The 144,179-nt window shown below is 30.5% G+C and overlaps 1 protein-coding gene and 2 long non-coding RNA genes across 7 annotated transcripts; 2 read left to right on the forward strand and 1 right to left on the reverse strand.

Moving 5' to 3' along the window:
• Positions 1 to 6,728: 6,728 nt before the first annotated feature.
• On the reverse strand, positions 6,729 to 56,019 carry LOC142333221 (uncharacterized). Of its 3 annotated transcripts, none has more exons than XM_075380207.1 (4): positions 55,742 to 56,019; positions 45,285 to 45,396; positions 11,959 to 12,108; positions 6,729 to 8,940 (listed from the first exon to the last, which is right to left on the reverse strand). In XM_075380207.1, exons 3-4 carry the CDS (start codon positions 12,103 to 12,105, stop codon positions 8,629 to 8,631), a joined length of 459 nt encoding a protein of 152 aa, XP_075236322.1. In that variant the 5' UTR covers positions 12,106 to 12,108; positions 45,285 to 45,396; positions 55,742 to 56,019; the 3' UTR covers positions 6,729 to 8,628. The 3 variants fall into 3 exon arrangements, with proteins under 3 accessions (XP_075236322.1, XP_075236320.1, XP_075236321.1); XM_075380205.1 differs by lacking the exons at positions 45,285 to 45,396; positions 55,742 to 56,019 and adding exons at positions 12,911 to 13,061; positions 38,454 to 38,666; XM_075380206.1 differs by lacking the exons at positions 45,285 to 45,396; positions 55,742 to 56,019 and adding an exon at positions 38,454 to 38,666.
• Positions 56,020 to 99,796: 43,777 nt separating this feature from the next.
• LOC142332924 (uncharacterized) lies at positions 99,797 to 109,956 on the forward strand. The gene is made up of 4 exons (XR_012758442.1): positions 99,797 to 100,150; positions 103,541 to 103,714; positions 107,300 to 107,633; positions 109,667 to 109,956. It is a non-coding gene; the product is annotated as an uncharacterized LOC142332924 (long non-coding RNA).
• Positions 109,957 to 113,457: 3,501 nt separating this feature from the next.
• LOC142332918 (uncharacterized) lies at positions 113,458 to 134,041 on the forward strand. Of its 3 annotated transcripts, none has more exons than XR_012758437.1 (5): positions 113,458 to 113,576; positions 120,989 to 121,143; positions 125,158 to 125,399; positions 131,562 to 131,803; positions 133,653 to 134,041. It is a non-coding gene; the product is annotated as an uncharacterized LOC142332918 (long non-coding RNA). The 3 variants fall into 3 exon arrangements; XR_012758439.1 differs by lacking the exon at positions 113,458 to 113,576 and adding an exon at positions 113,601 to 113,893; XR_012758438.1 differs by lacking the exons at positions 131,562 to 131,803; positions 133,653 to 134,041 and adding an exon at positions 127,249 to 127,519.
• Positions 134,042 to 144,179: the final 10,138 nt, after the last annotated feature.

Consider the following 144,179-nt stretch of genomic DNA (forward strand, 5'->3'; position numbering starts at 1 on the left):
TCATTACTTTTGTTTTGATCTTGTTTATTTTCACGCGGTAGTTGTTGCGTAGGACTTCATCTATGCCGTTCATTGTTTCTGTTTGGCTAGGCACAGTACATTTTTATGCTCTTTCTTCAGTTAAAGACAATAATCATACGCTGCAATATCTCCCAACAATTCCTGAAATTGATGGTGAAACAATATTTATACAAATCATAAAGGGCTGAAAATTCCTACAACAAAACTACAACAGGGGCTGCTAACATAACTAAGGAGATCAATATTACCCTATTTGCTTGAATTATAAAAATTTTTGTCGACGTTTCATTAACAAAGTTGTAATAAAATTACTATCTAATATTTTGTTTCCTGTAGCTATTATATATCACTTATACTTTGGCAAAATAAGAGAAGAGAACAACAGTCTGCAATGGTGTTTCTAACCTTTCCCAGCAAATAATTTAAAATGTGATCCCTGTTCACATCCAAACTTTATAGTACCAATGGTCTGTTAACCCCCCATCAGAAGCCAAAATTCTCTTATACACATATATTTAAAAACAGTATATAATTATTACATATAACAATATGAATGTTTAAAACAAGAAATGTTTCAATTCATATATAGAAGGTGAACTGGAACTTTTTATTTGATTTATAAGAGAAAATGAATGATGTTAAAATTTTATTTTGTATTTTTTAACAACATTTAAATATTATTTTAATATTGTTTTCTCTTAGCGGTAAAGGTAAACTAAATTAGTCATCGGTAACTAGTGATAAAGGTGATAAAGTTTGGATCAAACTACAGTAGGTAATTCTTGTAATAAGAAAAGAACTATATAAATTGTGTAAATCTAACAACAATCCTTCCTTCATAAATTATTTAGTTATATAAAAAAATGTTAAATATGTATATTTATACTGCTAAAAAGAGTTGTATTAAGGTCACAGGATCACTGACTCCAGTAACAAGGCTAAAGCTTCCTCAGTTTTGTGAAGGGTATTAACCATCTTGCCTGGAAAGATCAATGACATTTCTCAACTACTGCTATCGGATACAAATTTTAATGAGAATTTGCAGGAACTTAATAAAAATTTTACATCCATTTACAACTTTGCAACCTAAAGATAATAACTGATCTTGCATTTCCAAAGTATAAAAAAAAAGGAACTGCTAGCTTCTTTCAAATCGGTCTCTGAATCTAGTGTTTTAACATAAGCTCATGGAAGGTTTATGACAATAATGATATTCCTCGATTTCTTATAATAAGGTGTGCTAAATTCACAACAAGTCCTTCCTAATATCACCTTCCTAATAAACACCTCATTTAATACAGTAGGTTTTTCTTGCAATAGGTGCGTTTTGTTCAAGCCTTGTGGTAACTCTACTAGTGGACAGTGGATCATTGGTATAGATTATCTGTTCCTACGTAGCCTGCATTAAAGCGCAACCAAATCATCTGACTTTTGACTGGCGTTCTTCAAACAATATCTAATATTGGGAACGGCCAAGATCTACTACCCCACTTGGCATCAGAGCTCATCACTTTTTCTTATCTCTAAGTCTATAATTACCTCTCCAGTTACATGTTTGGCCTTTCAGCAATGCCAGTGTTTTTGACATAAGTTGTTTGCTGTTGATAAAGCCGTAAATGTACTTAGCCTGACATTCCGACATGTATTTGTCTGCTCAGATTCTCTGAGTCCCTTGCAGGCGATTAGTGACGTACTCCAGACGCTTCATGAGTTACAGTGTTATTTATGAAATGACTCAACATAATAATACATTTGTGAGCTTCTGTTGGTTTTCCAGCTGTATTGGAATTTCAGGCGATGAGTGTGCGGCAAAAGAGCCTTGTTTTCAGCCTTCTTTCTCCGATCGTGTTTTTTCTGATGATCTTAGCTGTTTTCTGAAGAAGGTGGTTTGTGGTGAGTGGCATGCTACTATCAATAATAAACTTCGTTCAGTTAAGGACAATGTGTCACCATCGGGCTCCTCATCCAGGAAAAACTGATAAGGGAAGTTATTATTTTCATTAGGCCATGCATATATACTCAAATATTTGGTTATTATAATGTGTTTCTTCACTTTTTATCTGTTTAGCATGTAAAAGATAGCAGTTTTGTTGTTTTAAGTTAGATTTTTAATATTGATTTTTTGTTGTTTTTGCTTTTAGCATATGGAATAGGCATTTTAAATCAGATAAATTTTTAAGTTAATTTTTACTTGCTTTCGATAATATTGTGTCTGGGCATTAACAACGACACATCATTTTGTGCCCAGGGAAAAATCTAATAAACATCTCATTTAAAACTGTACTTTTTCTGTATTATAGATATAATAAAATTATTTAAATTTTTAAAAGAATGATTCTTTAGAATTTAACAATTATTGCCCCTTATTATTTTTTTGTCAGTTTATAAAATTTTTGCCGATAATACAATTGACGTTAAAGATTTGTTTCATTTGATTGGTTTGAGAGCTATCTGATCAACAGGTGACAGTGCGTGAGAATAAAAAAGTAACTTTGCTGGGGTACAATATGGAGTCCTACAAGGATCCATATTGGGAGCCATACTATTCATAATATATGTAAATAGTGTCTGTTCGGCCCCGCTTAAAGGTAATGTATATGCGTTTGAAGATGATACTGCCTTGTGTTATGTCCGCAACACCTGGATAGAAGCGGCTGAGGACATGCAATCAGATTTGGACGCACTGCGGTTATGCTTTTCAAATCATTATATGATCTTGAGCATTGAAAAAACTTTGTATATCAACTTCTGCTTAAAGGGGAAAATAAAATTGCCACTTACAATAAAATATAAATGTAAAAAATGTGTGATAAATAAATCCGACTGTTTAGAATGTAGCGAGATCGAACAACGTGATATCTGTAAATACTTGGTACTTGGGCATTGTGTTAGTGGTCTAACCTGGAAGAATTATCTTATGCTATTAAAGCAAAAACTTTTAAGCTATCTTAGAATATTTTATTTTTTAAACAAACTATTCCAAAAATAACCACGAGAAAACTTTATTTTGCTATTGCTCATAGTCGACTAGACTACGGCATCGGCTGTTGGGGAGGAACTTATGTTACAAATTTAGATTCCATAATCAAAATCCAAAAAAAGATTCGTTAGAATGATAAGTAAAAAAAAACTACGGATCATTCTTTGCCAATATTTAGGGAATTGTCTATATATTACCGCTATGTTATTTTTATATTAATAAAGTAATGAAAATTTTCTTTATCAGAAGCGGTCATAGAGATAGTACGATAAAGTCATAACCGAGTATAAACTTAGAAGCAGAAGGAATGTATATGTCCCCAGAGCAAATAAAACAAGTTGTATGAAGTTCTTTTCAAGTATTGCTCCTAAATTGTATTACATACTTCCTAATCATAAAAAGACCAGTAGGAACATAAACACTTTCTTAAAGCTACTAAGACGATGGCTGATATATTGATGACGCTGAAAGTATGTTCCATGGAATTACATGATTTATGATTACATATATAATTAATTATAATGCTTTATACTATTGGTCTTAACATAGTAATAGATTTTTTACATATATAACTTAACGAGAAGCACTGGATGAAAGGTTTATTAGTAAACATAAATATTTGACGACGATTGATCTTCTCTATACTTAACCGCAGAAAAGATGAGTTTCCACCAGAGTAAATCATGAATTGAACCAAAATTAAGATAAAACTGTTTACTTTTCCCCTTACTCTAACTAAAAAGATTATTAGAAAAGGAATGGTGCCACAAAACGGGCAAGACCCTTGTAGACACCTAATCTTTCATCTTTTACAAATAATATAAATTAAGTATAATTAAGTTAAGTAACAAATATTAAATTGTATTTTAAAACAATGTTAAATTAAGTATGATTAAGTTAAGTAATATAATTAGTATTAGGATTACTCCATTAATTATTAATTCTGTAAAAGTGAAAAAATAAAAGAAATAAAAAAAAGATGTTAACTGATATAGACAATTATTTTTTATTAATGCATCGTTCCAAATTACCACCTAAGGTGTGAATTTTTTCCCTTTAACATAATCAGTTGATGAAAAAAGAGTTGTAAATACACTTTTTATGGTGTTAGATTTTAATTATATATCTAATGAAAGGTTTTTTTTCATTGTTTTTCATATATGAGTACCATGTGCCATAATAATCACAACCAGTTTAACTTATATTTTTAACATAAATTTATGTAGTTGGATTAATTGATTTAAGTAGCTTTCCTTTGTGCACACCTACATATTTCTGAAGGAAACATAAAAAAGTAGCAAAAGAGGTTTTATTACATATGTAACATATACATGTTACTTCTCTGCCAAGTTGTTGCAGACATTTGACGTACATTATACTGCAATATCAGCTTCTGCAGACTCTTGTGGAAGAACTCTAATGCTTGGATTCCCAGCCTCGTTGTTAACTGTATGAGTTCCTCATATATTTCAAAATGTTGTGCGGTAGCTATTGAGATCTGTAGATCTTCTGAGTTCCATCACAGCCAAAGATCTGAGCTCAAAATTTTCTTCTTGGCAAAGAGATTGTTGTATCACTTTGCACAAAGATTAGGCAGCTGGAAGATGATTGAAAGTCTTCCACTTAAGCCAACTGCTCCAGTTGAGCCCTTATTAGATTTGTGGAATTTTGTCTTCCTGAAGAACAAGGTCCTTTGTGAGCAGATTGTGCTGTTTGTTTTTTCTGCTTTGAATCTTCTTTAGCATTTCAGAATAAATTTCATATATAATTTAGGTTTCAGGTTCCATGAATTTTGTCAGAATAATGTCTTTGTGGTCGAAAATGCTATAATCATAATTTTTTGATTCATAGTGTCCAGTTGAATTTTTTTACATCTCTTTTGAATAAATATGCATTCACTGAAATGTAAATATCACAACTGTTTTCAGATCCAGCGGTCATTTTGGTTACAAAAGAGAAATCATTTCATGCATTAGCATGATTTGTCTTAGGTGAAGGTGACATTTACAGGTTCCATACTTCATCGACTGTTGTTTTAAGAATCAATGGAAATCTCTTTTGTTGTTCCACAACAAAGGTTTCAAGCACGGCTACGTAACGAGCCGACGTCACTGTAATTGCAAGACCGTTGTCATCCTCAAAAAAATAAGGACCTATAACACCGTAAGGTGACATAGCACACCACACGGTCACTTTCTGGCTGTGCAACGGATCCTGGTGTAGCTGCGTAGGATTTTCTTGTGCCTGGTAGCTGAAATTTTGCTCGTTAACAAATCCACTGAGGTGGAAATGGGTTCGTCTGACATCCACAGTTCGTGAACAAACTCTTCGTTATCGTTTATCTTCTGAAGCATTACATTACAGAATTGTGCTCGCACAACTGCATCGTTCTGTTTCAGTTCCTGGACGATCTGCAACTTGTTCGGATGGAATTGCAAGTCCTTCACTAACATTCTTCCAACGCTTGAACTATGCGATTGTAAAGATGCTGAGAGACGACGGATTGACCGATGTGGACTTCGTGTGACAGCAACTTGTAAAGCTTGAACGTTCTGTGGTGTACTGACGGTTCGCTCACGGCCTGGAGGTTTCTTTTTCATTGCCGAACCGGTTTCCTCAAAATTAGATATCCGTGTTTTAATTTCACGTGCTGATGGAAAGCGGTCGTGCCGTCCCGGATTAAAATGTCGGCGAAATTCTCTACGCGCTTCCTCCACACTGTCATTGTTTTTGTAAAATGCTTTTATAGCAAATGCACGTTGTGCACCACTCCAAGGATCCATGACAACTACATGGCAGGTTAGGTTAGAGAGGCTCGCGCCACTTAACAAGTGGTACCAAATCAAGTGGCTACCAACACAACTTTCAAAATTTCCCGTTTCTTTGAATCACCCTGCATATAACGGAAGTGAAACAGTACTAAACACTAAAACAAAAATAGAAGAAAAATTAAATGATAGCATCAAATGAAAAGTCCGATCAAATGATGCTATTGAAGTGGTGTAAGACAAGGGATGTGCTGTGCTTGTCTCAGCACGAAGTTCTTCCAGTTGATGTAACAAGAAAAGGGCAAAATGTCATCATTCCTTCAATTATAAATGATTACAACATTTATATGGGGAGTGTTGATAAAATGAATCAGATGGTTGGGGCATACTCTCTTGAACGAAAAAGACACAAAATTTGGTATTAAGGAATTCAAACAACACCTAAATATGTGCATATTCAGAGCGCATATTTTGAATCAAAAATGTGGAGGACAGTACACACACATCTGTAATTTAGAGAGGCTTTGGTGGAAGCAATTTTTGAAAAACAATATGTGGCCAAAGCGAAAACAGGAAAACCATCGCTAGAAGATGATCCTCTGAGGTTGAAGGAAAGTCTTTATGTATCTACAAACGGAAGAGAGCAAATGTTTCAAGAAGATATGTTGTGTATTTACACGATAAAAAGCGTAAAGCATAAAGATACCAGTGCACGAAGTGCGATGTTGGGCTAGGTGTAGCTGTGTGTTTTAAAATAACTTATACACTAAAAAACTAATAACAGTCAAAATAATAAATAATAAAACGTTTAGTACTAAAGACAATGATTTCAATCGCAGTGTAAAATAATTTTAGTGTTATTTATAGGCGATATGAAAACATCATTAACATATTCTAGTTAGGTTAGGTAATAAGGATTTTATAAATATAATAAAATATATTTTGCATTAAAAATTACCCTTTATTATATGTATACTAAGCAATCATTTGTTAAACAAAATTTTTTGTGTATTTTATGTTGGTTTTATTATTTAAAAAAATAACAGTATTTCAGAAACAAATTAAAAAAATATGAATGTAAGACAGCAGTGAGTCAGGCTGAACGTTATTTGACAGCTGGCAGTTGAAGCTACTAGATGTGCAAAAAATGTTGCAATTCTTATACTTGGACGTATGGTATTATGCTATGAAAATCAGTGGACGTTCAGCAAAACTGATGAACATCTTACAATTTTATTTTGATAAAGATGCAAATGCTGCGCAGGACCGTGAAGAAACTTGTGTTGTTTATGGGCAAGATATGTCATCAAAAACAACAGCCAGAAGATTGTTCAGCCGCTTTTGTTTTGGAAATTTTGATGTCCAAGATGCTCCTTGCAGTGGAAGACCAGCCACAAAATCACAGAGAAAGTGAATGATATTCTGGCAAAAGTCTAGCCGTGCAAGCCTTCATGATATTGCCAGTGGCCTAACACCCATCATCAAACACTGTTAGTCCATTCAGAGAAAGCCGGTTACAAAAATAAGCTTGACATTTGGGTGCCACATAATCTGACTGAAAAAACTTTACTCAATTGAATTTCTATCTGTGAATCTCTACTGAAACGTCACAAAACTGAGCCATTTCTGAAGCCAGATGATCATGAGTGATGAAAAGTGGATAAACTAAGAACACAATGGTGAAAAAGATTGTGACTGCAACAAGGAGAAACTCCATAGTCTGTGACAAAGCCCACACTGATAACCAGGAAGATTATGTTGTGTTAGGTGTAACTGGAAGGGCATTGTGTATCACAAACTGCTGCTGCCAAGTAGTATGATAGACTCAAACCTGTACTGATGGCATTTAGTGTGACTGCACTTAGCAATTAAAAAAAAAACGACGAATTACTAAACAGAAAGGATGTCATACACCACAGTGATAACCGCCAGACTGCGACATCTTTAACGACCTATCAATAATTGCAAGAACTTGACTGGGAGGTTATGATGCATCCACCATATAGCCTGGACCTAGCACCATTAGCATATTACTTGTTTCAGTCTCAGCAATAACTCCCTGAATGGTGTTAAATTAGTTTCAAAAAAGGCCTGTGAAAACCATGTATCACAATTTTAAGAACGGAAACCTTAGAAGTTCTATAGTGTAGGATTTATGGTGTTGACAGAAAAGTGGTAGAAGGTTATCGAAAAATATAGTCTAGATAGTCTCAAAATGTTTTTTTCAATAACAATAAATGTATTCTACATTTTGGACTCCAAAGGCTCATTACTTTTTAGTCAACCGGAAATAAAGGAAATATGAATCATGGAATGTGCAGTTATTACAAAGCTTTTTAACAGAATTGTACGTAATATAAATGGTTCCAAATGATCTTATTAATAAACTAATTAGGTTATAATAGTGTATGCAATAATGTAAAAAGAAAAAACTAGCCACAAACTGCCAAGACCCTATAACAGAGACAATTTATATCACTCTGTAACCTATTTGACTTTTGTGTAAAAGTTTTTACATAAAAATTACATATGAAATTTTCTAACCCGTATGAATAGAGAGATGTCTTTTTAAATTATTCCTGCCACTAAATGTTTTCTTACAAAAATTACAAGTGAATTTCTTCTCACCATTATGAACAGAGAGATGTGTTTTTAAATTACAGCTTCGATTAAAAGTTTTTTTACAAAAATCACAAGTAAACTTTTTCTCACCAGTATGAATAGAGAGATGTGGTTTTTAAACTACAGCTTCGATTAAACATTTTTTTACAAAAATTGCAAGTGAATTTTTTCTCATTTGTATTAGTAGAGATATGTATTTTTAAATTACTGCGTCGAATAAATGTTTTTTTAGAAAAATTACATGTTAAGTTTCTTTTGACAACATGAATAGATAAGTGTGACTTTAAAGTAGATCTCTGAGTGAAAGACTCCTGACAAAAAACACATGTGAATAGGAAGATGGAAGACATTCCTTTCTTTAACTGGTTTTTCTATAATTTGCAAGCACTTTTCTTTAAAAGAAAAACAGTTGAATTCATCATATTCTTCATCGATGACATTATCACATACGCACTTATATTTTAATTTATTGCAAACCACACATTTTGATGTCTGTAAATGACTTTCAGTAATTCTTTCCTCCACATCATTGATAACTTCAACAAGATCCTAAAAAAAAAAAAACGTAACTGTTAAGTAAAAATCTATTGGAAAACTTTGTTATTTTTAATAAGGTCAACTACAAATTGACAACTTATACTCTAATATTAAATATCTTATGTTCATATTTAAGCAAGCCCAATGTGTTTGTTTCAACGTAGCAAAAATAAAAATTTCTTTAGTATAAGCAGTTAAAACACAGAAGACAAAATATAACACAATCAAACTATACGCTACATAGCACAAAAACTAAAACTGGTCAGTCAACAGGCAATTTCATAATGCCAAATAAAAAAAAACAAATTTAAAAAAATTACTGTAGTTTAGAGATTGATCATTACATTTGCTCTTAAAAAAACAAACAAAGAGAAGAGTAATAAGATCGGTTTATCATTTTTATTAGATTTTCATCCACTGGAAGAATTGAATGAAATGAAAAATAAGAGAAAACAACAGGTTTAGTACTGGATGGGTGAGTCAAGTTAATAATGAAAGAATTATATACTGAAGGTCCAAAATTATATTAATTGACCATGAAAATGTCAAACAAATTATTTTAATTTCTCTTTAATACATTCTGATGCACAAAAATGAGAGTGCCATGAGAAAAGCAGTGTAATAATTGTATGTTATTTATCTTCAAGATTGAGCTACACATTTCTAGAGAAATGTTATCATCATGTTTCTAAATCACATATATTCAGATACATATCATAAGTTTTTAATGCAATTTATAACGTGCTGAGGAATAATTTCTTATTTAAAAGTTTCTTAAATGTGTTCTGATTTTAAGAGAACTCTATGAGCAACAAATTTAGATCTTTAAAAACATAACAAAATTAATTAACATGTAGCAATGACATTTAGTGTTAGCTAGTGAACATCACTTCAGATAAATTGTGGATTTGTTGTAGTATCAAAGCTACAGTTCATTGTGTCAAGGTTTGGGAAAAACTGTTCAACAATTTTGGCCAGACAATGTGATAAAACAGTACAATAGCATCTTAGCATGTAATTAACACCTAAGATCCACATCCAATAATACATCATTTAGAAAAAATTAGTTGATTATGAAGCGACTTAGTTTTCTTCAACAGTCAATATTGATCAAATTTAGAGTAATAATGAAAGCATCTCTTTATAAATAAATTCTATAAATTTTATTGCTAAGATCTCTAAAATTGGTTAACAGGACAAATCAATCGCTAAGTTGATTGGGTTTTATTGTCAATTTTTAAAGAAGGAGACAGATTTTGAGTAACATGATTAGCATCATTGTAGACAAAATATTCAGCAGTTATTACATTCCGTCAATTAAATTCATTGCTACCATCTAACTTGATGAAAATATACCATTCTAAAGCACGAGCTGTAACAGGAAGTTCATAAAACAGTGAATTCGAAAAGTAACTATACACCTACATAAACATGATTATAGGTTGAGGAATTTTATTCTGTGTTAATATGAGTAATGTTTTATACAAAGGTTTGTAATTCTGTATTGAATGCAATTAGCTTCCATGAGCCGATCAGGATGTTGAGACAAGAATATGTGTTTCAATTAAAGAAGATATGATTCTTTGTTGTCACTGTTAGTTCATTGTCTTTGAACGATTGAGGCTGTCTTTCTATGTGCACACTGACCAGTGAATATTTCTCATTTAATACATCTTCATAAGCATAATAGGTATATACAGACAGTGAAAGATTGGTATTTTATTAGATTTCCAGGTATACTTGGTTCCTAATCTATATAGCATAAGAACACTAATTGAAGCCTTTGGGGAGATTGGATCAGTAAAGAAATAAGAGTGAAGTGGTAGACCGTCAGTACTTGATCAAGACGTATCAACTGCTACGTGATGTAGTCTTAACAAATCTGTGCAAAAGTTAACAGAAAAAAAGCTGCAACAAGGCAATTTGTAATAAGCTCAGTCTTGACCCATATAAAGCGATTCAAAAGTTATTGGCCAGAGACTGTGCAAAGTGAATCAATACTGGGAATGGTTTCAACAGTTTCTAGTGGATGTTTGTGAGCTGCCAACAATTTAAGCACAAATTTAATTTATACTACCGTTTAAATATGAATTCAATTCTCTGTGAAAAGAAACTAAGAAATTAACCTTGTTTTGAGAAAGCCGATGCTTCCACGGCTTCAAAAAGGCAAGTTTTTTGCTAAAAAATAATGACATTTCAATATATTCTACTAATTTTCAGATTTATATCATGCAATACTCATATTACTATTGTATAATCATTTTAATATAATTACCGATTATAATTAATTACAGATGAAAAAAAGATTCTAATCAAAAAGTACTGAAAAACCTTAGAGAAATGGCATAAAACCACATTAAAAATCCCAAGGAACCCTCAGAAAACTCATAAATACCACACTAAAACCTATACATGATGTACAGATCCTGGAAGAGTAGCCTCATGGCTGTTATCAAAGACCAATAAGAATGGTATTAAGAAGTACAATATTTCTTATGTTTATTAATTTCTATGTTTTATGGATGTTTTAACAGCAATAATACAACATGCTATTAAAACAGCATGTTGGATTGGGAGAAAACAGTGTGTTATGTTACATAATTTGTTATGGCTGTGTCACATTTACAGTACCATAAGAGACACAATGAAGTAGTTTTCTCTGAGGACAACAATGTTCTTTATAAAACTGGTTTCTGTGAATAGATTATAAATTTACTTGCAAGAATATATAAGCTGCATTTCAGTAGGTTTGTTGCGTGATGAGGAACAGTATATTTTGGCAATATGAAGAAAGAAACAAGAAAACTTATATAAAACCTTGCACAGAATGTTTATTCTTTATGAAAAGCCACGAGTTTTCAGGAGTGACTTGTGATTTCTCAATTGTACAATCATACACTATCATTACTGTTTTATCATTTCACATACAGTTTGGTATCACTTTTTTAAGCTTTTAATCAAAATATCTAGTGTTAAACAAGAATGCAAAATATTAGGTAAACCATCAAAAAGTAAATGAAAATATCTTACTTTTCTAGATGTTGTCGGTTTATCATCTGTCATAGCAACAGGAGCAATCAAATGTTCTGTTCGTTCTGTTTCATGCTTGATTTCTTTTTTAATACTGGAAGATAATGGATCTTCATCAAAAAATGAACTATCAGTTTGTGCATCCATTCTCTGCGGCAAAACAAAGTAATAATAATAATAATTTATTATCGTTATATAATTAACATCTATTAAAAATATATCTATTTTTTTTACAATGATAAAATAAATTGATTTTCATAGAAATAACTCATCCGTGTGAGTACATCTATAATAAATATTCATCTGGAACCTTTCAGTAAATAATTACACATGATAGTGCCAGAAAAGGGAAATATTAGAGGCAGTAAATTAATAGATCAATAGAAAAATGTTTGCGCTTAAGCAAAATCTAAATTGTTTGGTAAAAGAAACAGGTTGCTGGTACAAATATAAAGAAACACATCAATTTTGTTTGGAAACAAAATTGCAGTGACATAGAATAAGGATTATTGAAACCTATAACAAAGTTTCTTGTAACTGAACATGCTTCATAAAGGCAAGGATAGCTTTGAACTCTTTTAATAAAATATTTTCATAAACGATGTTAAATGTGGGTATAAAATGAATATGTTAATCACCTCTGTTTAAGGCATGAGGCATCTGCTCACAATATTTTATCTGTTACGTACTGTTGTACAAAACTTTTATCTACCGTAAAATGTTAAATGAAATCTGTTAAACAAAGCTATTTACCCCCCCCCCCTATACACCACTAATAAATGTTTTTTACACTAAAAATCAAAATATTTCATGTCAGACATGAATGATAAATGGTATGTGGGCTGTAAACAGTAAATAAAAATATCTTTATTAAGAGAAAAATTGAATATTCTTAAAATAACTAGGTTTTATATTTTTAACTTAAAACAATATAAAGAAGAAAATAGGTTACTTGTTTAAAAATTGTCAGTTCATCAGCTGTCTTGGCAAGATGTACAAACAAATATTCTTGTTGCACTGTTTCATGCATGTTTTCTGTTTTAATGGGCAAGGAATAATGGATTAACTTCCAAAAATGAATCAGCAGTTTGTGCATCCATACTCTACAAAAATAAGTAATAATAATATTTTAATATAATAGTGTGAGTTAAAGTAAGAGTGGTTAATCAAATATTAACCAACCGACCATTAATAAACACATTACAGATTTTTTGCATGAAAATTTCAGGAGAACCATACTATTAACTAAACATCTAAATTTATTACAGTGTTTGTGGTAAAGCCAGACTGCATTAATTTTCTGTGGTACAAAGAAGCCATTGCGGAAAAGTTAAAAATTTAATAGAAAAATATGAGATTATCTCTTCTTATAGAAAGTTTACGAGAACCTTCTACAACTACCTTTTAGAGAATTGAACAATCACAACCAGTACATCAAATTTAATAAAAAATATAATTTATATGTAGAATATGATTTCAATTAAAAAAAAAAACACATCGAAATCTGCCTACTTCCAAGAATATGTTTAATGTTTTTATTAAACTTGTTTCAGAATACTTTTGCCTCCAAAATAAAAGTATTTTGGAGGCAAAAGAAAGTATTTTGTCTGCAAAATAATTCTGAATATCTGTCTCTTGTTGTTCACGACTAATTTCCCGTTTGCTAATTAGCAAGTCTGACTCCATCATGGGTGAGCTTCCATAATTTCACAAAAAATACATAAGGATTTCTTACCTACTGCCTATGCAAATACAATTAATTATTATATGTGTTATTGAGTTTACTATATCATTACATTTAGTTATATTAATATACTTATACGTCACGTAAATAATACACACTTCACACTATAAAAATAATTTTAATGACTACCAAACATCATCTGACAGAAGAGATTCCATATATATGTTACCAAGGGTGTCAACAGATGACAACACATTAAAGGAATGCATATCAATTATACTAATGTGCTATTGCGGTGTTCGTAATCATACATCACAGTCCAATATATATATAAAAACAATGAAATAAGATGGTGAGTTAGCAACCACCATGGATCCTCAAGGCCTGTAACGAACAGTCACCTGGGGAACCACTGAGTTCCTTGTTTTAATTATTTTATAATACTGGTTAGAGAAAACTTAAAAAAAGACAGGCCAAAATATTGCTTAAAATTTTCTATATATTCTTTTTCAGCAATGTACAAACACAAGTGAATAGATTTATAAAAGATTATATGTTAACACTTTGAGTACCACGTGGATTCACAGAGTTACAGATCTAATGGCCGCGTGAGTCGAATGTGTCACCACATGTTAGGTTTAGTTATATGGCCGTGTAACTCCGCTTTGGTTTCATAGTTCCTATTAAAACACATGGCAAGTGAAAGAGCATGGCCGGTAATGTCATGAAACTGTTATTGGCCTGTTGATAGCGAGTCCACACTGGTCACATGGCTATTACTGTATGATAAATGTAATGAAATAATGCAGAACATCAGTATTACAATATGATGTTATTTTTATTGACAAAAACTATACAAAAGCAACTGCAGAAAATCTACTTGAAAATAAAAAAAAATTAACTTTTCAGACAAAATATTTATGTACACCAAAAAAACAGTCCAAACAAAAGTGTTTTTCTCACACCACACATTTATATTTGGTTTGAGTAGTTTTTCGCACGGCAATCTTCCTGCCTTCGGCCTTTGACTTTTTTTCATAACATTTATGAAATCGCCTTCTTCCTTGTCTGCCTCATCGAAGGCGGTGAGGTTGGTCTGCTGGTGTCGGAGGAGGAGGAACGGCACTAATGTTGATTCCTGTCAGTTCTTCGACTAATTCTTCTTTGAATGCGATGATTTGCACGTTTCCATTTGTAAGCTGATTGTATAAGTATAGCGCATTTACTACATCGGTTCCAAGAAGCAATTCTACAGCAAGTTTTCTGTACCGCTTCAGTCCACGTCTCAGAGGTGAGCAATAACTCTTGATTTGTTTTTTTTTGTAAGAATCTGTTAAATCCCTTTATATACCGTAATTTTTTGAAATTTTTTTCACAAGAGGGTAGCATAAGACTATGAAGGGAGGCGATCAGATACCAACATATTTTCGTAGAGCGCTAATCAACCGCGGATCATTGTGATGGGAAAAGGTTTTAACTGTTACTGGCCGCATGAAGCCAATGCGTCACCACACAAAAAAACAATCGTTAAAAACGTATTTTTTACTGAAATGAGTGACAGTTATTACTAATACATTTTTTTTGTGATACTGAATGAAATTATATGAGAAAAAAAAGTTAGCCATTAAAATCGTTTTACTTCCTGTATCAAAATGTTTTAATCATTATTTATAGAGATTGATATACACAGGTAATTTTATTAAGCATGGCCCATTGTTATAAGTACATAATTATAGTTAATTTACAAAAGCCAATTGCTGGTAAGCAGTCTTTTGTATATTAACTATAATTACGTACACAGGTACTTAATGACAACATAAAAATTGATAAAATTTTGTTTTGTATAGGTACAACCTGACTGTACCACATAATGATAGCAGTCCATCCCTGAATTTGGTTTGAATTTATTTACATTAAATTAGGAATTCACACATTATTATTTTAAGGATGTGGTGGTGCAATGGATGCACACTTGTTTGGTTTAACGGGTTTTATAACATTTTTATTTAAACTTTTTTTAAAACTTAGTTTTATTTTATAATAATTACTAGTTCATAACCAGTTTTAAATTATTTATAAATTCCTTGTTTATGTGTTTGCATGTTTTATTAGTGCTTGTCATTTTTTACATTATAGAAAAAAAAACTTTTTTAGTTAAATTAAATCTCTCATATTATGTGGATATACATGTTTTAATTACATAAAACAATCAATATTGTAAATTTAAAAAAAATATTTATGAGATGAGAAAACAAACAAAAAGTGTCACAACATAAGTACTTCTCATTATGAAAGATTAATTTGTTATCACCATATAAAAAATTATGTTTTACTGCGACTATATTTAATCAGTTTTTGCAAAGATATATTCTTTTGTAAGATAATATTTTACATGTTGATACAACAAAAAAATAGTAGATATGTGGCAAAAACAAAGTTGTTTCTTAGTTGTTTTTAGAAATAATTTATTTAGGTGATAATTATTTCTATCAATTAAGGTATTCTTTGTAAAAAAAAAAGTTTTTTAATTTGTAGTCCTTCAAAATATTTTTCTAGTTACTGTGCTTATCATTCCAGTTAAGCGTATTACATATTTTATATTATATATTTGGAATTGTGTATATAATATATATATATATATATATATACACTAGTACACAGTTAAAATATCCAATAAGAATTGAAAAGAAAGTTTTCTTGGCTAATTTTTGTTTTATAATCCAGTAACTTCATGAAGTCAATGACTTGTTGACTTTGATAAAGTCATCTGCTCTAAAAGCAACTCTCCTCAGATGAGTCATGCAAGCACAAGATTTCTACTATCTATGTAATTAGCTTCAGTTTATTTATATAGTCAGTTATTTTAGTTAGAATTAACTTATTTGAAAAAAAAATGGTAATGCTGACTAATTAGCTGCAGTAGAATATATAACAAAAAAATATTGTATTATTTTTCAATCAAAAACATAATTTCTTTGACTTAAAAGTCAGGAAAAGTCACTAAACTTTAATAAACCATAAAAAATATTTATATGAAAAATTATGACTTTATTACTACAATAATTTAAGTAAAGTTAATTTCAGAATGTGCAGACATGGAAAAGACTGAATCTAAAGTCTAAGACTGAACATAGAGCAGGGCATTGTGGGATCGGTTTCTTCAAGTATCTTGCACTTACAGTACAACACTTTGATTGAGATCCTCACCGCTCAGGAGAATTTGTGTATAATATTTACAAGCGATAAATATATTTCACATGCTTGAAATTATTTTAATGCAATAATCTACAGACTGCAATCCCATGTACAAGCCTTCAGACTTTTAGAGTAGATTATCAAACAAATAGAAAATTAGAAGGCAATAGCACATTAGAATACTTGATAATTTTCCAGTAAACGTCTTTAAATGATTAATTTATATAAAAAATGTTTAATATAACATGATTAAGGTTAAAGTATATTAGATACTGTACACATAAATGCATCATAAGCACTAAGAGATTAAAGATTGACTGCCATGACAGTTATGTTAGTGCCATTATTGCTATAAGGGGTTATCATACCCCCCAGATAAAAGTGTCGCTACTGCATTGAAGGGTTATACAATCCCTCACATCAGCTAATAAGAGAAACAGATTGGGTGTGTTCAGATATTCATACTGCACCAGCACATATATATTAAACTGCGTAAAACACTCCAAAGAATCTGAAAGTGCCTTAGTATTAGGAAAGCATGATTTTAGTAAATTTTGCAACCCGCTAAATCAAAATAATAAAATCTTACCTATTCCCTGGTAACAACTTACTAAACAATAATGTTTTCATAACTTTTTATTACGTTGGTTGAATAGACAATGTAATTTTATTTTATTAGATTTGTAACAGATCAAGATGTATGTTTTCTGTTATGGTTTGTGATTTGTTTATTTTATGTAGTTACAAAGCATGATTATAAACAAACATGTATATTACCAATTTTTTAACATTATAATTACAAATTTTGATAAATTAATTACCGATATGCTTTATTAAAACACATGTTGCAAAAATCTAAGCAGACAAGAAAACAAAATTAAATGGGTGATGTGCTTTAGTGAATTTAACATTTAGTATTTTATAGCGTATTTTGTTAGTGAAATTATAGACTGGGATATAAGAAAAGTCTTTTAAAATATAATAAAAGTAGATCCAGTTGTAGGTCGGTGAACTGATCAGCAGACGTAAATTTGTAATGATAATGTTACCTGGTAAAGTAAATACAAAATATTATGATGCTCATAGGTTTATAAATGGTGTAGTGAATTTTATTTCTTTTTTTTTTTAAATATAAAGTGTGTTATGTCAACTCCACAGCCGGAAAGGTCTGTTGACCCCTCATATGTTTTTAGTTATTACTGTTCAGTTATGTAAAATTCTGTATTTCTGGATGCTTTCCCATAAAGTAACATAATATACTTAATAACAGCAAAAAAAAAAAATGCTAGCAAAATTGGCCTTCCAGCCGACATTTCTCTCAGCAATTTAAGATAATGCGATGACAGGTTCAGTAACCCCTCATGATGGTTAACCTGTTAAAATGACATGGCCCATTCACAACTTGTATTTTGAAAGTTTAAAAAAATATTTTTATTAAATTAGATTTTAATAATAAAATTTTATAGAAAAATAAATTTTTGTGATACATATTTATTTAAATGACTGTAAAATTAAGTTCATTCAGTATACATTTTAATACAAATATTTTGGCTTGTTTGGTAAATCAAAATCAACTCAAACGCTATGTATCAATCCGAATTTATTTTTCAGCAATCATTTGTACATCACATTTTCTGGACCTCTGTTCCACAAATCCAAACGATTTTAGATTCTTTCTTAAGTCCCAAATGTTTTGGTTTGGACCCAGTCACTATAGAGTAATAGAAAGGTCTGTTAATATATAGTAAAAAAAACTACTGATCTTTAGTATCTCCACAGTATTCAATATAAATATGCTTCTAATCAGAAATTTCAATACACCATTAAACATATTTCCTGTTTTTTGAGCTTGTTAAAAGATGGTACTAACAAAAACCATGAAGTTTTAGTAAACATAAATAACTCTGTGCAGAATTGAACTCAAGATTCATAAAACTGGATTTCACTGCTAGATATGTGTGAAATAATATAATTAATCTTCTTGCTCTTGTGTGCAGTATACAGATAGTTGAGAGCAGCTGTACGTACATGCCTAATATTTATTTGATTTTTCTTTCAAAAATTGATCCTTACGAAGTTCTAGAGCATAAAAGATATCCTGTAGACTTACCGACATACAATCAGGCAGCTGTCCAGTGAATGACAAAGAATACTATCCAGTTTATAACAGCCAGAGCTGGACAGGTGGAATAACCAAGAGCTCGGCAGTTCGAACATTCAAGTGAATGACTAGGAATATTACGCAGAATACTGGCAACACAGGAAAGCATATAAGAGGCCGTACAACCCAGACTAGGATATTTGGGACAGCCAAGAGTATAATAGGCCAAACCCACCAGTGAATGGCCTGAAATTTATCCAGTGTTCAGCAAGCCATATACCCAAGAATACAATGGGCAGTTCTACCCAGACAGCTGAGCACACAATGAGCCAATCAAACCAGTTAGCCAAGCATACAGTAGACCATTCAACCAAATAAGCCCGATACACAGTGGGCCAATCTATCCAGACAAACATGCAGTCGGTGGCATTCAGCCGAGTTAGCACGTACAGGCAGTAATACGTTTTCCCCATATAGGCTATCAGCCAATAATTCAATGGGTCATATAAATAAAAGTACAGAAGGCCAAACAAGCTTGAGCATATCACTCACTACATACAATCAAGCTTGCACTGGGACGTACAACCAAGACTCTTTCTGCCCTACTACCAGGCATACAACCCATTATAGAGTTCTTTCTTTCTTTTTTCCTGTTTAGCCGACAGTAATTACCGTTCATATAATACTTCAAAGGATGAATGAGTGTAAATGAAGTGTAGTCTTGTACAATCTCAGTTCGACCATTACTGAGACATGTGGTTAATTGAAACCCAACCACCAAAGAACACCGGTATCCACAATCTAGTATTCAAATCTGTGTAAAAATAACTGACATTACTAGGATTTGAACGCTGGAACTCTCGATCACCACTAGACCAACCCGGTGGGTTCATTATAGAGTTCTAGAAATTCATAACAGAACTCTAATGAATTGTTTTTTTAAGTAACCATTAATCCCCAAATTAATAAATACATAATACATATATATATACACGAGGTGCTACCCAAAAGTTCGGGGAATTTGAATTTCGCCCGCGAACTTTGCTGGTGTGACCTGCTGCCGCTTTTCTTTTTCCTGTTTAGCCTCCGGTAACTACCGTTTAGATAATACTTCAGAGGATGAATGAGTTTGAATGAAGTGTAGTCTTGTACATTCTCAGTTCGACCATACCTGAGATGTGTGGTTAATTAAAACCCGACCACCAAAGAACACCGGTATCCACAATCTAGTATTCAAGTCCGTGTAAAAATAGCTGGCTTTACTAGGACTTGAACGCTGGAACTCTCGACTTCCAAATCAGCTAATTTGGGAAGACGCGTTAACCACTAGACCAACCCGGTGGGTGACCTGCTGCCGCTAGATGTGGCTAACAGTACTCTTTGTGAATCAGTGTTCCAACATCTGTGACGGTGAGAGACTGCATTGTTGACTTTTGTGTGGTTGTGAAACGTTGTGTTTTACTGCTTCGCCGAAGTTCTAAATGGCAGATTTTAAAGAGCAAAGAACCTGAATAAAATTTTGCTTCATGCTTAAAAAAACCGGTGCAGAAACCCATCGCATGCTTGTGGAAGCATTTGGTGACAATGCTATGAGTAAAAGTAACACTTTTTTGAGGTACAACGATTCGAAGATGGACGAACGACAGTCGATGACGATGAGCGTTCAGGAAGACCATCAACAAGAGCAACACCGGAAAACATCGGGAAAGTGCGAGAGGCTATTGTTGTAGATCGTAGACAAACAATCCGTGATGTTTGTGCAATCGTACAAATGTCATATGAGTCCGTGCAACGCATCTTGTCGGACAATTTGAACATGAGACGCATCGCTGCAAAATTCGTACCGAGACTGTTGAACAGCGACCAGAAATAAAATCGAGTAGCTGTCTGTAATGAATTGAAAAATTCGACAAGAGATGACCCTAACTTCATTTCCAACATCATAACCGGTCATGAGACATGGGTATACGGGTATGACCCTGAAACTAAGGCAGTCGTCGCAGTGGAAGTCGCCAAGTTCGCAGCAACGTGAAGTAGATGATGACTGTTTTTTTCGACATCAAAGGCATTATCCATAAGGAATTTGTTCCTCTTGGTCAAACTGTCAATGGGATGTTCTACCGTAAAGTTTTGAAGCGGTTAGGTGAAAGCATTAGGCGCAAACGTTCAGATCGGTGGGGTAACAACAGCTGGGTTCAGCACCATGGCAACATGCCCGCGCACACATCGCTAGCCGCTTGGAATTTCTTGGCTTCCAAAAAGACAGTGGAGATTCCCCATCCACCATATTTGCCTGACCTTGCCCCGTGCGACTTTTTCCTCTTTCCGAAAATAAGATTTCAACTGAAAGGCCGTCGTTTTAACACAATTGAGGAGATTTAGGAAGAAACGCAGAACGTGCTTCGAACACTTACACCTGCAGACTTCCAGGGATGCATGGAATCATGGGAAAAACGCTGGGATCACTGTATCAATGCCCAAGAGGATTACTTTGAAGTAGACAGTGGAAATTATTAGTTATGGTAAGCTATTTTATTTTTATGGTAAAATTCCCCGAACTTTTGGGTAGTACCTTGTGTGTGTGTGTGTGTGTGTGTGTGTGTGTGTGTGTATATATATATATATATATATATATATAGTACACTTATTCATGGAGGTAGCTTGTTTAATTGGTCTTATGGCCAATTAAATGAGCTAAATATTTATCCATGTCATACTAGCCAATATCACAGTTAAAATATTAGTGAAAAATGTCTTGTACAGAATTTAAAAGCGCAATAAATTAGTTAACAGTTAAAGTTTTATTATTTTTACCTTACCTGTAAATATAATTATTCGATTACATAATTAAAAAAAAAAAAAAAAAGTTGACATTCTCTATTTTAAATATGAAAATACATTATACATAACAAAAACACATTTTTCACGTGGCTTAAAATACATTTAATTGCACGGCTTGAAAAGGCAAACTGTTAATATCATAACCATAAGCTGCTATGAAAATCGTTCTATAAAGCTGAAGAATCCTTACTTCTAAATAAATTTAATGATATTGTTACTTATTAATTGGATTTTCTTACTGATATTATTAGTGTACATTAATTATTGGTGTTCAATTAATGGCTTCATAGCAATCAGCCAGAGATCGGTTAAGACTGATAGTTAAACTTTAATTATCTGTCAGTCTGCGGTGAAGTGGTTTAACCTCAAAATAAAAAAGTTAAAATTTCAGCATGCAGGCAATTTATTTACCTGCTTGATGCAATATGAACGATATAGTTTGGCCATTAATATTGTATTTAACCACAAATCATTTTAAAAACAGATTTAAAAATAAAAACCACTTTAAATATTATAATTTATTATTAAAAAGTAACAAATTAGAATTATTATACTTTTTACATCAGCGGCTCAAAATGTGTGTACTTCTTATCTTCCAATAAATTAACTTCAAAACTCATCATCTACAGCCTTGTTTATCTCATTCTCCATGACCTCTGCTACAGTTAATAATTGTTCATCTAACAATCTTTTGTAAACAAGCAAGCAGTTGATATCATGAAGTATTGCTGGCTTCACTTTGTTGCCGAAAGGTACAGTGTCTTGCTCTGTTTTAGATCTGCTTCTACAGAAAGGTTCACCAAGAATTTTCACTGATTTTTCTGCTATTGTTTTTGTGATGGATTTTATTTTATTTTTTTTGAAATGGGAAGCACCTGGAAACGGTCACTTTCAAAAGAATATCAGCATATTTCTTCTAGTCTCTCATGTCAATATTTTTCAAATGCTGAAGTGTAACAAAATCTTTGAATATTGTAAAATGAGTTTCAGAATTTTCTATTTTACTTTTCTTCCAGATTGCCAGTTCCAAACGACCAAAAACTTGGTCAGCGTGAATACAGGAATGTTCCCTATCATGACCGGAAATGTTATAATGATATTTTCATGTTTGGTAGTATAGAAGATAAAAGCCATTTGGACAAAATAACCAACATACTTTTATTTTTTGTGTTCCCACAACCATCAGCGTCGAGGGCTACTTTTGTTTTTTCCTTGAGACCCAAGTTATTTAATCTACCGCTGATAGCAGAGGCTATTTGATTCAAGCCTTTACAATATTCATTCTCAGTCCAAAAATAAAAGAAGCTGTTTTCTTTATTTTACCACGGTCCATTTGAACGCTTACAATCGATGACGTTGTATAACTACATCATGTAGCGAGATACTTGATCAGCTATCTTAGGCGGCATTAAATTATTTTCCTAGTCAAAACTCATAACCGCTTCTTTTTTGTCTACCTGCTTTAGCATATTTGAAAATCCTCAGCTCCATATTTGAGTACAGTTAACTTAAGTTTTAAATCGGTTTTCCTCTTCACTTTGAACTAGTTTTATCTTTTCTTCAAGAAAATGCAAGATTAATGCATAACAAACTTGTATTTACCACAGTACTGCCAAAACCAATATTAAAAGAGGAAAAAATACATTTCAAAAATTCTCTTAATTTGTTTTCATTGATTCTTCATGCTCACTAAGATATATTTTTCATATACTGAAGATTCAGATCGCTGCTTAAGTACTGCCGTTTGACATTCTTACTTCTACAATAATAACTTTTAAGTGAAGAAAACGTGTTTATAAATGCTACTATAACCTTTTTCTTTTGCTTCTGGAATAGAATTGTTCTCTTTTCTTCTCGTTTTGGTAGGAGAATAAGCATCATGATAAAACTTTTAGCAAATTAATTAAAGTCTATCCTCTGATTTTTTAAGAAAACTAACAAATTTTGTATGACAAACTAACATTTACTTACATTTTTAACTCACAAACTTACATTTGTCTGGAAATCTCATCTTGTTTTAATTAGAAAATAGGTTGTGCTTACTTCTTCTCTTTTGGTTATGCGATCATACTTAGATTTGATACCACATGTGATATTCTTATTGATATACTACTAGGAAATGAACTCTTTAAAAGAATACACATCTATGTCGAGTCTTTAACAAGACTGAGTGAGATGAAGGAACTGAAATTAAAAACGCAGCCTCCCTGATAGATTAGAAGTTGAGTTCAACACGCAAACGTAACATAATACAAAACGTGAAGTAAAAATAAAACTAAATAAACAAAACACTACAAAAACATCATACCTTATAACACAAGAACAACAAAACCAAAAGACAGGAAAGACCAAGCGAAACCCTAAATTCCCTTGGCAGTCTATTCTCTTGCCAGGTACCCAATCCACCAGACCAAATCGCCGGAGTCTGTCTCTGAAGGCGCCATGACCAGAAAGAAATTGCGTCACATACTTGTTAGGCTGAACTCAAGGGGCAGCTTGAAAACCAAAAATGTCTGGGAAGAGATCATACATATAACATCCACCCCTGCCTCGTCCCATCTGCCTACCATAAAGCATTGCCGTGACGTTTTATCTTGTGAATTTTTTGTGAAATCAATTCACCTGATCTATAACTCTGCTGCTTTTCTGAGACAATTAAATCTATCGGTCTCACGCCTGCAATCACCAAGATTGCCTCCTATGAATAGTACGGTAATCTCGTGTTACCATTAATAATGTAAGGCGTTGAGCTCTTAATAATATATACCGATAGCTTTTAAATATTAGCCTATTCGCTCACACCGGTACCGCATATAAAATAATTTCCTCGCACGTGCCCTTATACAGAATACTCATAAAATCCTGTGGCCTAAAAATTAAGACCTCAATCAGGATTGACTGCTGGTCGAACCACCGGACAGACTGTAATGATTATTTTAAATGATTTGAAAATTAACAGAACTATATTTGCACATCATTTTTAAATATTTGGAAAGAATAATTTTATTGGCCGTAATTTGATTTAATCATATAAATTTATAAAATGTAATGATATATTTTAACGATACATATATTATAAATTATCGTAAATCTCAATCGTGGATCACAATATATAATTAATTATAACTTTATTTATTTCTGTTATGTAATTTTATAATCATTCCCTTACAACAGTCTTTAAATATAACTGCAGTTTGGCTGTAAGTACTGTCCAATCAGATACTGATATTTCAAGGGAATTATTGTTAATCCGCAATTGATGAAATTGGTAAAATCTAATTAAGAGTAAGTTACTCACACTATTATACATCAACTAGCTGGAAGTTTCAGAAAATTAAACTTGAATCCATCAAAGAGGTGTTTGCTATATTACATTTTGAGAGGTTCTCTTGGAGAACAATCTCTATTTAATTCCTAAGTGAAAATAATAATCTTTTTTAATAGTTTCTTTAACTTATATAAATCTTGTTATTTTCTTACATTTGAATTCGGCTGATGAACTGTCGGGCTTTCCGTGGACTCACAGGCCGATCCAGTTTCCTGCTTGGTGGCTGAAAAGTAAGCCTAAGGGCTGAGGTACCTATCGGGTAAAGTAAATCCTCATAACGTATGAAATACAAAGGGTAAAGATGCATTTTCAGTTCTATTAAACTAATATTTTTTTTTGTACCTTTATATACTTTTCCTTAACTCAAACAATCTATCTCCTTTTTTCAACTATTTTCTTCACTTCTGTTTTCTTTCACATATATTTTGAAAAATATAATTGTTCTTTTGATATCCAGGGAGATCATCTGTAAATCATTTCTATATTATTGAAAGCTAAATTTTTTTGTTGAGAAATCATGTGCTTTCTTAAAAAAATCACCAGCAATAACTTCATCTGGAACCTCAAAGTTAATGAACAAAGTTAATTACATTGTCACCCTATGTCACTGAGGATATAATAAGGGTAATTTGTATAGTTAAAAGTAAAAAAAATAAAAATGTTTGTTTAAAGTTAATGGAAATTCAGCTTTCATAAAGAATAAATATTGTTTTTTTTTTTTTTTGTCTTCAGTCATTTGACTGGTTTGATGCAGCTCTCCAAGATTCCTTATCTAGTGCTAGTCGTTTCATTTCAGTATACCCTCTACATCCTACATCCCTAACGATTTGTTTTACATATTCCAAACGTGGCCTGCCTACACAATTTTTCCCTTCTACCTGTCCTGTCCTTCCAATATTAAAGCGACTATTCCAGGATGCCTTAGTATGTGGCCTATAAGTCTGTCTCTTCTTTTAACTATTTTTTTCCAAACGCTTCTTTCTTCATCTATTTGTCGCAATACCTCTTCATTTGTCGCTTTATCCACCCATCTGATTTTTAACATTCTCCTATAACACCGCATTTCAAAAGCTTCTAATCTTTTCTTCTCAGATATTCCGATCGTCCAAGTTTCACTTCCATATAAAGCGACACTCCAAACATACACTTTCAAAAATCTTTTCCTGACATTTAAATTAATTTTTGATGTAAACAAATTATATTTCTTACTGAAGGCTCGTTTAGCTTGTGCTATTCGGCATTTTATATCGCTCCTGCTTCGTCCATCTTTAGTAATTCTACTACCCAAATAACAAAATTCTTCTACCTCCGTAATCTTTTCTCCTCCTATTTTCACATTCAGCGGTCCATCTTTGTTATTTCTACTACATTTCATTTACTTTTGTTTGGTTCTTGTTTATTTTCACGCGATAGTTCTTGCATAGGACTTCATCTATACCGTTCATTGTTTCTTCTAAATCCTTTTTACTCTCGGCTAGAATTACTATATCATCGGCAAATCGTAGCATCTTTATCTTTTCACCTTGTACTGTTACTCCGAATCTAAATTGTTCTTTAACATCATTAACTGCTAGTTCCATGTAAAGATAAAAAAGTAACGGAGATAGGGAGCATCGTTGTCGAACTCCCTTTCTTATTACGGCTTCTTTCTTATGTTCTTCGATTATTACTGTTGCTGTTTGGTTCCTGTACATGTTAACAATTGTTCTTCTATCTCTGTATTTGAACCCTAATTTTTTTAAAATGCTGAACATTTTATTCCAGTCTACGTTATCGAATGCCTTTGTTAGGTCTATAAACGCCAAGTATGTTGTTTTGTTAAAATAAGGTTATCATTTATTTTCTTATTCTTATATGAATGAAAGGTTAAGCTTCAAACTTACTGACAAAGGTATAACACGACACGTTTAGACAAAACACGTAGCATTCAAATAAAAAAATAATGTAATAACAAAAAAAATATTTGTACGTAAATTAAATACATAATAATGAACATAATTTATCAAGACTACTTACAGCTTATGCGAAATAGATGATTATTGTCACGCGTACCATCAGCAAAACTAAGAGTTAACAACAGAGCGCTGAGCAATAACACATTCATATTTCCAACAGACAAAACTCACAGTATACAACTAGTTAATGAAGACAGAAGAAATACTGCAGTGTAAGTAATAATGATACCAATAACTGGTATCATTTATAGATATGCTGATGTCAGCGGTTGGATGCACCAGTGTTTTTTTTTGTTTTTTTTTTTTTTTTACGGTTCCTGATGCATTATTGAATATATTTTAAGTTATGTACATTCACAACCAACAGCAATTGTTTAAGATATAATTTTTTTAAATTATTCTGAACAAATAACATATTGTTTTTTATTTTTAAAAATAATGGTTAATTAATAAGAAGAGAATAATAAAATGATGCTACTTTTTTTCAAAAACAGAATAAAATTATGTTTTTTTAACAATAAAAAGATATATAAATAGAACACATTAAAAACATGTTATTAGAATATTAATATGTCTACTTGCAAAGTCAAAACAAACGTGTCTAGAAATAATGTAACGTCTTTGTTATTTTTTTCTTTTTAATATTACTTTTTTAAATTCATAATTTATAAATTTTGAAATAATTGGCACCCCTGTTTTATTAACATGTTTTTATCATTAAATGGTCAAAAAGGCTAATTATTTTTTATTTATTTAAAGAATATACTGTCAGACAAAAGAATTTAACCAAAGTTACTGTTTTCTATTTGGTTTGTCTAGCTGGTGCCTGAATTATATCTGAGTTAGGACCTATGGTCCAAAAACTAACTGTTATTAAATGCAATGTTTTTTTTTTTCTAATTTAAACTAATGTAAATCAATATTAAGGCAATAGTTCTCCTTGATCACAAGTTAAATAGTAATGAATACAGTCACTATTTTGATTGGTTATTGCATGTTGTTGCTGCTTAATCTATGGTAACTGTTCTAAAGACTTAGCTAAGTTACTGCATGGATATTTAACCAACAACCATTATTTAATCTGTAAAATATTGATGTCTCATCAGATGGAACAAATGGTTTTGTTTGGTTACTTATTAATTTCTCATAATGTAAGACAGTTGTAACATATTGTTTTAATGTTACCTTAATTTTTTTATATTGAGTAATTATTTACATTATAGTTACAATTGTTCCATAAAAGTCAATAGTCATGAAAAATAAATATTATTTTAATATTAATAGTAATATTAATAACATTATGTAATAAAAATAGATATTACATAACAATAATAAATGTGAAGAATACAGAACAATTAGTTTAACTAGTCATGCATCAAAAATCTTAACTAGAATTCTATACAGAAGAATTGAGAGGAGAGTGGAAGAAGTGTTAGGAGAAGACCAATTTGGTTTCAGGAAAAGTATAGGGACAAGGGAAGCAATTTTAGGCCTCAGATTAATAGTAGAAGGAAGATTAAAGAAAAACAAACCGACATACTTGGCGTTTATAGACCTAGAAAAGGCATTCGATAACGTAGACTGCAATAAAATGTTCAGCATTTTAAAAAAATTGGGGTTCAAATACAGAGATAGAAGAACAATTGCTAACATGTACAGCAACCAAACAGCAACAGTAATAATCGAAGAACATAAGAAAGAAGCCGTAATAAGAAAGGGAGTCCGACAAGGATGTTCCCTATCTCCGTTACTTTTTAATCTTTACATGGAACTAGCAGTTAATGATGTTAAAGAACAATTTAGATTCGGAGTAACAGTACAAGGTGAAAAGATAAAGATGCTACGATTTGCCGATGATATAGTAATTCTAGCCGAGAGTAAAAAGGATTTAGAAGAAACAATGAACGGTATAGATGAAGTCCTACGCAAGAACTATCGCGTGAAAATAAACAAGAACAAAACAAAAGTAAATGAAATGTAGTAGAAATAACAAAGATGGACCGCTGAATGTGAAAATAGGAGGAGAAAAGATTACGGAGGTAGAAGAATTTTGTTATTTGGGTAGTAGAATTACTAAAGATGGACGAAGCAGGAGCGATATAAAATGCCGAATAGCACAAGCTAAACGAGCCTTCAGTAAGAAATATAATTTGTTTACATCAAAAATTAATTTAAATGTCAGGAAAAGATTTTTGAAAGTGTATGTTTGGAGTGTCGCTTTATATGGAAGTGAAACTTGGACGATCGGAGTATCTGAGAAGAAAAGATTAGAAGCTTTTGAAATGCGGTGCTATAGGAGAATGTTAAAAATCAGATGGGTGGATAAAGCGACAAATGAAGAGGTATTGCGACAAATAGATGAAGAAAGAAGCGTTTGGAAAAAAATAGTTAAAAGAAGAGACAGACTTATAGGCCACATACTAAGGCATCCTGGAATAGTCGCTTTAATATTGGAAGGACAGGACAGGTAGAAGGGAAAAATTGTGTAGGCAGGCCACGTTTGGAATATGTAAAACAAATCGTTAGGGATGTAGGATGTAGAGGGTATACTGAAATGAAACGACTAGCACTAGATAAGGAATCTTGGAGAGCTGCATCAAACCAGTCAAATGACTGAAGACAAAAAAAAAAAAAACAATATTTATTCTTTATGAAAGCTGAATTTCCATTAACTTTAAACAAACATTTTTATTTTTTTTACTTTTAACTATACAAATTACCCTTATTATATCCTCAGTGACATAGGGTGACAATGTAATTAACTTTGTTCATTAACTTTGAGGTTCCAGATGAAGTTATTGCTGGTGATTTTTTTAAGAAAGCACATGATTTCTCAACAACAAAAATTTAGCTTTCAATAATATAGAAATGATTTACAGATGATCTCCCTGGATATCAAAAGAACAATTATATTTTTCAAAATATATGTGAAAGAAAACAGAAGTGAAGAAAATAGTTGAAGAAAGGAGATAGACTGTTTGAGTTAAGGAAAAGTATATAAAGGTACAAAAAAAAATATTAGTTTAATAGAACTGAAAATGCATCTTTACCCTTTGTATTTCATACGTTATGAGGATTTACTTTACCCGATAGGTACCTCAGCCCTTAGGCTTACTTTTCAGCCACCAAGCAGGAAACTGGATCGGCCTGTGAGTCCACGGAAAGCCCGACAGTTCATCAGCCGAATTCAAATGTAAGAAAATAACAAGATTTATATAAGTTAAAGAAACTATTAAAAAAGATTATTATTTTCACTTAGGAATTAAATAGAGATTGTTCTCCAAGAGAACCTCTCAAAATGTAATATAGCAAACACCTCTTTGATGGATTCAAGTTTAATTTTCTGAAACTTCCAGCTAGTTGATGTATAATAGTGTGAGTAACTTACTCTTAATTAGATTTTACCAATTTCATCATTTGCGGATTAACAATAATTCCCTTGAAATATCAGTATCTGATTGGACAGTACTTACAGCCAAACTACAGTTTTATTTAAAGACTGTTGTAAGGGAATGATTATAAAATTACATAACAGAAATAAATAAAGTTATAATTAATTATATATTGTGATCCACGATTGAGACTTACGATAATTTATAATATATGTATCGTTAAAATATATCATTACATTTTATAAATTTATATGATTAAATCAAATTACGGCCAATAAAATTATTCTTTCCAAATATTTAAAAATGATGTGCAAATATAGTTCTGTTAATTTTCAAATCATTTAAAATAATCATTACAGTCTGTCCGGTGGTTCGACCAGCAGTCATTCCTGATTGAGGTCTTAATTTTCAGGCCACAGGATTTTATGAGTATTCTGTATAAGGGCACGTGCGAGGAAATTATTTTATATGCGGTACCGGTGTGAGCGAATAGGCTAATATTTAAAAGCTATCGGGATATATTATTAACAGCTCAACGCCTTACATTATTAATGGTAACACGAGATTACCGTACTATTCATAGGAGGCAATCTTGGTGATTGCAGGCGTGAGACCGATAGATTTAATTGCCTCAGAAAAGCAGCAGAGTTATAGGTCAGGTGAATTGATTTCACAAAAAATTCACAAGATAAAACGTCACGGCAATGCTTTATGGTAGGCAGATGGGACGAGGCAGGGGTGGATGTTATATGTATGATCTCTTCCCAGACATTTTTGGTTTTCAAGCTGCCCCTTGAGTTCAGCCTAACAAGTATGTGACGCAATTTCTTTCTGGTCATGGCGCCTTCAGAGACAGACTCCGGCGATTTGGTCTGGTGGATTGGGTACCTGGCAAGAGAATAGACTGCCAAGGGAATTTAGGATTTCGCCTGGTCTTTCCTGTCTTTTGGTTTTGTTGTTCTTGTGTTATAAGGTATGATGTTTTTGTAGTGTTTTGTTTATTTAGTTTTATTTTTACTTCACGTTTTGTATTATGTTACGTTTGCGTGTTGAACTCAACTTCTAATCTATCAGGGAGGCTGCGTTTTTAATTTCAGTTCCTTCATCTCACTCAGTGTTGTTAAAGACTCGACATAGATGTGTATTCTTTTAAAGAGTTCATTTCCTAGTAGTATATCAATAAGAATATCACATGTGGTATCAAATCTAAGTATGATCGCATAACCAAAAGAGAAGAAGTAAGCACAACCTATTTTCTAATTAAAACAAGATGAGATTTCCAGACAAATGTAAGTTTGTGAGTTTAAAATGTAAGTAAATGTTAGTTTGTCATACAAAATTTGTTAGTTTTCTTAAAAAATCAGAGGATAGACTTTAATTAATTTGCTAAAAGTTTTATCATGATGCTTATTCTCCTACCAAAACGAGAAGAAAAGAGAACAATTCTATTCCAGAAGCAAAAGAAAAAGGTTATAGTAGCATTTATAAACACGTTTTCTTCACTTAAAAGTTATTATTGTAGAAGTAAGAATGTCAAACGGCAGTATTTAAGCAGCGATCTGAATCTTCAGTATATGAAAAATATATCTTAGTGAGCATGAAGAATCAATGAAAACAAATTAAGAGAATTTTTGAAATGTATTTTTTCCTCTTTTAATATTGGTTTTGGCAGTACTGTGGTAAATACAAGTTTGTTATGCATTAATCTTGCATTATCTTGAAGAAAAGATAAAACTAGTTCAAAGTGAAGAGGAAAACCGATTTAAAACTTAAGTTAACTGTACTCAAATATGGAGCTGAGGATTTTCAAATATGCTAAAGCAGGTAGACAAAAAAGAAGCGGTTATGAGTTTTGACTAGGAAAATAATTTAAGATAGCTGATCAAGTATGTCGCTACATGATGTAGTTATACAAAGTCATCGACTGTAAGTGTTCAAATGGACCGTGATAAAATAAAGAAAACAGCTTCTTTTATTTTTGGACTGAGAATGAATATTGTAAAGGCTTGAATCAAATAGCCTCTGCTATCAGCGGTAGATTAAATAACTTGGGTCTCAAAAGACCCAATTACTAAAGATGGACGAAGCAGGAGCGATATAAAATGCCGAATAGCACAAGCTAAACGAGCCTTCAGTAAGAAATATAATTTGTTTACATCAAAAATTAATTTAAATGTCAGGAAAAGATTTTTGAAAGTGTATGTTTGGAGTGTCGCTTTATATGGAAGTGAAACTTGGACGATCGGAGTATCTGAGAAGAAAAGATTAGAAGCTTTTGAAATGCGGTGCTATAGGAGAATGTTAAAAATCAGATGGGTGGATAAAGCGACAAATGAAGAGGTATTGCGACAAATAGATGAAGAAAGAAGCGTTTGGAAAAAAATAGTTAAAAGAAGAGACAGACTTATAGGCCACATACTAAGGCATCCTGGAATAGTCGCTTTAATATTGGAAGGACAGGACAGGTAGAAGGGAAAAATTGTGTAGGCAGGCCACGTTTGGAATATGTAAAACAAATCGTTAGGGATGTAGGATGTAGAGGGTATACTGAAATGAAACGACTGGCACTAGATAGGGAATCTTGGAGAGCTGCATCAAACCAGTCAAATGACTGAAGACAAAAAAAAAAAAAGTCAAATATAATTTGCAAATAACGAAACATAATATACTTATAAAATTAAAACCTATAGTATTATATAATATGATTCATAACGCTTTTCTCTACCCAATTTCACCCTTGGTATCCCTTCATTCTAATATAATTCATTACTAACTCATAAGTACAAAAAATAAAACCTGACTGTAAGAAAATATACCATTAAATTGGATATTTGATTCTATGAGATCAACCCATCACTAGAACTGAAAACTTTTTTAACTTTTTAAGGGGAGGTAATATAGGCTACATCATTAATGTAAATTGTACATTTTTAGAAGTATTTATGATATCTTTTTGATTCAAAAACAAAGTTATTTACCTCATAACTTTCACTTTTTACTGACTTTTGTATAGTTAAATAACTTTAAACATGAACAAATTTTTCTGTTGTGTGGTTAAAGCTACAAAGAGCACATTTAAAACATTCTAATAAGGTTCTAGCATAAATTTCATCATCCTAGCTCAACAAGTTTTTGAGAAAATTATACTTAAGAATTAAAGAATAAGGATTTGCAGAAATAGAACTGCATGAAATAGTTCCTTACTAATTCTTGCTCTGTCAATTTCTTTGAAGATATTTAGTGCACTATGACCGGGTTAAAATACTAAGTGTTTATTTAAACATAATTTCCTAAGCGACTTCATTGAAAGACAAGACAGAACCATATACTTCAACTTTGAATGCATAAAGTCCAATGTAAACATTTTGGGAAGTCTGTTCCAGATGACTATAAAAAGATTGGGATTTTGGGTAATGACATGTAAATATTTCCATAACAGGTTTCTATCTGATAGGCTTTCAAAGATTGATTTGATAACTTGAGCTACAGCTGGTGGTAAAGAATGTTTATGAGTATACTGTTCACCTGTGATTTTGCATCTATTGAATTTGCACCAGAAATTTTTCCCCAACAGGAATTTTTGTGCGGTCTTTGATAAATGTATATTTTACGTAAAACATTTCTTCTCATTTTTCTAAACTGTTTGGGTTTCATCAAATAGCAAGACCAAGACCAAAATAATGCTGCAAGCTGTTTATTTCCCTATCGGTCAATCTTCCAGTACCAAATAGGAATTTACATCAAGTTTTTTCCTTTGCAATCTTCAAGTACCTAAACGAAGGCTTTGCAATCGCTATCACCCAGGTACTTTGAATTATTATTACTATTACTCACAGATCATCAAATATGAAGTTGCTACGTCTGCAACTTCCTCCAGAATAATTCATCCTAAAGCAGTACTTTCCACTTTTTATAGAGCATTTTTTAAATTTTCACTCATCTGGCAGTATTTTCTATGTATTTCAACATCTATAACCTTATCTGTGTCAACACCGGTAGTATTTATTGAAAATTAAATTTTTATTAAGTAAAATTTTTAACAGAATTAATAATTCAGAAATTTCAAATGACATCAAAAACAAGTTCTGGTACAAAAGAGAAAAAGAAAGGGGAAAGGGAAATTAAAGAGAGTTTATCAGTTGAAGATAAATTGGATTTGATTTTAAGCAAATCTGATAACATTGAAAAGGAAATTTTAACTGAAACACGAAAAAAAAGGATTATCAATTTATAATATTGAAATGATACTTCCATAAATTCAAAAATGGAATAACATGATTATAATATATTTCTCTAATAAACTGTTGAAAATAAACGATGAAAATTTAAAATTAAATAAAATTTGTCAAAAACTTTAAATACTAAAAATAATAATATAAATCAGTACTTGAGAAAATATAATTGGGATCCCTTTGAGGAAACTTGAGCATATTTTTGACATTTTGAATAGAATATAACCTGTAATTGCGTTTCAGTTAAATGAAGTAATGATTGATAATTATCGCACAATTTTTTAAAGAAATTCTGAAACTTGCAGACTATCTCTATTGAATAGTCAAATTTAATTGCTTTTAAACTAAAGTTGAGTTCCTAAAGTAAAATTGTTAAACTTTCAGATATTAGTTGGGAGAATTAATATGATATAACTTTGTTTACACGAATGAATCTATGTCTACTGAAAATTGGAGGCTTCAAGGTGGCCAGCTAAATCTATAGAGAAAAATTGTGTTTCACAACGGGAAAATTTACGGTACTGTTAAATAAATAATATGTCTGTAGCTAAAGTTATAGTCATCCTTATTAATCATCTTCAGACTTAAATCCTTAAAAGCCATGTACTGAAATACAAATGTAATAATTAAATACATATGGTTAATGATTATTGGAATACAAGTTAAATCATAAATGTAGTGAAATAAGACTCTTAAAGGGGACTGCTGAGTTACTAAAATTACTTGTTTTTCGATTCCATTTCTGCTTGTGTATTATATAGAAAAGTCAATTACTTAATTACATAAATTTAATTACAGTACTTACTCAATTTTTTCTACAATATTTTAAGTTAAGCATTTTCACTTTGTATTCTATTGTATAACACCAGTAATTAATGAAGAGTTAACCTATGATTTGTTTAAGAGCTTCATACAAGTAGTGTCTTTCTCTGGATAGATAGATTGATGATTTTTTTTTCTTTTTGGTTATGGGAATGTGTGTGTGATAAAGAGTGTATGAATGCATGTGTGAGAGAGTTGTTTTGTCTGTACTTAATTGACAAGGAGATATTAGTGATATCTATAAGTGTGTGTGAAAAAATTATGTTTGTTGTACATGTTATGCAAATTCATTTTTACTGGTTACTGGTTAGATGTGAATTTTTAAATTCTGTTATGATAATGGGAAGAAGTTATCACAATGTTGTGGAAGAGTGTTAATGATGTAAACAATAGCTTGATAATTCACCAAAATATTAAGAATTTTGATACTTTTTTTGTTTGGTAAGCAGCTGGAAGATTAAACAAGATATTGTCTTTCTATCTGAAACATGCATGAAATCAGCTGTTGAGGCTTCTTTATATAGAATAATGGATTACATAATTTTTTGTGTTTAGTAATTTTTCTGAAGCTACTGGGCTTATTGTGTTTGCATCTGTTATGGAGGGTTTTATTTGTATGACAATAGATTGTATACTGGATACAGATGTTATTCTTTTGTAATATATTTAGTTTAGTTTTTACACTCTCAGTGTTTATGGCTGGAATAAGCAAAATTAGACTTGAAATTTGACCTTCACCTTTTTCTTCCTACAATTCCAACATGTGATACCTTATTAATGGTAAATATTAACATAAATGTTAATGAAAGAATGGATAATAATGATTAACAATATCTAGAAATACTCACTATCAATGGGTACAGCTCCTTAGTTAATTTTTATATTAGTTGTTTTTTTTGCCAAAAATGTTTTCACATTATCATCGCTCGGATACTAGAGTTACTGATAATAAGCTAACCTGTATTTATCACATTTTTTATAAATCAAGTTTATATAAACAAAATATTTCTAGTGTTGTTATTCTGACATTTTAATGGTCATAGGGCTGTTGCCATTGCCATTTCTAAGGACAAAACTCAAAATAATTTTGTTAAGGATTTTAAAGAGGTTCTGGATTATGATAAATTAAGGTCATATTTATATGAACATGACTGCAGTAAAATTCTTGATAGTGATGTTGATTTTCAGTTTTAATAACTTTTTTGATATTTTATTACGGTATATTAATTAATCAAAATCTGTTATTTTAATTTATGCCATGGACAACAGTTGGGCTGTGCATTACAATTTCTCAGATAGATTGTATAAGAAAGGGTGTAAAAATCCTCACAGCCACAAAATTATACTGAATACATTAAATTAAAAAAAAAAAAGATAGATGTGTGGATTATGGCAGCTAAAATTTAATATTTTAAAAATATTTATTACCTACTAAGAATCAGTGAAAAATGATAAACCCCTATACTGGTATGCCTACTATTAAAAATAAAATTTGTAAATGGTAATATTGATTCTGATGAGAATGAAATTGTGAATATTTTTAATGGATACGGTTCTTGGACCTATTCTATTTATAATATTTATTAATGACCTATTTTCACATAAATGTTATGGTAAAGCTACATGTTTTGCAGATGATATTGCTCTAGTATATTCATCTAAAAATCTTTTTAGAATTCAGACTTATCTGGAAAATTCAGGCTTATGGTTTTATGTCGATATATTAGCTCTTAATGCTTTAAAATCCCAATATCTAATTTTTACATTTGCTTCCAGCTTATTAGCTCCATTAATATACCATAATGGTGATTGTGCTCATACTCAATTACAATACAACTGAGTCATCTCAGGTGAATTTTATTAAATACTTAAGGTTGATGGTAGATGACAAATATTGATGGAATTTGCATATACGAAGTGAAAAGATATTAGTTTATATGGATTAAAAAACTTTATCATATAAAAAATATTTTTCCAATACTGTCCTTCAACAAATCTACTTTTACTACTTTATTCAAAATTAAATTATGGATAGCACTGCTGGGGATCAACTGAAGAAAAAGACTGATAGGATTACGACAGCTAAAAAACAATATTTTAAAAATATGAAGGAATTACCTGCCAAAAATCAGTGGAGAATTACAAATCAGTGAACTGGTATGTCTGCTATCAAAAATAAACTATCAATAATATGTGTATATGGTAAAGTTATTTCTGATGAAAGTGAAATTGCTAATAATTTTATGGTTTCTGACTTTTATGGTTAAAAGATTTCTGGCTTATTTCTTGATATTCATAAATCAACAGATACAGTTAAACATTTGCTTGTATTAGATAAAATGTATAGTGCAGACATTAAAGGTCTAGCTTTAAAATGTTTTGCATATTATCTGGAGAGCTGAAGTAAGTGCATATTTGTGCGCGATTGTTAGCAATATCCTGCAGGTGAACTGTGGAGTCTCCTCAGGAATCAGTTCTTAAGCATATTCTATTCATAATCTTTATTAATGATTTGTTTTCGCATATATTTTATGGTACAGCTTATTAGATTCATTAATAACCAAAATGTTGAATGCAATCATATTCAATTTAAATTGTATTAAATGGTATTTTTATTGACACCAACCTGATACAAATGTAAAAATATTGTGTTGTCTTAAGTGAGAGAAAAATGACTGAAGAAAACAGTGCATGTGTGTTGTTAAGTGTATTAAGGGTTTTTTATTTTTTATTTATTAAATTGTTGATCTGGTACTCCTACCTATATAGTCAAGCTTTAGCTTTTGTGGGTAGTAAACTACTAGACCTACTCGCTGGATTACACTTGTGTTTTTCATGTATGTATTATGTATTGATGCAGTTGAAAATAAATAAATTTACTGTTACTACTATTGTCTATTTTATTCGCGAGGAACTAATGAAATCAGTTATGAAATTGTACTTACATTCTTTAAGTTTGACATAACCTACAAATATCACCTCAACTTATATTTAAACTAGCACAGTGTCATATAACACTTCACATATTAACTTTCTCTTTTTCATTTATTCCTCTATCACCTGCAGGTTTTTTAAATATATAATTGGATTTTCGGGGCCTTTTTTTGTAGTTAGCCATAAAAACAAAATAAACAAATAATCAAATCATATTTTATAGACAACCACAGCCAGTGTTTACTGGATATTGCCGTAATAATTCTAGCAAGAGTATGAAATATTATTTTAGTATAGTTTATTATTTAAAAAGAATTTTTACTAAAATACTAGGCAAGTAAATGCTCGCGCAAGGTAATATTTCGGGAACAAAGATTCAGCAAATGTAGTGTCTAATTACATCTTTTTTTATATGGTACCTGAATATTTATAATTGAATTAGGAAAAACTGAAAATCAAAACAAATTACCAAACTTTGAGTACGACTTCCTCTTTGAAGTAAAAGATAAATTTGAACCGATAGATATTGGTAATCGAAGCTGCAAAAGACTTAAAAATTTTATCGTATAAAAACTATTTTTCTACTTTCTTCAAAATTAAATTATGGATGGCAGTGCTATCCATAATCTTAAGTCTGTTTTAAGCTGCTAAAGCTGTAGACTTATTATTGAGCAGTATTTTTTTTTTTTTTTGTTTTTTAATGTAAACCTATTCACAGGATAAACTTACTCTCATTTTTTTGAGATGCGTTTTACTCTCAGAAAAATAAAAATACCACATCGACGAGGGAGATTCAAAGCCGTCTTGCCCCAACAAATCTCTCGCTCCTGCTTCCTTAATTTAGAAAAATCAAATTGCATTAATAAAACTTTTTTTCCCAAAATATTATCTGCCTTAAAATAACTAAAAAATATGTAGTGGGAAGTTCATATGTTAATCTCGTGGATATTATCCTCTAAAGAGAATCATCAACTTCATTTAAAGAAGGCAAAGTCCTGTAAGGACATCAAACAGGATTTCTGAGATCTGTAGCAAAAGAAACAAACCTGAAAATCTCTTCTAATTAATATTTTAAATCCAGCGATCATTTCTAATTTGATGCTTACCGCTTAACACCATAAACCTGAAGAATACACGTGCACTAGCTGCTTTAAGAAAACTTTAAAGTCAAATTTGTTTATTAAATAGATATAAAATGTATATGTCATTTCTTAAACAAAACTGGACCGTGTGATCACTGATCTCTATATAACTGGATAGGGGATCCTTATGGCGTAAAATACAATAAAATGTTCAATATTGACCCCTCAAGTTTAGTTGGTCTATGGTGAACGCTTCTTCGAAAATCAGCTGATTTCGAAGTCGAGAGTTCCAACGTTCAAATCCTAGTAAAGGTAGTAGTTACTTTTATACGGAGTTGAATACTAGATCGTGGGTACCAGTGTTCTTTGGTGGTTTTTATTCCCCAAGACCACCGATGATGGTTCACCAGTTACGCATTGCGATTCTCAGTGGTTGCATGGCCTCTAACCTCCCGGGACCCGACAGGATCTGGTGAATCCGTGCCCTGTGGGGGTCGCTCACCCAGTAGGCCGGGACTCGATCTTTCCTTTGCGCCATATCTCAAACCAGATCCCCTCCAAGAAGCAAGGAGGGGATCTGGCCGGGTCTCCGGTCTTTTCAATTTTCCCCTAACTCAACGGTCAATCATCGAGAGCGGCCCGCCTCAGCGAACAGTCCTCTCATAAGCAGGGCTGTCTTGTATTTCCCTACCCCCAGTAACTGTCCCCATACCACTCCCTAGCGTCTCTCCCCTTGATTTGTATTATTCTGGTTACCATACAGGCTATGTTATCCCATTCATGTTTTCCTTTTAGCATGTACTGCAGCGTGTTTTTCGGATGCAATTGACTTATTCCAAATGAGTGTCTAATCTCGTCCCATCTATTAGATCAGTATATCGATACAGTTATATATGCAGACACAATTCGTATTGCAGCTCTCCTCTGCAAAGCAGATATCTTATTTAAGTTCTTCTTATCAAATGCCTCGCCCCACGTATAAAATAACTGTCATTGCAATTGACAAATCAGTCTCCTTTTCGATGAACTTGGTCCCCAGTATGTGGTCATGAGCCTGCTTAGCTTACCAATCACAGCCTTGGGACGCTGCATTACCTTGTTCAAGTGCTCCGAATGTAGCCTACGATCTGCAACCATACGCATAGATATTTAATACATCTAGATATGAGGATTATCATGCCACCTACTCTGACTCCTATTTCTCTGATTCTTCTCCTGCCTGTAAGGCGAACTACTGGAAAGGGTTTCTCTACAACTCGCAGCGCCACCTAACTAGAAAGAGGGGGCTGATCGTCCAAATCGGTTCATGACCAGTTTGTGAGCACCCCCAGGGGTTAACTTCAAGGTCTTCCAGCAAGTTCGTGCCATTCTCTGACCTTGGCGTCATTTATTGCCTTTGTTAATGCCTTCCTGACACGGCAGTAATCTTCTCTCTTAGCCCCTCGTCAACCCTACCGTTCCTTTTAGTATCTTGCTGAAGCCTCCTCCTCCAGGCAAGAATTGCAGCTCTGCTTTCGGCTATGACAGAGGACCACCAACACTCTACGCTTACTCGGACCTTCCCTTAACCCAACATGTCTGCATACATTTTCTACGTATTCAGACAATCTTTCTGGCGTGATCAGAACATACTCGATACCTCGTCTACGACATTTCTTGTCACTGTCTGTAGGTTTCTAAAGTGAAACAGTAACTAGTCCAGGCCGGACGTGCCCAACGGTAAATATGATGCGTGGTGGTCCGTGACAAATTCTTCTTGTCTCACTGTTCAACCACACATCTCAGAAATGGTCGACCTGAGACTGTACTTCACTTAAAACTCTTACATATCATCCTCTGAAGTAATACCTGACGGTAATTCCCCGATGATAAACAGGAAAAAAGTGTTCAATATTGAAGCATACTCCAGCGCCGCGGAATGAGCGGCTGGGAAATAAATAAAACCATTGTAGGCATGCGCGACTATAATAATGATGGTAGGGATGCGTACTTTTAAGTCAGATGACCAAAAGAACGGTCATTTTCGCAACACAAGCAGAAATTTACGGAAAGTTATAGAAAATTTATATAGAGATCAGTATTCAAAATACAAAATCAGAACGCTTCTACTGCATCGGTTTAAAACGTGGTTTTATCCCTAAATTACATCTGCGCAAGCGACGATTCATTTTGGTTAGTTCTACCACTCATTTAGTGGCGCTAGTTCATGCTTCAAATTTTACCAATTTCAATACACGGGACCCCCTATCCAATTTTATAGAGATCAGTGCGTGTGGTCTACAGTAGTGATCATATACGGGGGTTTGGCTGAGGAAGAATATCACCGGACCAGGAGAAGCCTCAGGGAGGAAATCCGGAAGGCCTGGGATCGCTTGATTGATAAACCGTGGGGGAGGGCTTATCAAATCGTCATGAAAAGGTTTGGTAAGCGACTCCCCCTGCTTTCCAAGGATCAAACGACGACAGCGGTATCAACCCTCTTCCCAGTCATGGATCTGGACTGGGTGGAGGTCGAGAGCGCGATTCCCAGGCCTTCGGAAGAGGAGCTGCGAACTGCGGCCCTGAGAATTACAGGACAGAAGAGCCCGGTGCCGGACGAAGTTCCTGGCATTATCGTTAACAACCTGGTGAGTCACCACCCCTGGGTAGTATTAGAGCTCATGAACAAGGCGTTGACGAATCGGACTTTCCCACAAAATTAGGAGGCTAGACTGGTTCTGTTCCCGAAACCGGTTACTGAACATCAGTAGGAAAAGAAGTACAGACCAGTCTGTCTTCTAAACGAGCTGGCGAAGGTTTACGAAAGGCTGACTGTGAACCGAATATGGGAAGAAATTGGTGAAGAGAGGACTCTCAAAGGAAAGCGATCGTTGACGCTATTCGTTACGTTGTGGACTGGGCCAAGACTTTGCGGCAGACACCTGGCGAAACGCATTTTATAGTGTCGCCTGGAAGGGATCAGGAGCAGGGGCCTGAGTGAATATCTGGTGGCGATAGCTAACAACTATCTCCACGATCGGAGTATCATCGCCTATACAGAAGAGGAGGTGATGTGTTTCGTCATTACGTGTGGGGGTACCACAGGGTCGGTGCTAGGTCCACTCTTGTGTTATATGGTATACGACGACCTCCTGAAGATGGAGCTTCAAGACGGGCCAGAGGTGGTCACGTATGCCAACGACCTGGCACTACGGCACTACTACTTGCTAGTCGCACGGAAAGGCAGGTGGAAAACACCGCCAATATTGCAATAACATGAATCAGTGTCTGGCTACGGAGGAAAGGAATGAAACTTGCTCCGAGGAAAACGGTAGCTGTTGTGGGACGCGTGGACTTCAAACTATAGCAATCGAGGTTGACGGGGTTAGGGTGGTGCAGCAGTGGAGTGCAAGGTATCTAGGTTTCTGGGTAGATAGAACAGGGCTCTTCACCACCCATCTCCGGGAGATGAAAACTAAATGTGAAGCAGTTATTTCTACATTAGGTTGACTGGCAGTGCGGGCAGGCCCGAAGGCCAGCAAAACAACTGATTATGACAGCTGCGCGGTCAACACTTATGTATGCAGTTCCGGTCTGGGTGGACGCACAAGATCTGAAACGAATTGTGGACATGTTGGCCTCGCTGCAACGAAGAGCAGCGATTAAGGTGACGGCTGCATATCGGGGAATGCGGTGCAAGTGATTGCGGGCATCCCTCATATCTCGAGGTGCAGCAAGGTGGAAGACAGCGGCACACGAATGGCAGGGCCTTTGGGATGCCTCGCGAAAAGGCGCTTGGACTCGACGGTTGATCCCTCATCTGGCCTCCTGGATTCAGAGGAAGCATGGAGAGGTTTCCCACTTACTCAGTTTCTTTCGTGGCACGGGAAGTATGGGACCTATCTTTTCAAGTTCAAGCGGCGAACTCTTCATATTGTGTTTACTTTGGATAGCTGGACACCCCAGAGCACAAGATTTACCGTTTTGAAAAGTGGGCGAGTAGCCGACTACAAGGACTGGATTGGCTGATGCCAGAGAACACGGTCGGCCATATGCTTTAGGAACAAAACCATGGGAAGAGGTGTCCAGACTGGTCACGTGCATCCTAAAGACCAAGCTGGAATGGGGCCGACTGAAAGAACAAGCGGACAATATTGGCGGTGAGGCTCACGGGCTCCGGTGACGCAATCATTGTTACAGTTACTACCATTTCGTGTTTAATTTATGTTTAATTTTATGTTAGTTTAAGATATAATCGTGTGTTTTCAAGATATGTCAAGTGGCCATTGTGGTTATGACTGTTGTTTTGTACAGTTAATTAAACCCATCGTGGGAACTTCGTGCTGGGCCAAACCACCGATATTTTTGTTCTTTTCTTTTTAAACTTAGTACATAGTTGTAATTGTGTATTTTTTCATATGCGTTTCCTTATCAATCAATTTTTCTTTGTATCTATGTATCTCACCTTACCGTAGTTACCTTACCTTAGTTTTCATACACGGTTCTCCTTTTTCTGCCTGGATCTAATAGATAGAAAGGCTGTTAGTGTTCTCCTTGTGTATATTTTGGGTATTATATATATTTTATAAAGAATAATAATCTGCCGATCGGTGTGTTCTCAATCCAATATTTATAGGCACCCAATATGGTACAAAGCTAAAATTGATGTTTACGTTGCCACTGATTGTAGTGATTACAAAAATTAAAAAAAATATTAAGTTTTTTCAATAGGAAAAGAACAGTAAACATTTTTCCAAAAATCTTACTTAAAATTTATGACTAGTGAAACGATAATACCTTCAAATGTAAAGGGTATACCCACACTCAACAGGTAGAAATAAAGTAGGAGGAGAGGTTTTAATGAAGTGTTGCACCTAAAATATTCACAAACAAAAGTTTCCTCGGGTATCTTCAGCCGCAGTAGTAGAGTAAAGCAGCTCAGACAATTTTGATGCAGTAAATTAAATATTAATTTATCGCATAGATATTATATTTATTAATAATATAAAATATAGTATATTTATTAATACGCCAATAAAAAATAATTCCACATCAGTAATAATGACTGGTCTTATCTATAAATAAATAAAAAGCTGACTTTCCCAAGGGAGAAAAAATACCTTGAATTATACTCAGCAGGGCCTTGTTGTGATCACTACAACCCAAAATTAAATTTAAATACAAATGGACCCCACAAAAATTCATAGTCTCACGCAACTGGTAATTTTACCCTTCCTAAAACTAATAAAATGATGGTGAAAATTATAATGAAACGGGAAATATTGTCAATGCTTTATCCTGATTATTTCTAAAATCAAATGAATGCATCTCCAACAATATTCATGGGTATACTCTATTAGTATAAATATTAAAACCATTATAAGTATGACATCATTAAATCAAGTAAAAAATTAGCAATTACAAAAGCAAAATTAATTTAACTAAATCTCAAGGATAAGCAAAATTGAAAAAAAAAAAATATATATATAACAAATAAATTGGACTAATATGTGTTTAAAGTGTATCAGTGGTGATTCATTCCACGTATAACTTAACAATTTTTTTTGCCACACACACACACACACACACACACAGACACAATGCAGTCTATGAAACCATTCCTTAAGTAGGGAAAATCTTTTTCTGGTTTCCACCGTTTCTAACAGAACACAAAATTATATAATTGTTGACAGTAAAATCTATCTTCTATCATAAATATGGAATTGATTTTTCAAATCTGTTATTCTGAAATATTATTAAATAAATAATAAGAGTTCTTACCTTTAACGTTATTCCAGATGTTGATTCTTTTTTAAGATCATTTACTAATTACTTAAATTCTTTTTTATACCTGGGCATGTTATTTTAATCTCTGTTGGTGCATCACTTCTGTCTGGAAAATATAAAAATAAAAATTTACTATAATTAAAAAACAATAGAACAATGTTAAAGCACGAAGGAAAATTATGATGTTAATTATATTTTAAACTTAACAATTTTCAATAAAATTAGAATTTACAATTAAAGTATGTACTAATAAACAATAATAATCTGCCGATCGGTGTGTTCTCAATTCACTATTTATAGGCACCCGATATGGTACAAAGCTAAAATTGATGTTTACATTGCACCTGATCGTAACGGTAACAAAAATTAATAAAAAAAATATTGAGTTTTTTCAATAGGAAAAGAGTTGTATACGTTTTTCCAAAACTCTTACTTAAATTAGTCTGAATAATACAAAATTAATTTTTATTTTATTATAATTGAAATACTAATTGCAATATACTTAATCAGAATGTATTTGCTTTAAAAAATAAGTCTAAAAAAATTCTTGAAAATTACATCAATTACACCAGATTGTAAAAATTTGAAAAACTTAAACTTTTCCTTACCGTTTTTTAAAAAAAAAGTAATTCACTTGTTATTCAAGCTGAATTAATTTAAAAATATCAGCTGGTTTGAGAGAGTTGAGCTTAGAAAAGATTCACATATTTCCACCATAGATGGTTTGAAAATAATGATAATATAAAAATCACAAACAATTGGTATCGATAAAAAAAACAATAATTATATAATTATAAAGGTACAAAAAAATTACAAATCTGGAATTAATAGTTTATTTTTGTAAACTTTCCTAAAGGCGATAAAACTTCCTAACTGTCAATAATAAGACACTAAACATAATATAATAAACATACTCAAAATTTTAATTTTTGGGAGGAATTTCCAAACCCTTTGAAACTAAATCTATAGTGAGACAAGGTGATGGATTGTTCAACTGCACTCTGGAAAAATTTACTGAGAAATAGAATAGGATAATACAAATACTTAATAAAAATGGGGCACAACATCTATATGTTTAAATGTAAACATCAGCATCTGCTGATGATTTGGTAACTTTGGCAATAGACATTAGAGAATTCAAGAATTAGAAAAATGCGCAAACAAAATCAAGCTGTAAATTTCATATAAGTGATCCCAATAATAAAAGTAGAATCCAAACCGTGAAAATTTCAGAATAAGAATCAATCAAACAGGTACAAAAATTTTAACATTTAGGTGAAATAATTACTCTGAATGTTTTTAAAAAGAAGAAGTAAAAGCCAGAACACAAAAAATGAAAAATTCTTATTCAAAAACCCATAATTAAGACCCTAAGAAAGCATAGTTTTAGAGAAGTGTTGTGTGGTATGTAAAGGTCTACAGAATTTTTAAGGAAAACAGTTAAAAAAAAAATTTTAAGAAAACTCTACGGTCAAAACACTCACAAGGATAATTCTTATAAATTAAGCAAATTAGAAGAAATTTACAGAAATTTTGAAATGTTATAATTTAGAAAAAGAACTCAAATTTTATAGTCGCTTAAATTGAATGGATGATACTAAATTAACAATTTTTTCTTATAAAAGGAAATCCTAAATAATTATGTTTAAAGTTTTTAAACTAGTCTGTTTCAGATTAATAAAAATCTTTCTTCCAAATGTCTTATGCAGCTAATTAATTTATTTATTAACAGCACATAACAATTCACAAAAATATAATATATATATATATGAACAAGAAGATAGGGAGGAGAGTGGAGTATTTCAAGACGCATAGTGATAAAGTCATTGGAATAAGGATAAAATCAAAACCTAAACCGACAATGATTGTTAACGTCTATATGCCTACAAGCTCCCATGATGATGATGAAGTAGAGTGTGTATACGAAGAGATTGATGAAGCGATTAAACACGTAAAAGGAGATGAAAATTTAATAATAGTTGGAGATTGGAATGCAAGCTTTGGAAAAGGCAAGGAAGGAAATATAGTGGGTGAATACAGGCTGGGCAAAAGGAATGAAAGAGGGGACCGACTTATAGAGTTTTGCACGAAGTATAATTTAGTAATTGCCAACACCCGATTTAAAAATCATAATAGAAGAATATACACTTGGAAAAAGCCAGGCGATACTGCAAGGTATCAGATAGATTATATCATGGTTAAGCAAAGATTTAGAAATCAACTCGTTGACTGCAAAACTTACCCTGAAGCAGACATTGATAGCGACTGTAATTTGGTGATAATGAAATGTAGATTGGGGTTTAAAAACCTCAAGAAAAGGTGTCAGATGAATCGGTGGAATTTAGAGAAGCTTGAGGAAGAGGAGGTAAAGAAGATTTTTGAGGAGGACATCGCAAGAGGTCTGAGTAAAAAAGATAAGGTAGAAAATGCAGAAGAAGAATGGGAGAATGTTAAAAAGGAAATTCTTAAATCAGCAGAAGCAAACTTAGGCGGAATAAAGAGAACCGGTAGAAAATCTTGGGTTTCAGACGATATATTGCAGCTGATGGATGAACGTAAAAAATATAAGAATGCTAGTGACGAAGAAAGTAAAAGGAACTATCGGCACTTAAGAAATGCTATAAACAGGAAGTGCAAACTGGCGAAAGAAGAACGGATTAAAGAAAGGTGTTCAGAAGTGGAAAGAGAAATGAACATTGGTAAAATAGGCGGAGCATACAGGAAAGTTAAGGAAAATTTTGGGGTACATAAATTAAAATCTAATAATGTGTTAAACAAAGATGGTACACCAATATATAATAAGAAAGGTAAAGTCGATAGATGGGTGGAATATATTGAAAAGTTATACGGAGGAAATGAATTAGAAAATGGTGTTATAGAGGAAAAAGAGGAAGTTGAGGAGGATGAAATGGGAGAAACAATACTGAGATCTGAATTTAAGAGAGCATTAAAAGATTAAAATGGCAGAAAGGCTCCTGGAATAGACGAAATACCTCTAGAATTACTGCGCAGTGCAGGTGAGGAAGCGATTGATAGATTATACAAACTGGTGTGTAATATTTATGAAAAAGGGGAATTTCCGTCAGACTTCAAAAAAAGTGTTATAGTAATGATACAAAAGAAAGCAGGGGCAGATAAATGTGAAGAACACAGAACAATTAGTTTAACTAGTCACGCATGAAAAATCTTAACTAGAATTCTATACAGAAGAATTGAGAGGAGAGTGGAGGAAGTGTTAGGAGAAGACCAATTTGGTTTCAGGAAAGGTATAGGGACAAGGGAAGCAATTTTAGGCCTCAGATTAATAGTAGAAGGAAGATTGAAGGAAGATAAACGCCAACATACTTGGCGTTTATAGACCTAGAAAAGGCATTCAATAACTTAGACTGGAATAAAATGTTCAGCATTTTAAAAAAAATTAGGGTTCAAATACAGAATTAGAAGAACAATTGCTAACATGTACAGGAACCAAACAGCAACAGTAATAATTGAAGAACATAAGAAAGAAGCCGTAATAAGAAAGGGAGTTCGACAAGGATGTTCCCTATCTCCGTTGCTTTTTAATCTTTACATTGAACTAGCAGTTAATGATGCTAAAGAACAATTTAGATTCGGAGTAACAGTACAAGGTGAAAAGATAAAGATGCTACGATTTGCCGATGATATAGTAATTCTAGCCGAGAGTAAAAAGGATTTAGAAGAAACAATGAACGGCATAGATGAAGTCCTATGCAAGAACTATCGCATGAAAATAAACAAGAACAAAACAAAAGTAATGAAATGTAGTAGAAATAACAAAGATGGACCACTGTATGTGAAAATATGAGGAGAAAAGATTATGGAGGTAGGAGAATTTTGTTATTTGGGAAGTAGAATTACTAAAGATGGACGAAGCAGGAGCGATATAAAATGCCGAATAGCACAAGCGAAACGAGCCTTCAGTAAGAAATATAATTTGTTTACATCAAAAATTAATTTAAATGTCAGGAAAAGATTTTTGAAAGTATATGTTTGGAGTGTCGCTTTATATGGAAGTGAAACTTGGACGATCGGAGTAGCTGAGAAGAAAAGATTAGAAGCTTTTGAAATGCGGTGCTATAGGAGAATGTTAAAAATCAGATGGGTGGATAAAGTGACAAATGAAGAGGTATTGCGGCAAATAGATGAAGAAAGAAGCATTTGGAAAAATATAGTTAAAAGAAGAGACAGACTTATGGGCCACATACTAAGGCATCCTGGAATAGTCGCTTTAATATTGGAAGGACAGGTAGAAGGAAAAAATTGTGTAGGCAGGCCACGTTTGGAATATGTAAAACAAATTGTTAGGGATGTAGGATGTAGAGGGTATACTGAAATGAAACGACTAGCACTAGAAAGGGAATCTTGGAGAGCTGCATCAAACCAGTCAAATGACTGAAGACAAAAAAAAAGTAAACACATAATTATATGAACAGCTGATTTATATTAGGTATTAATAACTTTAGTTTATTGTTGCCCCGTGAGACGTAAACAAAATTTTGTGAAACGAGTTTTTGTTGTGTGTTACAAAAATGAGTGATACTAATTATAAGCAACCTCCAATCAAGTTTTACGTTAAACTCTGTTAGAATGCTACTAAAAATTACCAAAATTGAAAAGGGCATATGGAGATGACGTTCTGACACGAGCCCAAGTTTTTAGATGGTTTAACGCATTTTCAGATGGCCGAGAATCAGTTGCGGACGATCCACGCTCTGGAAGATCGTTAACATCAAAAAGTGACGATAATGTAGAGCGAATCAGAGACATGATATGGTACGACCGGCGATTAACCGTCAGAATGATTGCAGAACAATTAAATTTGAAGCATATCATAGTCCGTCAAATTTTGACAAATGAATTGGACATGAAAAAAGTTTGTGCAAAATTGGTCCCAAAAAACCTCACTGTTGAACAGAAAAACAACAGGGTGGACAGTGTGACGTGATTTTCTAGAATTGAAACTGATCCTGATTTTCTAAAAATATGTTATTATTGGTGATGAATCTTGGATATTTGAGTATGACCCAGAAACAAAATGCCATAGCAAGGAGTGGCACACTTCAAACTCATCATGTCCCAAAAAAGCAAAAATGAGCAGATCAAAAATCAAAACCATGCTAATTTGTTTCTTCAATAATAATGGCATTGTCCATAAGGAGTTTTTGCCTACAGGATAGACAGTAGATCAATATGTTTACAAAGAAATTCTTGAAAGACTGCAGAAAAGAGTTGCTTGCATGAAACCAGCCATAAAAAACAATGGGATGCTGCATCATGACAATGCACCTTGTCACACTTCACTCTTAATTAATGAGTTTTTGGCAAAAAAAAAACATTCCTGTAGTTCCTCAACCACCTTATTCGCCTAACTTGTTCCCTGCAACGTTTTCCTATCCCCGACTTTAAAAAGCATCTCAAAAGACAGCATTTTTGAACAGTAGAAAACATTTTTAAAAAATGTAACCGACCATCTGAAGGATATTCTGGTTTTTGAGTTTCCACACCGTTATGAAGAGTGGGAAAACCATTTGAAGTGTTGCATGGCTTCCCAAGAGAACTATTTCAAAGGTGATAGAGTCCATGTATAATTGGATTGTAAATAAAAAGTTTTTCTGAACCGGTCTGTCTCATTACTTTATTTACAAACCTCATATATCTACCTATATGACAGCCAAAATACATCAGAAAAATACTGAAAGACATTTCCTGAAGTGATCCAAAGATAGTGATCAGAAATGTCCTAGACTAAATTACAGTTATATATTTCACAAGGTTTTCTAACAGTGACGAGATCAAATATAGCAAAATAGGATTTTTCTTAGTAAATAATTAGATTTTGTTTATTTATTCTCAACTGATTAATTCCTTTCAACATGAATATTTATATTATGAGTATTATATTTGGATAGGTAATAAGAAATAGTATGCGAATGACTGCAAACACCCTGTTCTTCAACTCTACTATTGCTTGTGTGAAGTGATCTAAAATGACTTTAAAAAAAAGAAGTTTGTAACCATAACAGACTATGTAAAATCCAAATTAATTGGTATCTATAAATCTAAACTATTATATAAGAGAAAGAGGGTTTTTGTTTGTTTGGGATAAACAAAAAAAACGACTTGATCAATCACAACCAAATTTTTAGCAGTGTTTCTTGGCATAAATGAGAAGGTTTTTAGATATTTCATCTCGAAAGACCTCAAAAATAAAATATATATATATATATATATATATATGAGGAGATTTGCCGGTTGAAGCACAACTTTTTAATGAATTGAATTAATGAACTGTGAACTGTGCGTTTCTATCACTGTGTAAGCTGGGTTTGAACTGAATGATTCAAATCAATCTAATTATATTTTTATAAAAATAATAGAATTAAATTTACATTAAATAAAATAAAATTAAATAAATTAAAATAATTTCTGTTTAACAATAATGGGCTTCCTGTGGGAACTGCGTGTGAGGCTAGAGTGATGAGGTATGCAAACACCTCGTGAGAGGCTAGACCAATCTTCACCATCAACTGGTAACAAATGGAATGCCCCTGGGGCACTGTTTTGGGAGGTGCAATGGGATGCTATTATAATATCTCTCCACACAATTTTATGATTTTCAAAATTGTAACTGGGTATTTGTACCACATTAGTTACCATAGTTATTATTATTCTATCTTTTGTAATTTAGTTTCTTTTTCAGGTTTCTATACAGCCTGAATACTATAATTATTATTTATCGGTATTATTCTCACAACCATGAAGATAACGTACACTGCACGGTTCAGGGGTGGAGCTCTCCATCTGGGTAGATGGGAATGGTGACCAAAGCAAGCTTTGTGGCTATAGGGTAGGCCTCATAGCCCCAGGAGCCCCTGAGTTGGCTCCAGGATTTGTCTGGGCTGACCTGAGGCTCAAGGTTCCAGGTTCTGGCTAAACGGATAATTACTTTATACTTTACATACTCATATAATTAAATATAAACTGTTTTTTCTTTTAATATGGACTTATTTTAAATTCTCTGGTTTTCTTTTTCAGTTGGATCGACTTACTTTTTCCTCGAATTATAACTTCAAAAATCTTTTTACTATTCAGATATTATCTATTAAAGATTATGTTTATTAACAGAAATAATGGAAGAAGTAAAAGTAATATCGCTTATCAGTATTTTTCACGCCTGATTTAGTTAAAATGAATGAGTGTCAACTGCAGACCACAGTTATTTCAGCTGGAACTTGTCATTCGTACATTTTAAAAATCTATTTACTAAAAAATGTCTCTAGAATAAACAAAACAACCTAGGAAAATACTCGGAATTTCCTAGGTAACATCCTAGGAAAATGTACTGCAAAATTATGCAGTCTGACAATTTTGTGCTCATTTTCTCTTCCTTCACTATTGTGAATTTAAAATAATTAATTATTATTTTTATTTTTAGTAAAACAAGTGCAAAATCTTAAGACTACATAATTTTACGATCCACTTAAACAATTTTACCTGTTACAGATGAAATTGTTTAAGTGAATCTAAACAAATAAAAGTGAAAATGTTTGGCGATTAATCTGAACAAATAAATTTCAATTCTGTTCATAATAAGAGGCTTAATTTTAATTTAATACAACATAATTCAATAAAACAAATATCTATGGGGCTATTAATGATAAGAAACTAAAGGCTGCCGTTTTGGATTTTCAAAGTTAATTATTTAGTAGAAGATGTTATTGAGTACACATACACCAAATTTTATTAAATTATTACAATCATTCTTAAGATATAAATTTTTATTAAAAAAAAAAAATGGTAGAAAGAGGGAAATTAAGTGATTTGGATTGTTTTTCACATGAACTTTTTTTTAAATGTTGATGTCCTGAATCAGTCTAAATTTTTCAGACTCCTCCCACAACACTCTAAATAAAAGAATAATTTTTATACATGAAATAAAAGTAAGACAAATTTATGAAGATGCTAAATATATCAAGTATATACAAAATACAAATTTAGAAGATGGAAATGCAAGTAATTTAAGTACAACTTTTTGTATACCTCAAACAATGATAAACATAATTCAAAGTTTATTAACTAAAGCATTAATTACAACCATTTTGGTTTTATTACTTTTGTAAAAGAAAATCTTACAATTTTGTAGAAAATAAATTGATGGAAAGATATTTAAAAAGGCCAGTAATTTGCTAAAAATGGAAACTGAAGCATAATAAGACATTATCATTATTCACTTTTAATTATAGTGATGATTTTATTTTTGTAATATATATGCACAAATGTTTCATAATTAAGACTTTTAAAATTGTTATTTTATCATATCCTAAAATACTAATAGGAAGATGTTGATGAATTATTTTAAATATAGTTTAATAGAATATAATTAATTAACTGTGGTTTAGTGCAAATATTGTATTTTTCTTGCTCTTGACAACATAAGTGGTACATACTGTTTATTAATCAATATTATATTATAATAAGACTGTTTGCTGTCATATTTTGTTTTTTGTTTTTTTCGTGGTTGTTCTAGGACTAAGTAATATGCATTGTAACACTGGTTGTATAATGGTAATTTGCAATAATATGCTTCTGAAATAGTTAATTTTACTAGCTGATGTAAACAATTAAAATTAAAGAAAATGTAAGACATCCTTAACAAAAATAAAATGAAAAGTTCAATAACATTATTTAAAACGGTTAAAAAAAGTTAGATAATTAATTATATATTGTGACTGACATTTAATTGGCTTAAAATAAATCAGTTTACTTTATTTTTGAAATAGGTTCACAGTTATACATTTAATGCTGTAAAATGATAAACACAATTAGGCTAATAAATATGTGAAATTTTACAGACTAATAATAATTTTATAGATTAAATAAACTGGTTAACTAATAAACAGCTTGTTTGGGATATTAAGTACTGAAAGATAAGATTTGATTCAAAAGATAAAAATAAATAATCTAAATGAATCAAATACAATAAATATGATTTTAAAACATAGCTTTATCAATGTAACTGAAGAAGTTAACCATATTTCTTCATGAAATCAGAAAAAGCTAAGTAAAAATACTTTATAACTAAATGTTTGTGAAAAGGCTCTTAATAGAAGTATTTATTTACTTTTCTTTTATTATTTTATTGAAGGAAATAAATAAAGGCCAAAGAGCAAATGAATTCAGTGTGAATATGAAAAATTCCATAAAAAACAATAAAACACTAATCATCGGTTTGGTTAAGGTTACCAATTTATTATCTTTTTCTTCGTCTTACAAGAAATATAATGAAGATAAGAGATCGTGGAGAAAACTGAATAATGAATTAAGAAGAGCAACACAAAAAACAAAGAAGAAATGGCTTTATGAGACCACTCACATGATGAAAATTAAGAAAAAACAGGATGGTATGAACTAATGTACAAAAAGGTAAAAACAATAACATGGGATAAGTGGAGAAAAGGTACAGACACTAAAGACAACACTCTTAATAAATATATATACACAAAAACAGAACAATGTCCACAATGAATACACATTCAAATCCGACATGCTGTTTGACCACATTCTAAAGAGATGTTTGCTTAATATAAAAAAATTGCCAATAATAAAATAATAAAAATTGCCAATTGAATCCAGGATGAAACAATGGCAGTACCAGTCATTGAACATGACCACAGGAACAATTAAAAATATGTCAAAATTATAAATCTCATCAAATTCTGTTCAAAAGTTTATGTTTTTAAAGAAAAAAGGTTATCACTATTAACTTTGATACATTAACAAGATATATAAAACTAAATAATATTTTCTGCAACTTTAACATTATATTCCTTTTAATTTTTTAATGTATGTTTTATAAAAGTGAAAAAAATGTTAGTAAAATATTTGATACTGAACAACAAAGGTAATTTACCTTTCTAAAATAAATAGCTACTTAATCACCAAATGGAAACACAGGTAAAAGATTTTCTTATTAACAAAAACATAACTTTTACAAAACAAAAAACAGAAGTTCAATAAAATACTCATATTTAAAAGAAATAATAATTTGCAATTATATCATTTAAATAGAAAAAAAATAGTCTTCTAATTTAAAAATCATTAAAAAAAAACAAAAATTAGTCTTCAAAAGAATCAGCAACCCCCTCTTCAACTTTATTGGTACTTAAAAGCACGCATTATTATTTTGTATTTTTATAAAGTAATCTATATATATACATTTTTAACTTAAATTACAAGAATAAAAACATATTTGGCTAGGCTAAAAATGGTAATTTTTAAAGCTTTATAAGTGTGTAAATGTCAAAACGTTTAGTTTTTAAATTTTCACAATTCTGCTAATAAATTAACGTTCACGTAATTAACATTAACTTACGTCCAAAAATAGTGTATTATTTTTCTTAATATAAAGTATTATTATCAGAAGTACTTACATAGTTTATATGTAGAAGTCTTCCTAAACTGTTGATTCATATAGAACATTACTTAAAACAGCGAATACGCTAGAGAATTTTATTAATTTTAACTACGGCTCTCTGTATGTATAATGTAATTTATTGAATATGACAACGTTAATCATTAATAACACTGATACTAGATTAATAACTTATCAAAAACTTGTACGTATTAGATAAGTTAAAATATAAGTTTTATTTTTGGTTATTACACCGATAATGGAAGCAATTAATAAACATATATAAATTTTCTTCAATGTAACAGTACATATTTTGACACAAGCAGTTGCTTTGACAGATCGCAACAAGAACCAACTTGTATGGGACGAAATCAGAATTTGATCACACATCAGCTTCCAATATACGCTTTTAATGTAAAGATTACTTTACTACTACGTCACTAACATTACGTCACTACTACCAACAAAGTTACCGTACTACTTACATGTTTCTTCAACTCTATATCATTGTTTAAAGATATCTTTTTATATTATTAATGTTGAATCATTTAGTTTCAATTTTTGAGTTAATAGTTTTTTACATTCTATACTTTTAAACTACTTTCTATATATTTATTTAAATAGAAATTTTTTAAATTTAATTAATAATCTTTTACAAAAAAATAAGAATTTCTAATTGATAATTAGATTTGCTTTGCTTTAATCCTTATTATTTTCAATCAAAATTGCTCTATCTTAAATAAATTTCAAAGATTTTCTGAAAAAAGAAATTATGACTTCAAAAATGTAATCAGGTATACTTAACTATGTTACTTTCTAAGTTGTTAATTGCCACCTGAATGATTTTAACTAACGTTTAATGATTTTATATTCCAGGTATTCTTTATAAACGTATTTGAAAATATATTAAGTTTCAAATCGTAATTAAATATGCCTCTAAGCACCTCAGTATACCTACGCGGCTGCGCCGGGGCCGGTTTCTGAACTACGTTTACTTCCTTAAGCTTTGAGGCAATATTTTCGAAACCCTTCACGAGAGCTGTGAAAGCTGCTCGGAGGAATTCTAGACGAGGCAATAAGCTCCCCTTGGTAGCTGCACTGGTACTCTTAGGGTTTGCTAAATAGGAAAACAACCCTTCTATTCCGTCAAAACATCATGATGGGCCAACGGGGCAGAGCTGCCAGGGCTGCCCCCGGCTTGTGAAAACTCTTCAACGATTGGGTTCATACCCTCCCGGGTGGTCACCCCTACATCCATTTTCGAACCAACATTATCTGAACCAGTGTTCGAGGAGGGCGAAGGAGAAGGCGAGTCAATATATGTGGCTGCATTGTCTGAAAGTGTGGGAGTTCCTGGATGCAGTTGCTTTGCCAACCGGCATCCGTAGTTTACTTTGCCGCATTGCCGTGGGAAGCTAACCCTGAGTATAGCTGACCACCAGCCAATTATTATGGCTCCAAGCGCTATAAAATGGTGGACTGGTCGCTAAGCTGTTCGAGGTTCAGTTGCCGTGTGTGGCACAGACATTCGGTCTTATGCTTTAGGGCGACCGAATGGAGTGGTAGCGGGAGAAATGCCAAGCAAACTATATATATATACTTTTATTTTACATCAATATATTTTCTATATACTTGTGTGTGTGTATATATATATATATATATATATATAGAAAGCTGAGGAATGTGCAACAATATGGTTAAATTAGAACGTGCCACGATTCTATCGGGTAAAAAGATTTAAGGAAAAAATATTTTTGGAAAATACGTGAGTTAAAAATATTAACATATGCACATAAATGCAATAAAAAATAAACTAAATATGAAGAACTACATATGCTTGCGCAGATATTACTTTCAAAGTATACGGTACTTGTTTTGATGGAAATATTTATTATTTTCGTTAAAATAGGACGAAATTAAAAAAAAAAATTTTTAACAGTAATTCTTCCATAGAAAGCTTAGGATCACTGAAGGGGAACATAGTTCGATATAATGTACTACAAGCTACACACACACACACACACACACACACACACACACACACACACACACACACACACACACACACACACACACACACACACACACACACACACACACATATATATATATACATACATACATACATACACACACAGAGAGAGAGAGAGAGATTTTATTAACTCCCTCTTTGAAACTGTTGAGTGCATTATTACAGCCGAAAACCGACTTTATTCCGTTTGTTATTTACACACAATAAATAAACTATCTGACATAGTAGTTATTAAATCTGTGTCTGTTCAAATATTTCATTTTAACTATTGCAATGTCAAATTTAAAAATATGTACGTTACGACAGATTAATAAATCACAGTGTTGATTCTGTGATTAAAAAAATAAACCGTTTGAAAATAAAAACATGACTCAATATTTTTACATCCTCTTCATTTCATAATTAAAGAGAAAATAAAAATTAGATATTAATATCATATCAATCGAATTAATTAATTATTAAAGACGAACAGATTATGAATATTTGTTTTAGTAATGGGGCGTGAAGACAATAACTGTTAATTGCCGCGCTGTCTGGCCTACGTCTCTTTGTTATGTAATGTTGTGTAACCCTTCCTCACTCCATCCTAGTATAATATTTGTTTTAGTAATGGGGCGTGAAGACGATAACCGTTAATTGCCGCGCTGTCTGGCCTGCGTCTCTTTGTTATGTAATGTTGTGTAACCCTTCCACACTCCATCCTAGTATAAACGTTCAACGTTCAAGGTTAGACAGGCTACCACGTTAATACATCCCAGAATTGAGTTTGCTATTTTATAAAATAATTAAATAAAGTCAACAATATCAGATAAAACGTTCAACTTTTCGCTTTACGTTCGCTTTTTCACCATCTGATTATTTTTATTTATTTATTTTTGAATTTGTTATCTTTATATGCAAATTAAAAATGAGGATATTAAAAAAAAATTCGCTAATTCAAAGAGTGGAACCCAATACATTTAGTTTTTTTAATCTGGTTAAACTGTATATTTGTGAGCTGATGTCTTAAGTTGAGAATCGAACCCGAAACCTTCAACGTTTCAATCGGTTCTTTCCAACATATTAGTCAAACTTGTTTACAGATGATACTTAAATAAATAAAATTGAACTGTGAAGAACAAATCGATTCCGTATCTAATATTCACATGAATATAAGCAATCTGAGACAGAAGCATTACGCAAGTAATTATTTGTAGAGTCAATCCCGGGGCTTTAAGATCATGAATAGTGTTCTTTAAAGACGATACTCGGATAAGCATATTATACTGTGAACTGTCTCCAAGCTGAGAAAAAATCCGGACAAAATCGTTTGAGTAACCTTTTTTTAATAGCCAATATTCAAACAAGCATTAAACATATAAGCTAGTGTCCAAGCAGAGAATAGAACCCAAAACCTTCAGTACATCATTTGTTTTTTATGTTACGAAGGCGACAAAATAGATTATAAAAATGAAAATGACACCCAACAAAATCTAATTACATGTCGCTTAATAGAATCTCTGGATTAAAGTGTTTTATTCATCGATAACCAAGTATTATTTAAAAACAAAGAATTATATTTTAAAAGATCTAAATAAAATTAAATTAGGGTTTACGTGTATACTAAAGTTCATTTATAAGTAGATTCGTGTACGTGTATGCACGCACGTACACACACATACATTTGATTTGAATATTGAATGTTGCTGAACTGTAAAATATGGAAGTCGGTTAGATATGATAACTTTGAACTTTAGAAATAATATTAATCATTACCTCCTTACGTACCATTCATGATTTTTGTAATCTATGTCATAAAAGATGCCCTATTTTTTAAATTCCTGATTAGATATTTAAAAAATAATAGTGATACTAAACAAAAATTATTTATGCGCTTGCAGGTCTGTATTGACATGTACGAAATGAGTTTGATTACATACATAACAGTTTATTAGATATAATTAATTAAGTAAAAATGTCATTATAACGCTGGCTGTTTTAGTAATAGGTGCATTTATAAAAGATATTTTAATATTTTATGTAATTATAAGTTCGTCAAGTCTGATAAATAATAACAATATAGTAAAACTAATTTAATATTAGACAACCTATGCTGGATAGTGAGTAGTTAAAAAAAAAAAAAAAAAAAAAAAAAATGGAATAATTTTTTCATTACTTTAATGTTTAAAAGTACTCGTTAAAAGATGTCTGTTGTTGGCGGTCGCGCCGTAGTGGGGGGAAGACAGGCTACAGGCAAACATAATGCGTGCAAACAGAGAAATAACTAATCAAGCCAGTAACTCTAGTACTGGACTAGCGGGAAATTGTCGGTAGATAGATTGATTACTAATAAGCATTCAGTTAGTGCCTCGAGTTAATATTCACTCTTTTTTAACGTAACCTAATCCAGTTGTTAACGTCATCCAGTTTATATCTTTTGTATGAGACGTCTGTTATTATTGACAAAGGTGAGTTTTATTTTTTTAATTAATATTATTACGGAATATTATAACATCTTTGAAACAATAATTCCCATTTGTTTTATTTGTTATATTCAAATTATTTATTAGATTAAAAATGTTAAAACTCAGTTTACAATCATTTATTTTTACAAAATAAATTAATAATTATTTACTGTGTTTATCTGTTGACAATGTATCCAAATAGTTCTAAATAGTTGAGAACCAGAATCGCAAAAATAAACAAAAAATGAAATGAGTTATATGCTTGGTTATATAGGTTATTTGGCCATTAATTAACTAGGGAAGTAAAATTTATTGTATATAAATTTACTGATGTAAGCCAAGTGTATTTCATGTGTTAGAAAGAGGTTTTCAACATGAAATTTATCATATCCCATTTTAGATATATTAATTTTTAAGTCGGATCAGTAAATAAAATCATCAGTAACTACATTGAAGGTTGATTCGTTATTAGGAGGGATTATATCGGAATCAAACACGGGGCCTTCTGTTTTACAGGCAAACATGCTTATGCCATCGAATGGATAAAAAATTAACAATCTTTAATGATAGCAATTTTATCAGAAATTACATGAATAATTTTTAAAGAAAAGTGGTGTATTTAAATTACAAAATAATTTGTTGAGAAACAATGTTCACTTTTCGCAATCATTACTTCTGAACTGTATGATAAACGATAAAATTATTGTTACAGATAATTTTATTTTTTTAATGTTTTCTATTCATTCGTTTAAATGAAAGAATGTATGTTATTTGTGCTGAAAAGAGTAGTAACATTCCTAAATAATAACTTTATTCACCTCTGTAAAATTAACAGAACTAGGTTTTTTTTGCTGCACAATACGAGTTTACAAGAGCCTCATTTTACTTCCCGATAACTTTTTTAAGAAATTACAAAACTATTTAATAGGCTCTTATTACCTATTCATTCAAAATAAAATTAAATGATCTTACTTTACAGAACCAATATTAATCAGTTAATGAACTTTTAATGATTAATTATTAAAAAAAAACTTGAATATTCTGCATCTTCAATTAATATGTACAAATGTTATATAGTCAAATGATTTTCATTAACGCTTTCTAAATTGTATATATTTTATAAACATAATAACTTCACATATTTTTAAAGGTAATTATGCCATTTTTTGTTGTATAAAATCAGTGATTATTTTACTAACTGTATTATACATTTTTTTTTTTTTTTTTAATAAATATAAGTAAAATTATAATATACTGATTCGTTAATATAATTAAAAAAATAAATAAAAAAATTTTACCGTAAAAATTAAAAATTTTTTTTTCATCTTACCGGTTATAGTTTGGAAGGTTTATTCTATATAAATGTGTTATAAGTAGAAAACGCAACGCAGTAAATTACTTTATGCCGATTTTGGCAGGCAAGGGGCAAAGGCGGAAGGAAAATTCAGGTTAATTGGCAACAATGCACCTGTCAATTAAGATTCTCCGTATATTATGAGAGGGGGAGAGTGCAGAGACTCTCCTCCCTCGTTTGACTCTCGTTCTCTTAGTTGTGTCGAAATTCATCAAACTGCGTATGTCAAAATGTGTGTTACGTTGATGAAAAATTTTATTTCTTTATAATATTAGCTGCTTCCATTATATTCAGAGCGATGTAGAAAAAATAAACAAATCTTACATAATAATAATATTAGCTTACATTTTCTTTCTGATAATTTATTAATCTATTAAAAGTGTTGTTAACGAATAACGTTGTCATACAGTAAATAATGCTTTATTTCTTTTCTGTAGTGTTTTAAAAATCGTATCAAATTTTGATTATTTGTATTTATCGTATTAGATGTATTTTACGTGAAGCTAGAAAACCGTTTAGAAAATAATTCTACGTGTAAACTAGGTAAGTTCTTTCAAATAATAATATTTTGTAATAAGAAAAATGGTACACAAATAATGTGATTATTGGTTAACTTATGGGAATTTAATGAACTAATTTGCGCATTTTGTTTTGGCAAAAATCATTATTTTTAGATTAGTCAAATATATTTTTATTCTTGTTATTTTAATTAAAATTAAGTACAGATTACTTTATAAAAATATGTAACTAAAATAATTTGCTTTCAAGTAAGTCCCGATACACTAGTACACTAGAGTTTACTGAATATTTTGTATACTAAACGTTTTATTTACGTATTTCTATTTAAAAGTTAATTATTTCGGGTATCAATATTCTAATAAAGTTCTGTTTTTTTTTTAGATTTCTGTTAATAACAAAACCTTTTGCCAAAAACAAAACACACACACACACACACACACACACACACACACACACACACACACACACACAGTGAGAGAAACAGAGAGATTTATTTTTTATTAATACTATCAAAAAGTAATGTGTGAAGTTTATTCTGTGTTTGTTCAGATTTTAAGTTATACTTCGTTCTTATATAGTAATGAGCTATTTTAACATAGTACAAAACATTTAACCGTGTCTCATTTTCATTTTTATAATATATTGTTATCGTAACACTATTAGCAGAGACAGTACAGCAAATGACTGATGTACTGAAGGTCTCCGGTTTGATTCTCATGTTAGACACCACCACCGACAATTGTTAAGCCAGGTTTCATACATTAAAAAAAAAATTAACGGGTCTTGAATTCAATTCTTGACTTACAACGACGATCTTTTCAATAATTCCAATCGAAATAATCTTCAGAACGAGTATATGAACGGATTGTATGCTATCTATAATTATACATTTTGAATTACTTGCTGTAAGTTTTTGAGAATAGAGGTCGGATAATCGAGATTTTGATAAATGTCAATCGTAGAATATATTTATTTTGAATAGATTTATTTGTTCCGTTTTCCAACGAAGGAAATTTTTGTTTAGCTTTTATTCATAATTAATTCATATAACAATTGAATTGCACAATAAACTATGCATATTTTACGGATAAATTAAACACGGAAGTCCGGGTAATTGAGAATCGGATTAGTAAAATAACTAAGTGTTATAGTAATTGTATCATTTAATTTTTTAACGTAATCGTATATTCATTTTTTTAGGAGTAAAGCGTGGTCTTTGTTCGTATGAATATAAATTATTAAGTACAGTTATTTATTAACAGATAATAATGAAACAAAATTATATAAGACTACCCTTCCCGGAGGTTGATTAACAGCGTGTACTATTCTTAATAGGTAGGCTGTATTTGAAAACTCATTCGTTTTACAAATGAATGTAATTGACAGGTGGCAGGTGGCTTGTTGTCATTTAAACTGATCATTTCTTCCCTCCTGGAACCTGCGGAAGAACCTGGAAGCGGAAGAATCTTTATTCCGCTCTAATTCACATGTTTTTCTACTAAATCGGCACAGTATTATATATTTAGCTTCAATTATTGTAATATATATGTATTTTTTTTAACCTCCGGATCCACCGTTAGGCATTCTTCATGTGTGAAGATGCCATGCCTGACCGGCATCCGGAGGTCCCGGGTTCGTATCCCGGTCAGGCACGGCATCTTCACACACGCTTCAAATCATTCATTATATATTGTAATAAAGATATATAATGAAACAGGCAGATAAATTATAAGGTAATATTAATTTTATTATAATAAACGATATGAAAATAATCGCGAGAGGACATTACTGTCGGATAAAACGTTCTGGATTCTATTTACGGTACGGTGTAAAATCATTACATTAAAAAATAAAAAAACATAATGGAAAAAAATGTGATCTTTGTCGTCTGTACGAATAAATTAATAAAAATATATACCGGTTGTAAATATTCGTTTAATAATAACGTGTAATAATGTTAACGATTTTCTGCTTGCCGAAGCACTGTCGACAACTCTCCCCTCCACCAAAACAATCAGTGCCCTCTCAAGGTTAAACAATTTCACTGCTGCGTTCCGTTCACGCAGCAACGTAAAGCACGTTTCAACAAATAATTAAATAATAGTTTATAATACCGGGCGTTCATTTGAAAAGTTACCGCATTTATTATTCAACAGATATCAGTCCAATTGTATTTCTGTTTGCAGGCATGTATACCATTCTCAGGGGGAACCTTTCTAAAATTATTTTCAAAGTGGTGGAACATATTCTCTCCGTTTCACTTACCCCGACTCAAAAATCTTATATGGCAATAGCAAAATTTAATTCTATTAATTTACAATAATCGACAACCCGAAAAATAATGAATTTTGGTGAAAAGAGAATTAAAATCCGCCCGCTCCTTCATTACATTACATTATTTTTTCGGGTTGTTAATTAACGGAATTAAATGTTACCGTTGCCAAATAAGATTCTTGAGTTTGGGGTAGGTGTAGCAGAGAGGGTATAGGTTTCATTCCCTTTGAAGATAACTGTAGAAAGGTTCCCCCGACAACGGTGTACTTGCCGGCAAATAGAAATACGAAGAGACTGAAAGCTGTTGAATAACAAAGGTCTATTTACACACATCGGTGTTCTCCGTGGTCGATCAGTAATGCCAATTCACGCACATCCGACATCTTTCTTTATTTATCCTGTTTAGCCTCCGGTAAGATTACCGTTTAGATAAATCTTCAGAGGATGACTGAGGATGATATGTGTGAGTGTATAAATGAAGTGTAGTCTTGTACATTCTCAGTTCGACCGTTCCTGAGATGTGCGGTTAATTGAAACCCGACCGCCAAAGAACACCGGTATCCACGATCTAGTATTCAAATCCGTGTAAAAATAACCGGCTTTACTAGGATTTGAACGCTGAAACTCTCGACTTCCAAATCAGCTGATTTGGGAAGACGCGAAACATCCGACATCTATCCGTAGTACATAATCACACAGTAAGTACTGCAGTCCTAATTGGCGTCGCTGATCGATCAGGATAACATCGATACTGATGTGCGTAAATAGACCTTAAATGTAGTAACTTTTCAGATGATCATCCGGTACGCAGAGGTTTAAATGTAAAGGGAAAGATTTCTGTATGAATCAGAACATTATAATCGGTCATTAATCGCAATTAAATGTCGAAATCTGTCAACCGATTTATAAACATATACTGTTAAAAGTAATGACGTAATGTATTGATAAAAATAAATACACATGGAAATGTTAAACGATATGCGATATCAATTGTAAATATTTCATTTCCTTTTCCCACGGCCGACCGTGAAATTGCGATTTTTGCTTCCTTGTACGAAGTAAAAGAAGTATTGTGATCGCGAAAATTTTCGGTTTTCAAATTTTAACAGAAATATTCATTTTGACCATCCTCGAATCCATTTTGACTAGTTCGACGTGACCGACGTAAAATATCTATCTCGCATAACTCAAAAACTATTAGCCGCAGGATCTTGAAACATCGGTTTAGGACTGTTGTAACATCTAATTTTGCACCTTCGCAATAGAGTGAACCAAAAGTGTCCAAAAAAGATTTTGAATTAGATTTTGGGCTTTTTCTTAACTGCAGTTAACAGCCATAATTAAGAGCTTTTCAACGATATATCTTAAACGGTACTTATTTTCACCGGTTCCAGAATTATATCCAAATAAAATTTTAATTAATGAAATTTTTGGGTCGTTCAAGGAGAAGACACATCGGTTCGAATCCGACTTCATTACCTTTTTTTTTAACTTAAATATATTGATATATTAATAATTATTAACGTCCGATTGAAAAAAAAAAGTTAACTTTTCTAACTATTTTTTAAAATTTAAATATATTGATTTATTAATAACTAGCAGATCCGGCAATGCTTCGCTATTGCTAGATTTGAGTATATATATATATATATATATATATATATATATATATATATATATATATATATATATATATATATATATATATATATATATATATATATATATATATACATATATGCACACATAGATTTAATGAACACAATTGAAAGTTTGATAAAACATTAAAACTAAATGAACATTACGGACTTCGCAAAAGTTAATTTTTCCCTGTTACCCTTTCTCCCTTTTCCCTTTCCCCCGCGTCTCCATTTTCATTTCCCCTTTCCATTCCCCCTTTCAATTACTTTCCTCTCTCTCTTTCCCATATTTTCCCTTCAGCTTTCCTTTTTTCTCCTTTCCCATTTCCTTTTCTGCGTTTTCTTTTTCCCAATTTCCCCATTTACCTTTTTAGATTTTTCCCTTTCTTCCCTTTTCTCCGCGCGTGAATCGGTCCAGTAGTTTTTTTAGTCTACAGCGGACACGCATATCGGAAACATTGAAATTCAATCGTAAAATATTTAGTATAGTGTGTGTTGCTTTTACGTCCAACAGATGGCGCTGTTTTTTTAAAAAAAAAAACATGTTTTTACCTAAAACAAGTGTAAAATTTTAGGTATATAAAAACACGCGCGTATTCGAATGCAACGTCGTGTCAAAATTTCAAAGCGATCGGTGAAGAACTTTCGGAGTTTTAAGATTTTGAACAAACTAACTTTTACATTTTTATTTATTTATATTATTAATCTCCGATCGTATTAAAATGCGTATATGTAATTTAGGAGGCGTACAAGGAAGTTATGTGGCGTCCGCTTCAAATTTTATTTTAAAAAGAATAATACGTACTTCAAGTCATTTCCTTTTCTTAGCCGGCCTCCTTGGCGCGAGCGGTAGCGTCTCGGCCTTTCATCCGGAGGTCCCGAGTTCGAATCCCGGTCAGACATGGCATTTTATAAATCATTCATCTCATCCTTTGAAGCGGTACCTAAGGGTGGTCCCGGAGGTTAAACAAAACGAAACAAAAAAGTAATTTCCTTTAGTTTAATGTAAATGTTTTTATCTTGTACATATTAAACTTTTTAAGTACGTCTGTTTTTTATTTTATTTTATACTCCCTTTAACGTATTTTTTGCTGTAAATAATAAAATAAAGAACTACGATTTGTCTATGTAAGAAAGTATTTTCGTTATTTTGGAAAACTTTGTTAACAAGGAAATTTAGGAGTTTTTTATGTATTCTACCATTTTGGAACTTTAAAAGTTAAATTATTAATTTAACGCGTGTTTTATTATGTACATGGAATAATTTTTTTTAGGTAAATGGTTATGTTTGTTTCTTCTCTTACAAATATTCGTATAAAAAAGTTTAAAACCACACGCACTACGCGCATGTATATGTATATAAAATTAAATTTTATTGTTTTTTTTTTTACTTCGTAAAAATTGTATAATTAAGAAAATATCAGTTATTGATTTAACTAACTTTATCGATAAGATGGTACGCCTAAATATTAATTTATCTATCTTTACCTCGTCCACTTGTACAACGTTTCTCGTTGTTCTTAAAATATCGCAAAACTGGAACAAAGCACAACATAACCCGACTAACAAAGACGCTTTTACAACATAACCAAACGTAAACGGAAAACAACTAACCGACCGATCTATATTTCGATTGGAGTATAGCCCAAATACATAGCATTTTATTATTAACAGAAAGAACGGGTTTTTTCTGAGAAAAAATAACAAACGGTGTAGAAAAAACATTCGTTTACGGTTTCGTATAATTTTTACTAGAGTCCTGATAAACGGACGTCGGCACTAAATATATTTGGCTGCCCAAAATTATAATGTAAGCTAATAAATAAATAAATATATTTTATTACTTTATTAGTAAATTGAGCTTTTTAATTTGTTATCATTAATGAAATAAGTGCAGCTTAGTCATGCTTGATACTCAATTTGTATGCATCAGCTTAGCCTATTTGTATTACGACCTCATAAATAAAAAAATAAAAATACATTATAAATTCTATTTTAATATATAAGGAAAAAACACAAATACTACATCAGTAAGCGAATAACATTTTAAAAATAAAAGATACTTTTGCAAAGTGCGTTTTTAATGAAGAGAAACGTTTTCACACGCGAGGGATTTACGTTTGTGTATATGTGAGTTTATTGGGTCGTTCGCTAACCTCGTGGACTCTTCGAAACAGCTGATCATCGTGCTGGTCAATCGGCTATTGTGTCAAGGACACAATAGCTCCCCCCCCCGTTCCATTCCATAACTGGTAATGAACGATGGGTGGGGGTGGCGACCGGAAAGTTACTAGGCGGGTGACTTCCCTACGACTTGTGTCTCGCGACAGGCAAGTGAGGATGCCGAACTTCAACGAAACAGGCCGATTGTAGTCACGCGCCACACTACTCTTGGCGCTTTATTTGAACGCGTGAGGATGCATGAACATATCAAGCAATCGGATTTATTATTAAATAATATTAATATTAAAAGATAAAAATTATTGTGTTAATAGGCTTCTGAAATAAGAATTAATAATAATTGAACTAAATTCACCTGGTTTCCCCTCTTTCCTCATACTGTGTTTCTGTTAGGAGTTAAGTAAGTATTTCTACGAGCAGCAAATTATATTTAGACTAAATCTATTTCTTATAAATTTCAGTATCACTAACTACATAAACCCTTTCAAAATTAATGATCGGAGAATATTTAAATTCTCAAAAACAATTCCTTTATATTCTTCAATATAAATGTGACGAGAGAGTAAGGTTACACAAAAATCTGATTTCAAGAACATACGTCTGTACGCATCCGTTGTAAGATTTTCCAACGTCTCTAATAATCGAAATTCTAAGTATTCTCAAGGAACAGCAGCTTACATAAACTTTCCGTTGTTGACTTTTCCTCAAAAATATTTTATTTGATGTACGTCTTCTATTCCCTAGTTAATTGTTTCTTGAATTGAAAAAAAATCCTTTTTAGATAATTTACTGTAACTAACATGTATTTTTTTTTAAATGACCTTGCTATTTATAAAAGTATTACTAATTCCGTAATCAAATATGCCACTCACCTGTTCGTTAGGAGGGATTTATGCCACTTATCGCATTGTATTTGTTCACACAGATTCACACTTTTGTACTGCATGTAAGTTCATTTAAATAGGATCTATCTTTTCCCTGTTTGTTTCGCACTCTCGATTGTTTTTCAGTCGTCGAAAGCAATGAAATCCTTTTTGGTATTTGGATCCTTAATACTGTAAACAAAATTCTCAGAATGATTGATATTGCAGTTATTAAAATAATAATTCCTATTATCTTTTCTGCTAATATCACTATAGGTTTTGTTTTGAGCACTCTTTACCTTGCTTAGCTTTATTCTTTTATAATTTGTTGACGCGTGTTCGAAATACTTCATTGTCAAAAATGATATTGTATTAGTAATTTTAATCTTCTGTTAATCTTTATATAGCGTTTATTCAACGCCCTTCCTTATATTTGACGTCATGCCTTATCTTTATTTCCTGTTTAGCCTCCGGAACGACCATAAGGTATTACTTCAGAGGATTATATGAATGAATGTAAATGAAGTGTAATGTTGTACAGTCTCAGGTCGACCATTACTGAGATGTGTGGTTAATTGAAACCCAGCCATCAAAGACACCGGTATCTGTGATCTAGTATTGAAATCCATATAAAAGTTACTGTCTTTACTGGGACATGAAACTAAGAACTCTCGACTTCAAAATTAATTTTTATACTTATCTTTTAATTTTATTTATCTATTTTCTGCTTTTGATAAATTGAGGTTGAAAAGGACACCCGCTTGTCTGTTGATCTGTTCATTTATGATCGTTTTATTGTTACTTTTTAATTTAAAGATTTTTAGATATTGTAAAATGTTCATTCTTCTTCCTTTAACACATTTGTGAAAGTATTTTTAAAAAATCTCATGTCTTAGTTACATCTTAATTTTAATTTCCTTTCCGTTTGTCAATGTATGTTGCACTGCATTTAACATTTTATTTTGGATATACACCATTACTTTCTATATATCTTTTTCTTCCATTTTACTTCTAAAAATCAAAAACAAGATTTTAATTATGTAGCGCATTTAATAAAAGAAGGACATTCCCCAATGAAAATGGAAGCAACAATGAAATTAATTCTGTGAATTCTCTTTTTTTTTGTGGGAGAAAAATATACATGTATGTAGAAAAATATTAGTGCCATATTTCAACCTTTTTGGTCAACTCGTTTTAGATACAATATTGAATATCCCCCCCCTATATATTGATTGACTTAAAACTTTGGAATTTTTAATGAAGAGAACCGCGAGAAAAGTTTCGACCACTACACATAAAACAAAAATTCAAAATGGCAACAACTACCCTCCCTTTTTTAATTTTCTCCAAAACTTAATGGCATCTAGTCCCTTATGTAGAAAATTTTTGGGCAATTTTCGAAGAAAATGTTCGTTCAGCCACTAATTACACTTAGATATTAATCAAAATACAGGCCAACAAATGTACATACATCTTTCCTAAATTTCTACGGATTTTTAAAAAACCGTTTTTTGGACTCGGGGAGGTTATGAAACGTCGACATTTGCAAAAAAACCCGATATAGAAATTTTGGGCCGATGAATATGTTATACAAACTCTTTATAGTTGTAGCATTTACGTAGAAGCAATAGAGCTGCAGTCGATAAAGTAAAAATACCGGTATTTCTAAAAATATGTTATAAAACATGCCCTAATAAAATAATAATTGAAAAAAAACAAAATAGTGTTTAGTGCAGAAGTATGTACACAATTTAAGTATGCAAGTGAGCATACTTCCCATGGTTTACTATAGAAACGGTATAGGCTGCAATGAACCCGTTCTGTTTATCAACCTTCTCTGTCTCATGCTGTCCTCCCATTACTTACCCGCTGACTCATCTTTTCACCTTGTACATCCAGCTAACACAAAAAATTATTACCTCTGAAATACCTCTGCAAAATATTCCTCTGTCACCGTATGATCAAAAAATATTTTATAAATATTTTGCAATGCCTATTGAACTATTTTATTTTTCATTTATTAAATACTATTTATTACTTTAAACAAATGATTTTATTACTTTTATTTATTATTAAACATTTCGTTTTTATCACAATTTGAATTTTTTTGTTTAAGTTTGTACATACGAGTAAGCATTATTCTTGTTTACATTGCTTTAAACAAATTGTGGTCTATATCTTATAATATTGCATCTATAAAAACATCGGTGAGCTTGATAAACTCCCATAAGATTATTGTTTTTTTGTTTAACTTTTCGGACCACTGTTAGGTATTATTTCAGAGGATGTGATGAATGATTTGTAGCATGTGTGAAAATGCCATGCCTGACTGGGATTCGAACCCTGGACCGCCGGGTGTGTACTATTCATTACAAAATGGTGGCTGGGTATAGTATTCAGCCTTGAATTATCAATCTCCCACATGCAGTTAGGGTTAACAATCTGTGCCAGTCTAACACGTAAAATGCATCAGATAAACAATATAAAACATTTTCTGAAGTGATCCAAAGATAGTGATCACAATGACCCAGGCTAAATTAGTTATATATTTCACACAGTTTGATATGATAGTGTTGAAAATATGGTAAAATATAATTTTTCTTGGTAAATAAGTAAATTTTGTTTATTTATTCTCTTCAATTGATTAATTACTTTCATCATGAATATTGAATGTATTTTATTTTATGAGTATTATATATATTATTTGGGTAGTTAATGAGAAGTGGCTACTTAATAGTGAAGTGGCTTTCTCTTTTTGGGTTGTTAAAAGTAAATAGTTTCATAAGGTAAATAAGTTGTAGTGTTTTGAATTATTGATCTAAAGGCAACCTTTTGATTATTGTTTATTCATTGATTATTTTGTCTGATTTTCATGTGATTATCATTCAAATGTATCAAATTCATTTTTACATCTCTTGTCATGTATGTTTTCAATTTTTGCTTTTTGTTGAACCGGTTTGAAATTGTTGAATTTGATTGAGTAGCTTTACCTACAATAATGTGCTTTTTCATTCACACTTACTGGCTTTTCACTGCACCTATCAACATCATGTTTGATTATGGAATTTTCAGAATAATGATGTTTGACACCGATGAATTAATGTTCACCGAAATAATAAATTTGGGTTTTTTTCATTTTGAATATTGTATAATTTTGTTTTTTCATATTTAAAAAGATTTTTTAGGGGCGATGCCTTTTGGTCGAGCATATTTATTGGATTCGGATTATCTTAATACATTATGATGTAAGGTAAAAGTAACACTTCATTTCTTTTGTAAATAGCAACATCTAATCTGATAAAATTCACATTCAAGTCTTTAGGAAAATTAACAATGTGTTTTTTTTTTACCATTTCCAGCAAACCCTTTTGCATTTTGCTAACAGTGAATGTGACTTTTTCATGTTTTATTCCAAATACTAGTGATATGCCACAGTCAATGTACAAGTTTATTGTTGAAATGTTGGGAACTGAATTGATCATAGAGTAAAGTTGTGGAAAATAAGTTGTGTAAAGTTGTGGCCAATAACAGTTTCTTGATCATGATCCAATCATTTTCTATTTAAAGAATCATCAGTGAAAACATTGCATTTTCCATCAAAATAGCACAACATACCCAATGATGTTAGAATGTAAAATTTTTAAGTAATTTCTTTGAACGGAAATTACAAGTACAACCTATCAACATGGTCATGTAATGCTAGTCTTTGAAATCTGTATGGTGTATTCTTTTTAAGGGTACAATTGAAGAACAGCATGTGCATCTCCTCAGTTTTATGATTATTGACATTAAGATCTCTTTCATCTGGAAATAAACATTCAATTGTCAATTCGATTTGAGTCATATTTGTTTCTTTTGGAACTTTGATTTGCAATATTTTACATATTGTTGGTACATTTAAAAGACTGCAATTCTTTTGTTCTTATGACTTTGAAGAGTAGCTATAAGGCATTTTGGCAGGCAGGCTCTAACAAGTTCAATGTGGAACTTGGAGAAATAATATGGCACTATATATAACATATTGATAATTATCAAAATTACCAAGCAGCACCTAAAACTAAACAATTTAAATTAGTTTTAACAAATAAAAAGATTTAAAAAATATGCAGTGTTAATTGTAGTATAATAATAATAATAAAAATAATGTCTAAAGCTAAGAAAAAATTATGTTTGAAGGTATGTCAGTCTGACTCAAGAGTGTGGTAGATTTTTGAGCCCTATGTATTTTAAAAACATATTTATCGGTGATTCATGCAAACATGATAAACCTTATAACAAACTTATAAGGTAAAAAAAGATAAAAAACTTATAACAAACAATTAGTTAAGAAAAAATTTGAAAAAAAGCATGCTATTCAATTGTTAAGAACATCTATTTAAAGTAACATTTTTTTGTAATTGAATCCAAATGTAAAAAACAAATGGTTTAGAAGAAACACAAAAATGTAAGCTACTCAATCATTAAGAGCAACATCTATTATTTTGCTATTTTATTATTTAGTATTTAAAACAGTTTGCTTAACTTTAATCCCCTTTATTCATATTGGCCATTCACTTCAAAAGTGGAATGATTCAGGAATCATAAGAGGTGTTTAATATTTTCATTCGGTTGTTTAAACGATTATTTTGTTTACTCTTTAATTTATTGTATATAGTGAAAACAAAAACAAATGTAATAAAATGAGTAGACCTGGAAATGTAGCCATCTTTATAATGATCCTGATCTGACTTCCACTTTCAGATCACTACATTGATTGGGCACTATGGTCATGGCTTATTGCAAATTATGTATAATAGAAAATGATTTTGGAATTGAACTTACACCACCATTATAACTGGTAATGTGGTAGCCAGGGCTAATGTGATAGCAGGTGTAAAGAGACCCTTCTGTACTCACTATACACTTTACTATGTAATGTTGAGAGTAACAAATAGTATTCAGTTTCTTTGTACATCAATTTTTTTTGGATTCAGAATAAACAATTGTTTTTTTGGGTCTTTTTTCAACTAAAAATGTTTTTTTTTTTGAAAGAGGATAAAGTATTATTTTTTCTGGTAGTAAATTGTAATTGATGTGATCTATTCATATTGAGTTAAGGTTTTCTAGACAAATTCTTCTGATTTTGGTTTGGTTATCATGCTTAGTAGTAATCCATAATGCAGATAGTGTGTTCAGATATTTTTTTGCTAGAATTAATGATTCATCTATTGTATTTATATTAAAGTCACTGCTAATTTTCCCTTGATTTATTTCAATTTTCAGATATTCTTCTAGTTCTTCAATAAATTCAATTATGCTTCCTGATAGTGGTCTATGTATTAAGTGATTTTTTTTTTTAACTCTTGATAATTTCAATTTCTATAGATTTTACTTTTTATAGTTTTGGCTTTTGGATTGTATACCTTACATTCTCTTTTATAAATATTATAATTCCATTTTCTTCATGTTCTCTGTTTTGATATTTTATTATATCCATTTACATTATAAATATTACTTTTACATAAATTGACTTCTGATAGACAAATTATGTCTTTTTCAATTCTCATTCTTTTTAATTGCATATTTAGTGTACACCAGTTTACATTAAGCTGTTTCTGTTTAATGAGGATTATATTTAGATTAGGCTTGTATTTATTATTTGTACTGTTGTATTTTCCAATTTGTATTATATATTTTTTCATTATTATTCATTAATATTTCATGATTTTGCATTTTCAGATTCATTTTTGTTTGAGTATGTAAATAAATTTTTATAGTGTTATATATACTTTTTGTCCAATGAAGAAACATCAAAACCAGTATATATAAAATTGTGGCTAAGCTTGGTCCTTTTCCGGTGAGTGGGTACCAATTTTTTCAAAAAGTAACAAAGTACCCATATTTTTTTTGTTTTTTAATAACCAAATTAATCTCCAAAACATAATTTTTATTAAAATAACCCAATAGCTCTTTAGGGTCACATTCCTTCTTATTGTGATTTTTAGCTCACCACCACAAACTTTCAGTACTTTGATTATATGCATCTGCTTTTGGATCAACAAAGTTTTCACTATGGTTTTCTGTATCTGTTTGTAATTAGTCAAGGTTAGCGAGCAAAACGAGTGTAGGATAAGTTTGGTTAGATTATATTTATAATTTCTCTACAAATGCCCACTGATTTGAAAGAATTCTGCCCGTATTGTACTTTCTTTTTGAAAATGAGGACTTGTCTATTTCTATTGTCATTTGTGTAAGTATATAATTCATACCTTCTAAATCTTCTATACAATCTTTTACATCTATACAATCTCTATACAAAACTTTTCATAAATCTGATATGATTTTAGTACCTGGTTCAATACATGCTACAACTGTAGACATTAATGTCTCCTTTGTTCTATCAGGAACAGCACACATGAAACATTTTTTTGTTTCATGATAAATTTCTCCAAAAACTCGAAAATTTTCTTTTGGAAAACAGAGACTCATCAATACTACAATTGTTCCAGGTCCACCTAGTTTTGTAATAATTTAAAGGCACATATTTCAGTAATAAATATAATAATAATTATTTAAAAAAATGTTATTTGGTTATTGTTGTATAAATGTAAAAATGTAAAAATGTTTTTATTATTTAAAAAAAAAAAAAGAAAAAGGTTGTACCCACTTACTGAAAAAGGTCCTTAAGCTTTTATTTGCTTTATATAAAAATTATATTTGGATTTAGTTGGATCTGGAGTTGGTTTTACTATATGTTCTTATCAGATGTATAGTTTTGATTTACAGAAGAATCTTTTTTGTTGATTTGTAAAGATTTTGATGTAAGTAAATCTGTGGTTTATATATACATATTTTTTTGTTGATTCATTTCCATTACCTCTTTTTTGACTGAGATATGATCTATTGTTTCTCATAGTCCTGACCATTCAAAAAGGACTTTTCCTTGAAGAACTAAATGGATTACTTCCCAAAAGAATTTTTTTTATTGATTTGTGAAGCTTTCATGCATATAAATATTCTGTTAATCCAGTTTGTTCTCTACATCTATATTTGTTATAATTGTTTTTCTTTAGTTATACATTTTAATCCTTGTTTGAGTTATATATGAATTTGACTATGATATTTCCTTCTCTTTATCTTTAATTTATTTTATTGGGCATATATCTGTAGATTTCCTCTATGTCTTTTCCCCCAACTTGTTCAACATGTTTCTTTTCTATTTTATAAATAATTTGTTGTAGGTTTTTGTTTTGCTTCTTTATGCCTATGATTTCAAGATTAGTTTTTCGTTGGTTATATTAGAATATTTTGATTCTATTTGACGTTTCTTGCATTTTTATTTCTTTCTCTTTATCTTCTTCTTCTAGTTTGGTGAATTGTTTTTTAAATTCATAGATTTCTTTTTTATTAATATTTTTGGGAAAGTTTTTCTTGTAAATTAAATTTTTGTTGATAGATTTTTGTTTTTTTATTCAATTTTACTTTTTAATTCTTTAAAGGACTGTTTGGAGTTTGTGTCATGACATTCAGTTTCTTGTTTATTAATTTTTAATTGCTGAACAATCTATTGTAACTTAGGGTTCACATAAATCCTATAGTTATGAACCAGCCGTATTGTCAGAGGTGAAAAGAAAAAAGAGGTTTAAATTAGATTTTTTTTTTATCTTCAATCATTTGACTGGTTTGATGCAGCTCTCCAAGATTCCCTATCTAGTGCTAGTCGTTTCATTTCAGTATACCCTCTACATCCTACATCCCTAACAATTTGTTTTAAATATTCCAAACGTGGCCTGCCTACACAATTTTTCCCTTCTACCTGTCCTTCCAATATTAAAGCGACTATTCCAGGATGCCTTAGTATGTGGCCTATAAGTCTGTCTCTTCTTTTAACTATATTTTTCCAAATGCTTCTTTCTTCATCTATTTGCCGCAATACCTCTTCATTTGTCACTTTATCCACCCATCTGATTTGTAACATTTTCCTATAGCACCGCATTTCCAAAGCTTCTAATCTTTTCTTCTCAGATACTCCGATTGTCCAAGTTTCACTTCCATATAAAGCGACACTCCAAACATATACTTTCAAAAATCTTTTCCTGACATTTAAATTAATTTTTGATGTAAACAAATTATATATATTTCTTACTGAAGGCTCATTTGGCTTGTGCTATTCGGCATTTTATATCGGTCCTGCTTCGTCCATGTTTAGTAATTCTACTTCCCAAATAACAAAATTCTTCTACCTCCATAATCTTTTCTCCTCCTGTTTTCACATTCAGTGGTCCATCTTTGTTATTTCTACTACATTTCATTACTTTTTTTTGTTCTTGTTTATTTTCATGCGATAGATCTTGCGTAGGACTTCATCTATGCCGTTCATTGTTTCTTCTAAATCCTTTTTATTCTCGGCTAGAATTACTATATCATCAGCAAATCATAGCATCTTTATCTTTTCACCTTGTACTGTTACTCCGAATCTAAATTGTTCTTTAACATCATTAACTGCTAGATCCATGTAAAGATTAAAAAGTAACGGCGATAGGGAACATCCTTGTCGGACTCTCTTTCTTATTACGGCTTCTTTCTTATGTTCTTCAATTACTACTGTTGCTGTTTGGTTCCTGTACATGTTAGCAATTGTTCTTCTATCTCTGTATTTGAACCCTAATTTTTTTAAAATGCTGAACATTTTATTCCAGTCTACGTTATCGAATGCCTTTTCTAGGTCTATAAACGCCAAGTATGTCGGTTTGTTTTTCTTTAATATTCCTTCTACTATTAATCTGAGGCCTAAAATTGCTTCCCTTGTCCCTATACTTTTCCTGAAACCAAATTGGTCTTCTCCTAACACTTCTTCCACTCTCCTCTCAATTCTTCTGTATAGAATTCTAGTTAAGATTTTTGATGCATGACTAGTTAAACTAATTGTTCTGTATTCTTCACATTTATCTGCCCCTGCTTCCTTTGGTATCATGACTATAACACTTTTTTTGAAGTCCGACGGAAATTCCCCCTTTTCATAAATATTACACACCAGTTTGTATAATCTATCAATCGCTTCCTCACCTGCACTGCGCAGTAATTCTAGAGGTATTCCGTCTATTCCAGGGGCCTTTCTGCCATTTAAATCTTTTAATGCTCTCTTAAATTCAGATCTCAGTATTGTTTCTCCCATTTCATCCTCCTCTACTTCCTCTTTTTCCTCTATAACACCATTTTCTAATTCATTTCCTCCGTATAACTCTTCAATATATTCCACCCATCTATCGACTTTACCTTTCGTATTATATATTGGTGTACCATCTTTGTTTAACACATTATTAGATTTTAATTTATGTACCCCAAAATTTTCCTTAACTTTCCTGTATGCTCCATCTATTTTACCAATGTTCATTTCTCTTTCCACTTCTGAACACTTTTCTTTAATCCACTCTTCTTTCGCCAGTTTGCACTTCCTGTTTATAGCATTTCATAATTGCCTATAGTTCCTTTTACTTTCTTCATCACTAGCATTCTTATATTTTCTACATTCATCCATCAGCTGCAATATATCGTCTGAAACCCAAGGTTTTCTACCAGTTCTCTTTATTCTGCCTATGTTCGCTTCTGCTGATTTAAGAATTTCCTTTTTAACATTCTCCCATTCTTCTTCTACATTTTCTACCTTATCTTTTTTACTCAGACCTCTTGCGATGTCCTCCTCAAAAATCTTCTTTACCTCCCCTTCCTCAAGCTTCTCTAAATTCCACCGATTCATCTGACACCTTTTCTTCAGGTTTTTAAACCCCAATCTACATTTCATTATAACCAAATTATGGTCGCTATCAATGTCTGCTCCAGGGTAAGTTTTGCAGTCAACGAGTTGATTTCTAAATCTTTGCTTAACCATGATATAATCTACCTGATACCTTGCAGTTTCGCCTGGCTTTTTCCAAGTGTATATTCTTCTATTATGATTTTTAAATCGGGTGTTGGCAATTACTAAATTATACTTCGTGCAAAACTCTATAAGCCAGTCCCTTCTTTCATTCCTTTTGCCCAGCTCGTATTCACCCACTATAATATTTCCTTCCTTGCCTTTTCCAATGCTTGCATTCCAATCTCCAACTATTATTAAATTTTCATCTCCTTTTACGTGTTTAATTGCTTCATCAATCTCTTTGTATACACACTCTACCTCATCATCATCATGGGCGCTTGTAGGCATATAGACGTTAACAATCGTTGTCGATTTAGGTTTTGATTTTATCCTTATTACAATGATTCTATCGCTATGCGTTTTGAAATACTCTACTCTCTTCCCTATCTTCTTGTTCATTATGAAACCCACTACTGCCTGCCCATTATTTGAAGCTGAGTTAATTATTCTAAAATCACCTGACCAAAAGTCGCCTTCCTCTTCTCATTGAACCTCACTAATTCCTACTACATCCACATTTATCCTATCCATTTCCCTTTTTAAATTTTCTAGCCTACCAACCTTTTTTAAACTTCTAAAATTCCACGCTCCGACTCGTAGAATATTATTTTTTAATTTTCTGGTGACCCCTTCCTTAGTAGTCCCCGCCAGGAGATCCGAACGGGGGACTAGGTTACCTCCGGAATATTTTACCAGAGAAGGCGCCTCCATCATTGCTATATGAAAATGCAGAGAGCCACATTTTCTTGGAAAAAAGCAGCTGTAGTTTTCCATTGCTTTCAGCTGCGCAGTACTCAGAGGATTGAGTGATGTTGATATGGCCGTTTAAGTCATTCTGACTCACGCCCCTAACAACTACTGAAAGAGATGCTGCCCTCTTTCAGGAATCATTCCTTAGTCTGGCTCTCAACAGATACCTCTCCGATATGGTTGCACCTTCGGTCCAGCTGCTCTGTATCCCTGAGCACTCAAGCCCCCTCACCGATGGCAAGGTCTCATGATTCATAGAGGAGAGATTTAAATAAATAAATTATATTAAATTCCAGTAATTAAAAAATAAATAAATTGTTCTATTTAGTTAAAAATTTTATTTTTAACTCTGGAAATATTTTTATTCTCAAAAGCTGTCAGACACGAACGAAGTTAATCTTTTTTGCACTTCCTCTAAAAAAAAAAAAAAAACGAAATGAAAGAAGAGGGAAAAACAGCACCATAACCAGCTGGTTAGCTAGAGATAAGTCAACCGTGACAGTGTTAAAATTTTCTACTAGATTTATCGTTCACAAAGCACTAAGCACAATAGTTAAATGGTTAGACGGGTAAAATGGGGTTAAAGATTTCCACATTGGTAACAAGTCTGTTATACTTCCCTTAAAGAATGTAAGAATATAAGCAGAGTTTTTTTGCAGAAGTTAACGAGAAAAGTTTTATAACATCATTAGACTTAACTATCCGTATTAAACGGCATAAGAATACGTAGTTTTCTAAACAACAAAAAAAGAAGAAATTTGCATTAATTTTTCATGAATTTAGATATTATAAAAATCTGTTAAATATTTCGTAATTTTTCCATTTCTCTTAATATTATTTAAATCATATAAGCTTATCTCCGCTACGGCCTTTAATCAGGAGGTCTCGGGTTCGAATCCCAGTCAGGGACGGCATTTTTATCCGCTACAAATTTCCATTTTCACATTCTTACGTAAAACCTTACTCGTAAGCTTCTGTGATGAATTAATTCGTCTGTAAAAATCCATATAATGCAACACGAATTAAAAAAAAAATCACATAAAATCAGGTTAAAAGTTTCAAAGACAAAAGCCCAAATTTATAATAATTATTCTTTTTTGAATAATTTGATTTGATATAATTAATTTTGAATAATTTAAATTAGTACGTGTTCATAATGAGGTAAGGAGTTTGCAGAGAGCTGTTAACTAGAAGAGTTCACTCAGACCTTAATACCTGGTGATTATGAGGGAAGGTGGTAATTTAGCGAAGATAAGCCTTTTCTTATTGTTCATGAAATAAGTAGTTTTGCGTTAGCTCAATAAAAAAAAATCATAACTACCAAAAAAACATTAACAAAAGTAACCATTATATAAAGAAAATAAAATTACATAACGAAACTGTTTTACTGGTTATCATGTTAGTTATGTTTTTTTGGTGAACGAAATGTTGTGACTTATCATAAGAAGCTTAATAACCATTACTGTAAATAATTCCATTCATCGTTTTCTTGTGTTTGAGGTTTTAGTGGAAATTCACTTGACTCTCAAATGGGAAGTTTTGCTAAGTATTTACTTACATGAAAAACTTTACAAATAAATTCAATGGTTGTTTGAGTAAATTTTAAATTCTTTTGAATGAAAATAAAAGTGCATCTGACAGACTAAAAAACTTTATAAAATTGAGGGTAAGGTTCAGGTACATAATCCACCAGATGAACCAGTTATGAAAGTAATTTTTTCAGAACCAACTCTAAAGAGCCTTTGATGCCATTTTCTTCTCAGGTGATCTTACTTACCAAACCAGAGAGACCATTTAAAACAACATAAGGGGTGACTGTTTCTCCTTTTTCACATAATTTTAGACAATGAAGCAATTTTTAGGATGGAGAAGAAGATAAAGGGTTGGCCAAAAGGCAAACTCGGAAATTAATCCTCTTACATAAATAAATTGATTTGCAGTGAAGCATCAAGGATATTTGACAGTATCCTTGAGTTTCTATGATTGTTAAATGATTTGGACCCTATTTGTATATATCTGTAAGAAACCCATTTTCCCCAAGATGATATTTTAAATTAAGAAAGTGTAATATTCATCTGTGAGATCAGCCTTCAAGTATAAGGGTCAGAGGTCACAATCAGAATGAAGCACCCATTAGATTACTCTCTGCAACATACACTTACCAAACTTTGACTGGAAAGAGGATGACATAATGCAATTAATTGCCCAGCTTCCTCCATCCACTACCCTACTACTAATGGGTGACTAATGCACATAATACTCTTTGGGGATTAGACTGAATAAATCCCCGAGGAAGAGAGTTGGAAAGGCTCCTTATAAATTCTGAAATAGTTGTATTAAATAATGGCTCAGGAACTTATTTTAATGCCAGAAGCTTAATGAAATCCTGCATAGATTTATAGTTGCATCAATTGCATCAAAGTACTCTTTCAAGGTTTTGAAAAACCTTCACAAAAGTGACCAATTTTGGTGCAAATTCAACGGGTGCTCTAATGAAAATGAATCCCATCTGTAAAAGATGGTTTTTCGACAAGGGAGCTTGAACAAGCTTCATTGCTAACACAAACCTCCCAGAAAAAACTTGAGTTATTGAAAGTGATGTCATCACAATAACTGATTTTATATTTGACTTGGCTTTAATACTTATTTACAGAACATCAGGGAGACCCAGGAAACCACCATGAATGGTGGAATAATGAGATTTGTGAAGTGATCAAAAAAAGAAAAAACATACAATGCTTTCAAGAAATGTCCAACATTAAAAACTTTAGTTGCCTTTAAAAAATACAGTATTTGCAAAAAGGTGTAAGAGATTAAAAAAAAAATATTGCAATAATGTGTGATCCATTAGCAGAAATATGACTGCGGCAGACATTTGAAAGAAAGTGAAGGCTTTCTGTGAGAATACATACTTTCACCCAGGCATGGCCAACATAAGGTCCGTGTAATGAATTTATGCAGCCTGTGAAAAATTCTTCAATATTAGTTTTTTTTTTTATAAGCAATTAAATAGTGGAAAATACAGAAATTTAAAAAACTTGCCAAGAAATATTTAGTAATATTCAGAGCTCAAAGTATATTTGTGAACAAACCTATTTTTTAATGAATCTAAATAAAAGTACAACAAATTCCATAATAAAATTTTGTTTACTTGAATCGTTTTTGAATTTAATATTTTTTAATTTTAATATTCCGTTTGGCCCATCTAAACAGTTTTTTTTCTAATTCAGTCTGGAGGCAAAAACTGTTAGCTACACCTGCTTTAACCAAATACATTGCCTTCAATCTGAAGACATATGTTAGATTCATCAAATGAAATTGCTGAACTATTAGCCACTCAATTTGAAGAATTTAGTAAAATGGTCAATTTTGACCTATGATGACCTATTCCAGACCATACACGGTACGGAATACGGTATTGTGAGTAAGCAATTAAACACGAAGTTGCTTTGCCTGATTATTTAGCAAAAGATTTATAATTGAAACTTCAGTGTAAATCTATGATGAAAATTACAAAACTATGTCCCAGTTTCTATATTTGGCTGCTTACCTTTTCTTACTTAAACATCTGTCGTATTTGCATATAATTCCAAGTTAATTATGTTAATATTACAGTTTTTGCCATCACTGCAAAACAAATAGCCTTCAATAATGTTATTAAATAAATGTTATCTTTCTGGTAGGATTGTTTTCAAGTAACTAGCCTTCTGTCAAATGCTAAAAAAAAATGTAGTGCATTTTATTACAAGCTAATCATGGAAACGGTTCAAAATATTAATATCGCCTCTTGTTACAAAATCTAGGTATCTCACATTTTCAGATTTGAATATTTATAAAACCTAACTTGGAAAAAACATTTCTGAACCTTAAGATTATACTGAATAAGTCTTATTTTTGTTGTTGAACTTACAATTCACAAGAGAATTGTTATGAGCCGTACTTCTGATGATTTATTATGCAAATTTATTTTGATTGATTGTATGTTGTTATATTTGTTAACTCAACCGCAAATGAATGGAAAAATTTTTGTAACGGTTATTAATATCAATAATAGAACTTTTGGTATATGACATTTTAGATAATTAAAAATACTTTTTCTTAAATGTAATTTTAAAATGATAAAAAAATTATTTATTAATATCAAGAATGACAGATGTAATAATAATATTCGTGAACTTTCGTGCGACTACAATAATAAAAATATAACTCTCATTAATAGAAGAGTATTAGTTGAAAAATAATATGTTATAATGAACTTCTTATTTAAGTTAGCTGAAAGCATACAGAAAATTCAAGGTAATCAACAAATTTTTGTGATGAAATTTTTTTATGTGAGCTTTCAAACATGAAAAACTTTGAAAAATAAAATATAATAATATTATGAATAAAAACATTAGAGGTGTATCTTATGAAAATTATGTTTAATTTTGTGAATAGTATTTTGTAAAACTGAGGAAGATGTAACTGTAAAAATGTAAAATAATCTCAAATTTTAGAGAAGTGTTAAATTATATTTTAGTCATCACAGATGACTGTGTTCTGTCTATCATATAATTTGCTTCATTTATTTTTGTAAAATTATAACACAAATAAAGCAATTATGATTAACTAAGACTGTGAATGGATATCCTTTCCAGATTTATTTCACCCGTTGTTCTATTTGTTTGAGAAAATTGTATTAATTTCAAGAGATTGCAGTAAAGCAATGTTAGGCCTTTCAACTACAAATCAAAAAGTGTTTTAAGGACATATAACAATAACAAATTCATTGTGCCGCAACTGTCAGAATAGAAAAAAATTTCTAAAAATTATACAACTGAGCAAGCAATTTCAGTTAATGTTACTGCTATTCATGTTTATTTGCTATTCTTGAAATTTGTTATTCTTGTATTTTTACTAATGACCTCATCTGTTTGTATATATGTATTCTACATATCTCCCAAGCATGTCTGATTTGAAGTGTTAGATATCAGCTTATGTAATTTAAGGTGTCCTAGAGATTCGGGTACTATTTTATCTGCAGAATAATTTGGGTAAGATGATGTGATAATTTTTAATTAAAACTAAGTTTGAACACAATGAAAGTACATCTACAGATATTCTGCTTGTATTTCTCTTTTTCTTTAGTCATACAGTACTCAAAACCAAATGAAAATTCAAAGGAAATAAAAATCCAAACTCAAAAAAAATGTTATAAACATATTTTTAACTTTACATTTATATTATTTCACTTCCCAGATTATTGTAAATATAAATTTATTTATCAGATTAGAAATAAGTTAAAGTCAATATAAATGTTAACTTCTAAAAAAAACTTCCTAATAAAAATAAGATTTAGTTAATCATATATTAACAGAAAGTGATTGTTGATCGATATTTTGCTTTAGATACTATTTTGGTTGTGATGGACCATAGTTTATTTACGTAGTACATAGACTCTAGCCAACTAGTTCAAACTGAGTTGTTAATTGAAACCCAACCTTCAAAATACAACATTTACAGTATTTGAAGATGAAATTCATGTTAAATTTGAACTTAACACACCAAAATCAATTCATTTCTTATCCTTTTCTTTTGTTTCTTGAAGCTGTTTAGTTTTTTAGGACCAAGGTAGAAGAATATTCATCTACAAAAATTTCATTCATGGTCTTGCTTTAAAGCAAGACCACACACAAAAAATTACCTCAAAAAACAAATTGACCTCATTTGCTGCAGGAAAGGTAATATTCTGATTGTACCTCTATAGCTACTTTGAATAGCATTATCTGCTGTAAAAACCAATTCCATTATCATTTTCTTGTAGATAGTAGGCGTTTGATGTGAAATGACCCTATGAAAGTAATAAATAAGTATTCTTTAAAACATTAGTTTCTTTTACACCATATGTTGCAACTAGTAAAAATTTATGAATAAATCACACAAAGAACCATAAGAAGGTAAAAAGTAGTTTTCGTTTTGCATTGGTAATTAATTTTTTGATCGGTTTGTTTAAGCAACATTATTTTGCTTGTTATATATAGTAAACGCTCTAAAAGTTTTAAATTAAGCATCATATAATTCTTTCTTCATAATGCCACAAATCAGTAATAAATTGTAAACTTTTCCATGAGATAAAAACGTTTGTAAATTTTTGAGCTGAATATTTTTCAAGTATAAAAGTCTGTTTCATTTTTTAAGAATGTATCTGCAGCAGTAATCTACTTCATCATGATGAATGAAGTTTAACTTCGCCATCTTTATTGACAAAATATATTTTGTTATACAATAGCATGCCTGCCAAATGAAGGAGGTATTCATCATCACAAATTTAAATATATAAATTTTTATTTTATTTTAATTAAACATTTACATATTGTAATTTTAAGAGATTTGATAATTAACAAAATACCTTTAACACTAATTATCCTAGATGGTTCATACAATACTAGTATTGAATTTTATAATCTACATTGCAAAAAAAAAAAAAAAAAATAGTATAAAATGGTGTTTTTAGTCATGTACGTATTCATCATTTAGATCATTATTTTTATCAAATATAAACATTCCACCTCTTAAAGAAATATATTGAACTGGTATATCATCCTCATATTTATCTAAATATTTTTTAATAATGTATGCGATTAAAACTGTTAATGAAGCTTGCATTATTTTCTTCATTTTTATAACATGTAATTGTGTTGAGCTGTATGTAAAATAATCATAAATTAAGGGCACAATTATTGAATCAAAGCTTGTAATGAAACCAACAGCAATCCATGTTATGCACCCAAATACAAAAATGAAGAATATTAATAATATGTAATTTGACAAATATATCCTGAAAAAAAACACAAAAAACAAAGTTATTGAGAATCATACAATTATGTATTATTATTATTATTACTAATATTTTTATTATTATTTTTTTACAAAGAAATTGTCACAACATTCACGCCCACAGGTGTGGTTTAAAATACCTGTTACTGTTAAGGAGCTGGTTCAACCCATATCCAGTTCTCCATGTCCAACCATCTCTGATCTCTGGGATCAGTCTGTAGGTCTATCTGCCATTTGTTGATTGATCTTTTGCCACCTGCAGAGACTTGTTAAACACTTTAATAGAGTAATTCATATTTTTAATTTTTATCATTGCAAGAACTCTTAAAATGAGAACCAGTGATGACAAGTTACTTTTACAAAAGCATTTATATTTCACTGAATACTACTCTACAGTGCACAGAATAATGTAGATTAACTGGAACTTAATCTCATAATAGTAGTATTGTATTAGTACAAATTAGTACTTTCATTTTTTTTTAATAATGACTATTTATCTTACAAAAAAGCTATTCAATTTTATTAAAAGAGTATAGTGATATCTTTAATCATCTGTATAAAAATCCATGTTATTTGTTATACATCAACCGAGGCACACTAAAGACAAATAAATCTGCCTAAATATACTACTCACTTTATTTGTAAATATTAAGAACCCTTTTGATAATGTCAAATGGAATGAGATATTTAAAAATTGTGTCGGGGTATAGCTAATGAATAATATATACAATTTGTAGAAGGATAGTTGCTGTTATAATAGCAAGAGAAAATTTACAAGATTTAATTTTGAAAGGAATTGGACATGAATACCTCAGCCTATGATTTTTCTTAACTTGTACATATAATTAATGAAAAAGCAAGTTTAATAAATATAGGCTAAAAATTGTTATTTCTATGTAGTAGAAATAACAAAGATGGACCACTGAATGTGAAAATAGGAGGAGAAAAGATTATGGAGGTAGAAGAATTTTGTTATTTGGGAAGTAAAATTACTAAAGATGGACGAAGCAGGAGCGATATAAAATGCCGAATAGCACAAGCTAAACGAGCCTTCAGTAAGAAATATAATTTGTTTACATCAAAAATTAATTTAAATCTCAGGAAAAGATTTTTGAAAGTGTATGTTTGGAGTGTCGCTTTATATGGAAGTGAAACTTGGACAATCGGAGTATCTGAGAAGAAAAGATTAGAAGCTTTTGAAATGTGGTGCTATAGGAGAATGTTAAAAATCAGATGGGTGGATAAAGTGACAAATGAAGAGGTATTGCGGCAAATAGATGAAGAAAGAAGCATTTGGAAAAATATAATTAAAAGAAGAGACAGACTTATAGGCCACATACTAAGGCATCCTGGAATAGTCGCTTTAATATTGGAAGGACAGGTAGAAGGGAAAAATTGTGTAGGCCGGCCACGCTTGGAGTATGTAAAACAAATTGTTAGGGATGTAGGATGTAGAGGGTATACTGAAATGAAACGACTAGCACTAGATAGGGAATCTTGGAGAGCTGCATCAAACCAGTCAAATGACTGAAGACAAAAAAAAAAAAGGCTAAAAATAAGGATTTAGCTAATGATATAGTTGTTCTAGCGGAAATAAAAAATTAATTAAAATAAATTCTGGTAGTATTTTGATACAAAATATAAGTAATGAAATATGACTGACGTAAAGGTAGATGTTCAAAAATGTTGAAAAGAGGTGACATCAGAATTTTGTTATTTAAATGATAAAATCACAAAGGAATGGGAAAGTAAAGATGATATTAAAAACAGATTAGCACCAACTATGAGAACCATTTATGCAGCAAATAAATCTGCTTGTACCAAATATAAATGTAGGGATCGGTCAGAAAGGAAAGAAAACTTTAAAATCATTTGTATAACAAGAAAATGATGCAGGTTCATAAAATAAATGAACAAATTTAAAGAAGTTGAACTATACCCCCTTGTAAAATGGAATATTAGATCGATAGGTTTAACGGTAATCTTTCCAAATTTGGTTAGTGAGGTTGTGTAGAGTATAACAGTACGGGATAATAGACATTAGTATAAATTCACTGATCAGTTTGGGAAAATTGATAACAGTAAAAAATAAAACATTAATAACTCATTCTCAGAGCAGTAGGTTTTTAGAAGTAGTATTATTTGAAAGTATAATAAAATTTGTTTAATGATATCACATGATGAAGAATTTTATAAATATTTTTGATAGTGTAATGCCTAATAAAAAAAGATTCAGAAAAACTAACTACTTTGCCCTTTTCTTTGCGGCTGGAATAGTTGACAAATTGTCTTTTAATAAGTATTGTCTTATTCCTCTCATATAATTATAAAAATATTCTTCCCGATTAATATCTTCAATATTAAATGGAAATATTTCTTTGTCTTTTTGATTTAATGATTTCCACAAATCTTGAGTATTCTTCTTAGAAAAATCCCATTGTCTTGTAGAGAAATGCGATACTAACTGTGAAAATTTGTCAACATTCTCTGATATTTTTAGCTGCCTGAAAGTATACCAACAAAAATAAAATTAATAACATGTTTAACACAGTTTTTTTTTCACTAAAAATATTCACCAAGACTGCTATAAATAAATACATGCATAAACATTTAATAAACAATAAACATTGTATTTCTGATATTAACACAAATTAGAAGTATTAGAAATTAATAAAGATTACATAAAATGAAATATATTAGAAAAATATTACACGTATAAATACAAACAAAATTTCAATTTGATAGCCATCGACAGTATTTGAGGGAGACGTTCTTATAAATACTCCAACATATAGCAGGACACATGGAAATTAATACGCAATCATTATTTTAGTATTTTTATTTTTATATTTTTATTACAGAATAAGTTCAATCGTCACTGAGGATGCAGGATCCATGAAGTATTTTAATGAAAAATAATCTCAATGAAAAAATAGTCTTATCTCAATATACTGTTTTATTTTTAAAAAAATTAAATATAATTTTAACAATACAGCGGAATAATATGAATTTTAAAAAGAATAATTTCAGTAAAGTAAATATAGATATCGGTATTTAATTAATTTTTCTGTTAATTTTTATTTTAGAATTGTTTCTAACTTAATGTTATAATTTAGCATTAGGAAAGTGTATAAGATAAAAAAAATTGTAGGTACAAATTTTCTGGATTAAACACTTTGTCTACTTAGCAACTTTTTCAACTAATATCCTCATTTTCTGATTCTTTTATAAAACATTTATCAATAGAGTGTGAATAATTGAAATGTGCTGAAAGTGAAAGTACATTTGTACATTTGAAAGTGAAAGTACATTTCTACAGCACTAACAGCAGGACTTACAGCAGTAAGTGAGTAGAGTGATGTAATTACTGAAGGTCAAATATTTAGAAAGAAGTAATCTTTAAAATGTTATAGAAACTATTCAGGAAAGTTGAGCAATTCTTATACTTATCCTCTCTCCTTTTCTGTTTAGCTTCTGGAACAACCGTAAGATATTACTTAAGAGGATGAATGAGGACGATGTGTATGAATGTGAATGAAGTGTAGTCTTTTACAGTCTCAGGTCGACCACTCCTGAGAAGTGTGGTTAATTGAGACCCAACCGCTAAAGAACACCGATATCCATGATCTATATTCAAATCTGTATAAAAGTAACTAGGATTTGAACCTTAGAACTCTCAACTTCAAAATCGGCAGATTTGCGATGATGATTTAACCACTAGACCAGCCCAGTGGGCTCTTACCCTGGGAAAATAAACGTATCTTTACCTTCATATAAATAGTCTGTATCTATTTTTAAAAGTATAGGCTTTAATTAAACTTTTAAATTATAATTTCAACTCATTTCAACCATTTTGTCCACCTCTATGATAAAGTGGTAACATTTGGCATGATTCCTTTTCTTAAGTGGATAATAGTAATACTTACAAAAGTGTAATCAAGGAATAAACTCTCGGCAGTCTTGGCTCTAGTTTCCTGTTATAAATTGTCATTAAAAACAAAAGCTTATCTTTTTTCTTTACCAAAGATTTGTGCAATTATATATATCAGTAATGCTGGTAGATAATGGAGAAAGAACTTAAAAATGCTGAATTTAAATTTGTCCTTTACTAGAATGAGAATGGGAATTGTATAGGCAAAGATGGAAATTGACCACAATCTTTTGCCAAGTTTACAGAAATTATCCCATGTCATTGGATTTTGTGCGCCTTAATTCGTTGGTGGATCTTTAATACTGTCCTTTTTTGTTCTGTAACAAATTTTTTTAAAGTTTTTTGGTAACAATACAGGAAAAATAGTATAAGATCAGCTTATTTCAGTTTGAAAAATATCTCATTATTATTACAGTAATTATATTTCCTCAAAATTCTAAACTTTTGAAGTTACAGGAAGTAGTAAACCTGCAGATTCAAACTACAGCTACAGCTACACAAATTCAACTAAGAAATATACTACAAATGGATTCTTATGCACTTTATAATGTAAACATAAACAGATTGCAGTAAACAACTGAACACCTTTTTTTCTCATATTAAATTACACTAAAGTTTAAAATTAAGTCATCTTACTCGAAAATTCACGAAGTTCCTGCTGAATATCCTATTTAGATTGTACAGGCAATGAAAGTGTACCTAATAGTAGATGAAGGATTAGGTAATTAAATAGTGTCTTTGTAAATACAAAATTTGTTAATGGTACATATGTAAAAAATCTTAATGTAAAATATTAAAGTTTCTGTTTTTCACAAGATTTTGTCATACTGTTCTGAATTCAGAAAGAAATTCATAAGTGCATTTTTACAGCAATGTTAATGGGCTTAATGATAATATTACTCCAAGTAAAAATATTTTACTGTAAACCTTGAAGAAAATCCTTAAAAATACAGCAACATTCTAAAGTAACTTTACTCTTATCTGAGAGCATTTTTTAGGTAATTTTTAAAAAAATAAATATTAAAAGGTTTTTTTAATAAATATTTTTCAGTTTTTTAACATCCTATTGTGTTTTCTTTACTAAAGAGTTCCTAACCTAATATAATATGTTTAACAATCATACATTCACTCTTTCTCGGATTATGTTGTCTTATATAGATTATATGAGAAGACCCAACAACAATCAATCAACAATTTTTATGTGTATACAACAATCAATTGTAATTGATAAGCATTTACTTCTGAAATGTGAGCTGCTACAAAACTGAAGGAACAGAACTTCTGGAGCATTTCTCTACATGTAATTATTCTGATTTGGTAGGCCAGGTTGTAAGTCTTGTTAGGAACCTAGAATTGTGCTAAAGATTCAGAAGAATAGTAGTAGAAAAAAGCTTTTAGGCTGAAATCTGCTTCTCTCAAATTTAATGCAAAAAACAATCGATGACTAAAACTATTTTTATATATTGAGACTCCTTTAGAGAAGTGGTAGTTAAATTTAAAGTACATTTAACTTTATTTGTACCTTTGTTACCCATAAATTATGAACACTGGATTTTCATTAACAAAAATTGCAAAAAGAATTTCAGAAAAAGTGCACATTAGATTTGAAAATATGTATTACCTGTTTATTATAACTAATAATTAAAGGTGAAATTAACCAAAAAACAAATATAAATGTAAAAAGTATCCTATTATATATAATAACACCAACATTTCTGGGTAAAACAAAGTTTAAAATGGTTGAACCCAAGAAAAGACTGAACGCAATTAAAACAAGGTAAATCAAGAGTATTGTGCAGAAAAAAGACTGAAAATTAGATTTCCAAACTATAGTTAAAATAAATAAAGTTAGAGAAAATGTTAGACTTGAATAGACACAATTCAAATCTGATCTTTTGGCAAATTTTTTCCTGAGTGTACGAGATATTGTTATCAGCCCAAAATTACTCTAGTAAATGATTACAAATTAACAATCAAAATTTACCTTAAAAATTGAACAGATATAAAATACCTATGCGATATTCTAAATGCAAAATGAAACAAAAATAAAAACAATATAAAGATTAACATGAAATAACGAATTGCTGTACGTTAAAAGTCATAAATAGAGTTAAAAGCCACACATTACTGTTAAAATGAAAGTTAAAATCAGCACAAAATCATGGTCAGTTAAAATCAGCTGTAATCACATTACAGTTGAACTGAACTGACATGTTTGAAATCTGACACATTTTTTGTATCATTCTAAATATTTTTCTGCTTAACTCAAAAATACCACTCATTCTTTTAAATAAAAATAGCATTGAGTTACTGAAGATTGTCATAATAATGTTCAAAATATTTGAAAGCATTTTTTATTAATCTTCATTAATTTAGTTCAGATTGCCTTTAAAAGAGTCGATAATTTAAAAAAAAAACAGTTTTATATTAGGTACATTGTGAATATTTATTTAGATTTTGTATTCATAAAAAATCCATATATTTTTATTTGCACAGAAATAAAAATATATGGAGAAGAAAGAAAAACAGTTAATTATGCAACAAGTGTTGAAACAGTGAAGAAAAATGCAAAAGTAAGAAAAACATAATAAAAAAATTTCTGATGAGATATTACCTGCTTATCGATATGAGCAACAAAGCTGAAATAAATACCAGTGATAGTGATGAATGTGATATAAATACCTATGAACTTTATTAATAATAATAGTTCTAACTTACCTAATTGTGAAAATTTTTGTGTTTGTAATTACATAATAGCTTTGTACGGTGGTTCAGAATTTCCTAGATTAGTTGTAAAGTATTAAAGATAATGAATATGAAGTAAATTCCATGAAACAAAGTGGAAAGATGCCTAATTTTTGGAAGTGGCCTACAAAACCAAACCAAATCTGATGTGACAAAGAACATGTAGTGAAACGTATCTTCTCCAATACTGGAAAATGTTAGAGGAATTTAGACTTTCCCTTAAACTGTGTTTAAATTTGTAGGCAAAATAGAATGATGAGAACTATATTATATAGGATAATTAGAAGTTCAGAGATTATTAATTTTTTTGGCTAACTCAAATTAATCAGTTTCCACGTACAATATTATTCATTACCTGCTAGTTATTGTTCATTCACTATTGATTTTGCACTTTCTAAATTTATGTACATTTATTGTTGTAATCTTATTCAAAAAATATTAAAATAGCTATTTTAATTTTTCAATAATTTCTATAGAATATGTTAGATATGTTTCTATAGAATATTTTACAGTACTATTTTTTCTAAATGACACTAAAGATTAAATTACTGAAAGTTAAAGCTTCTAAAATTTTCATTGTCTGGAGCATTCATCCTATTAAACTTGGCTTTTGATTATTGCACAATCTTAATCATAGTTTTACAAATGAAGGGTCATCTTAATTAGTCTGGCAAAGAGAACATTCCAGTTATGTGAAAAAGTAACTAAACATAAATATTAAATAGTATCTTTCATCTTTGAAACATACAGAAAACAGAAAAATAAGGTTAAAAATAAGGTTATCCATAATAGTTAAAGTCATTATGAACTACTGATCAATAATTGGAGAAAAGGAACAAGTACTCTTGCTCTTGAAGATAGACTATAAGAAATCATTATTGCCATTTAAGTTGGTGCATACCTCCATCAACACATACACGAGTAACCTCAACAGAAAAACTCAGGGTTTTGTCAAACAAAATTCCAAGCCTTAATAACGTAATATAGACTAGTCATTATAAAATATCATTTATGGAAACATGTAAGCGACTTGAAGTGGTGATGTTACCAAGGAGTTAGGGATAGCCCCCTTCTCCTTCTCTATCTCTCTAAATATTTTGTATATATATATATATATATATATATATATACACAAAACATACTGGGTGGCTGAAAAGCAATTTACATCCCCCTCTAATTCTTTTTATGATTGAGATAATTGGTTTCAGTTTGTATTGTTCTTACTACTTGCACCGAAGGCTTACTTCGTTGAAGTTATATATCATTCTTTTTCATTTTTGGGTGGCGGGGTTAAGGAGAAAATCAAAAATTTCAAACGGGACAACGATCATTTGATATATCATTTTAAAGAGTTTGATAAAATGAGATAAATTATTTAATTAAAACTAAATTCTGATTGCCCAAAATTCAGTTCCAGTTATCTCTATTATAAAAAACATTAGAGGGGATGGGTGTAAAGTTACTTTTCAGCCACCAGTATATATGTTTTGTTTTATCCACATTTAAAGACAAATGATAATATTCATCCCTTGCAGCTAATGACACAATTTTTTTTTTTTTGTCTTCAGTCATTTGACTGGTTTGATGCAGCTCTCCAAGATTCCCTATCTAGTGCTAGTCGTTTCATTTCAGTATACCCTCTACATCCTACATCCCCAACAATCTGTTTTACATACTCCAAACGGGGCCTGCCTACACAATTTTTCCCTTCTACCTGTCCTTCCAATATTAAAGCGACTATTCCAGGATGCCTTAGTATGTGGCCTATAAGTCTGTCTCTTCTTTTAACTATATTTTTCCAAACGCTTCTTTCTTCATCTATTTGCCGCAATACCTCTTCATTTGTCACTTTATCCACCCATCTGATTTTTAACATTCTCCTATAGCACCACATTTCAAAAGCTTCTAATCTTTTCTTCTCAGATACTCCGATCGTCCAAGTTTCACTTCCATATAAAGCGACACTCCAAACATACACTTTCAAAAATCTTTTCCTGACATTTAAATTAATTTTTGATGTAAACAAATTATATTTCTTACTGAAGGCTCGTTTAGCTTGTGCTATTCGTCATTTTATATCGCTCCTGCTTCGTCCATCTTTAGTAATTTTACTTCCCAAATAACAAAATTCTTCTACCTCCATAATCTTTTCTCCTCCTATTTTCACATTCAGCGGTCCATCTTTGTTATTTCTACTACATTTCATTACTTTTCTTTTCTTCTTGTTTATTTTCATGCGATAGTTCTTGCGTAGGACTTCATCTGTGCCGTTCATTGTTTCTTCTAAATCCTTTTTACTCTCGGCTAGAATTACTATATCATCAGCAAATCGTAGCATCTTTATATTTTCACCTTGTACTGTTACTCCGAATCTAAATTGTTCTTTAACATCATTAACTGCTAGTTCCATGTGAAGATTAAAAAGTAACGGCGATAGGGAACATCCTTGTCGGACTCCCTTTCTTATTAGGGCTTCTTTCTTATGTTCTTCAATTGTTATTGTTGCTGTTTGGTTCCTGTACATGTTAGCAATTGTTCTTCTATATCTGTATTTGAACCCTAATTTTTTTAAAATGCTGAACATTTTATTCCAGTCTACATTATCAAAAGCGTTTTCTAGGTCTATAAACGCCAAATATGTTGGTTTGTTTTTGAGACAATGAGACAATATCAATGCTTTATTTGCAGCATCAGAAATATTATCTAAGTAAAAATTATTACTTAATATAATTTATGAATATAAACATATACATTACATTTATTACATATATATTTTTAACTTATTTAAATGAATATTATGAAGAACATAGCAAAGGCTTTAAAATAGTATTATTAGGAGAAAGTCATATGTCATTGATTCATAGCTAGATGGATATTATTAGGCACTTGTGCGTGAAAGATGCTTTGTGAATAAAGAGTACTCTTTCTTTTTTCTTCAGCCATATTTTTTATGTATCCTTGAGAAACGGTGTAAAATAAATTGTCATATTTAAGCCAAGAGAAGCTGTGGGCGAATCAAAGAGTTCTCCATCTTCAAATAAGTCAGTCCTACACAACAGGATTCAGTTTTGCCTATTGCTACATTTTTATTTTCCAGGTTTCGGTATTTACCAATCGCTTACTCTGGAACAAATTAGGATGGTCTCGGTTGTCATAACTTTTATTTTGTTTTACTTTTATTGATAAGTTTACTATTCTTGTATGCAACGAAACATAAATTTATATTACTTTGTACTATTTTGTCAAAAAAAAGATTTACCTACAAAAGAAGTAATATATACTATCTAGTTTGCCAGCATGAAGCGGTTAGTTATGGAGGATACTGTATATTTGCTCGGCTTAAATATGAGCACCGGTAATGTAAATTAATGGTTTATATAACATAAAGGATTATAATTAAAATAATATTTCCAAGTTATTATAGAACATACAAATTGGTCAAATGAAAAAAAAAATGGTGGAGTTTAAAATGCAGTTTTCATTTTAAATGACATCGACTGCCGTGCCATGGTCATTTATAAAATTTGTTAAAAATCATGACATGTCAAAGTATTTACAAAAGTTCATCTGCATTATATCCTGGGGCTGTTGTTGGCCTTTACTTCCTTCACTTATCTGGATGCTACTTCGTGAGATGTTAGAGGAAATGTTAAGTATTTAAGAGATGAAATTTACAATTTTTAGTATGCGTGTTTAGATTAGGAGGCTCAGTTTTAGCAAATAAGCAAGCCCTGGATTGGGATTTTTGTATAGCACATAGATTAGAAAGTGTTTCTTGGATAGCTCTGTGGACAGAACCGCTTCCTCACAAAAACACATAAATGCAGTAACTGGACAGGTCTCACACGCTTGGAAATAAATCCAAGGATGTTTTGCCAAAATCCACAGATAAGTTTGAAAAGAAGAAAGCATGATTAAGAGGAAAAGGTTTGATAGTAGAAAGAAATTATCTGCCCGCTGTGGAATTAGACAAACACATTCAAAGGAGTACTACTGCAAGATTGTGGGTGGTTATTCTACATACAATTCATCAGGAGATAGGAGTAGTTGAATGGAAGCAGCACATTATTGATCAACTATTATGCACTGATCACCCCAAAAATGTACTTCAATTTGTTGAAGTACATTTGTTTTTTTTCCGATTAGAATGAAGAATGAACTGAGTATAGGTTCATACAAGGGGGACTTCGGCCATCACTGAAATAAATATTCTGCTCAACTAAGAAACCATTCGGTCAGAGTAAGTAACTATCTAAGAGTAAGTAAATATTTCATTTGTCCAATTCGGCAAGCATCCTTTGGCGAAGGTTTTTTTAAATTTGCTTATTTGTATTCGATCGCCGACTTTAAATTTCGGTAATCTAGGATTTTGATACAGTACCAAGTTGAGTCGTCTTAAAACGATGGATTCGTTTCTCTTATTTACATCTTTAGGTTTCATACCGATAGTGCGATGGCGGGTACCATTATATTTAACGAACAATTTCAGGAGTTTAGCATACGGTAACATCTCAACAAGGTCAGCTTGATACGGTCTGAAATTCCTTTCAATTCAACGCGTCTTGTGGGGTAGTTTCGACGAGCCTGACGATGGAGCTCTTTAGCTATTGACGCCTTGACGTTCATTTTTGTATTGGCCGTATTTCATGTGTGTGTGTGAATAGGATGTTTTTTTATTGTACTCATTATTGATACTACTTATTGTAATAAAAATGTCATATGAACTGTATTTTGGATGTAAATTATCAAGACCAATCTTGGGCTCCTCATATTTGTTGCGCTTGTGTAATATTGCTGACTGATAGGCCAAATGGATTTTGTCACGTGCCATTTACAATTCCAACGGTTTGGAGAAAACCAAAGGATCACACCACAGACTGTTATGTTTGTGAAATAAAGATGTCTGGAATAACAGCTAAAACTACATGTACTGTTTAATACCCTGATGTTCCCTCTCTCATGTGGCCATAGCCAAGAGCTTTCAATTTCATAACCACCAGAAACATGGAACTTAGATGAAGATGAAATGTTGAATCTTGTGTTGACTTATCAGTCGATGAAGAAAGAGATCCAACATTTTTAGAAAATAGATTTACTGAATCCCATTTAATTAATCAGTCAGAATTAAATTATTTGGTTCGTGATCTAAATTTAACAAATAATCAAGCAAAAATACTGGCACCAAGACTGAAAGGATGGCATTTTTTACAACCAAACACTAAAATAAATGCTTTCCATGACAGTCATAATTTGAACATTTCCTTTCTTAGTATACTGTAATGATATGGACTCTTTTCTGGAAGCTTTGGAACATATGCGCCATCCTGACAAACGGCGACTTTTTATTGACTCATCAAAGCTTAGTTTGAAAGCTGTTCTACTTCATATTAGAAATAAATACCCATCAATACCATTAACACGCTGTTCACATGGAGTCTTATGAAAATATGAAACTTGTATTGAGCAAGATTCAAACAATGGCATATTTGTAGAGATCTGGAAGTAATAGTGCTTTTACTTGTACTGCAACTTGGATACACCAAGTTCTGTTGGTTTTTGTGCGAGTGGGACAGCAGGGATAGGAAAAACCAATATGTAAAAGAGCAGTGTCAAAGAGAGAGGCATTAACTGTAGGAGAGAAGAATGTTGTTAGTCAGGCATTAGTAAAACCAGAAAAAGTTTTATCTTCCAACACTACACTTAAGCAAGCATTAAGCATTTTTTAAAGGAATGGATCGTAATAATGCGGGGTTTCAGTTTTTAAAAAACAAATTCCCTAATATAGGCGATGCTAAAATAAAGGAAGGTATATTTGTTGGACCACAAATAACAAAAGTTATGAGTGATCCGATGTTTGAATGACTTGGAGGATGCTGCATGAAAATCATTTCAAAATGTGGTAAACAACTTCCTTGGAAACCAGAAATCCAGTAACTACAGAAAACTTGAGTTAACTCCTTCCAAAGTATAAAAAACTTTCGTGTAACATGTCACTCAAAATCCATTTCTTACATTCACATTTGGATTATTTCCCGTAACAATGTCGGCGCTATCAGTGATGAACATTGAAAACGCTTTCACCGGGAAATATCTACAATGGAAACACAATACTAGGGAAATTGGAACCCAAAAATGTTAGCTGATTATTACTGGAATCAAAAGAGGTATCTACCTACAGCAAATTACAGCAGAAAATCCAAAAGAAGTAGATTTTAAGCGAGTACAAAATGCATGTAACGTATTGTTATATTACGCTCACCATACATTTTTTGCTTCAAAAGAAATTTCAATTACAAAAAACTGAGCCCGATAGAAAAAGATCTGTTAACGTATGTTAAATTAGCATTAAAAAAAATACTATAAGAATCAGCCTCATTAACTCTCATTTAACAAACAAAAAATTAAATTTTGTTGACCATTGTAATTAATTTGATGGAGAGGATTTAATAGGAATATTTAAAATTAAATGTAATGAATGTGATAAAATTTTATTGGTAAAACTAACATCTTTTAAAAAGAGATTTATGGAATATTACAATCCTTACACAAACGGAGAGGTATGTCTATTACAGCCGACCATTTATTGTGTAGGCATAGTGTTACGGATTATAAAAATCATTTAGAAATGTTGGAAATTTGCAACAACAGTAATACAATGGTATACTTGAAGAATATGTATTTATAAATTTAAACAAAAGTACGAAATGAAGAATCAACAGATCGTTTTTGAAGATGATTTAAAGACATATTTGGTTGTAGCAGTTGGTTACAGTGTTTACAAATGTAGGAGCGTGACGTTTTATATTTGTTTCAAGTTTTGTGGTTATAAGGGTTTATATTTTGAAAATTTTTATTTTTGTTTGAAGTAAATTTGGAATTTTGTACCGTCTGATGATGCGGGATTCCACGAAAGTCGACTTTTGGATAGGTTTTTACTGTGTTTGATGGTTATTTTGTTGTTTGAGGTTATTTGGCACAGTGGTTAGTTATGTTGAATTATTTAAATTTTCACTAAGATTATATATATATTTTTTTTATTATAGTTAAATATATTCCCATCTGAATGATAATATCACCTTTTGGAGCTCCCTCAAAAGGTTAGAACAAGTTTTCAAAATGCAAAAATCGACTGTGAATTGTTTTTTTTTGTCACACGTATGAATTATTTTCAATTTTTTTTAATTTCTAATATCGGAAAATAAAATTTATTAACCTATCCTTGTGATGATATTTATGAATGTGGAATATTTGCTACTAAAAAAATAGACAGTTATTAATATCAGTTTTTACTAAATTGGACAACAGCCCGATTTAGTAAAAATGGAAATTAGTGGCTATTACTATTCATATGAACTATTTTCATATGACTCAACAAAATTTTTTGTCTTATAAGAATGTACTTTATTATGCTTTAAAAAATTACCCTACCATTTAAAGTTCAATTAATTTTTTCTTTTAGAAACAATATTATTCTATCGATTAATTTTTAAATAATAATAGTAAGAAAATATTTTCTACAACTCTGTTCAACAAGATCATAAATATGTGTATAGATAATTTTCATTAATGTCCTGAATTGTGAATTTGTAGATATTTTTTATATTTAGTATGTTCGTGTAGTATATTTATATTTTAAATAATTAACGCAGTCTTTAATCACGCCTATTTTATCTTTTATGCTGCTCTGACCAAACTTTTATGATAATTTCCCTTGATCCATCTGGGCAAGTGCTGGGACATATGTTTTTTAATCCATGTAGTATCTTTTTTTTTTTATTCTTTACATTATCTGTATTATTATTTACCAATAAGAATAAAAATTTTTTTTATTCCTTCTTTTTATTCCACCAAAAACCCATCATTGGCTTCTAAGAATTTTCTTCTTTTTTTGTGAAGAAAACAATCTAAAGCTTAATTTTTTTGTCATTCAAAATAGGAATACTAAACCACAGTAATCTTCTGCTTCATTAATTTACTAAAGTTACCCTATTTCTAAGTTTATTGATGAAATGATCCATTTGTTTAACGATTGTTAAATGTTATAATTAAATGATTTATTACACAAAAGAATAACTATTTAAAATTTAATAATAAAAATATCGATAATAAAATTATTATAAAATTTTTACTTCCTGAATTATTTTCAATCATGTCATTTATCCATGGACTCCAATACTTTGGATGCGTATGTTCATTTGTTATATTATATTCCTATATACCTTCTCTCCCTACCATTTGTTCCATAATAATATTTGCAAATGAACGTATACTTTTTTGGTTATAAAAAACAAAAACAACAAAAAATTAAATTCTTTTAAGTCTACAATACCTTACTTTTTCATTGCAAAACCTCTCCAGCTTCAGTGGTGAGGTCTTTGCAATTCAATCATTAAAAGTTATTTTTATTTTCATAATAAAACATTTAATAAGAATTTTTCTGAATTTTTTAAAATTTGGGGCCCATATCAATTTTTGGGTTTTTTTTTATTATAATGATTACCAGTTTAAGATTTAAGCATCAAAATATCCCAATTCCAAATAAAAAAAATTTAATTTTGTGGGATCCCTTACTCATTGGGGAAAATTTATTAAATTTTTTTTCTTAAAATAAGTGATCCTTAACAGAAAAATAAATAAATAAAAAAATTGTTTAAAAATATTTAAAAGTATAACTTTTTTTAAGTAGTGAACAAAATTGCTTCTTATTTTGGGGTCCAGGATATATTATGGGAGCCAAAACTACTTAAATTTTAATTGCCCTTTAAGTGACAAAAAAAACAATTGTCTAAAAATAAAAAGTAAATAAAAAAAGCCAAAAATAAAATACAAAATATTGTATATTTTAGAAATGGGGAATAAATTTTCAAAACATTTTTAAAAAATATTCATATATAGATTAAGCTTAACAAATTTGCTTAAGTAGTTTTCTCTAAATCTAACACTCCTTTTAATAAAGGCTAAAGAAAAAGGAAATTTTCAAAAAAACTTTGTGTTTAATGTCCAGGATGTATAATTTTGGTAAAACTGTACGCATTTTGGTACGTTTCAAGAATATGCCTGCAGAAGAAAGGCGATCTGTAGTTAGTCATTTAGTAAAATTATAATTAACTTTATATAATAAATAGATATAATCTAACTTAACTTAACCTACACTCGCTAGTCAAGGTTAGCTAGCAAAGCGAGCATAGGTTAAGTTTGGTTAGATTGTATTTATACTTTTAGATTTATTTATTATGTATATATAAGTTTTAATTTTGTGGGATCCGTTACTCATTGGGGAAAATTTATTAAATTTTTTTTTTCTTAAAATAAGTGATACTTAACAGAAAAAAAAAAAAAAAAAAAAAAATATATATATATATATATATATATATATATATATATTTATTTAGTTACTTAGATAAATTTATTTTGTAAAGTTAGATTATAATTTTAATTTATTTATTTTCTCCTTTCAGTGGCACCATCTAACAACTAATTACAGATTGCCTGCAGGCATCTTCTTGAAAAGTACCGAGATATTTTGATACCCCTATGTATGATGTATAAAATAGCAATAAACTGTTATAAAATATTAAAACTGAACAGAGATAAAGCGAAGGAACAAAAATCATATATTTCAAGTTTAAGAGGTGTGGTTGATTTTTATTAAAAAAAGTTTTTTTTTGTATATGCAATGTAGATAACAAATTTGCTTTAGTAAAGTTTTCTCTAAAATGTCTCTGAAGAAAATCAAAATTGGTTTATTTGTGATGTCCTTCATGCCCCTTAATATGTAGAACTAGCTCTGATAAATTAATTTGTATGATACTATGGAGTCATCCGGTTATCTAATGTAGCTTTCTTCATTTGGGGTCAAATAGACGGTAGCATTCCTTGTTCATATAATTAGTGTGTACTTGTCTGAGCTTATATCCAGTGACAAAATGGGGGCTGTATACAGTATCAAGGAATTTCTAGTGTTAAACATACCGGTTCAGTCTGGTCTTGAACTACCAACCTTTGAAATGGTATAACTAACTCCTTAAGGGGAGGCAGAAACAAAAGATAAACTTTTTTCTGTCATGTAACAGTTCAGCGTTTACTGGTTCCATTGACATATAACACTTGTATATTAGCGAGATATTTCTTTGTGAAATTAATTTTAAAATAATCAATCTGTTACATCTGTAATACATATCTAGAAGAATTACCGTTTTACAAAATCATATAATTTTTTGATAACTAATTGATTTTCCTAATTTTTTTTGTTAAATGTTTGCTAATTTACAATTGTTATGTCGGTGTTATCATCAAATGTAAACAAATACCATGTGATTTTTTTATAGAGTGTATTTCTGACCTAATTTTTTTTTTTTTTTTAACCTTTAGGACCATTGTTAGGTATTACTTCTGAGTATGAGATGAATAACAATTTTTGTGGTGTGTGAAAATGGCATGCCTGACCGGAATTCGAACCCAGGACCTCTAGATGAAACGCTGAGATGGCACCACTCACACCACGGAGGCTGGCTCTAACCTAATGTGCACTACTAAAATATTGAAGTGAGTGTGTTTTTGTAATAGTTTTATGTAATTATTACTTCTAAATATGTCTCATTTCAGTAACAGACTAACCAAAAGCTGTAAAGGAATCAGGGGTAGATATTGATGAATCACCATTGACATTTAAGATTGAGTTGCAAATAAGTACAAATCTGTGAAATTGCCATCTAGTTAGTTCTTTTAAAAAAAATTAAAAAAGTGTCTAAGATATTCATCAGAATATAATGATTTTTATGAACTCTTAGATGTACGTAAACTGTCTAGTATTCTTGTAAATAATTCAATATATAAAACCTGCAAATTTTTATATATTGAATATAATATTATTATTATTAATTATTATTATATTTTGGCCATATAAGATCCACAAATTTGCATGTTGATATAACAACGCAGCTTGAAATCTTTTATTTCCATTGTAATCTATACAAAAAAGTTTACAATTTCTTGGAAATTACAAACTTAGATACAAGTGTTAAATTGTATTAGCATTGACTCTGGTAAAGTTTTGGATGTTCATGTAATGGTAAAATACTGTAATTGTGTTAATAAACATATTGGTGAACATAATATATCCTGTCTGAAAAATTATTAAGGCCGCAGCAAAGGAATGGAAGTAAAAGGCGTAAATGAATTATTTATAAAATCTGTTAATAAATATAATGTTTGTTATGTTAATTATTTAGGAAATGGTGATACCAGGAGCTAATTATCAGTTATTAAACAGAATCCATGTGGTAATATTGAAATAAAAAATTTAGAATGTACAGGATATGTACAGAAGCAAATGCGTAAATTAAAAAGTAATATGAGAGGGAAAAATTATTTGACGGTCTACCTCTTAGCGGTAAGAATCACCTAACCGATAAACTAATAAATCGATTGCAAACCTATTACAGGCAAGCAGTAAGAAATAATTCTGGAGAGATTTGGTTGTTATGCAGTGGGCAATTTGGACAATTTGCTCTAGAAGGGAAAGTATTGTGCACTATTCAATTTTCACCAGATTTTAACATTTTGACACCTTATGTTCCCAAAAATCCAGATGGAAATTTTCCAAATGTTAGTGTTCATATGTGTGTGTTTGATGTAGGCCTCTAAAACACCTTATATCTCCAGAACTATTGGACTAATTTTGACCAAACTTGGTCAGATTACTTCTGCGTATGGGGCATTGATGCCATTAAATTTTCAAATTAAAAGGTCATGGGGATAAGGCTGAATAGTAAGGTCACCCTCAGTCCTAATTAAGGTCATATTTTTCTTAGTTACATTTGTTAATTAAAAAATAACAATATTTGCAATAAAACCTTTTGCAAAATTGCACCCGCACCCCGAAAAATGCTGTTATAGTTTGTCTGCTATATTGTGACGTGACAGTTGAGCGATATAATTAAATAAATGAATAATGTTTAAGGTGTAAAAAACTAACTCGGTCTGGCTGGGTCTCAAACTCAATCGCCTGGTCGAGTCAGTACCTGGTGCGATAAGCCTCGTGATTACATCAGTCTGCCAACCGTACAAGCGAAATTTTTTCTATGTAAGTTGTGAAGTTACATTAGTTTAGTTAGTTCCAACCGTCGCTGCTAGTACCACCACACCTGTGTGAATTAATTACGGTATGCGCGCACGCTTTAGTTAGAATCATCGAATTAATTAAACAAAAAATTATTATATTTAAATAAAATGATAAATATTTGAGAATTAAGTTTGGGTGTACGTGTGTGTGTTAGCCGTGCATCAGAAACAACTCACAATTGTAGAACTTTCCTGAAACGCAGCTTTAGGTGTGTGATGGGAAGGTCCTACAACTGTGTAGTCAGCTTATTTACTTTTTGTCTGTTATTTTGCTCGATCTTCAGACTGGATTAACCAATTTTTACAAAATTTTGTATAGTGACTTCCGAATACAGAATTATTGAATGAATTCTGTTTTATTTTGGACGGAACTAGTCAAGGAAGTTGGGAGATATGGTCATGTTGGGTTCCGTATCTCAAAATTGTATTAAAACGGTTGAATATTTTTTTAAAATATAATTCTTTATTTTCATATTCCGCTTAATTTTCTTCCTAAGCAAGTCTGTCAAGGTTAACTCTCAGTAGCTTGATGAGTTGCATTTCTGGGGTTTGCCAGGAGAGTGAATCAGCTCTGCCGGTTTTTACGTGGATATTGTTGGTGGCTAACATATCTAGAAATAATTTAAATCTGTTCCCGCATTATTTTATTGAATAACAGTAGAAATATTAACAAATAAACCTATATACCTACAAATGAATCTTAAACCGTGAGGAAATATAAACTTAGTCAGAAAAAGTAGGGAATTTTTAGAAAAAATCAGTAAAGTTTGGAAAAATCGCACAACATTTCAGTGAACGTGGTCGACATGTTTAAAATTTCATTTCATTTTTGTTGACATTATTTATATCAATCTTCTTATAATTAAATTCTCTACAATTTATGTTTAATAAATGTACGATTTATTGCCAATTTAACAACGTTATTGTACGTCAAACGTAAAAAAATGTGTTTTTTGACCCTATTTTTGGCGTTTTACACAGGATATCTTAGAAAATAAGAGAGATACATTACCGGGACCTTTTTTTTCGATTTTCCAGCTAGAAAACCATAAGTAACAATTGAATTCGCCCCTTAATTGACCTTCCCAGAATTTCAAAAACCTTAATTTACCCGGAGGAACTGAAGCTTGGGCGAAATCTTTCACTCTGTATAACTCGCTAATGAAACGAAGCGTTTTCGGACCTATGATTATATGAACTTTTTTCTTGTTTTTAGCCTCTAGAATGAGTTGTCAAAGTATTGCCGTATCCTCCTGAATCACTCTGTATATTAGAATGATTTTTCATACTTCTGACAAAAAATGAAAGAAATATAGTATTTATATTTTTAATTTGAAGTAATTATTAGTTGTAAGAATCTAGTAAACTCAATTGTGGTTCTTATATTTATTGCTCAGCATAATAATCACAATCACTTTAAAAAAAAAGTTAGAATTTTTTCTGAATCTCTTCAAATTTTAGTTCTTTTGTTTCTTATTTTATATTGCCCCTCATTTTCTTTCTTTGCAACATTACAGTTTTATAAACTAGAACTAAGAAACCTAAAATTTCTACAGTTGTTTTTTCACTATCGGATCACTTTTGAATAATAATTACAAATTTTATGATTTTTTAAATTCAGAAATTAACATTATAACATTTTTATTATAGCATTCATTATTTTTCAATAATTTTATTTATAGTTTTTATTTTTATAGAAACCCTTTTGTTATAAATTTAACTGTAATTTGGTAATAAATGTATTCGATTCAACCTAATAGATAAATTTAAAAATAATACATAACGATTTCAAAAATAGAAAAAAGAAAAAAAGACATTCACATTTAATTAAAATCAACAAAAAAATTTATATATAGTTAAACATTAAAATTTGAAAACAAATCCTGACGTAGACATAAATTTTTGAACATACAGCATAACATTATAAAATACAATTACAAGAGTACACTAAAATTAATTATGAAAAAATGAATAAATACACAAGTCATTTATATATTTTCATTGCAGGTAAAAGAAAGTTACAGCTTGAAGCAGTATAAATTGATAATGTGAATAAATCACATAGAAATACTTTACAGCAGGCAACAACAGAATATTTTTAGATGACCAGAATCATAATTAATATTTGAAATTTGCTGTTTTTTTGACGCATCATTAATTTACAATTTATTACTCCAAAGTTTAAACGCACTAATCTTCTTGAATCAGAAGATTTAATACTACAAGAAAGTTCTAGTACAGTACAATCTCAACTTATAAAACATCAAGACAGGATGCAAATAGATCAGAGAAATAAAAGAGGATCTGAAGGAAATCGGCCTTGCACCAGAAGACACAACAGGTAAGATAAATTAAATAAGAAAATGAAGAAAAAACACTCGCTTCAGAAAAACACACATTTTTAACACTAGAAAGGGCACAAAGAACGAAACATGTTATAAAGTACTGGGAGGACCGCAAGGCCCAAACAGTCAATCAAAAAGACTTGGATAATGGACTGACTAAAATGTTCTTATGCAATTAAAAATATAAAAAATTACATATATATAATAACTTATTTTCTTATTTTTTTCTTATTTTATTACATATATTCATAATAACTTAACCACCAATACACAGTAACAGAAAAATCTAAAAAAACTAATACCAAATTTCATGGGATACATCATCAGTCTGAACACAATTCTATTTTTTTTGTCTTCAGTCATTTGACTGGTTTGATGCAACTCTCCAAGATTTCCTATTTAGTGCCAGTCATTTCTTTCGGAATACCCCCTACATCATACCTCCCTAACAATTTGTTATACATCGGAGAAGGTATATTTGTTTGATATATTTGTTATTCATCCCAACCGTGTAGGGGGAAGACCACCCACCTTGTGACGTTACTGGTTGCCACACCACCCCCTCTGTTCCAAGCTCCTAGGGGCTTTACAGGAGGTTGTGTTTAGGTTCTCTAGCCGATTACATGTCGCAATCATCAGCTAGGCCTCGGTCGGTCTGCCACCGATGTAAATGCCTCGGCAGACATTTGCATCGGTAAATATAAATCAAAATACATCATCGATACAAATCATGCCAGCGCAGTCAACGTATATTTGACTAGGGTTTAATAGGTCATACGTACCGTATTATTTATTTTATACTCAAATATTAGTTTTAAATAGTAAGCTTTATCAGTAAAACGAATGCTAACTAAGATTAGAGTTTCAAATACCAGACTGCTGATCTATATGTTATTAGGTAGTCTAAAGAGGTAGTAGAAGAAATTTTGGTTAAAAAAGAAATCAATTCGTAAAATTTTACCTCCGTCGTATAAAGTTGAAATCGATTTGTTAGTTTACGTCACTCGTGTGAAAGGCAAAATTCTGTTGATACATTTTGTAAATTAAGCATAGCAGACGTGCGTTGCTCATCATTAAAGCACAATAATTTTTTGATTTATTTATAATCGAAACATAACGGATTTCTTTTTTTTTGTTGCAAAATCCAGAAATATATATATATATACATATATATATATATATATACATATACATATATATATATATACATATACATATATATATACATATATATATAGATTAGAAGCTTTTGAAATGCGGTGCTATAGGAGAATGTTAAAAATCAGACGGGTGGATAAAGTGACAAATGAAAAGGTGTTGCGGCAGATAGATGAAGAAAGAAGCATTTTGATAAATATAGCTAAAAGAAGAGAAACTTATAGGCTTACATATTAAGGCATCCAGGAATAGTCGCTTTAATATTGGAGGGACAGGTAGAAGGAGAAAATTGTGCAGACAGGCAAAGTTTGGAATATGTAAAACAAATTGTTAGGGATGTAGGATGTACGGGGTATACCGAAATGAAACGACTAGTATTAGATAGGGAATCTTGTAGAGCTGCATCAAACCAGTCAAATGTCTGAAGACAAAAATATATATATATATGGCAAATATCAGTACACAGGACCAAAATACTGTTTAGATTTTTATTTTGATCCGATCAGAATAGATTTCGTAATTGTAAATTTGTTTGTTTGTGTTCATTTCTCTAAGTACTTTCAGAACTTTTATTCTGTTAATCTATATATTGATTGCATTCATTATAATTTTCTTCTCGTACTATAAAGGCCTTTTGTAACATTTTATCAAAAATATATTCATAATCAATTGTTAGAAATGAAGTAATATACTCGTACTTATAATGAACCGCATCACATAATATGTTTTTCACTCGATTCTTTCTATATTCTCCTGAAGATGGGTGTAACATGTGAAAACCTTTCGATATATTTTATTGATAAAAGATTGTAGTTCGTTATTATTATTATTATTAATAATTATAATATTTAATTTTTTTTTTGTTTTACAGGGAAAAACGATATCAGATGTTGAAGAAATTTACAAACCATAATGATTTGTTATAATTAAAATTGTAATATCATAATGTATTATTTATTTATGTTATATGTCTGTAATCTGACAGTGTATGATAGACATAAATACTGTTAAGCTGTTCTTATCAAGGTTTTTCCACGTTTTCCCTTGATACAATAGGGCAAATGCCGGAACAGTTCATTTAATATTCCGTGGAATTTAGTTTTTGATATCCTTATTTACATTTAAAATAATAAAAATAAATATTATTTATTTAAAATTTGATTTGTTGTAATTTTTTTCATTACCTATTTAATATGACACGTTAACCGTTAAAACTACACAAATTACCTTTTTGACTGAATACAAGTATAGTAAATAAAAAAAATTGATAGATTCGTCAATAGTATAATAATAACAATAAGTATATACAGAAAACCATCGATGACATACACTTTACAATACCTCAAACCACGCAACTTTGCGTAAACCAACTGTGTGTAGAAGTATGAACCGCGAACTACTAAAGCTATCATTGTACCTTTGATTCGATTATTAACTCCAACGACTGATTGCCAAAGGCAGTGTTTATAACATTTACTACGTAATCGATGTTTTCTTCCAGATTTTAAACGGTAAAAATTGTAAATGGAAGTTTTTGTTTAACTTAAAGCTTCTTAAATGTCGCCTACTCTTTATAGTAAGTCTGATTTTCCAATTCTCTTTTACGGTTTCGTTTTGGTTTACGGTGATATTTAGCCGGTCATGATTCCCTTCGTTCCCCTTCCCAAATCGCTCAATGGCATTGCCCTTTGATCTTCGCTCGCTTCATTAAACGCGTGATTTTGAGAATAATGATGACAAATAAAAATTTGAAGCCATACAATTTATACAAATATTGTATTATAATTACTTCGGAGCAGCCATTTGACCGGTACAGGACCCAAAAATTTGAGTGATCGTAGAATGTGGATTTCAAAAACCTTGTATATTAAAATACTAGTTATAACTGATTACCCGTACTTCACGGGTAAAAAATGGATTTCCCCGGTTCTTAGTGTTACCCGAAAAACGACTAGGAGGTGACCGTACATCGTTTCACATTTTTTTTAATATAAAAAAAATTTTTAATTACGCTTATTTTATGTCTTTTAATTCAGTAACCGGTCACAGGTGCAGTGAATCGCATCGCATACATACGAGGTGCTACCCAAACGTTCGGGGAATTTTACCATAAAAATAAAATAGCTTACCATGACTTATAATTTCCACTATCTCCTTCAAAGTAATCCTCTTGGGCATTGATACATTGATCCCAGCATTTTCCCCATGATTCCATGCATCCCTGGAAGTCTGCAGGTGTAAGTGTTCGAAGCACGTTCTGCATTTCTTCCTGAATCTCCTCAATTGTGTTAAAACGACGGCCTTTTAATTGAAATTTTATTTTCGGAAAGAGAAAAAGGTCGCACGGGGCAAGGTCAGGCGAATAGGGTGGCTGGGGAATCATTACCGTCTTTTTTGAAGCCAAGAAATTCCGAACGGCTAGCGATGTGTGCGCGGGCGCGTTGTCATGGTGCAGAAGCCGGCTGTTGTTACCCCACAGATCTGAACGTTTGCGCCTAATGCTTTCGCGTAACTGCTTCAAAACTTCACGATAGAACATCCCATTGACAGTTTGACCAAGAGGAACAAATTCCTTATGGATAATGCCTTAAATGTCGAAAAAAACAATCATCTTGGACTTCACGTTGCTGGGAACTTTTTGCGTGCTTTTTTTGGTCGCTGTGAACTTGGCGACTTCCACTCGTTTCGCTTGTGCTATTTGGCATTTTATATCGCTCCTGCTTCGTCCATCTTTAGTAATTCTACTTCCCAAATAACAAAATTCTTCTACCTCCATAATCTTTTTCCCTCCTATTAACACTTTCAAACAAAATTTGTAAAGATTTAATTCTGAAAAAATGGCGTAAGGTAAGTTGAATAAAACAAAGAAAAGTTAGAAAATTTTGAATTTTAATTAGAAATAATACGTATTATTTTGTCAGAAAAGTACTTATTTAATGTAAACAAAAATCAAACTCTTTATTGACGAAAAATTTTCTGTTAAAAAATTAAAAAAAAATTGGAAATTACACAAATGTAAAAAAATCTGATGTGGACACCGCATGACTTCCTTATACGCCTATTAAATAACATAAACAATTTTTTTTTTAATGAAAAGTACATAAAATTTTATTTCATTAATACAATTAAATATTGAATTATTATTTATTGTAAACATTTTTTACAATCAGAAGTTAATAATTATTAATAAATCAATATATAAGTTTAAAAAAAGGAGATGAAGTCTGATTCAAACCAATGTGCCTTCCCTTTCTAAGATCAAAATATTTCATTAATTAAAATTTCATTTGGCTACAACTCTGAAACCGATGAAAATGAGTACCACTTATGTATATCGTTGAAATTCTCTCAATGAGGGATTAATATTGCAATCCAAATTTTTTTGGATCAATCAATGTTAAAAATCCGATGGGTAGATAAAGCGACAAATGAAGAGGTGTTGCGGCAAATAGATGAAGAAAGAAGCATTTGGAAAAATATAGTTAAAAGAAGAGACAGACTTATAGGCCACATACTAAGGCATCCTGGAATAGTCGCTTTAATATTGGAAGGACAGGTAGAAGGAAAAAATTGTGTGGGCAGGCAACGTTTGGAATATGTAAAACAAATTGTTAGGGATGTAGGATGTAGGAGTTATACCGAAATGAAACGACTAGCACTAGATAGGGAACCTTGGAGAGCTGCATCAAACCAGTCAAATGACTGAAGACAAGAAAAACATAAAATTAACATAAATAATAATTCAAAATGTATATTTTTAGATCTAATATAGACATATATAAAATATTAAAAATCATTTAAAAGATAATATAGAGTTAGATATACCTTATATAAACGTCTCGGCCTTTTATTCGGAGGTCCCGGGTTCGAATCCCGGTCAGGCATGGCCATTTTCACACACACTAAAAATTATTCATCTCATCCTCTGAAGCATACCTAACGGTGGACCAGGAGGTTAAAAAAAAGAAAAATGTTATAAACAACCATTCGGTTTGGCGATGGGTGAACCGAATAATGGCAGAAATACAACTACAATTTTTAGAACACACAGATATTAAAAAAATTCTAACTCCTCAGCATGATTATGTTATATGAACGTTATCTTATTGAACCATAATCATATATAATGAAAATATTCAAAATGAGTCAGATGTAATATAGATAAATTTAATACACATGGATAGTATAAAAAATAAACCAGAAAATTCTAACTTTGTTAAACATATTTATTAAATAAAAGGTAATACTTTTATGAAAATGTTAGACGTATCTTATAATTATTATAATATATGTAATTAAAAAAATATCCCGTTTACAGTAAACTAAAAATGTAATTAATGAGCAAAAAGTTTTTAAAGATAATAAATTATTTAAACACGCCCTAAATATAGATAAAAAGAAATAATAATTAAAATAAAATATCATTCCTACAACACGGTTGTTCAGACTTAGGTTTTTTCATTTTTAAATACTCTTTACGTATTTATATTTTGTTATCGTTTAAATGTTGGATCTTTAATGTATTTAATAGGATTTTAAAATATAAATGTCTTCGGTCGGATTCATTCGGATATTTACAGTACACTCGGCTCCTTTCGTATGAATCGGCTGCTGAGACGATTCAACCGCTCCTTACACGTCACTCGGCTTCTTTCGGAAGCACTCGGCTCTTGACAGTTCGCACGTCTAGTTTCATCGAAAGGTTTTCAACACGTGATTTAGTCAGCTGGGTTTCAAATTTTTTTCATCGATCTGTTAATTATATGAGGTTATATTTCGGTGTAAGTACACATTTTACATTACTATTTAATTTAAATTTTTGGTTTCTTTTCATGTCTGAAGAGTTTTTTGAGTAGCTACGTCTTTTCTAGTTATAATATTTGGTGTACGCTCAACTTCTAACCCTTTCCCGATTGAACCATGAACCTTAGATTTACTTAACGAGCATATACAAGACGTCGTTAGATGATATAACTGCTTTGATCGGTTTTTATACAAATAAATCGATTAAAGAAATGGAAATATATGACGTATTTGGCATTCTGTTATATATATAGTATTTTTCTACATTATTTCATAGTATCAATTTGAAACGAATGTGAGTAATTTCCTTTCTTTGATTTACTTTTGCATTATATATTTATATACATTTTTTTTTAATTATTCATTGTTGAATATTATTTTTATCATTTAACAGCTTTACTGTTGATTACTTTAAATTTATGAATATCACTTTTAGCTATGGTGAGAGGTATTTTATTTTTGTGAAGGATTTTTTTTTTTCTTTGCATTAACTATTTTATAATTGCTTGACAATCAGTGAATTTGTGAAATACAATTTCTTTTAAAGAGTTACAGTATTCTTACATGCTCAGTTCTGAAGATATTCTGAAATGAACAAAATTTTTAATATCGTTGATGAAATCAAGAATTCAAAGATTTTTAAGAGTTTATTTTCTGCTCAATCTCTTTTATTGTTTGGTAATAAAAATTACTTTCAGAACAATAAAAATGTTGATAGCTAATAAACAAACAAATTTGTTTTAGAATATTCAGTTTTTATTATTTAGTTATTGTAGGACTGTGATAATTAATAAAGATATGACTGTTGTATTTTGTGTGAGAAATGAAGTCTTAGTTGGTATGTAACAGAACCTGAAGTTAAAATTATATTTTATTTCTTTTTAATTAAAATTAAAAGAAATTTAATCGAATAAAATAGTATGTGATTTTTTGTAAAGGGATGTTTTAATTCTTTACATTAAACTAGTAAAAGCTATAATTTTTCTTTAAGTGTAAGCCATAATGAAGACTAGTGTCCCAGCCTTCATTATGGCTTTGACACTTGAGAGAAACAAAGATGCAGCACTTGAACACAAGAGATACTTATCAGAGTTGCTTTTTTGAGAGTAATGATGTTATTTACATAATTATGATGAACAGCGTGTAGCGTTTACTATTAGAGCTGAATGTCAAATTTAGTTGAGACTTAATCATGCGTAACTTTATATTTGATCCAGTGGAGAAACCACTGCATTCCTTATTTTTCATATTAATCCTGACATGTGATGCTGGTAATCCTAGAAGATGGTTTTGCTATCTAATTAATGAATTATTATATCAGGTTGACTAAAATTGTATAGTTGATAGTTAAAAAATAAAAATTAGAAGTGTTTATTTTTATTTATTTGAAGTATAAATAGTTCTGTGCTTTTTAATTAATTTTACCCTGGAACTGGTCAGTTGATCCATCCAGTAACAAAAACATTGCTCGTTATTTAATTTATTTTAAATTTCTAAAATTTTAAAATATTTGAAGATATAATAATGAACATGAACGAAACATGATATTTGTTGCAGATACTTGCTACTTTTCAAAATTATAGCGACTATAAAATAGAACTACGTAATCCATTGATTTCTAATTTTACATCTGTGATTGTTGTTTGTAATGTATAACTTATTATTATGTATTAACTCTTCCAGTCACATTAATATGTCTCCTCTACAAGAGCAATATTCTGTGACATAAGATAATAGAACAAATTGTTTTTTTAGGTTCCATTATTTATTTATCATAATATTTCTAATTTTATTTTGAAATCATTGACTTTGTTATTAGGCTAATTATCTAACTGGGTTGTTGAAAACAGATTTCTGTAATCTAGAACTTCAATAATGTGATTAGATAACCAATATGTAATAAACTATTTCGTAATGAAATAATCCATCTTTAATTCCTTAAGATTACGCAGCTGTACTCCATGTTTCCATATTGACTTTATCTCTCTCTTTTGTCTTCATTCATTTGACTGGTTTGATGCAGCTCTCCAAGATTCCCTATCTAGTGCTTGTAGTTTCATTTCAGTATACCCCATACATCCTACATCCCTAACAATTTGTTTTACATATTCCAAAAGTAGCCTGCCTACACAATTTTTCCCCTTCTACCAGTCCCTCCAATATTAAAGTGTCTATTCCAGGATGCCTTAATATGTGGCCTATAAGTCTGTCTCTTCTTTTAGCTGTATTTTTCCAAACACTTCTTTCTTCATCAAATTGCCGCAACACTTCTTCATTTGTCACTTTATCCATCCATCTGATTTTTAACATTCTCATATAGCACCGCATTTCTAAAGGTTCTAATCTTTTCTTCTCAGATTGTCCAAGTTTCACTTCCATATAAAGCGACACTCCTAACATATACTTTCAAGAATCTTTTTGTGACATTTAAATTAATTTTTGATGTAAACAAATTATATTTCTGACTGAAGGCTTGTTTCGCCTGTGCTATTCGGCATTTTATATCGCTCCTGCTTCGTCCATCTTTAGTAATTCTACTTTCCAAATAACAAAATTCTTCTATCTCCGTAATCTTTTCTCCTCCTATTTTCACATTCATTGATCTAGCTTTGTTATTTCTACTACATTTCATTACTTTCGTTTTGTTCTTGTTTATTTTCCTGCGCTAGTTCTTGCATAGGACTTCATCCATGCCATTCATTGTTTCTTCCAAATCCTTTTTACTCTCGGCTAGAATTACTAGATCAGCAAATCTTAGCATCTTTAACTTTTCACCTTGTACTGTTACTCCGAATCTAAATTGTTCTTTAACGTCATTAACTGCTAATTCCATGTAAAGATTAAAAAGTAACCGAGATAGGGAACATTCTTGTTGGACTCCCATTCTTATTACAGCTCCTTTCTTATATTCTTCAATTATTACTGTTGCTGTTTGGTTCCTGTAAATATTAGCAATTGTTTCTCTCTATCTCTGTATTTGAACCCTAATTTTTTTTAAATGCTGCACATTTTATTCCAGTCTGTATTATCGAATGCCTTTTCTAGGTGTATAAATGCCAAGTATGTCGGTTTGTTTTTCTTTAATCTTCCTTCTACTAGTAGGCCTAAAATTGCTTCCATTTTCCTATACTTTTCCTGAAACCAAATTGGTCTTCTTCTAACACTTCTTTCATTCTTCTCTCAACTCTTCTGTATAAAATTCTAGTTAAGATTTTTGATGCATGACTAGTTAAACTAGTTGTTCTGTATTCTTCACATTTATCTGCTCCTGCTTTCTTTGGTATCATGACTAACACTTTTTTTGAAGTGTGACGTAACTTCCCCCTTTTCATAAATATTACACACCAGTTTGTATAATCTATCGATCGCTTCTTCACCTGCACTGCGCAGTAATTCTACAGGTATTTTGTCTATTCCAGCAGCCTTTCTGCCATTCAAATCTTTTAATGCTGTCTTAAATTCAGATCTCAGTATTGTTTCTTCCATTTCATCCTCTTCAACTTCCTCTTCTTCCTCTATAACACCATTTTCTAATTCGTTTCCTCCGTATAACTCTTCAATATATTCCACCCACCTATCGACTTTACCTTTTGTATTATAAATCGGTGTACCATATTTGTGTGACAAATTATTGGATTTTAATTTATGTGCCCTAAAATTTTCCTTAAATTTGCTCTGTCTATTTTACCAATGTTCATTTCTCTTTCCACTTCTGAACACTTTTCTTTAATCCACTCTTCTTTCGCTAGTTTGTACTTCCTGTTTGACTAATTGACTTTATAAGATAGTAAAACATTACAGTAGTTATAAAAAAATGTATGGTATAAAGGAACAAATTAATCTAATTCTTCAAAAGAAATAATACATTATATATATATATATATATATATATATATATATATACATTGTCTTAATTCATAGTAGTGGGAAATCAATAAATATTACAATTATTGTAAAGTGATAATTTAAAATTAAATTAATCATATTCATTAAAATCCTTTAGAAGATAGTTTTTATTGATCTTACATTATTTGATGATCTGTGAACTTTCATTAATAAGATATCAAACTTTTTTAAACATTTTATTGCTAATAATTAATATACCCAACTTGAAGAAAGCCTTTCCTGTGACCATATTTTGGTTGTTTCAAAAGAAATTAGTAAAACTTATTTTAAACTGTAATATTAATTATCTACTTTCAATGAAACTTACATGTTGAATTGATCTTGGACCGTTTCAAATTTAGGTCTACAACATAAACAAAGTATTTATGTTACTATATTCTTTGAAAGAGTTAAACAGTAAATTTATTACGAATTAAATGTATAGTTGAAAAAAAGAATGATCTCTCAGTGAAATTTTCTAGATTGGTTATTACTATGAATTCTACTCATTAGTAATTTTTTAAATATTTTCCAAATTTTCTTCCTATTCACATATGACTGCCTCAGTGGCATAAGCATTAAAGCGCTTGCCTATTATTGATATAAATAGTTGTAATACTTGTAGAGACATATTAATAAGTCGGGAGAATTTATTTATTTTGAAGAGTTTGATTTTATTTTTGTATATTTTTACATAATATATATAGGTGATTAAAAACTACTTATCAATTCTTCAAGAACTGTGTTAAGACATTTATATGAACAAAAATGACATTGTCATTATATTAGTTGTAAACTTGATGTACTTTGTGTTCAACTAAAATCGAAAAATGTGATTACTGTACTGTTATACCAGAGATTATGTTGTAGATATAAATCGGTGTATTAATGTTATTATGATTTATTAAGATAAAACTTTTAATGATAGATGAGCTAAAACATTTTAAGGTTTTTTATCGTTTGTTTTTTTTTTTACCGATGATAAATGAATGTTATTGTTTTGATATCCTACATAGCTTCCTAATCCACAGTGTAGTCTAAATTGCCACCATCATTGTAAACCTTAACTACGATTAATTATTGTGATAGGTTGGTAGGGAGTGCATGGAAACAAAATTAATTCAAGTGAACGTTTAAATCAAAAGAGAATTAATTAATGTTGTTTTATGTCTGCTATGATATAATCAATTATATCATAGCATGCAGTTATTAATATGATATAGTGATATTAATAACAATATCTCTACAATATTTCTGCTATGATATTCAAGTGAAATGGTTAAAAAAATAATTAATTCATAACTGTAGAGAAAACAGACTGCGGAGGTGAAAACCATTTTATAATATAACTGATTTTCTAAATCGATTTAAAAGTTCATTTAAATGACATTTATTATAATTGATGAGACTAGTTATTTTTATTAAATATTTAAAAACATTAATGTATTTACTACTTAATTAATATTTACTTACTGTTCTTTGGTTTTAACCGAAGCCTTAAGAAAGCTTTTTTTGTGTTCATTCTTTAAAGTCTCATCAATTAGTAAATTTTAGTGAATAAAGTGTCAGTAAATGAACTTTTTTTTGTCTTCAGTCATTTGACTGGTTTGATGCAGCTCTCCAAGATTCCCTATCTAGTGCTAGTCGTTTCTTTTCGGTATTTCAAAAGCTTCTAATCTTTTCTTCTGAGATACTCCGATTGTCCAAGTTTCACTTCCATATGAAGCGACACTCCAGACGTATACTTTAAAAAATATTTTCCTGACGTTTAAATTAATTTTTCATGTAAGGAAATTATATTTCTGACTGAAAGCTTGTTTCGCCTGTGCTATTTGGCATTTTATGTCGCACCTGCTTCGTCCATCTTCAGTAATTAACACAACATAACACTAGAACACTTTTTGGGTTGAGGTTGCGATATTGTAAAAATGTTTTTTGCAGATATTTTATTTTTTAATTGTTAACAATTGCGCCTAAGAAAAATATGACCTTAATTAGGTGAAATCTCGAGATACAGAGAATGACCTTGCTCTACAGCCTCACCCCTTTGACTTTTTAAGTTGAAAATTTAATGACACCAATGCCCTGTTTATATAGGAGTAATCTGACCTAGTATGGTCAAAATTGGTCCGGAAGTTCTAGAGATATAAGGAGGGAAAGACCGAACACACACACGTGAACATTAAAATCCGGAAAATTTTCATCAGTTTTTAAGTATTTGTCTTCCTTAGGTGTCAAAATATCAAGATCCGGTGAAAACCGGATATGCACAAATTGGACCGATTACAATACTTTCCCTTCTAAAGCTACAGCTCTGCTATAGCGCTAGACGCAAAAGTAGTAAATTAAACGTATTTAAATTATTCAAAGGTTTGAATTTATTGTACTAACAGCTGTGTTTACTCGTAGTTTTTACAAATTCATTACATTTTTCTTGTTAAGTTTTGTTCTAATCGGTTGTTTAACAGGTGATTTTTGAAGTCAAAGGTTTTGAGGTTCCAATCGTAATAAAAGCTAGTAGTTGCTTTCATACGGGTTTGAATACTAAACAGTGGATACCGGTGTGCTTTGTTGATTGGGGTTCAATTATAACCCAACGCCTCAGGAATGGTAGGCCTAAACACTTTACATGTTTTGCATATCATTGTCATCTCATTGGGCCTTAGGGGGGATTGTTCATTTGTTGAACAGATTGCAACGTACACATTAGGAAAATGAAAAAAGCGTTTTATTTGGTCTTGTTTTTAATAATAAAACTTGACTATTTTTTTGTTTTTCATACACTTTATTACATAATTTTTTTCAGTATTAAATTTAAGTTTTTATAATAAAATTTTCGAATTTATTGGTCATTTAACAAAGTTTATTGTACTTAGAACCCAAAAAAAAAGTGTTTTTGACACCAAATTTTTCCGTTAGAAAACCGAAAAATTGGTGTCAAATTTCTCGAATCAAAAAACATAAGAAACCCCGTAAATAAGAAGTTAAAAATTTCAGCATAACTTCATTTCACAGGGGGAACTGAAATCAGGGGGAAATGTTTCACTATCCGTAAGTCGATAAGATACATATGTATGAACTTTTTTCTAAGAACTAGAATTAATTACCATATACTATTCCTTTCTTCCTGAAACATCTGTATATAAACAAAAGTAATATTCCACATTTACACAATTAGTAACAATAATATTTCTTATAATTAAAAATATAATAATAAAAATTATAAAGTTAATTTCCATAGTAACCATATTAAATTTTAAACATTTATTTAAATTTATTATGAAAGATAGAAGAAGAGTTACTTTACATGAATTTAAATTAAAGCTGACAGAGTAATGAAATTTCTACTAGGTTGAGCAAGGAAATTTATTTTATATAAATACATATATATAATTTAAAAGGTAATTTTTTATTGTATTAAATCTGTTTTTAAATTACTTAATTTTTGTTAAGATTAGTTTAAACTATTTAAAACAGTTATCAATATATGTTTTTCCTTTTTCAGTGTTAATAATTTTCTTTCAAGTATATATGAAATGAATATAATATCAAGATAACTAACTATTCAGTATAAAATAAATTAATCAAAGTGATGGTAAAGATTCAACTTAGTAAAAGCAACTATAGAGTTATTTTGACTTTGTGAAAGCAATTGTACAGGTAATTATATAAATGTTAAAAAACTAGGATTTAGGACAATTTCTATTAGGATTGCTAAAAAATTTATTTTATTCAGTGTATTAACAATTTTCTTTCAGGTACATACGAAATTAATATAATATGAAACAATAACTAATTTTTAATATAAAATTATCATTCAAATTAATGGTAATAGATTCGTATTCTTTTTGTAACCAATATAGTACTTGTTTATGTTCATTAATATAATGCATTTTTTCAGATTATTAACAATTTTCTTTCAGGTACATATGAAATGAATTTAATATAAAATAAAAACTAATTATACAGTATAAAAGTAATATTCAAAGTGATGGTGAGAAATTCAATATAGTCCTTTTGTAACCAATATAGTACTTGTTTATGTTCATTAATATAATGCATTTTTTCAGATTATTAACAATTTTCTTTCAGGTACATATGAAATGAATTTAATATAAAATAAAAACTAATTATACAGTATAAAAGTAATATTCAAAGTGATGGTGAGAAATTCAATATAGTCCTTTTGTAACCAATATATTATTTGTGTTAAGATTTGTAATAATATCTATTCTTTTCAGGGTATTAACAATTTTCTTTCAGGTACATATGATATGAATTTAATATAAAATAAAAACTAATTATACAGTATAAATGTAATAATCAAAGTGATGGTAAGAGATACAATATAGTCCTTTTGTAACGAATATATTATTTGTGTTAAGATTTGTAATAAAATGTATTCTTTTCAGGGTATTAACAATTTTCTTTCAGGTACATATGATATGAATTTAATATAAAATAAAAACTAATTATACAGTATAAATGTAATAATCAAAGTGATGGTAAGAGATACAATATAGTCCTTTTGTAACGAATATATTATTTGTGTTAAGATTTGTAATAAAATGTATTCTTTTCAGGGTATTAACAATTTTCTTTCAGGTACATATGAAATGAATTTAATATAAAATAATAACTAATTATACAGTATAAATGTAATATTCAAAGTTATGGTAAGAGATACAATATAGTATTTCTGTTAGCAATATAGTACTTGTATTATGTTTGTTTAACAAAATATATTCTTTTCAGGGTATTAACATTTTTCTTTCAGGTACATATGAAATGAATTTAATATAAAATAAAAACTAATTATACAGTATAAAAGTAATATTCAAAGTGATGGTGAGATATTCAATATAGTCCTTTTGTAACCAATATATTATTTGTGTTAAGATTTGTAATAAAATGTATTCTTTTCAGGGTATTAACAATTTTCTTTCAGGTACATATGAAATGAATTTAATATAAAATAATAACTAATTATACAGTATAAATGTAATATTCAAAGTTACGGTAAGAGATACAATATAGTCTTTTTGTAACCAATATATTATTTGTGTTAAGATTTGTAATAAAATGTATTCTTTTCAGGGTATTAACAATTTTCTTTCAGGTACATATGAAATGAATTTAATATAAAATAAAAACTAATTATACAGTATAAAAGTAATATTCAAAGTGATGGTGAGAAATTCAATATAGTCCTTTTGTAACCAATATATTATTTGTGTTATGATTTGTAATAAAATGTATTCTTTTCAGGGTATTAACAATTTTCTTTCAGGTACATATGAAATGAATTTAATATAAAATAATAACTAATTATACAGTATAAAAGTAATATTCAAAGTGATGGTGAGAAATTCAATATAGTCCTTTTGTAACGAATATATTATTTGTGTTAAGATTTGTAATAAAATGTATTCTTTTCAGGGTATTAACAATTTTCTTTCAGGTACATATGAAATGAATTTAATATAAAATAATAACTAATTATACAGTATAAAAGTAATATTCAAAGTGGTGGTGAGAAATTCAATACAGTCCTTTTGTAACCAATATATTATTTGTGTTAAGATTTGTAATAAAATGTATTCTTTTCAGGGTATTAACAATTTTCTTTCAGGTACATATGAAATGAATTTAATATAAAATAACTAATTATACAGTATAAAAGTAATATTCAAAGTGATGGTGAGAAATTCAATATAGTCCTTTTGTAACGAATATATTATTTGTGTTAAGATTTGTAATAAAATGTATTCTTTTCAGGGTATTAACAATTTTCTTTCAGGTACATATGAAATGAATTTAATGTAAAATAATAACTAATTATACAGTATAAATGTAATATTCAAAGTTACGGTAAGAGATACAATATAGTCTTTTTGTAACCAATATATTATTTGTGTTAAGATTTGTAATAAAATGTATTCTTTTCAGGGTATTAACAATTTTCTTTCAGGTACATATGAAATGAATTTAATATAAAATAAAAACTAATTATACAGTATAAAAGTAATATTCAAAGTGATGGTGAGAAATTCAATATAGTCCTTTTGTAACCAATATATTATTTGTGTTATGATTTGTAATAAAATGTATTCTTTTCAGGGTATTAACAATTTTCTTTCAGGTACATATGAAATGAATTTAATATAAAATAATAACTAATTATACAGTATAAAAGTAATATTCAAAGTGATGGTGAGAAATTCAATATAGTCCTTTTGTAACGAATATATTATTTGTGTTAAGATTTGTAATAAAATGTATTCTTTTCAGGGTATTAACAATTTTCTTTCAGGTACATATGAAATGAATTTAATATAAAATAAAAACTAATTATACAGTATAAAAGTAATATTCAAAGTGATGGTGAGAAATTCAATATAGTCCTTTTGTAACCAATATATTATTTGTGTTATGATTTGTAATAAAATGTATTCTTTTCAGGGTATTAACAATTTTCTTTCAGGTACATATGAAATGAATTTAATATAAAATAATAACTAATTATACAGTATAAAAGTAATATTCAAAGTGATGTTGAGAAATTCAATATAGTCCTTTTGTAACGAATATATTATTTGTGTTAAGATTTGTAATAAAATGTATTCTTTTCAGTGTTTTAACAATTTTCTTTCAGATACATATGAAATGAATTTAATATAAAATAAAAACTAATTATACAGTATAAAAGTAATATTCAAAGTGATGGTGAGATATTCAATATAGTACTTTTGTAACCAATATATTATTTGTGTTAAGATTTGTAATAAAATGTATTCTTTTCAGGGTATTAACAATTTTCTTTCAGGTACATATGAAATGAATTTAATGTAAAATAATAACTAATTATACAGTATAAATGAAATATTCAAAGTTACGGTAAGAGATACAATATAGTCTTTTTGTAACCAATATATTATTTGTGTTACGATTTGTAATAAAATGTATTCTTTTCAGGGTATTAACATTTTTCTTTCAGGTACATATGAAATGAATTTAATATAAAATAAAAACTAATTATACAGTATAAAAGTAATATTCAAATTGATGGTAAGAAATTCTATATAGTCCTTTTGTAACCAATATATTATTTGTGTTAAGATTTGTAATAAAATGTATTCTTTTCAGGGTATTAACAATTTTTTTTCAGGCACATATGAAATGATTTTAATATAAAATAAAAACTAATTATACAGTATAAAAGTAATAATCAAAGTGATGGTAAGAGATACAATATAGTATTTCTGTTAGCAATATAGTACTTGTATTATGTTTGTTTAACAAAACGCATTCTTTTCAGGGTATTAACAGTTTTCTTTCAGGTCATATGAAATTAATGTAACATCAAAATAACTAATTATTCTGTGTATATTTAACGTTCAATGTGATGGTGAAGTATTCAGTTCAGTATTTGTGAATGCAAATAAATTAACTCTATATATGCCTTATGTTTTTGTATAAAGTATTTTTTTTCATGCTATTTACATTTTTCTTGTAGGTATCAATAAAATTTAATTTTGCAAAATTTTCTTTTTTTTTTTTGTCATATATCGTTAATTTTCTCATTAATATTTTTCTCGTGTTATTTTATTTTAATTACACACTTAAATAATTTAGTTAATAGATGTTCTTATATTCAGGTTATGTTTTTTATAGGTGCTACTTTTTTTATTGTCTGCTACTGCACTTCAAGTATTTGGATCATCCAGAATTGGGAGAAATCTGATGAGTGCTGCCTTCATTACAACGTCCTTCAGTTTTCAATCTCCAATCAAAGAGGAGAAGATTGCGTAGTCCTTATTTTCACGCTGAGAAGAATTTTCTTCTATTCCCAGGGTGGCTGCAACGTAAGATGACTCCAGTGGCATCAAATTTGTGTGGGATCCCAAAAAATTAATGTAAATATATATGTTTTCTTGTATTATAAGTTTCACATCTAATGTATGTGTGTGCGTGTGTTTGTGTGTGTTGTTTTGTGAACTAAAAATATGTTATAATTGCATATTTTTTCATTCATGTTTTTGTACATACTAAGGAAATAAATAAAAGAATGTGTTATATACACATGTAAGCAGGAAGAAACATTAGAGCACAAATAAAAATAAAAAATAACATATTTCACTAATTACCTCTCGTAACGGTATATGTGGTCGGTCTATAATAAATCTGTAATTTTTTAACCAGAGGTAATTAGTGAAATATGTATATATTTTTTTATTTGTGCTGTAATTTTTCTTTCCACGTACATGTGTTGTATAACACATTCTTTTATTTATTTACCTAGTATGTGCACAAACATGAATGAAAATATGCAATTGTAACATATTTTTAGTTCACAAATATACCGTGCAAATGAGAACTGCTTTGAATCAACGTTATACTATCATTTCCCAGAAATAAATTCTAACTGAACAAATACTTCATTTTGATGATCATGCAACCCATCACTGGCTGCCACCAGTAATATTATTATTATACATTCTAAACTTATTCTCAGGTTTAAATATCTGTTGCAAAACAGATATTTTACAGAAGTACATATTTTGTTCCTTTTCAGATCGATATAGATGCTGTATTTCAGTAGCATTTTAATACATCTATTGAGCTAGTAACTGGGTAAGTAGGCAGTTGGAAATATATCTTATCTAGTTTTTTCCACGAGCTCTTTTAGTTTTCTATGTATTCAGGTTACAAATATCAGTTTCTTTTGAAAACATAGAAAATAATCAAATCTAATCTGCCGACATGATTTACATTATTGAATATGAAAAAAAATCAATTAGAAATTCCATTCTGTTAGTTTGAAAAGTCTTTTGTCTCTTAATAATGTGATAGGCTATCCACGTCTCTTAATAGTCATACATATTAAAGTTGAATATTACTGCATTTGAATATACCAAAATTCTATCGATACATCAGTATATGTGAAGATAAATAACTGTATTCTAAATAGTAATTTGTTACAAAAATATGTTACGTAATAACAACATAAACAAGGATAATATAACTTAATTTATTAGATTATATCATATAGACCTAACGGGTTGGGCTAGTATGAACTTATCCCAAATCAGCTGATTTCAAAGTCAAGGATTCTGAGGTTCAAATCCTAATAAAGGCAGCTACTTTTATACAGATTTAAATACTAGTTTATGGATACCAGTGTTGTTTGGTGGTTGGGTTTCAATTAACCACACACCTCAGGAATGATCGACCTGAAACTAACAAGACTGCACTTCATTTAAGAGTACATTCGTACATATCAAATTAATTCATACTCTGAAGAAAATTAAGTGCCAGATGATTAATTTACTTGACTTATAGCAGGAAAATAGAATTAAATAGTGTTGTGTAGTTGTTTGTAGTTGTGTAGCAATGAACTTGTTTTATTTTTATAATTTTTTTTAGGTTTAGTTTTTAATTAAAATACAGGTAAGGCTAAAAATCCAATATTCATTGAAAAAAGAGTATTACAAAAAAATTAAGAAGGAAAGTTTCTAAATAAAATAAGAAATAAGGTACACAATAAGTTTGTAAAAAAATTATCAATTTTCAGTTGCCTGACAGGCAGGAGATTTTATTACGCTATAAATTTTAAAGTAAATTTTCATTTATTTTGCGTGAAAACGCATAATTTCAGAATAAGTATCATTATTATGCATTAATTTAGCATTAAGTAATTATGTTTAGGAAAAAATGATATTTTTAAACCTTTTAAGAAAACAATCTAAAATTTTGTTTTCCCAGTTTTATTTTCTTTGAAGAACAAGTTACTAAGGAAGAGGAAGAAGAAGAAGGAAGAACAAGTTACCTTAAACAAAATTTGACTTAAGTGGAAGATTCTTAAATGAAATATACTATGTGTTATTTTAATAAAAAAATTTGATATTAATTTTTATTCGTCATTTTTGTGCTTAGTATTGGATAATAATAGTAAAATAATATTTAGTCTCATACCGTTTAATAAATATTCATAGTATTTTTCAAAAAAATTTACTTTTCTTAAAGTAAATAAAATACATATTGCCGGAAAGACCTTAGCCTAAGTTTAGTAATAATCACTCATCTGCTTTTATTTTGTCAAAATGCAATTTTTAGCTTATAAGATTGTTTGAAGTGTAAAAAAATTCTGAACAAATTTAAAAAAAAAAATTTAATTTAAAAAAACAAATGTAAATTGAAATGCCAATAAATAAAAAAAACAAAATGGTGAGATATTCAATATAGTACTTTTGTAACCAATATATTATTTTTGTTAAGATTTGTAATAAAATGTATTCTTTAAAGAGTATTAACAATTTTCTTTCAGGTACATATGAAATGAATTTAATATAAAATAAAAACTAATTATACAGTATAAAAGTAATATTCAAAGTGATGGTGAGAAATTCAATATAGTCCTTTTGTAACCAATATATTATTTGTGTTAAGATTTGTAATAAAATGTATTCTTTTCAGGGTATTAACAATTTTCTTTCAGGTACATATGAAATGAATTTAATATAAAATAACTAATTATACAGTATAAAAGTAATATTCAAAGTGATGGTGAGAAATTCAATATAGTCCTTTTGTAACCAATATATTATTTGTGTTAAGATTTGTAATAAAATGTATTCTTTTCAGGGTATTAACAATTTTCTTTCAGGTACATATGAAATGAATTTAATATAAAATAACTAATGATACAGTATAAAAGTAATATTCAAAGTGATGGTGAGAAATTCAATATAGTCTTTTTGTAACCAAATATTATTTGTGTTAAGATTTGTAATAAAATGTATTCCTTTCAGGGTATTAACAATTTTCTTTCAGGTACATATGAGATGAATTTAATATAAAATAATAACTAATTATACAGTATAAATGTAATATTCAAAGTTATGGTAAGAGATACAATATAGTATTTCTGTTAGCAATATAGTACTTGTATTATGTTTGTTTAACAGAATGTATTCTTTTCAGGGTATTAACAATTTTCTTTCAGGTACATACGAAATGAATTTAATATAAAATAAAAACTAATTATACAGTATAAATGTAGTATTCAAAGTTATGGTAAGAGATACAATATAGTATTTCTGTTAGCAATATAGTACTTGTATTATGTTTGTTTAACAAAATGTATTCTTTTCAGGGTATTAACAATTTTCTTTCAGGTACATATGAAATGAATTTAATATAAAATAACTAATTATACAGTATAAATGTAGTATTCAAAGTTATGGTAAGAGATACAATATATTACTTCTGTTAGCAATATAGTACTTGTATTATGTTTGTTACCAAAATATATTCTTTTCAGGGTATTAACAATTTTCTTTCAGGTACATATGAAATGAATTTAATATAAAATAAAAACTAATTATACAGTATAAAAGTAATATTCAAAGTGATGGTGAGAAATTCAATATAGTCCTTTTGTAACCAATATATTATTTGTGTTAAGATTTGTAATAAAATGTATTCTTTTCAGGGTATTAACAATTTTCTTTCAGGTACATATGAAATGAATTTAATATAAAATAATAACTAATTATACAGTATAAATGTAATATTCAAAGTGAGGGTGAGAAATTCAATATAGTCCTTTTGTAACGAATATATTATTTGTGTTAAGATTTGTAATAAAATGTATTCTTTTCAGGGTATTAACAATTTTCTTTCAGGTACATATGAAATGAATTTAATATAAAATAAAAACTAATTATACTGTATAAAAGTAATATTCAAAGTGATGGCGAGAAATTCAATATAGTCCTTTTGAAATCAATATATTATTTGTGTTAAGATTTGTAATAAAATGTATTCTTTTCAGGGAATTAACAATTTTCGTTCAGGTACATATGAGATGAATTTAATATAAAATAATAACTAATTATACAGTATAAATGTAATATTCAAAGTTATGGTAAGAGATACAATATAGTATTTCTGTTAGCAATATAGTACTTGTATTATGTTTGTTTAACAGAATGTATTCTTTTCAGGGTATTAACAATTTTCTTTCAGGTACATATGAAATGAATTTAATATAAAATAAAAACTAATTATACTGTATAAAAGTAATATTCAAAGTGATTGTGAGAAATTCAATATAGTCTTTTTGTAACCAATATATTATTTGTGTTAAGATTTGTAATAAAATGTATTCTTTTCAGGGTATTAACAATTTTCTTTCAGGTACATATGAAATGAATTTAATATAAAATAAAAACTAATTATACTGTATAAAAGTAATATTCAAAGTGATTGTGAGAAATTCAATATAGTCCTTTTGTAACCAATATATTATTTGTGTTAAGATTTGTAATAAAATGTATTCTTTTCAGGGTATTAACAATTTTCTTTCAGGTACATATGAGATGAATTTAATATAAAATAACAACTAATTATACAGTATAAAAGTAATATTCAAAGTGATGGTGAGAAATTCAATATAGTCCTTTTGTAATGAATATATTATTTGTGTTAAGATTTTTGTAATAAAATGTATTCTTTTCAGGGTATTAACAATTTTCTTTCAGGTACATATGAAATGAATTTAATATAAAATAAAAACTAATAATACAGTATAAAAGTAATATTCAAAGTGATGGTGAGAAATTCAATATAGTCCTTTTGTAACCAATATATTATTTGTGTTAAGATTTGTAATAAAATGTATTCTTTTCAGGGTATTAACAATTTTCTTTCAGGTACATATGAAATGAATTTAATATAAAATAATAACTAATTATACAGTATAAATGTAATATTCAAAGTGAGGGTGAGAAATTCAATATAGTCCTTTTGTAACGAATATATTATTTGTGTTAAGATTTGTAATAAAATGTATTCTTTTCAGGGTATTAACAAATTTTCTTTCAGGTACATATGAAATGAATTTAATATAAAATAAAAACTAATTATACAGTGTAAAAGTAATATTCAAAGTGATGGTGAGAAATTCAATATAGTCCTTTTGTAACCAATATATTATTTGTGTTAAGATTTGTAATAAAATGTATTCTTTTCAGGGTATTAACAATTTTCTTTCAGGTACATATGAAGTGAATTTAATATAAAATAAAAACTAATTATACAGTATAAAAATAATATTCAAAGTGATGGTGAGAAATTCAATATAGTCCTTTTGTAACCAATATATTATTTGTGTTAAGATTTGTAATAAAATGTATTCTTTTCAGGGTATTAACAATTTTCTTTCAGGTACATATGAAATGAATTTAATATAAAATAAAAACTAATTATACAGTATAAAAGTAATATTCAAAGTGATGGTGAGAAATTCAATATAGTCCTTTTGTAACCAATATATTATTTGTGTTATGATTTGTAATAAAATGTATTCTTTTCAGGGTATTAACATTTTTCTTTCAGGTACATATGAAATGAATTTAATATAAAATAAAAACTAATTATACAGTATAAAAGTAATATTCAAATTGATGGTGAGAAATTCAATATAGTCCTTTTGTAACCAATATATTATTTGTGTTAAGATTTGTAATAAAATGTATTCTTTTCAGGGTATTAACAATTTTCTTTCAGGCACATATGAAATGATTTTAATATAAAATAAAAACTAATTATACAGTATAAAAGTAATAATCAAAGTGATGGTAAGAGATACAATATAGTATTTCTGTTAGCAATATAGTACTTGTATTATGTTTGTTTAACAAAACGCATTCTTTTCAGGGTATTAACAGTTTTCTTTCAGGTCATATGAAATTAATGTAACATCAAAATAACTAATTATTCTGTGTATATTTAACGTTCAATGTGATGGTGAAGTATTCAGTTCAGTATTTGTGAATGCAAATAAATTAACTCTATATATGCCTTATGTTTTTGTATAAAGTATTTTTTTTCATGCTATTTACATTTTTCTTGTAGGTATCAATAAAATTTAATTTTGCAAAATTTTCTTTTTTTTTTTTGTCATATATCGTTAATTTTCTCATTAATATTTTTCTCGTGTTATTTTATTTTAATTACACACTTAAATAATTTAGTTAATAGATGTTCTTATATTCAGGTTATGTTTTTTATAGGTGCTACTTTTTTTATTGTCTGCTACTGCACTTCAAGTATTTGGATCATCCAGAATTGGGAGAAATCTGATGAGTGCTGCCTTCATTACAACGTCCTTCAGTTTTCAATCTCCAATCAAAGAGGAGAAGATTGCGTAGTCCTTATTTTCACGCTGAGAAGAATTTTCTTCTATTCCCAGGGTGGCTGCAACGTAAGATGACTCCAGTGGCATCAAATTTGTGTGGGATCCCAAAAAATTAATGTAAATATATATGTTTTCTTGTATTATAAGTTTCACATCTAATGTATGTGTGTGCGTGTGTTTGTGTGTGTTGTTTTGTGAACTAAAAATATGTTATAATTGCATATTTTTTCATTCATGTTTTTGTACATACTAAGGAAATAAATAAAAGAATGTGTTATATACACATGTAAGCAGGAAGAAACATTAGAGCACAAATAAAAATAAAAAATAACATATTTCACTAATTACCTCTCGTAACGGTATATGTGGTCGGTCTATAATAAATCTGTAATTTTTTAACCAGAGGTAATTAGTGAAATATGTATATATTTTTTTATTTGTGCTGTAATTTTTCTTTCCACGTACATGTGTTGTATAACACATTCTTTTATTTATTTACCTAGTATGTGCACAAACATGAATGAAAATATGCAATTGTAACATATTTTTAGTTCACAAATATACCGTGCAAATGAGAACTGCTTTGAATCAACGTTATACTATCATTTCCCAGAAATAAATTCTAACTGAACAAATACTTCATTTTGATGATCATGCAACCCATCACTGGCTGCCACCAGTAATATTATTATTATACATTCTAAACTTATTCTCAGGTTTAAATATCTGTTGCAAAACAGATATTTTACAGAAGTACATATTTTGTTCCTTTTCAGATCGATATAGATGCTGTATTTCAGTAGCATTTTAATACATCTATTGAGCTAGTAACTGGGTAAGTAGGCAGTTGGAAATATATCTTATCTAGTTTTTTCCACGAGCTCTTTTAGTTTTCTATGTATTCAGGTTACAAATATCAGTTTCTTTTGAAAACATAGAAAATAATCAAATCTAATCTGCCGACATGATTTACATTATTGAATATGAAAAAAAATCAATTAGAAATTCCATTCTGTTAGTTTGAAAAGTCTTTTGTCTCTTAATAATGTGATAGGCTATCCACGTCTCTTAATAGTCATACATATTAAAGTTGAATATTACTGCATTTGAATATACCAAAATTCTATCGATACATCAGTATATGTGAAGATAAATAACTGTATTCTAAATAGTAATTTGTTACAAAAATATGTTACGTAATAACAACATAAACAAGGATAATATAACTTAATTTATTAGATTATATCATATAGACCTAACGGGTTGGGCTAGTATGAACTTATCCCAAATCAGCTGATTTCAAAGTCAAGGATTCTGAGGTTCAAATCCTAATAAAGGCAGCTACTTTTATACAGATTTAAATACTAGTTTATGGATACCAGTGTTGTTTGGTGGTTGGGTTTCAATTAACCACACACCTCAGGAATGATCGACCTGAAACTAACAAGACTGCACTTCATTTAAGAGTACATTCGTACATATCAAATTAATTCATACTCTGAAGAAAATTAAGTGCCAGATGATTAATTTACTTGACTTATAGCAGGAAAATAGAATTAAATAGTGTTGTGTAGTTGTTTGTAGTTGTGTAGCAATGAACTTGTTTTATTTTTATAATTTTTTTTAGGTTTAGTTTTTAATTAAAATACAGGTAAGGCTAAAAATCCAATATTCATTGAAAAAAGAGTATTACAAAAAAATTAAGAAGGAAAGTTTCTAAATAAAATAAGAAATAAGGTACACAATAAGTTTGTAAAAAAATTATCAATTTTCAGTTGCCTGACAGGCAGGAGATTTTATTACGCTATAAATTTTAAAGTAAATTTTCATTTATTTTGCGTGAAAACGCATAATTTCAGAATAAGTATCATTATTATGCATTAATTTAGCATTAAGTAATTATGTTTAGGAAAAAATGATATTTTTAAACCTTTTAAGAAAACAATCTAAAATTTTGTTTTCCCAGTTTTATTTTCTTTGAAGAACAAGTTACTAAGGAAGAGGAAGAAGAAGAAGGAAGAACAAGTTACCTTAAACAAAATTTGACTTAAGTGGAAGATTCTTAAATGAAATATACTATGTGTTATTTTAATAAAAAAATTTGATATTAATTTTTATTCGTCATTTTTGTGCTTAGTATTGGATAATAATAGTAAAATAATATTTAGTCTCATACCGTTTAATAAATATTCATAGTATTTTTCAAAAAAATTTACTTTTCTTAAAGTAAAGAAAATACATATTGCCGGAAAGACCTTAGCCTAAGTTTAGTAATAATCTCTCATCTGCTTTTATTTTGTCAAAATGCAATTTTTATCTTATAAGATTGTTTGAAGTGTAAAAAAATTCTGAACAAATTTAAAAAAAAAATTTTAATTTAAAAAAACAAATGTAAATTGAAATGCCAATAAATAAAAAAACAAAACGTTAAAATGTAAAGATTTCAATCTTTTCTTTAATTTGTCAAGCCCTGTGGCGGTGGTGGTAGCATCTTTGCTTTTAATATGGAGGTTCTGAACTCGAGATCTGATCAGGTATTACATTTTTTTACGAATGTTGGCCTGCGTTTGGTTTATAACTTTAGACCCCCGTTGACCGTATTTCTTCAAACTTGATAGACAAGTACCGCCTTCGGGGGGGAAAGAATGTACCTAACTTTTGGAAAAAATGGGGAAGGTGTTTGGCTGAAATAAAATTAAAAATCTATTCTGGGGCACTTTAGCAAAAAACCTACAAACTACCAAAAAGGTTTATTTAATATTACCACTCACAAAAAAAAGGGTTATATATTTTTCTTTTTACTTACAACACGTAGTTGTGCACCTTCTTCCTATATCTAGATATGCACCACCCCTTTTGATTGCGATCGATTGAACCAAAAAAGCTCAAAATCAAAAAAACAAAGTGGATTTTGGGCTTTTTCTTAACTGCAGTAATAAGCCCTCATCGAGAGCTTTTCAACAATATATGATAAGTGGTTTTTATTTTCGTTGGTTCTAGAGTTATAGCCTAATGAAATATTTGGATCTTACAAGGGGAAGGCACATCGGTTCAAATCCCACTTCATTTCCTTTTTTTTTAACTTTTCTTAATTTAAATATATTGATTTATTAATAATTTTTAACCTGTATAAAAATAAATGGTGGATAAAAATTACACGTTTTCTCATAATGAGTTTGCTATAAAGTTACATGAAATAAATAACATCAAATTTACGAATCGCTGTACGAATACATTGAGTTATGTAATTGTCTATAATATGTATAGACACGCATTTGTGGTTTATGATGCATACAGAGTGCATTTCATCATTTTTTTGTTTATCTTTTGTTAAGAAGGGTCAAATTGCACTTTGCTAACTTGTAACCAAACCCTTCTCACAAACTAAGAATATTACGTTTATAGGAACAGACTATTAATTAATCTTACGTTTTTACATATAGCCTATTGTACTACTCGGTTAGATTACCTACGTCAAAACCATATCTAATTATTACATGGATTATATGAGTTATATAAGTTACGTAATTATATTATACTTTTAAAGGTAAACATTACTTTCATATTTTATAAGTATTCTACGTTTACATTTTAGAAAAAACATTACTCCATTCAATAAAAATCTTCTCATTACTATTGCTGATTCTTAACTTGTAATTTCTAATGTTAATTTAAGATTTAATTATTTCTTCCAAATATATATTAAACAGTGTATATTATATTATATTAGGTTAAATAAAAATTGGGGTTAAAATACAGAGATAGAACATTTACAGGAACCAAACAGTAACATTAATAATCGAAGAACATAAAGAGTTACTTTTTTATCTTTACATAGAACTAGCAGTTAATGATTTTAAAGAAAAATTTAGAGATAAAGATGCTACGATTTGCCGATGATATAGTAATTCTAGCCGAGAGTAAAAAGGATTTAGAAGAAACAATGAACGGCACGGATGAAGTCCTATGCAAGAACTACCGCTTGAAAATAAACAAGAACATCAGGATAAGATTTTTAAGAGTATACTTTTGCAGCGTCGCTTTATATGGAAGTGAAACTTGGACGATTGGAGTATCTGAGAAGAAAAGATTAGGAGTTTTTGAAATGCGGTGCTATAGGAGAATGTTAAAAACCAGATGGGTGGATAAAGTGACAAATGAAGAGTTGTTGCATCAAATAGATGAAGAAACAAGTGTTTGGAAAAATATAGCTAAAAGAAGAGATAGACAAGGCCACATATTAAGGCATCCTGGAATAGTCGCTTTAATATTGGAGGGGCAAGTAGAAGGAAAAGATTATGTAGGCAGGCAAAGTTTGGAATATGTAAAACAAATTGTTAGGGATGTAGGATGTAGAGGGTATACCGAAATGAAACGACTAGCACTAGATAGGGAATCTTGGAGAGCTGCATCAAATCAGTCAAATTACTGAAGACAAAAAAAAAAAATGGAATAAGAAAAAAAGGATATAAAATAAAATAGAAGCGATGCGAGATACATTTTTAACCTTTGTCCTGTTTATTTGTTAAAAGCTAAGCAAGTACTGATAAAAAACTTTCCGACGCGACTAGAGACGTGGATAATTTATCGAGCCGGTTAAATGTTTTGAAGAAGAATGAAATAGAAACCGGGCCTATATTCTCCCACGGGCTTTTCTTCTTCCTCCATTTCCCTTTTCCTTTTTGCTTTATGATTATCATGACAGAGAAGTCCTTTGGCTGTTTGCAATGTCACAGTGGCCCCTAGTTCAGGTTGTCTAACGCCCAGCAGTATTAACTTTTTCTACCGGCGTTGCGAGGTGCTGTGAATACGTATCGTTTTAATTCCCTCGATATCCTCTTATAACTAAACTTTTTTTTCGATACGACTTCCATACCTGTTTTATTACAGGCGGTCTACCATCTAACCACCTCTAAAACTCTGTTGTGTACGCGTTTTACAATAATTCTATAAGTAAAACAAAATGCAGTTAATGTAGGTGAATGAATTTTCTCTTTAATATTTACCACACAATAAAACACCTCATAACTCTACATTTATTTATTTTATTTTTATCGCATATCATTCAGAAGAAATAAAATACTTACATACATAAATATATATGTTCAGTCTGTATTTTATACACCTTGGAACAGGCTATATACTTGAAAATAATGTATCTAAGAATAAAATTGATTTACATACTGTACAACCTTGTCTTACTGTATTTTTTTACGACATTAAAGATTTTTTACAGTAATATATCCCTTTTTTATATTTTTATAATTGTTGAAATTTATATGGAAAACCACGATGAAATTAATAAAAATAAGTAAATAAATTCAATAATGTAAGCAGTATTGTATTTACACTAGGTCAAGTGTGTTGTAAACGTTTCTTGTGTGATAAGACCATATTTGGCCTCTCAGATAGCTAAAACTATAAACATTTAATCTGATCTGTGTAAGAGGACAATTAATTCTACTGAATTGAAAAAAAAATAACGCAGCGAGAGACTGTGCACGATAAAAAATTTACTCGGTTTAGCAAACCAAAAACTTAAATAATTTTTTTTTTTGTCTTCAGTCATTTGACTGGTTTGATGCAGCTCTCCAAGATTCCCTATCTAGTGCTAGTCGTTTCATATCAGTATACCCTCTACATCCTACATCCCTAACAATTTGTTTTACATATTCCAAACGTGGCCTGCCTACACAATTTTTTCCTTCTACTTGTCCTTCCAATATTAAAACGACTATTCCAGGATGCCTTAGTATGTGGCCTATAAGTCTGTCTCTTCTTTTAACTATATTTTTCCAAACGCTTCTTTCTTCATCTATTTGTCGCAATACCCCTTCATTTGTCACTTTATCCACCCGTCTGATTTTTAACATTCTCCTATAGCACCGCATTTCAAAAGCTTCTAATCTTTTCTTCTCAGATACTCCGATCGTTCAAGTTTCACTTCCATATAAAGCGACGCTCCAAACATACACTTTCAAAAATCTTTTCCTGACGTTTAAATTAGTTTTTGATGTAAACAAATTATATTTCTTACTGAAGGCCCGTTTAGCTTGTGCTATTCGGCATTTTATATCGCTCCTGCTTCGTCCATGTATGAGTGTGAATGAAGTGTAGTCTTGTACAGTCTCAGGTCTACTATTCCTGAGATGTGTGGTTAATTGAAACCCAACCACCAAAGAACACCGGTATCCACGATCTAGTATTCAAATCCGTGTAAAAATAACTGGCTTTAGTAGGACTTGAACGTTGGAACTCTCTACTTCTAGATCAATTGATTTGGGAAGACGCGTTCACCACTAGACCAACCATATGACCTACCTGCCACCTTAACCACCAGCGTCTTTGTCTCCTGGTTCACCATTTTAACGCAGATTGTGGCGTTACTCTCTCGATTCAGGGAATATGCGAAGGAGCTCCGATCCAGTGATGCAACGCCACACCGATCCGCCGGATCCACAAGTTGTACTGTTTCATCGGAACTAACTGCAGGCTCCTTAATGACTTCGGTAGTAGATAGTAAAACAGGAGACCCCGCGATCCAACTTGTACCCTATATCCGATTCTCGATACGGCTCAGTTTGCGTCACCATTGTGATCTTGTCTATAGGTGGAGACATATAACAAAGATCTATCTACTTTACCGTTCGAATTACCTGAATTCGAACGGTAAAGTAGATAGATCCGTATAGAGAACCTTTATCTTCCTCCTGGTACTTCGCTCAGTATTCCGATGTAGGTTGTCAGCCGATACCTCGAGCCTGGAAACGAGTATTTCAGTGTGCTACCCGAACTATTCTCCTTGTCAGACGAAGACACCCGCAGCCGCTTCAATGCTGGAGATGACGTCTTATCTACTGAAACGACTGTTGATGAGCTTGCCGCTTCAGCCTCTACGGTCTCTGAAGATGTAGCTCCGTGGGCAGGATGCTCTCTCCCCATTGGCGACCGTTTCAGCTTCTTAGCCTTAAATGCATTAACCTCCATCCCACGGCTTTATAAATAGGTTAGGGTAAGGGGTAAAGGCGGGTAAAAAAAAAAAATAGTGTAGAGAATAGAATAGAATGATAAAGAATAGATAAAGATATAGAACAAGGATAAGAAGAAAAGAAAGAAAACGTAAAATTAAATAATATATATAAAATTAAAATCATTATAACAATGAGATTTTCTTCCATCTGTATTTTTAAATCTTCCCGCTTACTGCAGCTATTATATGACAGTATCATCCGCGAAGAAGAAACATTTTCCTCTGAAATTTTCATTACATAAGTCGTTAATGAATATTAAAAACAGAACAACGGAGAGAACAGTACCCGGTGGAGTGACACATCATACTACAATCCAGTCACTCAAATTGTCACTCGTAGACGATATGGCAGTTACGATTCTAACCGGCTTAAAATTACAAAGAAAGTTATCAAAACTGAAAGTGAATTTGAAAAAAAAAAAACAAATCAGATAACGTAATATATAATCCATATAATATTTTATTATCTACCGATTAGAGTAAAATATTTATTTTTAACGTATATTAAAGGAAAAAAAGTATACTACCTAAGCTAACATAGTTCAGGTAATTTTAATTTTTTTGTAATGTTTGGATCAGATTATAATAGGAATATGCCGCTTGCAAAACCTGAAATAGAAAAAAAGAAGGTTATTTTTAATGAACTGTAAAAATTATTTCCGTAAAAAGAGCAGCTGAAAAATTACCGATATTATTAATTTTACCGTCGTAAAATACAGTCCACTTTATTTTTTACATTATCATTTTTATCTTTAGTCGAATTTAGATGTAAAGAAATGTAATGTGCGTTAATATCAGAACAAGTATAAATCAGATTAGCTTGAGTCATGGAACCCGATGTAACGTTTATTCAGAACTCACGTTACAGTAATATTCCTCTCAAACCTTACATAGAATGTCATTTTTTTTACTTTTACAGAAATACTTATATTGTTGTGCCCATAAAGGAGTATGTATATCCGAGGGTAAGTCGATTATTGTCAGCGGTATAGTTATAAATTTTATCGCGATACAAATAGAAAACTTACATGTACATCATCTTTCAACATAGTCCCCTTGCGTTTCAACGCACTTGGCCCATCGTTGTATAAGCTTCCTGATGCCCTCATAAAAGAAGGTTTTCGGTCGAGCTTCGAGCCAGGGGAATGCACCGCTTCTTTCACCGATTCGTCCGCGGTAAATCGACGGCCCCTTCATGCCTCTTTGAGTAGACCAAACAAGCGGTAGTCAGAAGGGGAAACATCAGAACTATACGGAGGATGAGTCGGTACTTCAAAGTTGAGTTTCTGGAGCGTTTCAGTAGTGTGGACGTGCATTGTCGTGCAACGACACAACACTGCTCGGCGTTTGCTTCGAATCGCAGGCTTCAGCTTGGCAGTAAGCATCTCACTGTAACATACACTCTTTATTGTCGTACCCCTTTCCTCACAATGTTATAGTACTGGATCTTGGAAGTCCCAGAAAACCGTAAGCATCAGTTTTCCTGCGGACTGTTGGGTCTTGAATTTTTTTTTTCAGGGCGAATTTGGATGTTTCCATTCCGTACTCTGCCGTTTACTCTCCGGCTCGTAATGATGGATCCAAGTTTCGTCACCGGTGATGATTCTGTCTACGATGATGTCCCGTTCGTTACCGTAGCGATCCAAATGATTTCGACAGATGTCCAAGCGCGTTTGTTTATGGGACTGTGCGAGTCGTTTTGGGACCCGTCTTGCACAGACTTTAGAAAACCTAAGTTAGTTGTGGACGATTTCATAGGCAGAACCGTGACTAATTTTGCAGACGATGTGCCGCTTCATAGATAGTTACTCGTCTGTCTAAGAAAACCGTGTCATGTGCACGTACAATGTTTTCCTCATTTGTGGCGATAAACGGTCGTCCGACTCCTTCGTCTTGCGTAACACTTGTGCGACAGTTTTTGAATTTTTGCCTCTTGAGTAGACACTCCGTTGCGGCAATACACTGTTCCCGTACTGTACCGAAAGTCTTCGATGAATTTCGCCCCCTGATACATCTTCCGACCAAAAAAAAACTGAACTGTAAGCCTCTATCACTGTATTATCTGGGTTTAAACTGAACGATTCAAATCAATCGAATGAATAATATTACAAAAATAATAGAATTAAATTTACGTTAAATAAAATGAAATGTTAAATAAATTTCAGTTTAATAATAACGGGCCTCCGTGAGTGATAAGGTAATGCAAACATCTCGAGTGACGCTAGAGCGATCATCACCTTCAACTGGTAATTAACGGGGTGTCCCTGAGAGGTGCAATGGGGTGCTCTTATAATATCTGTGTAAATAATCGTCCGATTTTCAAAATTCAAACGGGATATTTGCTTAAAGGTTGAAGACTAACTTTTGAATATATCAGGTACACGCTCAATCTAATAGGTTACGGTTATTCGGAAATGTTATATCTTCGCAACCGACCTTCTGATTTTAAAAATCTAAACGGGTATAATACAAAATCACGCCACCAAATCAGAACAAAAATTAACTGATATATTCAGAAAAATCGATCGGCTTGCCCTACGCCGAGACCAGTTTTAGCTCGGCCAGCTTCCACAAACGGTCTTTGTAGAGTTTCATGACAATACGATTAGAGGTAATACTGTCGTTATCGGATTGAGGATCGAGTCCACTATTGTTAAATTTGATGCTTTAAGGGGGACATGGCAAAGCGGAACGGCGTACGCTATCACTAATATTGTGCTAGGCTACGGAATATTGTGTGGGAGCATAAATTACAAGGGGCTAATCTAGATAGAGCTGTCGTAAATCTAAATAGCTGTCGAAAATATTTAAATGCAGTCGAGGGGCTCTGAAGAGTAATTATTCTATATTAAAGAGCCCCCCAAATGCATTTAAATATTTTAGTTAAGTGTAAAATTTTCTTATCGATGAAAAAAACCTGGTGAGAATTTAATTATTAAACAATCTTAAATACCTTTTTATTTTGTAGAACATGAAAAATATATTTAAATAAATTAAAACAGTCTGAAAATTGATCGGTCACCCATTATTTAATTTAATTAATTACTACATAGAACCTTCGATTTATTGCTGTTTTTTTAGTTAAATTTTTTAATTTTTTTTTTATTAGTATATTATTACTTCTAAACTACATTCTGGTCGGATTAGTTTTATTATTATTAGCGCACACCTTTGGTGTTCATTGTCTAACAGAATGCGTGTGTCAAAATAGGTTTAAAAAATCCTATTCTGAAGATTTTTCAGTCAAAGATGATCAACTTCTGAACAACCTACTGAAGTCAGTGAAGACCAAATCAAAGCCGTAATTGAATTGGATTGTCATATAACTGTTTGAGAAATTGCAGAGACGTTATCCCACATAACGATCGAGAATGACATCAAATTACTTGGACTTATTAAGAAGTTCAATATTTGGTTCTGCATGAATCGAAAGAGATTGGTTCTCAAACCTGATGAAGTCGACTCTTTTTTGATACGAATCATCAAAGGTAATGAAAAATGGATAATTTACAATAACAACAATCAATAACGATCACGGTTCAAGCATGATGAACCAGCACAAGCCATATAAAAAGCTGAATCGCATTAAAAAAAAATATCATGCTGTCAATTCTGTGGGGATAAAGAGATGTTGTGTGTATATTTTGAGCTGTTTCTAAGGAACCAAACGATCAATTTAGATGTTTACTGACAACAACTAATGAAACTGGAGAAAGAAATCAATGAAAAACAACCAGAATTGGTAAATCACAAAGGAATTATATTCCACCAAATAATGCAAGGCCTCACACATCTTAGCTAACTTGTGGAAAATTATTGGAACTCGATCAGGAAGTTATGTCTCATTCCCCGTGTAGCCCTGATCTTACATTATTAAATTACCATTTTTTATGAAATTTTCAAAGCTCTTTAAACTAATGATGATGACCTGAAATCATACTCGGTTCAATTTTTTGCTGATAAGGAACAAAAGTTCTATGAGCATGGAATCATGAACTTGCCAAAAAGGTGGCAAAGGTTATTGACAAAATGTAAAATTTATAACTGATTTAAGTGCATTCTTTCTATAAAGAAAATTGAGTTTTATTTCACACTATGAAACCAAAATTACTTTCTTACCGACTCAACACATTAATAAATTATATTTTATTAATAACACACTTATTTACACATGTACAGGAACCAAACAGCAACAGTAATAATTGAAGAACATAAGAAAGAAGCCGTAATAAGAAAGGGAGTCCGACAAGGATGTTCCCTATCTCCGTTAGTTTTTAATCTTTACATGGAACTAGCAGTTAATGATGTTAAAGAACAATTTAGATCCGGAGTAACAGTATAAGGTGAAAAGATAAAGATGCTACGATTTGGTGATGATATAGTAATTCTAGCCGAGAGTAAAAAGGATTTAGAAGAAACAATGAACGGCATAGATGAAGTCCTACATAAGAACTATCGCCTGAAAATAAACAAGAACAAAACAAAAGTAATGAAATGTAGTAGAAATAAAAAAGATGGACCGCTGAATGTGAAAATAGGAGGAGAAAAGATTATGGACGTAGAAGAATTTTGCTATTTGGGAAGTAGAATTACTAAAGATGGACAAAGCAGGAGCAATATAAAATGCCGAATAGCACAGGCGAAACGAGCCATCAGTAAGAAATATAATTTGTTTACATCAAAAATTAATTTAAATGTCAGGAAAAGATTTTTGAAAGTATATGTTTGGAGTGTCGCTTTATATGGAAGTGAAACTTGGACGGTCGGAGTATCTGAGAAGAAAAGATTAGAAGCTTTTGAAATGCGGTGCTATAGGAGAATGTTAAAAATCAGAAGGATGGATAAAGTGACAAATGAAGAGGTGTTGCGGCAAATAGATGAAGAAAGAAGCGTTTGGAAAAATATAGTTAAAAGAAGATACAGACTTATAGGCCACATACTAAGGCATCCTGGAATAGTCGTTTTAATATTGGAAGGACAGGTAGAAGGGAAAAATTGTGTAGGCAGGCTACGTTTGGAATATGTAAAACAAATTGTTAGGGATGTAGGATGTAGAGGGTATACTGAAATAAACGACTAGCACTAGATAGGGAATCTTGGAGAGATGTATCAAACCAGTCAAATGACTGAAGACAAAAAAAAAAAAAAAAAAACATTTACACTTACCGTAGCAAAGTTTTGTAAATTAAGAACATATAATCCAAATGGTTTTATCTGTAACGGTTTATTACATCTTGTTATCATAATACATAATGATCTTTTGTACCATACCGGTTTATCTATCCATGATGATGATACTAATGCCAGTCTGAAATTTTCATCCTTAAATATTAAAAAATTAAACAAAATGAAAAGTTTAGTTTCTTAATAACTGACCAAATAACATGAAAATTATAAATCTTTTCACTTATTTCTTTCTCATATATAGTATTTACATTACTACTAAGATAAAATATTTAACAC

This window comes from Lycorma delicatula, chromosome 12 (genome assembly GCF_047948215.1).
Source record: "Lycorma delicatula isolate Av1 chromosome 12, ASM4794821v1, whole genome shotgun sequence".
NCBI lineage: Eukaryota > Metazoa > Arthropoda > Insecta > Hemiptera > Fulgoridae > Lycorma > Lycorma delicatula.

Bases quoted from the DNA above. Each gene is read 5' to 3' on its own strand.
- LOC142333221 (XM_075380205.1), bottom strand. From the start codon at position 13,054: ATGCACAAACTGCTGATTCATTTTTGGAAGTTAATCCATTATTCCTTG. The intron at 12,109-12,910 runs GTAACCTATTTT...GTTTTGCCGCAG, and splicing joins AACTGACAATTTTTAAACAA to AGAATGGATGCACAAACTGA. The intron at 8,941-11,958 runs GTAAGATATTTT...TTTTTTTTTTAG, and splicing joins AACCGACAACATCTAGAAAA to GATCTTGTTGAAGTTATCAA.